At 38.1% G+C, this 114,958-nt stretch overlaps 4 protein-coding genes across 9 annotated transcripts; 2 read left to right on the top strand and 2 right to left on the bottom strand.

The window, feature by feature from the left end:
* Positions 1 to 1,769: 1,769 nt before the first annotated feature.
* On the bottom strand, positions 1,770 to 17,482 carry LOC149081408 (uncharacterized). The gene is made up of 2 exons (XM_089238331.1): positions 16,526 to 17,482; positions 1,770 to 1,883 (listed from the first exon to the last, which is right to left on the bottom strand). Exons 1-2 carry the CDS (start codon positions 17,480 to 17,482, stop codon positions 1,770 to 1,772), a joined length of 1,071 nt encoding a protein of 356 aa, XP_089094457.1.
* A 7,335-nt stretch (positions 17,483 to 24,817) lies between these two features.
* LOC149081407 (mitochondrial basic amino acids transporter-like) lies at positions 24,818 to 38,236 on the top strand. Its single transcript, XM_089238230.1, has 4 exons — positions 24,818 to 25,540; positions 30,929 to 30,972; positions 36,965 to 37,048; positions 37,147 to 38,236. Exons 1-4 carry the CDS (start codon positions 25,507 to 25,509, stop codon positions 37,954 to 37,956), a joined length of 972 nt encoding a protein of 323 aa, XP_089094356.1. The 5' UTR covers positions 24,818 to 25,506; the 3' UTR covers positions 37,957 to 38,236.
* A 5,867-nt stretch (positions 38,237 to 44,103) lies between these two features.
* Positions 44,104 to 59,685, top strand: LOC149081406 (methionyl-tRNA formyltransferase, mitochondrial). Of its 3 annotated transcripts, none has more exons than XR_016193450.1 (9): positions 44,104 to 44,633; positions 50,206 to 50,257; positions 50,759 to 50,907; positions 51,147 to 51,269; positions 51,775 to 51,877; positions 52,855 to 52,930; positions 55,604 to 55,692; positions 57,420 to 57,595; positions 59,132 to 59,280. XR_016193450.1 is itself a non-coding variant. In XM_089238228.1 (9 exons), the coding sequence occupies exons 1-9, from the start codon at positions 44,497 to 44,499 to the stop codon at positions 59,246 to 59,248; spliced, it is 1,011 nt and encodes a 336-aa protein (XP_089094354.1). In that variant the 5' UTR covers positions 44,116 to 44,496; the 3' UTR covers positions 59,249 to 59,685. The 3 variants fall into 3 exon arrangements, 2 of the variants coding, with proteins under 2 accessions (XP_089094354.1, XP_089094355.1); XM_089238228.1 differs by having other exon boundaries at positions 44,116 to 44,633; positions 57,431 to 57,595; positions 59,132 to 59,685; XM_089238229.1 differs by lacking the exon at positions 51,147 to 51,269 and having other exon boundaries at positions 44,120 to 44,633; positions 57,431 to 57,595; positions 59,132 to 59,300.
* An 11,009-nt stretch (positions 59,686 to 70,694) lies between these two features.
* On the bottom strand, positions 70,695 to 108,720 carry LOC149081405 (RUN and FYVE domain-containing protein 2). 4 transcript variants are annotated; one of them, XM_089238224.1, is made up of 17 exons: positions 88,280 to 88,465; positions 86,525 to 86,679; positions 86,251 to 86,421; positions 85,855 to 85,972; positions 85,637 to 85,741; positions 85,417 to 85,540; positions 85,225 to 85,289; positions 82,868 to 82,939; positions 81,586 to 81,757; positions 81,365 to 81,505; positions 81,095 to 81,262; positions 80,889 to 80,986; positions 77,062 to 77,148; positions 75,557 to 75,686; positions 75,345 to 75,439; positions 72,525 to 72,651; positions 70,695 to 72,371 (listed from the first exon to the last, which is right to left on the bottom strand). In XM_089238224.1, exons 1-17 carry the CDS (start codon positions 88,462 to 88,464, stop codon positions 72,240 to 72,242), a joined length of 2,145 nt encoding a protein of 714 aa, XP_089094350.1. In that variant the 5' UTR covers position 88,465; the 3' UTR covers positions 70,695 to 72,239. The 4 variants fall into 4 exon arrangements, with proteins under 4 accessions (XP_089094350.1, XP_089094351.1, XP_089094353.1 ...); XM_089238225.1 differs by having other exon boundaries at positions 81,365 to 81,481; positions 88,280 to 88,461; XM_089238227.1 differs by lacking the exons at positions 86,525 to 86,679; positions 88,280 to 88,465 and adding an exon at positions 108,510 to 108,720 and having other exon boundaries at positions 81,365 to 81,481.
* Between the last annotated feature and the right edge of the window lie 6,238 nt (positions 108,721 to 114,958).

Here is a 114,958-nt window from a genome sequence, read left to right as displayed (position 1 = left end):
CATGTCCCACACATGCTCTATCGGCTTCTAGTCAGGTGAGAATGCTGGCCATTCCATACGGGTTATATCCTCAGATTCAAGGCATTCGTTTACGGTGTTTGCTCGGTGAGGACGGGCGTTCTCATCCATAAAAACAAATTCTTCGCCCATGGCACCCTTAAACAAACGTACATGTTGTTCCAGAATGATGTCCCGATAAATTTGGGCTTTCATGGTTCCGGTTTGAAAATGCAGATCTGTTCTGGAACCCAGTATAATTCCACCCCAAACGAGCAATGCTGCACCACCGTAACGGTGTCGTTCAATGATGTTGTCTTGGTGGTAACTGGTACCTGGCGTTCTTCATATGAAAGTCCGACGTGAATCAGACTGCAAGCTAAACCTGGACTCGTCGGAAAACATCACACAAGCCCACTGTGACTATGTCCACATTGCAGGTTCTCTACTCCAGGCTAATCGCTGCCGACAGTGAGTTGCCGTGAGCGGAACACATCTGACAGGCCTGCGAGCATATAGACCAATATCTCCCAAACGTCTGTACACGGTTTGCCTTGAAACTGTGGTACCCGTGGCTGCAGATAGCTGACGAGACAGGTCGGATGCTGTGCTCCGTCTGCTTCTTTTGGCAGTTACTGCCAAATACCGGTCTTCATTCGGCGTTGTAACTCGGGGGCGACCTGTACTGTAACGTCTACTGACATTACCGTTACCTTGCCAAAGCCTAGAGATGACACTTTGGGCAATTCCAAGTTCCTCGGATACTTCCATCTGAGTACGCCCACATTCCAGGCGGCCGATAACTCAACCACGTAAAAAATCATCCACATGCGTCCTCTGCGTCATAACTATTCGCTTATGGCACTGAGCGCCATGGTACAGAACTCTTGTGAACAATTTTACTTCTTTGCCACCATTCCTTATATACCCCCCCCCCCCCTTACACTCTCGTCATTGTGACGTACTATCGGCATCATCTGGTCGCTTCCTGAAATTTGCATATCATTTTTGCAGATGTGTGTGATAATTCTACAGGTGAAATTTTTACTTCAGATTTCGATTTCCGTGTGATTCTGAATTATCCTTAATTTATGGACATGAGTGAATAAGACCTTATTATAAGAAGAAATGAGAGACCTTATTTCTCCTCTAAGCTTCTAGCATGAAATTTTGACGATAATTGGCGATATTCCGTATTTCTGAGCCTAATTAACCGTATTTTTCTCGAGCAAACATGGTCAGTCCACTAATGATGACACTTCGCATATAAAAACTCAACACATGTCAGTACAAATAGTTTGTTGTCTGTAACAAATATAACAAATCCGATTTTCTACCTAGTCTAAAACGTAGTAACGTTGTAGCCCAATACACTCCTCTCAGCTTATGTTAATGACTCAGCGTATAAAGACTCATTAGATGTCACTGCAAAAAGTTACAGTCTGTAACAAATATAAGTAAACAAATCGACTTTGTACCAAGGCCTAAAATGTTGTAAATGTCCAATACACTTCTCTCAATTTATATTGATGACTCAACATATAAAGACTCATTAGATGTCACTGCAAACAATTTCTTGTCTGTAACAAATATAAGTAAACAAATCGACATAGCACTAATGCCTATAATGCAGTAAAAGCACAACACACTTCTCTCAACTTATGGTATTGCATGTAAAGACTCTTTAGATGTCACTGCAAACAGTAACTTGTCTATAACAAATATAAGTAAACAAATCGACTTTGTACCAATGCCTAAAACGTACTAAAAGTTTAATTCAATTCTCTCAACTTATGATGATGCATATAAAGACTCGTTAGATGTCCCTGCAAACAGTTAGTTGTCTGTAACAGATATAAATAAACGAATCTGCCTTCTGCTAAAGCCTAAAACGTAGTAAAAGCCCAATATACTGTAAGATATAGATGTGAAGCATAGGACAAAGACAGAAAAGAATGCAATTTTAGCGATCAGACAACATAAAAATCTTAACATTGTTAAAAAATAAGAAAATAGCTAATTTCTTAAAATCCACCATGCAAAAAAGCGTGGAGTATTATATATTTCACCATCAATGTCCTATTTCAAGATTTAAATGAACACATATTATGATATACTTTATATGTTGAAATATATAGATATTATTGGAAATTTATTTGAATAATGGTTAGGTGTTTATATAAGTGCATTTGATTTGATAAATACGAAAAGGATTTGCTGATTTAGACTGGATTAGCATATACCATTTTTCAATGTAAAGTTCTCACTTGGATCTTTTGTGTTGCTGAGTTATACTGGGAATTTTAATAATATGTAATGCAATTTTTGTTCTGAATATACTGATTTTTTACGATAATATGTAATCTTCTAGTTCGTGATTGCATGTGTATTGCAGTGCATATAAAACATATGATAATATCTAATACTGTAAGTTATAATGCATAAAATTGACTGAATATAACTTGTATCACAGTGTTCTTCGATCTCGTGGAAAGTTAGCTGATTGACGGACTGATTTGCTTTTGTATATTTCAGCTGACCTGATGTGTGTATAGGTTTTCTTCTTTTTATGTCGAAAGATCAAATGATTGTCGGACTCGTATGATGATATGTGAATGTATATCTACAGTGTGATAATTACAGTGTAAAATATAATACTTAAGTGAAGTAATTATTATAAACTCGAGTTGTTAATGGTTGCTCCCTGGGGTAAGATATAAAGTTGATGATGGATCTTCTTTTGTTGAGAAAATCAATGCTCTCTCCGGCGTATGGCGAACTATGTTTGCCAGGCCGGGGGTTAGTATCTCTTAACGCGAGGACGCATATACATAACAATAAATCTAAAAAAACGTATTAAAGATTGGCAGTTGTTTTATACGCATGTTTTGTTGAATAACATTCATATAAAGCGATATTGCCCAAACCAAACCTAAGTAAACATCGTTACCGCTCGAGTCATTGCGTCAAACCGACAAACCGAGTGTCACCTCTCGATTTCAAAGAGTTAATAAAATGTGGCGCTAATTTCATGTAGACCTAAAATAATTACAAAGGTAAGTCTTTTTTTTTCTGTTAAGTTATATATTAATATAAATATTTTTAAACCATAATACAGTCAAACCTCGTTAATGAGTCACTCTTGGGAGAGCAAAAATATGACTTAGTAAGGAGGTCAACTCCTTACTAAGCGGAGGTCATGACTCCGCTTATGTCAAAAATATGACATAAGCGGAGTGACTCGTTAAACGGAGTAAGCCATAGCTGTGAAAATTCCTGCCTTCCTATGGATGTATTCATGCAGGAAATACCAAATTTTAGTTATTTAAACGTGCTCAATCATGAAAATTGATTACTCGAGTTTCTTAATTAATTAATGTTTATTTGCTACATAATTACGCGTTTGAAAACACAAAAATATTACCTTTTCGATTTTTCAAAATTCGAAAATTTTTCCTTGTACTCCCTTCATCTTAACGAATGCAACTTTTGTCATTCCCGATTTTTCATACTCAACCACTAACGCTGCTTTGTTTTTAATGGTGAACGAATTTTTTTAAATTTGGAGAACATTCTGACATTTCTAAAAGAAAAAAAATTCTTGCTGAACCATTCCCAAATAAGAAACAGCCTAATGTTGACAGATCCTTCTGTCAACAAGCCTGTAGTAAAAGGTATGGATGGGGGAATGGAGACTGCTTCAGTGGCTTCTGCTTGAGTTTCGGATTTGAATGGTAATTTTCGAAAGGGTGCTTTCGCAAAAGTGACTTATTAAGCGGAGTAGAGTGACGCATTATCAGGAGTTCAATAACATTAGTACCCCATAGAGGACAATTGAGACTTCCAAAAAGTGACCCGGTATGCGGAGTAACGGGTTAACCGGGTGACTCACTAACGAGGTTTGACTGTATATACAAAAACCATTTTTATATGTTGCACCTAAAGAATATAATAATGCAAATCATAAAAAAAATAAAATCGGAAAAATGTATTTAAAAACACTTGAACGATTATTAATTATAATAATGAATTAATATTAATCATTTGGGGCCGTTCAAGTACAGTCAAACCTCGTTAGTGCGTCACCCGGTTAACACGTCACTCCGCTTAACGGGTCACTTTTCGGAAGTCCTAATTGTCCTCAGATAGGAATTGGCAGAGCTATGGCTTACTCCGTTTAACGAGTCACTCCGCTTACTAAGTCATATTTTTGCTCTCGTAATAGTGACTCATTAACGAGGTTTGACTGTATTACGTCAGCAAATTTTTAGCCATTTTTGATCCCCTCCCCGTTGTCAGTAAAATTTCGTCATCAGCTCTGCCCCTCTGATTCCTAACGCATGTTGGTGGGATCAGAGACGTACACGGGGGGAAGGGAGGCATGGGGTAGGGGCTCGTGGCCCCTCTCCCACGATCAAAATTTATTTTTTTAATGCAAAAAATATATTTTTTTTAAACTGAGATTTCGGAAGAAAATACCTTTATATGTTATTATAATCACTTTCTGTTAATTCCAATGTTATTTGAAGGCTATGAACTCAAAATTTATTTTTAATAAATTCATTACGACCTACCCTCTAAGCTATACAATGACAACTCGCATAAAGGCTCTTGGCCCGTGGACCAAATATGGCCCCGGGGATTATCTGATGCGGCCTGCCTTCCTCAAACCTAATTTTGTAAAAATTAAAAAAATGAACTAAGCAGCACATCTACAGATCGCTTAAGTGTCCCGTGGTACAATTCCAGAACATTTGAGCGGCCCGTGGCACATTTTCAGATCACTTAAATGACCCGGGACACAGTTCCAGAACACTTACCGATCTGTGACCCATTTAGAGATACCTTGAGTGACATGTGGCGTAGTTTTAGAGCACTTAAGTGGCCCCCAGTGCGGTTCTACATCACTCAAGTTACCAGCGTCACATTCTCAGATTATTTAAGTGATCCGCGGCATATAATTACGGATCACTTGAGTGATGCGCGGCACAGTTCCAGATCACTTGGATCCGCGAAACATTTAGAGATCACTAAAGTGGCTCTCTAGGGCACTTATCAATAGGGGGGAAGGGGATGTTAGTTCAGGTACCTACAAACTATCGAAAGGTTTTTCTCGTTTTCGGCGCACCGAGTAAGATGCTATTAAAAATATTTCATATTTTCATAAAAGGTGGTTGATGACGTAAGCATTACCCCCCCCCCCGTCATCAAAAGTCAGCAAATCGGAAACCCCATCCCACCTGTCTCCTCTTTGTTTAAGTACCTTATGTTTGACTGTATTCGTGTTCTTTATAATTTGATCAAGTTTAAATTTCAAACGAGCAACGAAAATTTACGATTGCAAATTCAATTCTATTAACCTATAATTACTCATCCATGAGTAAATATAGTGAATAATAAATTTATGTACCAAAGTGAAGATACGAGTTCTGTTTTACCTGGTTGGGGTCTGTTGCCAAGTATTATGTATTAATGTTCCCTTGGGTTATAATATCGGAATGTAATATGTGTTTGCGTATTTGTGTTCTGTATTTGCTTTTATACGTTAATTAACCTTGAATATAAGAAATATATATATAGGTGAATTTAAGTCACACATTGTATAGTGTTTATATTTTTTACGAATTTTCTGAACTTGAAATTGCATGCAAAAACAGAAATAGGACATGTCATTTATGGACTAACTTACAGGGTGGGCAAAAATTCCGTAGAAACGTTAAAAATTCATAAAAACCGGAAAAATAACCGAAATAAAAGATGGTTTGCAGGATTATCATGCATATAGTCAAACCTCGTTAGTGCGTCACCCGGTTAACACGTCACTCCGTTTACCGGGTCACTTTTTGGAAGTCCCGATTGTGCTCAGGTAGGAATTTGCACAGCTATGGCTTACTCCGTTTAACGAGTCACTCCGCTTACTAAGTCATATTTTTGCTCTCCCAAGAGTGACCCATTAATGAGGTTTGACTGTATATATATATATATACGGGAATTTTTTTTAAGACGGGGGGGGGGGATAACTCAAATAACAGCCGATAGGTAGCGCTGACGCACACAGGTCAAAGAAAAGATACGCAAATAACGAACAGAAGGCCTCCAAATCGTTTATTACAGCAGTATGTGTTCCACATGACCACTACCACAGGGTTTAAACACATTGCAGTCGAGTCACAAATCCAGCAACGGCAGAGTGCAGCAGGTCCATATACAGTCAAACCTCGTTACTGAGTCACTATTGGGAGAGCAAAAATATGACTTAGTAAGCGGAGTGACTCGTTAAACGGAGTAAGCCATAGCTCTGCCAATTCCTATCTGAGGACAATTAGGACTTCCGAAAAGTGACCCGTTAAGCGGAGTGACGTGTTAACCGGGTGACGCACTAACGAGGTTTGACTGTATATGGTTTACAACGGTGAGAACAGGTTGTGGATTAGGAGCGTGAAGTCCTTGTCTCACTTGCATATTTCCACCGAAGTCGCTCGTACAAGTGCCACCTGTTGACTGTTTTTTAAGTTATTTTTTTTCCTGGCTTAAAAAAAAAATCCGTGTCCGGAAAATTCACCGCCAGCAATTCACCGACAACAATTCACCGCCGGAAAATTCACCGACCAACAATTCACCGCTAGGAAAATTCACCGACCAACAATTCACCGCCATGCTATTCACCGCTAGGAAAATTCACCGACCAACAATTCACCGCCATGCTATTCACCGCTAGGAAAATTCACCGACCAACAATTCACCGCCATGCAATTCACCGCTAGGAAAATTCACCGCTAGGAAAATTCACCGACCGACAATTCACCGCCATGCAATTCACCACTAGGAAAATTCACCGCTAGGAAAATTCACCGACTAGCAATTCACCGACAACAGTTCAATGCGAGGGAGTGAGCGATTGAGTTACTGAATGAGTGAGTGACCCAGTGAGTCAGTGATTGAGTGACTGAGTCAGTGATTGAGCGACCGAGTGAGTAAGTGAGTGAGTGACCCAGTGAGTGACCGAGTCAGTGATTGTGACTGAGTCAGTGATTGAGCGACCGAGTGAGTAAGTGAGTGAGTGACCGAGTCAGTGATTGAGTGACTGAGTCAGTGATTGAGCGACCGAGTGAGTAAGTGAGTGAGTGACCAAGTGAGTGAGTGACCGAGTAAGTAAGTGATTGAGTTACCGAGTGATTGAGTGACCGAGTGAGTGACTGAGTGACCGAGTAAGTAAGTGATTGAGTGACCGAGTGAGTGAGTGACCGAGTAAGTTAGTGATTGAGTGACCGAGTGGGTAAGTGATTGAGCGGGTGAGTGAGTGACCCAGTGAGTGACCGAGTAAGTAAGTGATTGAGTGACCGAGTGAGTAAATGATTGAGCGGGTGAGTGAATGACCCAGTGAGTGACTGAGTGACAGAGTAAGTAAGTGATTGAGTGACCGAGTGAGTGAGTGACTGAGTGATCGAGTAAGTAAGTGATTGAGTGACCCAGTGAGTGACTGAGTGATCGAGTAAGTAAGTGATTGAGTGACCCAGTGAGTGACTGAGTGACGAGTAAGTAAGTGATTGAGTGACCGAGTGAGTAAGTGATTGAGCGGGTTAGTGAGCAATCCAGTAGTGACTGAGTGACCGAGTGAGTAAGTGATTGATCGAGTCAGTGATTGAGAGGGTGAGTGAGTGACTCAGTAGTGACTGAGTGACCGAGTGAGTAAGTGGTTGATCGAGTCAGTGATTGAGCGAGCGAGTAAATTGGTTAGTGAGTGAGGGAGTGAGTGAATTGGTTAGTTAGTTAGTTTTTAACCTAGTAGTGTCACAAATGATTAAAAAATCCGATTGTTCCGAAAACGTATTTATGATGAAGTGTAGATTTGAAGACACTTGGATCATCGGGCGTCCTCTTCTTCGTGGTGGTCGTCGTCAGCCGCGCTTTGACATTTGGAACTGCTTTCATGGAACGCGTAACGATTTACCAACAATTCTATAGAAGGATGGCATCGAGCGTTCCAGCAGCAATTATCTGCTCACCACCCAGATATATGGAAGTTCATCGGTGCCATAAAAAGAACAGAGTTTGAATGAAGTTCGGATGGAGCAAATTGTAAGTGGACATCACATTAGGAGAAAGAAATACCGGGACTCTGCGCAGAGATTGAAGAATTTAGTTGATAAGTATCATCAAGGATGTGACATTAAAGACTATTTGAGAGGTATAGCGCATAATGTATCATTTTAATTATGATATCAATATTTGTGAGAAATTAATATTTTTCTCCCGTTTTTCCTTGCATTTGCGTGTTATCTGTTTTTCTAGATTAGTAGATTGGAACCCTTTAATTATAAATATGTAAGGGAGGAAATCATGTCGAAAATTGTTAAATAAATACTGTATGTTTTGAATGAAAATTTTGTCAGATATTACTAATTAAATATTGTAGGTTTTGATTGAAAATTACCAATTAAATATGTATGTAATGAAAACTGTGTGAAAATTATCCTTCTAAAATACTCCTCTAACATTGCCCAAAAAGAATGCCATGTTTTATATCGTTTTTTGAAGCTGTGGTTCCGTGAGTTTCAGTTTTCGAAAATGTTATTTGTCACCCAAGAGGTTTTATGTCCAAGAATTGGATGTTTAAAACGAGATAATTTCATACGATTTTTGAGCTCACGCATATAATTTTAAACAATATGAGGCTATGGCTTTCTTTTACCAGTTTTGCTGATTGAGAAAATTAAACTTATCTTTATATTCACTTTATTTCATTAATTTGTTTTCCAGCATCAGTAGTAGGACATAATTATATGGCCTCTACAAAACGAACTGCGTCGTAGTGAACTAATATGAGGTGGGGATCATACATAATCACCGGTAAATGTTAGAAAATAACTAAAAGAGCTCTAGAACAATATTCTAAAAGTGAAAGCAATACAGCCAGACTCGGTTATAACGCCGAAATCCCGCGAAATCTTCGATGTCGTTATAACCGAGTTTAACTGTATTTAAAATACTGGTTTTAATAGGTGTGGCATCATCAACAACCAATTTCAATCCACTGCTGGATGTAGGTGTTCTCCTTAGATTTCCCCTCAAACGAAATGCGATATTTTATGAAATTTTCGAAACTTCTATATGGTAATATTGCAACAAAAAATTAAACAACAAATTCAAGAAAACTTCGACTATAAACGAGTAAAACCGTGACATTTTTCAAAAAGTCTGGATGGAGAAGAAAAAACAGAAAAACCGGACTGTCACGGAAAATACGAGACAAAATGCAGGACATGTGGTCACCGATGCTTAGACTAGATTTTTAAAGATTTTTAAAATCACCCCTACCAACAGCGAGCTCTAAATCCACCCCCGTCTTCAACATATAGGCTTGTGTCATCTGCGAATGAAATTATTTTACCGTTCTACTTAATTTTACATAAATCATTAATATAAACTAGAAATAATTATGACCCAAGGGCTGATCCTTGTGGGACTCTTTTCATTATATTTCAAATGTGCTGATTTTACCATTTATTATGGCAGCTTGTTTCCTATTGTAGTAATATGTTTTAAACCAATATAGCACATTGCCTGCTGAGAAGTGTTTTTATTTGTTAGAATATTTAAATCAACATAATCGAATGTTCGTTTTAAGTCTAAGACTGTAAGTCAAATGTCAAAATTCAATCCCCCTAATAAAGAGGGGGGGGGGGGGGGTTGAAAGGTTATATGGAGTAATCATCACTGAGCCGAAATCCCTGAAGCCATAAATATAAAATTTAGTAAGCATTATATTTTATTACCAGTTGTTATCCGCGGCTTCGCTCTCGTGTGTTTTTGCAATCTCAAAATTACTCTCACCTCATAACCCCCATGGGTGATGAACTTTCAGAAATCCTGTCTTAGTGTGTATGTACATTATAAAATATAATACTAACTAAATTTCATATTTATGGCTTAAGCGACTTCGGCTCAGTGCTGATTGCTCCATATAACTTTTGAAACCCCCCCCCCCCCTTAGGGGGTTGAATTTGGAAAAATCCTTTCTCAATGAGTCTATATTACAATATTGATCTAATGTCATATTTACAGCTTCAGCGGTTTTGGCTCGGTGATGATGAATCAGTCAGGACATGGTATTTTATATACAGTACTAGGGGGCTCTGCCCCCCTACCACCTTTGGCGGCCAACCCCCCCCCCCTTTTCTCTTCATAACATATCTTGTTTATTTCGTTTCACTTCATCAGCGTGCTATGGAAAGGGACACGTGAAAGCACCAGCTTACAGAAGAAGCGAATTTTATAATAATAAAGCAACAAAAAACAAATGTGATTCATCAAGTAACCCCAGAAAACTTCCCCATGGGGCTCCCCAAACTCCAATTCGTTGAATTGTAGTGGGGTCCCTGACTGGGTTTATCTCGGGCTACCGATGTGTTGCAAATTTTACAATGTTAAACAACAAAAATCAATGAGATTCATCCAGGGACACCCGAAATGAAACCTGTCAACTTTTCCCATGGGGCCCCGACCTGAAGGCTTGTCGGACATACCCCCTGTGAGTGGCCACGAAAATTTTTAATTTTTATCAATTTAAAAACGAATAAATCCAGGGCCCACATCCAGTAACGGGGACCCAATACGCAGATATTTAGTGGGGCACCCAGACACTGGATTTATCTCGGGCTTCCGCTGTTGAAAATTCTACAATGTTAAACGACAGAAAAGAATGAGATTCATCCAGTGCCCCCAAAATGAAACGAGACCCCTGACTCGGAAGCCAATCGGGCATCCCCCTGTGAGGGCCACTGCAAATATATTCATTTTACCAACGAATAAAATCCAGCCCCCCCCCCCCGCAATTACCCTTGACTGAATTCGCAAATTTTATGGGGTCCCAGACTGGATATACCTTGGGCTTCCACTATCGCAAGGACCCCTGGAAATGAAACCTTTTAACTTCCCCATGAAGGTATATGTGCAATCCCCGGGTACCCCGACCCTGTATGTTGGGAGCACTGGTGACATATGTACATTTTACGTATACATACCTCTCGGCATGACCCCCACGAGGGCAGGGCTGACAGGGGCCGGAACGTTTCTTATCGCTTTTTGATATTTTCACACTATAAATTAAGCACAGAGGGGCCCGTGAAAAAGCTGGTTTGGGAGCCCGCCATCTATTTCAGCTTAGGGGACCTGCTGTAGGATGTGGGAAACACTGGGTACATGTACATTACTTGGTCCCGATGTGTCAAATGGGTCCCGATATATGCAAGAGTTAAATGAAAACTTGACCCCAAAATCGTAACCGACTTCCGTAACACAAAAACGTAACCGACTTCCGTAACACAAAAACGTAACAGATTTCCATCACTCAAAAAACGTCACCGACTCCCGTAATAAAAAAATCGTCACTAATTTCCGTTGCATAGGAAGTATATATATATACGTATATAGTAAATATAGAGTACATATACTAGATACGCACTAAGGCGGGATTCCTGAAAGTTCATCACGTGAAATCGCGGGTAACAGCTAGTTCAGCAGAAAAAAATCCATTGGTTACTGATGATCAGCGATGTTTTTTATAACATCAAAGTGATAACAGGAGATGATTTTAAGCATTTTTAGGAAGTTAATTCATCGCGTATCCACTTACTTTATTATCTTTTAATTCTGTTATTATCCCTTTTAACATTTCATTAGAAGTTTCTAAGTAAAACCGAGTTAATGGAATTTTGTTGAATATACTATCTTGTATTGGGCAACAGCAATTTGTAATTTATACAAATACAAGGCCACAACAGGCAAAATGCCCAGCGAGAAAAATATGCCCAATAAATATGGATGTCATATATTTAAAAAATACAGCAACCCGAATCCGTATCATCTGAATTTATTCTCATAAAGTCATTATTTAAACTTTCCGCCATATCCTTAGGACATGGCACTTACTCACTCAATAGATCACTCACTCACTAGATCGCTCACTCACTCACGGACTGACTTACTCGCTCATTGAATCAGTAACCCACTCGCTCACTGAATCACTTACTCACTCGGTCACTCAGTCACTCACTGGGTCACTCACTCACTCAGTAACTCAATCGCTCATTCCCTCGCTAACTGACTCGCATCGAACTGTCGTCGGTGAATTGCATATCGGTGAATTGTTGGTCGGTGAATTTTCCTAGTGGTGAATTGCATGGCGGTGAATTGTTGGTCGGTGAATTTTCCTAGCGGTGAATTTTCCTAGCGGTGAATAGCATGGCGGTGAATTGTTGGTCGGTGAATTTTCCTAGCGGTGAATTGCATGGCGGTGAATTGTTGTCGGTGAATTTTCGGTAAACCAAAAAAATCTCGTGACCTCTCTAACGATGCTAACCTTGCAAACTAGTTTTTTATTTCGGTTATTTTTTTAACATTTTTATTAATTTTTAAAATTTCTACGGACTTTTTGCCCACCTGTATATGACGCACAAGGACTTTGTTTGAATTTCGGAACTACATTCTGATCTCTCATATCGTTTCAGAAACTTTCAAAAATTGTTGAAATGATTAAAAACTCGGCATTTTCGAAAGAAAATTATTAGTCAACATTTGTAAAAGCTAAAATGTTATATATAAGTTACAACTAATTAATTTTGACGGTTAGTTGTAATTTCACTTGCGTTTGCTGTTACAGCTAGATTGACGAATTATTTAGCTGTTGGTTTGGTTAAACAAAGGTCAAGCGATCTCAGCGCAGTTATGAACAGGGCGTATTGCATTTTAATACCGAACCATTGATCCTAGAGGCATAATTTGAATTCAAGAAAATTTCCAAATAACACTCAGATGTATGATTCATGTTGCCAGGGGTTGCAGAGATGCCATCGACGCGCTATAACGCGTCAAATACCCGGAATTTCGAGAACGTTTCCAAATAACGCGCAGCACTCGGATGTATCATTCATGTTGCCAGGAGTTGCAGAGATGTCATTGACGCGCTTTAACGCGTCTAATACCCGGAATTTCGAGAAAGTTTCCAAATAACGCGCAGCACTCGGATGTATCATTCATGTTGTCAGGAGTTGCAGAGAAGACATTGACGCGCATTAACGCGTCAAATACCCAGAATTTCGAGAAAGTTTCCAAATAACGTGCAGCGCTCAGATGTATCATTCATGTTGCCAGGAGTTGCAGAGATGCCATTGACGCGCTTTAACGCGTCAAATACCCGGAATTTCGAGAACGTTTCCAAATAACGCGCAGCACTCGGATGTATCATTCATGTTGCCAGGGGTTGCAGAGATGCCATCGACGCGCTTTAACGCGTCAAATACCCGGAATTTCGAGAAAGTTTCCAAATAACGCGCAGCACTCGGATGTATCATTCATGTTGTCAGGAGTTGCAGAGAAGACATTGACTCGCATTAACGCGTCAAATACCCGGAATTTCGAGAAAGTTTCCAAATAACGCGCAGCACTCAGATGTATCATTCATGTTGCCAGGAGTTGCAGAGATGCCATCGACGCGCTATAACGCGTCAAATACCCGGAATTTCGAGAAAGTTTCCAAATAACGCGCAGCACTCGGATGTATCATCCATGTTGTCAGGAGTTGCAGAGAAGACATTGACGCGCATTAACGCGTCAAATACCCGGAATTTCGAGAAAGTTTCCAAATAACGCGCAGCACTCAGATGTATCATTCATGTTGCCAGGAGTTGCAGAGATGTCAATACCCGGAATTTCGGAAAAGGACGCATGAAAATTTTGGTCACGCGTCCTCAGGGACGCGTGCTTTCCTAGTTCTAACCGGCATTCACAGATATCGTTTATACGGCGTAGGCGTAAATTCGCCTTATTCCGACAATATTGCGAATGCGCATTTTTTTTTTTTTTTTAATCGGAAAGGATTGGAAACGCCCGTTCAAATTATAAAACTTTCTTGAGGTCGTGGGAAAAAAACCGAATCTGTAAAAACTCCACCTTGAATATTCACAGTTTTGTCATCTAGCTGCTATGTAGTAGTCACCATTTTCACGGATGTGTACGCAGAATACGGTCCCCTTTTTTTCTCAACATGTCATTTTTATTATTGGGAATTTAAAAAAAGGTTTGGTATCTAAATAAGTTTAAGCTGCCACCCCTGCGATAAGAAAATATGGTTGTCTTCATGTAAGTATGGACACAGCCTCTCGATTTGAAAATATCTTTAAATTTTGATCATCTTGAGAAAGAAGCCAGGCGATTTTTCTGAAACCTAACCACACAGGCAAATTCTCGAGAATTTCAACCGGTTCTTATTTTTGTGAGCCGCCGCCCCCGCACATCCTACAGAAGTGCCCCTAGCCTTTGACCTTTCACGGGTTATCATGAAGGGCCATGATAACTAGATAACTAATGGCCCGTAGCCAGAAATTTCGTTCGGGTTGGGACCAAAGTCATAGAACGATAGACTTGGCCATCTTTTTCCGGTCATTTTCACACATTTCGGGAGGCACCGGACCTCCAAGTTCCCCCCCCCCCCAGCGCCGCGACGGCCTTGGGCCATGGATTATATAAAGTTAAAAGTAAATGTGGGGGGGGGGCCCAAAATTACAAGTGCTTAGAGCTTTCATATGGGTTTAATCCGGTTCTGTATCTATGTTTTCAGAGTTATATGTGTTTCGTGGTCTACTGGTCACCTGTTTTCCATATTTTAAGGTGAAAATGACAACTGCCAGATTTTTTATGTCATGTAAGTATCGTGCTTAAAAGTCTGCCCGTGCTCTCTGCGGAGAGACTTCATCTAATGGGAGATTGGCTCGCATTCGCAGTTGAAAAACCGCAGAAAAGCAATTTCAGCCACCCACCACGATGTCACAAACGGGATTTCGAACCTGTATCTTCGAGGTGCGAGTCTAGAAGCTCACTCGACCGCACAGCAGCTTTTGTTATCGACTGGTCTCCGTCGACCGTTTCTCTCTCTCTCTGTCTCTCGTTATCGACTGCTACTTTACCGCATACCAAACTCCAGTTATATACAGTCGCCCCCCCCCCCACCCCGTATTCGCGGGGGCTACGTTCCGGAGTTGACCGCGAATACGGAAACCCGCGAATAACTGAAACCATAGGATTTTTTTTTTTTGTATATCTCCTTCATTGAACATCAGGAGAAGAGCAGGGTGACGCAGGGGTAGAAGGATATGTAAAAGAGGGTGGAGATTTTTTCTGAAAGAACACTGATTTCTGTTTGTCGTTTCTTCTTCATATGATCAAGTATGCTGGAATATGTATATACACTCATTGCCATTAAAATTTGCGCACCAAGAAATAATTGTGGGATCGAAACGAAAGTTGGTCTGAAGGTACATGTCGGGCAGATATGCAAATGATTAGAAATGCAGCGTGATTGCGCATTGCGTAATGCCACTAGAGGGCGTTGAACTTCGTTCTCCTTGGAGTATAAAACAGGTAAGCAGAGCTTGCTGGAGTATATTTAATCGTTTGCAAAGGAAATGCTGAGGCAGACATGCCGTTACGTCGCCGTCGAAGACCATATGAGCAGTTGTCAGAGTTCGATAGGGGATTAATCATCGGGATGATGGAAGCTGGGTGGTCAGCTCGGCGAGTAGCTCGTCAACTAGGCCGTTCTGATTTTACTGTGAGGAGGTGTTGGGACCAGTGGACAGAAGAGACGTCATTTACACGGCGACCAGGTTCAGGACGCCCTCGACAGACCAGTCGTCGAGAAGACCGTCACATCATCCGAAACGCACGCGTAGAGCCAATTGTCTCATTGGCCGCTATCCAGACACAGGCAGCAGCTTCACTACGGGCCCCTGTGTCTTCCCGAACCATCGCAAGGCGCCTGGCTGGAGAACTGGAGAAATCGCGAGACACCCAGGCTCTGTCGCAAGAAGCAACGTAAGCACTTTGCCCCCGCCCCGAGGGGGGGAACAGGGCATCTCCGGTAAAACCAAAATTTATTGATTCGTCAAAGATTACATATAGTGAAAGGAAATCAAAAATTATGTAAATCGAAGAATCAAATTAATCAAGTTAAAGTAAAGTGCAACGGGCACGGAGAATAAATAGTCATGGAAAGTTGTATAAAAATCGTATCGCAAAAGGCGCAATCAGAAATTTGATTGATCAAGGATTGTATCAAATGACAAGAAGGGCAGAGCATCTCATTGCACTCCGGCAGTTCAATACAGTCAGTCTAATTTCTCCGAGACGTCATTAATTAGGTTTGGGATTCATCCTGCTCCTCGCTCGCAAACAGTGCCACCAGCACACTGTCAGGGTGAAGCCGCGGCGATCTCCTTAACGGCGCTGGTACCGGAGTTGCAGGAGCTGGAGGAGAGGGATCCCTTATCTTCTCGGGATGTTCCTCAAGGAATTTCACCATTTTTCTTATCTTTTCCTTTGATTCTTCTCGACGTAGTATGCCAAGCATCCATGGTCTGTGTAAATGGGCAGCCGGCGAACAGAAGTGAAAGGGCATCGTTTCTGGACAGCATGTGGCGTAGTGCAGGGGCGTGCCAGGCTCAAGGCAAGAGCATTTATCGCTGGCAATCACTTTAAAGCGATGTAAGGTTGCCGGGAAAGGCCCATGACCGGTGACAAATAAGATGAGCTCTCGTGACCAGCCCCTGCTCCTAGTATCTACTTTCTTTATAACTTCGTGAGTTGATCTTCCTGACGCCTCCGGCATATCCCAATGCAATTGCCAATTTGCTATCATGTCCCTCCAGAGGAGTGATTTTGCGTGAGAAGCTGGGTATAAGAGTTCGTCGTAAAAGACTCCGGTATTGGTCGCTTCTTTGGCCGTCGCATCCGCAAGCTCGTTTCCCCACTGGCCGTTGTGGGCTTTTACCCAGGAGATGCGTATTGATGGGTGAGATACAAGTATACTCCTTATCTTTCTCGCCATTGCGTTTTCAGAGAGCGGATTTAGAATGGCCTGGAGACTTGAACGGCTATCCGATCTTATTACAGTCTGCCTCCTGTTTGTAGCTGCATCCAGAGCTGCTGTAAATATAGCGAGCATCTCATCTTGATATACTGAATTATTTTCTTTTAGTTTAGCAGCCCATTTATGCACGATCTCCGTTCCCACGGTTTTTATACAGGCAGCTCCTGTACCTGATTCCAGTTTAGAGCCATCCGTGTAATATACGACGGATTTCTCCTCAGGTGTATCATCCTCCGAAGATTCTAGGAATACTTGATTGGCCTGCAGAGATTCTGCAGGATGCGAGGTCCAGCCTATAGTTTTTTGCTCGAAGACGTCCGGGACTAATGTTTTCTCTAACAATGGACATGGCTTGTGAAGCTTTAGAAGACGTGTGACTCTTGGCAGGAATTCTATCTTGAGGGATAATGGCGGGAGCCCCAAGATCACCTGAAGAGCATTCGTAGGTGTAGTTCTATACGCACCAGAGATATATAGAAGGAAGGGTCTTTGTATAGAATCGAGCCGTCTGAACATCTGGACCTTGGGAGAATGCCATATTGAAGCTCCATAAGCTATCATAGGCTCAACCACTGTCAAGTAGAGGGATCTCCTCAGAGCCCGTGTCAGTCCCCACTGCGCATCTTCTGAAGAACACGTGACGCCTTTCTCTTCTGTTCCTTGATGTGATCGTCCCAGCTAAGTTGCTTATCGATAAAAACGCCGTTTTAGCACGTCCGTTTTCTTGATGGTTTTCCCTTGGAACCAGATGGTGGGAGGCCTTTTCTTTGATATCCACAAGAATTTTGTCTTAGCGATAGAGAGAGTGAGCTTATGCATGTGCAGCCAATTTGACACTGTTCTAAGGGCTTCTTCTGCTAGATCACCTGATCCCTTGACAGTAGGGGCAGATGCAATTACCAAAAGGTCATCAGCATAAGCCTGAACTTTCACGTTTGAGGGCCAATTAATTTTCAACAACTCATCCAGAACAAGATTCCATAACAAGGGGCCGGAACATGAGCCCTGAGGTGCACCCTTTTGAAGATCTTTCACAGCTTTTCCCGCATCCGTGACCAACACCGCTCGACGGTGGTACAAAAGATCCGATAAAATTACCTTGAGCTGTTGTGGTATGGGCGCTATTGCTAGACGGCGGCGTATAGACGAGTATCTGAGGTTATCGAACGCCCCTTCTATATCCAGGGATATGATGGCTACGTCATTACCTCGATTTCTTTGCGTCTTAACCTCTTCCATCATGTCTGCAAGCGCCATTTCTGCTGAACGACCTTGTCGGAATCCGTACTGGTTGGCATGCCAGAAAGGCGCCTGGCTGAAGGACATCAGGTATCGCGGCGCCCATTACGTGTGCTGCCAATAACACCCATCCACCAATGCCTCCGTCTGGAGTGGTGTCGAGCACGACGGGATTGGACTGCAACGGAATGGAACCAGGTCGTCTTCAGCGACGAATCGAGATTCAACTTGAGCAGTGATGACAATCGTGTTCGTGTGTGGAAACGTGGTGAACGCTTCAATCCTGCCTTCGCTTTACAGCGACACACCGCTCCCACAGCTGGTGTCATGGTATGGGGGTGCCATTGCTTACGATATACGGTCACCCCTAATATTGATCCATGGCACAATGACAGCCCAGCGGTACGTCCATAACATCCTTCAGCCACATGTGTTGCCACTCATGGCAGGGCTCCCAGGAGCCATTTTTCAACAAGACAATGCTAGGCCACACACAGCAAGGATGTCACAAGACTGCCTCCGCCACATTACCACCCTTCCCTGGCCTGCTCTATCCCCAGATTTGTCACCAATCAAGCATATCTGGGATCATTTGGGACGGCAAGTTGGACACCCTACGAGGTTGGTCGAACTAGAGGCGCATTTACAGCAACTGTGGGACGAGATGTCTCAACACATCATACGGAACTTGTATGCCTCAATGCCCGCTCGTATCGCATCGTGCATTCGCGCTAGAGGGGGGGGGGGTCCAACAGAGTACTAAAACTTCTGTTCATCTGTACTTTTTTCTGCAATAAATGATCCTTTTTCTTGGATTTTCTAATCACTTACTTATATCAACGTAGTACTCACATGTGTAAAATTTCGTTTCATTTTGACGACTTCTTCTGGGTGCGCAAATTTTTATGGCAATGAGTGTAGATAAGGCTTCCTCTACTAATTTTTCTACATGTGAAGAACGTACCACAGAAGGATCTATGTCATGAAAATAATCTATTGTTGATTTGAACTTGCGAAGCCCTTCCGCTATGTTACCCATGTTGAACTGGTCGTATACCTTTTTTATCTTGATCTTCTTCATCTGGTACAGCTTCCGTTTCAGGAGCAGTCACTCAGCTGCATTAATTCCTCTTCGGTTAATGCTTCCGAATCGCTATTAATTTTTAATCATTCATTCATATCATTGAACCCTTCTTCCTCCACCTGTTTCGCTAACAAATACAAATACTAAGAAGACACCAACGAATAAGGCAAATACACGAAAATAAAAAGTCCTAATGCATTTCAACACCAATGGCTGCCGTCTTCAGAGGAAAATTTAGCCACTAGTCACACGCTGACCGAGTTTCCCACTTGGATTGAATACCAAATCTTAACGCTCGGTTGCTCAGCGGAAGAAGTACGTCTGTTCACTTCAAACGTCGTGGTCAGAAATCATATTATTTATAATATTTTCCTCTGAAGACGGCACCCATTGGTGTTGAAATTGCATTAGGACTTTTTATTTTCGTGTATTTGCCTTATTCGTTGGTGTCTTCTTAATATTCCCTGGCAAAGTTGATCAACTCTCCTAAATACAAATACAACGTCACAACAGGCAAAATGTCCAACGAGGCGGCCGAGACGTGACAATATCTTTTATAATTTCTTTGGAAATTTTCTAGCTTCCTTCTGGTCGGCAGAGGCTTGATCGACAGCGATTTTTTACATTGCGTAATCCAAATCGCTTCTTAAACCTATGAAACCAACCTTTACTTGCATAAAGTTCTGATGAAATAGACGTTTTACCAGCTCTTTCCTTTATAGAAGAGTAAAATTTTTTCACCTTTTCTTTCATAATATTAGAATCAATTGGAATATCTTTTCTTCTGCAGTCTTGACCCACAAAAAAAACCGCATTTTCTGTACGAGAAACACATGCGTCCCGTCGATTCCGTAATGGCGGGCAACACAGCAGCAACTGATTTACTTTCTCCAAGCATATATAGTCAATATATCGATTTTTTTTTGAAAAACTTTCACTTTTTTTTGTCTTTTCGAAACATTATCAATAGTATTAGAAAAATGACGCATCCTGAACACGTACAACTCAAATTTTGTAAACTTAACAAAACAAAACACGTGAATGACGATTGCTGAGTGTTGGCAAAAAAATATTTCAATGAGGAAATAGAAAACCGCGAATACGGGGGGGTCGACTGTATCGCTATATGGCAATTTCTAACCAGTGGAGTTGGGTGGGAAACGAAAACTCCATCTATCAGTTGCCCCAGGCTCGGTATATAGGTAAAGTACCGACCATATTCATTATTGACTGGTTTGCATTGACTGTTTAGGGGCCGTTCAAGTATTACGTCATCATCGACGGGGAGGAGGGGTTTCCGATTTGATGACTTTTGATGACAAGGGGGAGGGGGGTTTGGATGATGCTTACGTCATCAACCACCCTTTATGAAAATATGAAATATTGTTAATGACATCTTACTCGGTGCGCCAAAAACGAGAAAAATCTTTCCATAGTTTGTGGACACTTGAAGTAACATTCCCCCTCCCACCATTGATAAGTGCCCTAAAGAGCCACTTTTGTGATCTCTAAATATTTCGCGGATCCAAGTGCTCTGGAAATGTGTCCGGGCCCTTTAAGTGCTCTGGAACTATGTCAAGCATCACTTAAATAATCTGAGAATGTGACGCTGGTAACTTGAGTGATGTAGAACAGCACTGGGGGGCCACTTAAGTGCTCTAAAACTACGTCACATGTCACTCAAGGGATCTCCAAATGTGTCACGGATCGCTTGAGTGTTCTGGAGTTGTACCACGGGACACTTAAGCGATCTGTAAATGTGCCGCTTAGTTCATTTTTACAAAATTAGATTTGAGGAGGGCAGGCCGCATCAGATAAACCCCAGGGCCATATTTGGTCCGCGGACCTTCATGTGACTTATCATTATATGGCTTAGAGGGTGGGTCGCAATGAATTTATTAAAGATAAATTTGAGTTCATAGCCTTCAAATGACATTGAAATTAACAAAAAATTGATATAAAAATAAATTTTTGATTGTGGGGGGGGGGGGGGTTCGAGAGCACCCCTATGCCCGCCCCCCCCCCCGTGTACGCCTCTGATCCCACCAATATGCGTTAGGATTCAGAGGGGCGGGCGCAGCTGATGACGAAATTTTGCTGACAAGGGTGGGATCAGCGTTTTGCTGACAAGGGGGGGGGGGGGGGGGAGTCACAAAAATGGCTAAAAATTTGCTTACGCAATACTTGAACGGCCCCTTAGTTATCAACTAGTCCGTGTAGATTTTTTCGTTATTAACTAGTTCTCGACTATTCCGTTATAGACCGGTCCGTGACAATCGTGTCGTTATCGACTGGTCCGCGTCAATTGTTTCATTATTGACTGGTTAGCATTGACTGTTTAGTTATTAACTGATTCAGTGACTCGCTTCCGACTGATCCGATGATTGTTTCGTTACAGACTGGTCTGCGTCGACCGTTCCGTTCGCGATGCTCGGTTAAGACATTCATTCGCTTTAAGCCATCTGCTAGAATGAAGCAAATGCATATCTTCTGTCTTCTCTTCTCTTCCCGAGTGTCACGAAGTGTTCCATATTCTTCTCCTCGCGGCGCGTTTCTCATGGCGAAATAGCTGAAACAAGCAGCATGTGGCCAAGAAGATCAGCCGAGAAGACTTTCCTTATCTGGCATATTTTGTTCTATTATGTATTCCTTTATCTTCGATCCGGCTGAGTAGGGGGTGAGGGTGAATCAATAAAATTCTAGAGGTTAACACTTTGGGCATCAAGACACGAGATTAGATTAATATTCTTCTCTCTTTTTTTCTCTTCTGCCTCAATCTTCTCACCCTTTTAACATATCGATGATAATTCGTATAAGATTTTCGCAAGATTCCTTCTAGATTTCTTAATCTGGAAGGTCAAGGAACCATCGTACTCCTTCTATAACCCCTGCCCCCGCCATCTTTCCTTTCTCGAATGTACTATACCAGGAAACACGGGGGAGGAATGAAGTAAACAAAAAACGGACTCGTTCGTGTGTACAATTACGGGGGTAAACAATACGCATTTTTTTTTTTTTTTACGTCCTGGATCAGTAGCACTAAACCTGCGCTACGTGTACACCTTTGGCCCGCGGAAGATAACCGGCAATTGCGGAAAAAACTGGGAAATAAAAGAAATTGCATTATGGATCTCTTAAATGCTCCATACGCCAATGTCCCGAGAGACACTCTTGGTGGCACACAGTTCGAGAATCCCTGTGTTTGGAGAATTTCATATCAACATGAAAACTCTCGGAAACGGGGCAAAAACAAAATCACATGCTTTACTGTGCGTAACGTCTCTGAGGTTCCAGCATATCACGTGACTTTTCTTCCTTGGTTGACTTCTGATCACGTGAAATGACAGTTTGTGGCGTTTGCACGCAGAGATACGGTAATCTGTTGTTAAACAACTACCTAGCGAATAATGGCAATAAAATTGTGAGCACAAGCGCTTTAATTTTACGTCCTCCTCTCTAGACACCTTACAAATTCGATACAGTGATAATACAGAGGCCGCACTACGTTCAACGATGGCTATCACTACTATAAACCACCCCGTTCATATTACTCTGCAATTAGTTGCGTTGTGTTTGACATCCCAATGTCCACAGGCAAGCTGACGTTCACCGATGGCTAGAGCCAGCACCTGCTAGAGGCCACCGCAGTCTGCTTGTGAAGTCAATAAGTAGTTCATTTTCCCTCAAAAATATTCAGGGGGAAAAAATTCTCTTGCCAGTATCATCGTTGTGAGGAAAAGAAATGATCAGGCTCAGAATTGGCGATTTCTATGCCCCACATCCAATCACTATGCTGTATTTGTGAGCCAATCGGGACGATTCTACGCCAAAATAAGAAGAAACGAAACAGGATACCGTGTTTCAAAATGTGGAAAACGTGCTACGTAGACTGAATGACGTTTATGGCAAACAGCGCAGAGGTCTTCTATCTCCAGGAAGTGCTGGATGAGTCCGCTCGGTATATTCCAAACACTTTAAAGATATTGGTTAATTCAGCCGAGGGTGCCATGGAGCCTTCGTTGTTCCCTATTCACCTCTTTTTTTTACGATCAAGGCACCTTAAAATTGTCTATATCCTTATTATTGACGTCATATTTCGCTGAAAGATAGTGGATATGTCAGCCTGAGTGTCAAGGAGTCCTAGCCAACCGCTATTGTCTATCCACTTTTTTTCCAACAATTAGACGTCACTTCGAGCAAAAAACTGGTTTTTCCAGTCAAAGATGGTGGATGATGTACCCGCCTGCCTCTCGAAGCATATTAAAATTGGCTATAGTGATAGTGCTGACGTCACACTTCGCTCGAGGATTGCAGATAAGTCAGCCGGGGGGGGGGGGGGGATGGGTATTTCAAGGAGCTCTAATTGATGCGCGGCCCAAATATCTATAGCTTAGCCACTGGAAACCCTAGGCCGGCTCATCCGCTATGACCGTGCATAGTGTGACGTCAGTATTATCGCTACAGCCAATAGCTGTAGCCTCCTATCAGCACCTCCTAGAGATAGAAGGCCTCTGCACTGTTTGCCATAAACGTCATTCAGACTACCTAGAAAGTTTGCCACATTTTGAAACGCAGCGTCATATTTCGTTTCTTCTTATTTTGGCGTAGAATCTTCCCGATTGGCTCACAAATACCGCATAGTGATTGGATGTGGGGCATAGAAATCGCCGATTCTGAGCCCGATCATTTCTTTTCCTCACAACGATGATACTGGGAATTTTTTCCCTGAATATTATGAGGGAAAATGGACTACTTACTCCGACAGACCAGACACGACCCAGGCTCTGTCCCTTCCGGGATATAATCCTTTTACCCTTGTGGGGTGGACTACTTACTGACGTCACAAGCAGACTGCGGAGGCCTTCTATCTCTAGGAGGTGTTGCTCCTATGCCATTTTTTTAACGAACCTCACACTGAACAGAAAACTGGTTTTTCCACCGTCGATGAGCCCGCTAGGGATTTTTTTAAGGGCGTCTTACAAAAAAAGCGGTCCGGGTAGATTCCTGTTGCCCATCTTTCCCGCCTGTTTTTTGTAGTCAGTGATTGGCTGGTACCTGGCAAACGCGGAATTTCGATTGGTTCTGTTATAGCTCTCGTGGGGAAAGGTGTGGCCAAGTCGTTTCTCGTCGTCGACGGACAAATAAATGATTGTTTTTTCGGTTTTCATTTTTGCTATGGTCAATTTGTTCGAGAAATCAACAGTATCCTTATTTATCCATTATATCCGTATGCGGTTCAGGTTCATGATTAATGTAGAATTAGAAATATTTGGTGGACCCCCCCCCCCTTCTCCCCCCCCCCATGTTTTCTTGGTGTTGCGCAATACCTTTCGCCCGACGCGTGTGAATCGCGCGTGCTCCGAAGAAATTTCTATTTCAATCGAAAGCAGGATGATTGTGTCTCTACTTACGATTTTCTCTCCGTAATTTAATACGGCCATTAAGATAATCAGCAGAAAATACAATCTACAAATTACGACATTTAAGCTTGTATTTTGCGATAACGGCTTTCCCCTCCCGTTAAGGAGGAGAAAAATATTTATATATAAAAAAAATTTTTTTTACCAGAAAACACACAACTACGAAGGCGATGAATGGCCTTTTCAAGTTCGGCCTGATTACGGCAATACACTTCCGATAATAATGGCCTCATGACGTGTCTCCCAGAAGGAAAAAAACCCCGATATCCAATGAGGAGTCGATTCTTTGGGACGCCTTTGACTTGTTTGCGGTCATTTTTTTTTTTCTTCTGTGGATGGACTTTTTCCATAGGTCATGTTTTTTTGGTGTTTTTATCTTTTCCCGATCACGTGCTCCTTTCGACCGCTGGGCGTGATAACGCGGCGTGTCTTGGCTTTCGGGCTCAACACCGTCGATTGATACGCTAAAGAAAAATAATAGTAATAAAAATGGACATTGATAGTCACAAGTAGAAGAATCGTTGTCTGGTGCTCCTTTGACGCGGAAAATTACGCACTTTTTTTTTTTCTCTTAATAACTGCGACAGAAAACAGCCCGAAAATAGAAGTTTATTTTTTGATCGCAGATGCTGCGTAGGTATCAATCGATGTCCGGAGTTGGCAGCGTGTTTGAATACTATCTCGACGAGTTCCCCAAAGATACCGATGGTGTTGGAACTTTCGCAGAGACCAGCTGACCCGAGATGAGACTCTCCCTCAGCTTCGTTTCCCGCGAGATCAGCTCGAAATAATATCCGAACTACACATAGTTTTCAATTGCGAGACCAATATTTATAATCCACATGGCGCTTGACTTCTACGCCGGTTGTCTTGGAGGTGAGTAATGTCATTCATAATTCATTAACAAGAATGTTTTTTACGTTTCGATGTATAACCATGTGGGTTTGGGGGGTTCTTGGGGGTCGTCCTGAACGTTATGAGTATCTTCTTGTGTTTTAAGTTTTCAACGTGCAAGACCTTTACCTTTATTCAGACGTGAATTTTTGGTTCTGCCGTCTACAGGTGACGACGTGAAGAAAATATTGACGGGGGTAGAAACTTGCTAATCGTCCTAATATACGGGGCTGAACACCGTACGCAGGAAAAGGAGGGGCGTGGTGCATTGTATGATTATTAATTATTGGGGGGGGGGGAGACACACTCACCCCCCACACCAAATTATTTGGTTGAAGGGGGGGGGGCTCAAACACCCCAGGTTCCACCGCCTATGTTGCCACCTGTGGGCTATGCAAATCTTGCCACCCTTCATCCTAGTCTAATTTTCTTGCCACTCATTTCTTGAATTTGCCGGCTGGACAAGCTTGGTCCCCGGGACCCTGTAAATACGCTTCTGTCTCTAAGTCACTCTTTCAGTCACACTTTCTTGGTTACTCACATGCTTGCTCACTCTCTAGATCACATTTTTTGGTTTCTTGAGCGGGGGAGTGACCTAGAGAGAGAGAGAGGAACCACGTCAGTGAGAGACTAAAAGCGTGTGTAAGAATGGGAGAAAAGAAAAGTTTGTAAGCATGTTAGTGCCCTAAGCGAGAGACGAAAATAGGTTAAGAAGAGACTAAAATCTCTTATGTTGTGTGAAAGCATGTGAGCGACCAAAAGAGTGGCACTTAGAAAGAGGGGCATATTTGCGGAGAAGAGATAAGCGGCAGCCCAGGGCAGAAAATTTTAGGAATGAGTGGTCAAGAATAGGTAAAGGGCGGCAAAACCATAAATCCGCCTTGTCCAAGCTCCCCACCCCATGTCAAAGTCCGGGGAGAGTGGGGGGGTGTCCCCAGGGCTGTCATTTCAACTTTTTCCGGGGGGGGGGGGCAAAGAAATTTACTCAATATATGTATATATATTGTAAAATATCATATTTTATATATGAAAAAAGAAAACAAATTAATTATGTGTACTGGAAAGTGTGCTTCATTTGTGCATATACAGTGAAACCTCGATAAGTCGTCACACAAGCCCATGCTTTCTATGATCATTTCTTTTTCCGTGCCCGTTGCACTTTGACTTTAACTTGATTACTTTGATTCTTCGATTTACATAATTTTTGATTTCCTTGCACTATATGTAATCTTTGACGTATCAATAAATTTTGGTTTTGCCTGAGATGTCCTGCTCCCCCACCGCCTTGAGGGAGGGGGGGGAAGTGCTTACGTTGCTTCTTGCGACAGAGTTTGGGTGTCTCGCGTTTTGTCCAGTTTCTCCAATGGAGCCCATGCAGAAATGAGATCTAGCTTGAACAGTCCCCACCGTCCCAAAAACCTTAGTCGGCAAATGAACTTTCCCCCAGTGTCGTTACTTAAACTGTTCCGTTTGGGTAAATAGGATTTTATGGTGACTTTTAAGCATATTGCAATGCTGTTAACAAGCTCTTTTTTTAATGGGAGCCATAAAAATAGTCTGTTCCTCTTTCTCAAACTTTTTCATAGTGACGACTTAACCGAAATTAGCGACGAGTAAACGAGGGTTTAATAACATTGTGGTCTATGAGAGCTGCAAGGGCCTGAAGAAAAACGACGACTTGAACGGAGTGACGAATTATCAGGGTGACAACTAAACGAGGTTTTACTGTATATATATATATATACGTCCGAGAAGGCGTCCCCACGCAAGATGAATTGACGAGATCAGGAAAGTGGCAGGATTCAACTGGATGGCTAAAGCATCAGACAGAACAGAACGGGAAAAATTTAGATGAGACCTTCAACCAGCAGTGGATTGAAAATGGTTGCTGATGATCATGATGATCAAAACCCAGGTGGGAACTTCCCACCCCCCGCACCAAATGACGGGCCTGGGGGGTGTCGACGTGTTCGACCATGCCCAAAAGTATCATTCATCTTGTTTCTACAACTTTGGGCAGATTTTTAGGCGTTTTCTGAAATTCAGTCCCTGTAGAATTTGACCTGTTTGAGGGATTTTCTTTCCTTTTTTATTATAATTTCGACAACAACTGCATCAGATAATGATATTTTCGCCATAAAAAGTTTTTCGGGAAAGCAAGTGGAAAGAAAGAAATTTAGCTGGCGCAATGTCTAGTCCGTGCGGTGGATGTGATAAGAGAAGTCCCAGGAATTTGTTGTGGATGTGAGCAGTGGCGTCGGAGCCGGGGGTGCTGTGGTTGCTCGAGCACCCACGGAAGTTTGTAGAACGGGTTCGAGCACCCACAGAATTGGTTCAAAAATCGAAATTTCCTGAATCTCAAGACGGGCACCCACAGGTTCGAAAAACTTCCGACGGCCCTGGATGTGTGTGACCAAAGAAAAATTAGGCTCTGAATATTTTGTTGTTGCAATTTCGCACAAGCACATGATTCAATATTGATATTGATCACTGTAAAGTTCCTAGTCATTAGGGGTCATTCAAGTATGACGTCAGTCAGCATCAATGGTGGAGGGTGGGGGGGGGGGGGGGATTTCCGATTTGCTGACTTTTGATGACCGGGGGGGGGGTTGAATGGTGCTTACAACATCAACCACACCTTTATGAAAATATGAAATATTCTTAATGGCATCTCTTATTCGGCGCACCAAAAACGAGAAAAATCTTTCGCTACTTTGTGGGCACCTGAACTAACATTCTCCCCTACTGATAAATCCCTTACAGAGCCACTTCAGCGAACTCTAAATGTTTCACGGATCCTACAATTGCTCAGGAAATGTGTCCGGGCTGCTTAAGTGCTATATGGGAAACGTTTCTGGGCCGCTTTAGTGCTCTGGAACTGCGCAACGCATCACTCAAGCGATCCGTAACTATGCCACGGATCACTTAGGTAGTCTGGGAATGTTCCGTGGGTAACTTGAGTGATGTAGAACCACCCTGGGGGATGGGGGGTGGGGAGGCCGCTTAACTGCTCTAAAATTGTGTCACGTGTCACTCAAGGGATATCCAAATGTGCCACTGATCGCTTAAGTGTTCTGGAATTGTGTCACGGGTCATTTAAGCGACCTGTGAATGTGCCGCTTAGTTCATTTTTACAAACTTGGGTGTGAGGGAGGGGGGGGGGGCAAGCCACATCAGATAACCTTCAGGGCCACATTTCGTCCGCGGGTAAAGGGTTTACTATACGTGGCTGAAAGGGTGGGCCGCAATGAATTTCTTGAAGAGAAATTTTGAGGTCTTAGCCTTCAAATAGCATTGAAATTGACAGAAATTGATTATAATAACATATTAAGGTATTTTCTTTCGACATTTTAATTTTTCTTAAGTGTTTTTACATTAAAAAAAAATTCGTCTGGGGGGGGGCGCACGATTCCCCTATGCCGCCCCCCCCCCAAGGACGTTTCTGATCCCACCATTATGCGGTAAGGGGGTGGGGCAGTGCTGACGAAATTTTGCAGACAAAAATGGGATTGGGGTCAGAGTTTTGATGCCTTTTTCTGCCAGGTGGGGGGAGGGGGGGTCCAAAATGGCTAAAAATTTGCTGATGTAATACTTGAACGGCTCCTTATCCCGGAGAAGGACTGGACTATATGCTCTCAACCTATGGCCCTCGGCCCAAATGTGGACCCCTCATAGTCATCTGATGTGGACCATGATAAATAACCGCACCACTCAAGCGGCCCGTGATACATTTCCTGATTACTTCAGTGGTTCGCGGCACATCTCTGGATCATTTAGGCTCATATCTAGATCACTTAAGCACATCTGCAAATCACTTGAACGACACGCGGAACACCTCCAGTTCACTCACGTGGCTCGTGTGGTGCATTTGCAAAATTATTTCAAGTGGATGGCAGCACATGTCCAAATCACTTGAGTCACTCATAGCACATTAACGGATCATTTAAGCGGCCTGAGATGCATTTATAATTCATTTAAGCAGCCCGTGATATTTTGGATACGTACTCTGTGCGTCCAAGACTACCACCATGTTCTGCGAACACCCCCCCCCCTCTCATATCTTGGCAACACTAATGCACGGGTTTCACAGAGCTCGACACCACTACCGTTTCCAACACACTTTCAGATCACCTGAGTGACTCGCGGCACACTTCCATAAATCTTAAGTGGCCTTCACTCCGCAACCCTTGGACTAGACCATAGTTTCCCAACCTTTTTAGTTCCCCCCCCCCCCCATCGCTCCTTCTTCAGAAATTTTTTTCTCCCACCGCAATCTAACCCATAGAATCCTATGCTATACCCGCAGCTTCTACCGCCTCCCTGGAACATCCCATCGCCCTCCAGGGGGCTTTAACGCCCACGTTGGGAATCACTGGACTAGACCATATCGGACGTCATTAAAAATAAGAAGAAACTTATGAGGGGTGTTTGAGAAAGGACTCCCTATCTTTGAAATGACATAAGGGGCCGTTCAAATATTACGTCATCATCGATGGGGGGGGTTTCCGATTTGCCGACTTTTGATGACAAGGGGGGGGGGAGGGGGGTTTGAATAATGCCTACGTCATCAACCAACCTTAAGGAAAATATGAAATATTCTTAATGGATCTTACTCGGTTCGCCAAAAACGAAAAAAAAACCTTTCGTTAGTTTGTGGGCACTTGAAGTAACATCCCCCCTATTGATATGCGCACTGCAGAGGCACTTCAGTGATCTCTAAATGTTTCGCGGATCCAAGTGCTCTGGAAATGCGTACGGGCCGCTTAAGTGCTCTGGAACTGTGCCACGCATCTCACTCAAGTGATCCGTAATTATGTGCCGCGGATCACTTAAATAATCTGAGAATGTGCCACGGATAACTTGAGTGGTGTAGAACCGCACTGGGGGCCACTTAAGTGATCTAAAACTACGTCACATGTCACTCAAGGGATCTCTAAATGTGTCGCGGATCGCTGTGTCCCGGGTCATTTAAGTGATCTGAAAATGCGCCACGGCCGCTCAAATGTTCTGGAATTGTACCATCGGGCCGCTTAAATGTTCTAGAATTGTACCACGGGACACTTAACCGATCTGTAAATGTGCTGCTTAGTTCATTTTTACAAAATTAGGTTTGAGGAGGGCAGGCCGCATCAGATAACCCTCAGGGTCATATTTGGTCCGCGAGCCAAGGGCCTTTATGCGATTTATCATTATATGTCGAAGACTCTGGGTAAGACAGGGGAGCCACGGGCAAAAAAAGGTTAAGAAACGCTGATCTGGTGTATATATTATCAATTTCCATACAATTCATTTTTAATTACATCAAATAAAAAATGTATAAGAAATTCATATTCATTGCTCGATGATTAAAAATTTGCATTTCTTATTTAGGATGCGCTGGAGTGTTGGTTGGACATCCGTTCGATACAGTGAAGGTAAGTAAGATTTGCACATTCCTCCTGCTGTAGCTTGATTATTACTGTATTTCAGAGCGTAAAGTGCAATACAATAAATACAATTACGATAATCGTGTTAATACAATCGAATCCCGTTATAACGAACTCCAAGAGACTGGAGAAATCACTTCGTTTGGAGTCATTCATGTATTTCGCGTCAGCATCGGGAAGGGGGTGGGGGAGGGGTTCGGATTTGATCCACCCTTTCTAGAAGATATGAAATATTCTAAGCTGCTGGCAAGGGGGGGGGGGGGTAGTGTTTTGTTGACTCTTGCTGACAAGGGGAGGGAGGGAGTCAAAAATGGCTAAAAATCTGCTGACGTAATACTTGAATGACCCCTTATAACGAAATTTTGTAATTTTATTTATGAAGGAATTCCAGGTTTTTGCATTGTTACTGTGAAAACTTATACAAATACAAGGCCACAACAGGCAAAATGCCCAACCAGGTGGATGAGAAAAAGGTGCCCATAAAAAATATGGATGTCATATATTTTTATGGTTGTCTTATTCTAAGAATGGATAGTTTCTCGATTTACCCCAACATGTTTATCGTAAACGTGTCAATTATGTTACAATTTACAACCTCCGGGAGTAAGCTATTCCATTTATTGACAACCCTATTAGAGAAAAATTCCCTACGACACCATAGCCTTGCATTGTCCCTCACCAATCGATATTGGTGTCCCCTTGTAATTCAGTCGATTGGCGGTGTACTAAAAGTTCATGGTCCATCCTATCCATCCCATTAAAAATTTTGAACACTTCGATCATATCTCCCCGACACCTGCGCTCATCCAATGTAAACATATTTAAAAAATGAAGTCTTTCTTCATCCCCGCGTGCCAATAAGCACATGCGTAGCTCTTCTCTGCACCCCTTCAACCAAGTCTATGTCCCTCTGTAGGTATGGTCTCCAAAACCTTGCAGCATACTCCAGTCCAGGACGAACTAATCCTCGAAAAAGCGGAAGAATGACTTTAGGAGATCGCAAAGAGACCTTTTTGGAAATGAGACCAAGCATTCTATTCGCTTTTTTTGACCACCGCTGAACAATATTCAGAAAACCTAAGTCGCTCGTCAATGAGAATTCCCAAATCGGTGACCCTAGTTGCATCCGGGATAGTGACACCATTCAACTCGTAAAAGAACCATGGATTGTTCGAACCAAAATGAACGACCATGCACTTATCAACGCTAAACGTCATGCTACAATCCTGTTTAAGTTGGTCTGGAGCGACTCCCTATCGCTTTCATTCCCGATTAATTCCATTAATTCCATCACATCATCTGCGAATTTGCTAGTAATCCCATCGATACCCTGATCGAGTTTATCGATAAAAAGTGAAAAAAGTATGGGGCCAAGGACGCTTCCTTGAGGAACTCCACTTGTGACGTCTGTCCAACCAGAGAATTCCCCATTCACCATAATTCGTTGTGACCTATCTCTTAACCACGATTCTATCCAATTCAGCAAGTTGCCTACAATCCCAATCTCGTGTAAACGCTTCAAGAGTTTGCCATGTTGGACCCGATCGAATGCCTTCTGGAAATCAAGGTAAACAACATCTACATTTTTGCTCTTACCCAAAGCCTTAGTCACGTGATCGTAGAAGCAAAGGAGGTTAGTTACACATGACTTCCCCTTCCTGAACCCATGCTGATTATCCGACAATACATTATTCTCGTCTATCCACTTCACAAACTTCCTTTTGATGATAATTTCCAAAATTTTCGAGATGGAGCTCGTCAAACTCACTGTACGATAATTTGACACCGCTTCTCTACTACCCTTCTTAAATATCGGAACAACGTTAGCAAGTTTCCAATCTCTTGGGACGATACCCTCAGCAACACTACTCCTGTATATCTTTACGATTGGCCCTAACCTGGAAGGATTATCTGGGGGATTAGGAAAGTGTTCGTTAAAACGGGATTTTCCACGCCTATCCTGGGCTAGAAATCAGTGAACTTCCCTCTTGCGGGGAGAGCGTCTCAACATCATGGGTCTCCAGAAAAAGTGCAGGGTCATCTTAAGAGCCCCATCATCGGCTTCCCCCACTTGGATACAGTAATTTTTCTAAGGCCCCGTACTTGAATAGAAATGCCTGTCTAGTATGCTATTCACATGTGGAAGGTCTCGAAAATTTTGACCAAATATCGTTATCGTGAACAACCCTTTCAAACCTGTCCACCATAGTGGAAATCCCTATGCTCTCTGTGAAATACTACACATTTTTTTTTTAAATGTTTTTTCCTGATTTTTGTGCTGGAGATGGTGCTTCCTTCCCCCCCCCCCCCCAATTCCTAGAGTTATAAACCGAGGAAGCGAAATACTGCAGCCTTTTCTATTTTTTCTGTGGTTTTCCAACTTCGAGGCGCGAGTGTGAGCCGGTCTCCTATTTGAAAAACTCTCTCCGCGGAGAGCAGCCAGGCCTACAACACGATACTGGCAAAACATGACAATTCAAGTATTTCCCATCTTTACTTCAGGAAATGGAAGCCAGATGGCAGCATGAACACAAAACAAGCGCAACTCGACAACATTAATGCGTTAGGGCCATTCATACACTCAGAACACACATTCCGGCATGTGCCGATTCGTTAGAGGTTCCGTAGAGGAATGTGTACGAGGTGCATCTTCGGTTAAGTAGCCTTTTCTATTGTTTATACTGTACGCCTACGCATATTCCTATACTACTCCGAAAAAGAGGAAAATCACACCGTGTCCCCCTTGATTCTGAATATAAAACTTTGAACAAAAGCTGATTCTGCCCACTGGCGGTTGATCTGCCAGGTTGGGGGGGGGGGGAGATCGGGAAAAAAGCCTGCGACATAGATATTTGGGCTCGGCATTGACGAAATAAGAGGGTTTTAACACTTAAAATGGGGGAAAAAAAGGTATGGTTCGAACAAAGAACCCGGATTCGAACTCGCAATCACCGACAAAATAGCGATCGGGGTAGGCAAGCGCTTCACCCCTACTCAACGATGCGCTCCCGTCCGGTACAGTACAAGCAAACCGCCGCTGTGATGGTCAAGTGGTCATACTGACGGATGACATAGTGATATCCTCGAGTGTCATGGTGATATCCTCGAATCACGAGAACCCGGGTTCGAACCTCACCGTCACCACAGTGGTAGTAAACTGAAGTTGGTTCTCTGATGTTCGCAACTTCAAGGCGCAAATGCGGACCGATCTTCCCGTTAAAAAAATCTCTCTTGCCACGGAGACCAACAGGCTTACAACGATACAATTATTCAATCCTTGCTCTTCACCCCTAGTTAGCAAAACTGACGTCAGATGCCGGCACTACACAGAAACAAACTTCACGTTAGGTTCACGACGCGTACACGTGTATATTCCACCACGCACCAATTCGTTAGAGGTTCCACAAAGGAATGTGGACGAGGTGCATGTGTGATTTGTAGTAGTAGTAGTACAAACAAACCTGCCAGAAAACTATAGAATATATATAACTATATATGCCTAGGTGCAGGTGCCATCTATAAGTCATTTAAAGAATGCATCTCCAGAGAGGAAAAGTGTAATCATCCCTGGATGATTGAGCACGCTGATCGTTAAAGAGACGAAATACTATCTCGCGATTGTCGAAACGCAAGGAGGCATCAAGTTAGGCGAGATATCTCGTCACTGCCGCTGAGAGGGTCAAGCGATATCATGAATATATTTCAATGGAGCTTGATGCCATTGTTTTATCCACAGTACAGTGAAAAAAAATAGCGTTTCATACAGAAGATTTTGAAAGCGTCATCTAGTGAAAATTTCGATTCCACCAATATAGTAGGAGCTAGTATAGGAGTAGGAAGACTAGAGCTTAATTATACTAAATGTGCATCATCAATTCATAGATATTATTTAATTTACTAAAATACTCAAAAAAAATTAATTTCGAAAATCAGAAACTATATTTTGTTGGTTAAGTGATTTTTATTATAATTTGATTTATATATATTTCATTCCACAGTTTACTAGCGGAAACCTTTTGCGAGTTATTCGGATGCAATGTCCGTTTACTTTGGGGTTGGACTCTGTCTCTTAAATCGCATAACCCCCCTTGTATCTCTCTCTGCAATCAGATAAACAAACAAAAGCCCATACAAGGCCTTGATTATCGTGATGTTTTCACCCCCGAAAGCAAGCACTATTTTGTACCATCAAGCAACGAAGCGTGAGTGAATGTGTCCGCGATGAGGAGATTATTTATTTATTTCATCCTTTCTTCGAAAATGTTCTAGTCACGTGACCCCATTCCTAAGAATGGCATCCGGGATCTTGGGATTACTTCACTTCGTTGGCGTAAAAAGCAAGTTTGAAACGATTGGAAATCCAAATACACACCATGTTGGTATGACCTCTGAATGGGGATAGATCAGGATGGAGGGTTGGTTTTTAACACGTCGCACTTTATTTCAACATATCAGGTCATAGGAAGGTCTAAGACTCCTCCTCATAACATGACCTGCCGCTCTGTCTCAACGAAGAGATAGATATAAGCAGGTGGTCAAAGACCTGGAGCCATGCTGCAAGTTCTATAGGCTAGAATCTGTATTAGTTGGCGCTGCAGAGACAGTTGTAAAATGGCTTCAGCAGTGACGTGAGATAAATGTGCCTCTCTGTACGAGTCCGTTCCAAAATCACGGCCGTTGTCATCACTCTGCACCAGGCACTAGTATTGCTATGTGAAGTACAGGGTGGTTCATTCTTTTACGAAATTCCTGTAAATAGTGTAAATTTTCGGAGTAAATAATGTAAATAGCGTTTGTGTACGATATGAAACCGATGATTAGAGACAAAAAAAAGAACTATTTCCTGTTAATTGCGCCAATTTGGAGATGAACTTAGGGAGTTTGGCAGTAACGTCGATATTTTGATGACTTCATGACGTAGGCAGAAGCTTGTGGAATAAGGCACTTGAAATGTAGCGAGCGGACTCACCCAACACAATCTAAAGCAGAAGACCTCCGCGCAAAGCTGGTGACATCACTGAAGAAGATCATCTACCTATAGCCATTGGATACAGCAGGCCGTCGCATGCTCCATTTTTTTTTTTTTTTTTTTTGTAGTATACCCATTTTTGTAGTATATCCAATGACTATAGGTGAGATGACTTTCTTCAGTGACGTCACGAGCTTCGCGTGGAGGTTTTCTGCTACAAATGGTGTTGACTTACCGCTCTCCATCTTAAGCACTGTGTGCCAACTGAAGCATAAACTCTTAGATACAGTAGATAATGGTTCTGCATCTAGGAGGTTACTCACTCACTCTATCTCATTCATATGGTTACTCACTCACTTGGTCATTAGTGTGGTCAATTACCCATTCACCGGTTCAATCAGATAGTAACGCAATCGCTCACTCACTTGCTCGTTCACCGATTCAATCATATGGTCACTCAATCGCTCATTCACCGATTCAATCATATGGTCACTCAATCGCTCATTCACCGATTCAATCATATGGTCACTCAATCGCTCATTCACCTGATCACTCATACGGTCACTCAATCGTTCATTTACCTGATCACTCATACGGTCACTCAATCACTAATATGGTTACTCACTTTGTCACTCATAACGTTACTCACTAGCTCTTTCACTCACTTGCTCATTCGGTCGCTCACTCGCCTAAACATTCACTCACTCGGTCGCTCATATGGTCACTCACTCACTGGTGACGAACTGTTGTTGGTGAATTTTCCCAGCGGTAATTTTTTCGTCGGTATTGTTTATCGATGAATTTTCCTGAATCCAGGAGCGGGATACGAACTTACATCAACTGGATTGCAGTGGTGTTGGTTTTCTCCAACTGCTGCTGTTTTCCAGCATGTGGAAAAGTTCTCTATGAAAGTTGCTCTTTATTAATCACCCTGTTCAAGTTCTTTATGAATCACCTTGTGTTTATGTTATTCTCAGCGATCCGATTTGAACATTCTTCATTCCTTTGCAGGTTCGACTGCAGACGCAGGATTCATGCAGACCCATGTACAGAGGCACGTGGCACTGTTTAACCACCATAGTAAAGGAAGAATCGGTAAGGCATCATCTTCATTATTCTGATGATAATACAACTGAAATTATGGTATTCAGTTTAAAGAGCACAGAATCTGATCCTCATTTCAATTTTTACAGTTCCGTGGTCTGTTCAAGGGAATGTCTTCGCCAATGGTCGGTCTGGCTGGTATCAACGCCATCGTGTTCGGGATATACGGCAACGTTCTTAGGTCAACGTCCGATCCTAACTCTTTAGCTAGTCATTTCTTTGCTGGGACTGCAGCTGGTCTGGTCCAAAGCTTCGTAACCAGTCCCATGGAACTGATAAAAACCAGGATGCAGCTGCAGGGTCAGCCAGTGAAGACCACCGCGTCCATGTACAGGAGAGTGGCGAGGAAACCGACGTACAAGAACCCGCTGGACTGCATGAGAAAAGTCGCCAGGGCGGAAGGTCTCGGCGGCGTCTTCCGTGGCCTCGGTTGCACGATACTGAGGGACTCGCCGGCCTTCGCCGTCTACTTCACGGGATTCGAGTTCTTCACGCAGGTCGTCACGAAAACGGACGGTACGGTGAGTCCCCTGGCCCTCCTGTTCGCCGGAGGACTCGCAGGTGTCGTGTCCTGGATCGTCATATATCCCATAGACGTCATCAAGTCCAGGATGCAAGTCGACGGCATGGAAGGACCGCGGAAATACGACGGGATCCTGGACTGCGTGAGGAAAAGTTACAGGAGCGAGGGACTCGGGGTCTTTTTCAAGGGCCTCAATTCAACCATCATACGAGCGTTCCCGACCAACGCCGCCACTTTCGCCGTTTTCACGTGGATGTTCGTGGTCGTCGACAAAGCCATGAAAGCCAGGTCCCACGTCGAGATAGACGACCTGCCGATGGAGCACAGGCTCCACAGGATAGCCGCGTATTTCGACTCGTGCGCCTGGACCATGTAAATCAAAATATGTACCTATAGTGTAAATTATCGTGTAATTTAATAATGACTCTAAAATACTCTTCACCGAGATCTCACGGACTTCCGAGACAGGTCTCTTGACGGCGAATGGTCCAAGTTTGAAGCTCGTGGAAACTCTAAAAAAACAGGGACGTTTACTTGAGAAAATTCTTTTATAAAGATATCAAGATTAAGCGACTTGTGTGTGTATCGAGCAACTGAGACTGACATTTTCGAGCGAATATGCAATAGTTTCGAATAAAACGAATCTTGAAACTGAATGTGAATCCGTTGCAAGTCCGCATCTCTTTTATTTCATTTATTTAAATACAGTAAAACCTCGATAAGTCGTCACCTCAAGTTATCGAAAAATTATGACGTCTTAAGCGGAGTGCCGTCAGTTTCAGCGTGCGATGTTGTGAAAATCGTATAAATTTAATTTAAAGCAATATGACATTTATTAAAGTATGAATCAAAATAACAATATTAATAAAATTTATAGATCGCGAAAGAATAAATAATAGCAATTTTTTTATCTATTTTATCTCTTATTACTTGAATTATTGTAGCAAAATGTACTGTACACTTTGATTTGTACTAGTAATTTTTAATTTAGACTAGACTAACAGAGCAACTGCTAGAATAGGTAGCTTTTCTTCATAATAGTCTAAATTTAAATATAATAACTCTCTATTGCACATTAATTTTGCATATACATGAAATTTAAAATTTTAGTGTTTTAATTCTTCATCAGTAGTTCATGATACAACTACAAGGTAATCTCGAACACCTTTGACTTGAGATGGGAGGCCCTGGGCAGGGAAAAGTACAACAGAAGACCTCTTATGCGTAGTGTCAATCACTGTAAGACTGAGGATGTGTTTTTTTCTCCCTTTTCTGTCTCGCTAAATTTCAGCTAAGTCAAAACCTCTCTTGGCAATGCTCCTTTTTTTGGGGCAGTTTTTTGTGGGCAGTTCTCTTATAGAAGATACTAGATGATCTGATGATGTAAGAAGATAGTTCATCAAATCTTCATTAGTTGTTTGACGTGAAATTTTTTTTGATCTATATTCTCTGGCTTGCTTATAGTCTTTATGTCTGGCTTCTTGTGCTTCCTCCGTCAACTGACCAACGGGAAGTAGCAATTCCGTTTCATCCGTTACCGCCATTGACAGAAAAATTAACTGGAGAAACTAAAACTGATTAGATGTTGCATTACATCCCGTATATATCAAGACGATTATTTCTCATAAGTTATTTATAGGGATACGTAAATTTCGTACTTACGAAATAACCGCGATAAATGCGAAATTCACGAAATAAGTGCTATGAGTGCGAAATCTGCCAATTTTAACTAATAAATGCAAAAATTTGAATTTTTACTACTTTTTCTGCGAAATCCCGATAGTTTAAATTTTATCGTTAATTCTTTCATGTGTTTCCAAGCTATATAATTGACACCTTGAAATAATACGAAACTAAATACGAAAATGAAGCATCTAGTATCAGACTCCGCGCGTTACATGACCGCGTGCTCCAAATTATTAAAAACACTTCTTGATGTTGCACTACAAATGCCGGGCGTATGAAGTGAATCTTGTGAGCGACGCATTCGTTAAAGAATTCAAAGAATTTAATTCTGTTGTGGCCAAGACGAAGATAACTTTTCTTGCACTCGAGAAAAATGAGCAGTGCGTATTCAAGCCATCGAAAAGAAAAAAAGTATCACCGTATAAGTCGTGGTTCAAAGGTGTCATTCATCTGAGCGAATATCATATACTATATATTACTGCTTTTCTCAATAAATATGGCGATTACTCCATAAGTTTTTTAAAAATAAGTCTCGACAATGAAATTCTAGCTCCGAAAATACGGGTTCAGTTGACTTTTGTTTCCGAGTTCTGTAGGAAAATTATGCTAATCGACAATTTGAAAGGACCAAGCTTTCCATTTGCACATGTTTTGTGGTGTAAGTTAGTAGATTTGAAATCTTTTGGGCTCAGATATCAAGGGCATTTTTACGAGAAAAAAAATCTACAAATGGGTACAGTAGAGTCTCGCTTATCCGACATAAACGGGCCGGCGGAACGTCGGATAATAAGGAGGTGTTAAGGAAAAGCCTATTAAACGTCAAATTATATTATAATTTTGCACATTACGAACCTAATAATCATGTTTACAGTAAAATAATAGAAAAAATTAAGTGAGAAAATGAACTTACAGTTACAGAATATTTTAAAGTTAAATACAATACTCTTAAAACGTTCAGTCCTGTGATGATTTAAAAACCTTTTTGATCGTAGTCTGCTTTCCTTACGAGTGCCGCCGTTTCTCCGCTGCCAAATCTCGCCATCTTTGCAGCATCATTATGTCGATTCCTGTAGCTTCTTGTTGCTCAACGCATTTAATTGCAGTTTCTAGAGCCTTAACTCCGTCGTTATGTGAAATTCTGAAAGCTCATGAGATCTGGTTCAAATTATCGAGAGTAAGCATTTCTAGCAAGGTAGGGGGGGGGGGGGGTCTTCAGAAAATTCATTTTAGCCGAGGGCCTATGATATGCTATTTTTTGTAAAATATATTTTATTTATTTTTTTGTGAACCAATACAAAATTTCTGACTGGAATTTTTTTTTTTTTTGGGAATAAATGCGAAATTTATGATTAAAAAAATTTTTTTTTGCGAAATTTACGTATCCCTAGTCATCGTCCATTCTTACCCCGACTGCTAGGTTTGCGAGAACAGAGCTTTTCACATTTGCAACTTTCGGAATGCGAAACCCTACAGCAACCCTGAAAGTAATGCGCAAACACAGATTTCGTGCAGGCCGTTAGCACAAATGCTGTTTGACATCCTTCGTTCCTATTGATATGCACATTATATCATGTTAGTGCTGGGGTCAAATGCCGTCAATCCCTTTGCGAAAGAGCGCAAACTATCCCCAGATTGTTCCTATGGGTGGTCAGCGGTCATGTCTGTCAATTCCGGTCTTGAACAATGTCAATTTCGCTTTCAATAGGTAGAAGTTGCCGTTTTTTTAAACTTTTAATGCCTAATAATCGGCTGTTTTATTTCAGCTCTGTGAACTCTAGGCTCTATTATATCAGATTCGAAATACGCGTCATCATCCATTCTAACTCTGTCATCCCCAACTGTTTGGTTTGCGAGAACCGAACTTTCGGCAGCTGAAAGTTTCGGATGGCAAAACCCCGTGGGTTTCGGATGGGTAACCTTTGAAGCATCGCGCTAAAGCCTAGCTCGTGAAGGCAGCTGCATATCTGTTCGTTCCGATCGACGCTTTATACTTTGCTATGTAGCGTCCAGCTTGCTGCGAGAATTTCGTGTTCGATCAGAAGTTACGACTGCCGTTATTTACTGTCTCAAAATCGGCAGGCTTCTTTCAGCTCTGTAAACTCCAGGCTCCTTAATAGACTAGATGTTCCCGTCATCATCCATTCTAACTCCTTGTCATCCTCGACCGCTCGGTTTGCGAGAACCGAACTTTAAGCATTTGCAAGTTTCGGAAAGTGAACTTCCACGACAACCCCCAAACTACTGCGCAAATTCTGAATTCGTGTTGCCTTGCGGCATACATGGAGGTTTCGCATACTTAGTTCTGAGCGACGCTTTTTTATATTACTTAGTGCCGAGCTTGCATTACGAATTTCGAGTTCGATCAGCCGACTAACCGGTTCGCGAGAACCGAAATTTAAGAAACAAAGTTACGGAATTCGAAACCCCACGTTAACCCTGAGAGTGTTACGTACAGGGCCGTCTTGAAAGCATCATGAGCCCCCGGGCCAAGTGATTTTTCTGAAGCCCTACCAGACAAATTCTCGAAAATTTCTACCAGATCTATTTTTTGTGATGTCCCTCTTCTCTTGAGGAGGCCCGGGTTTGCCCATGCCTTAAGACGGCACTGGTTATGCAAACGCTGAATTTGTGCTGGCCTGCACACCTAGAAAGTTCACATACTTCGGTCTACGAATTTCGCGTTCGACCAGAAGTTACATCTATGTTTGTTTACCGCCTCAAAAAATTCGCAGTTCTCTTTCAACTCTATGAAAATCTCGGTTCCCTGAGAGTAGACTAGATCCGTTAGCGTCATCATCCATTCTGATTCTTCTTCTCTTCCTTACAATTCCGCAAATTTCGGTGGCAAAACCAGACGGCAACCAAGAAAGTATTGGGCAAATGCAGAATTCGTGTTTGCCAGCAGCACTATTTCGATTGATTTACGTTATCTGGATCCGTAACTACAGAAAGAGTGAATTCGAGTTAACACGGGGGAAAAAAACAGCAAGGATGGCCATGCTCATTTTAAAATTAAGCTGACCCTGTTTCTTCAAGAAACATACGGAAATCAGGATCCTCAAACACGGGAAAATTACCTTCTTCAGTAACGACACGAGCTTCGTGCGGAGGCCTTCTGCTATGGATGGTGTTGACGCATTCCTCTACGGAATTTCTAACGAATCAGCACATGCCGGAATGTGTGCTTGGTGTATGTGCGGCCGTAAAGTATTTATGTTATCGAATTGCGCTCGTTTCGTGTTCGAGCTGCCATCTGTCTTCCATTTTCTGAAGTAAAGATGGGAATGCTCCAATTTCCTGTTTTGTGAGTATCGTGTTGTAGGTCCACCTACTCTCTGCATAGAGACTTTTTTAAATGGGAGACCGGTCTTAGGTAAAAAAGTAGTTAAATTTTTTACGACCAGGTGAAAATGTGGAGCTTTTCTTGCATTTTCCGTCTTCCATGGTCCATAAAGCGTATATATATATACCAAGTTTCAATTAAATGCATCCATCAGAACGGACGCAACAGAGGTCTACGTAGTTTCAGTATACTGACACTGCTTAGACCTATGCAGCTCCCGTTCTGGAGGACGTATTCTACTGGAACTTGGTACATATGCTATGTGGTCCATGGGGGGAAAAAAGAAATTTCAATAAAAAAGCGTCATTTTTTCACTTTCTTTCTTTCAAACCGTGCACAACTCAGGTCTATCACCATCTATGGGCGATTTACTACCTAGTGAGGAAGTGTAACTGTGCATGTACCTAACAGTCTGAGTACGTATGTAGTGGTGTGTGCGGCGTCAGTTCCACCACTGGACGGCGCTGTTCGCGTAATAGGGAGAAGAGCGCGCCTGTTGGCTTGTATTTACCTTCATGGCAACGTTGGAGCGGATCGATGATTTGAGAATATAGTGGGATAAATCTTTTATAGAACTTGCGTTTGGCGGCTCAAACCAGAGAGACACGCGGTCCGCTCGTTCTTGTAGGTTCTTTGTATATTTCGGTAGGTTAATTATATAATAAATGATTAATTATATCTTTCAATGTGTCGGTTGAAGACAAACACGTCCTTCTGCATGTTTGATTTTTCAGTGCTGCCATCTATATTTCAGAAGTGAGGTGAGTGATGTGTTATGATTGAATTACATTTCTACTGTTTTTGTAGGTCTGCTTCTCTCTGTGGCGAGACTTTTTAAAGGGGAGATCGGCTCGGATTTGCGCCTTGAAGTTGGGAACCCCAGAAAACCAACTTCAGCCGTTTTTTCACCTGGAGGATGAAAATTTAACTATTTTTTTTCATTTCATAAATCTCTCTCCTATAGTCTCGTTAAGACATCCAAAAAATTTTTTGTGATCGGATGAGTAGTACTGACAGTACGGAAGAACTTTGGTTATAATCACCCTGTACATATATATGGATTTGTCAGGTGAATATTCATATTTATATAGTTATAATCATCATGATATAACTTAAATCAAGGAAATAAACATTTTTCTAGATATTATGGCGAGGCAAACTGAAAAGAAAAGCTACCTGGTCTTCGCCGGGAATCGAACCTAGGTCCTCATGCAAACCGTGCAAGTGCGCTATCATACACACCACTGGAGACAGGATTTTGCCCTCCTTATTTCACGCACTATGAAGTAAGGCCACAGCTAGTTGGGAAGCTCAACACAAGTTGAGGAAAATAATCTAAATTCTTGATTGCTATGAAGGATGAAAATTCAAGTTGGTGCAAAAATTTGGGACGACCATTCGGGAATATTGCGAGAAATACTGGACGTATGGTCATGCATCTGGAATAGATAAAATATAATCTCTCAGTTTTATTTCAAAATTACATATGGCAACACGAAAAACTATAGTTACTGTCGTCCGGCTTGGTTAATGTAAACAACAAAAAAAAAAATGCTGAAATCTGGCCTAAACCAAAGCGTATCAATAATACGCTTTGGCCTAAACTGTCCTAGAGCCCTAAGCAGGCATAGAGGACGTTAATCAGTATCCGGCCTGAAACTCAAGGGAAGAAAAAAAGGACACTAATTTGTATTATAATCAGGTCCTTAAGATTATGGGCAGGCATGTAGAATGTTAATTTGTATTGTAATCGTACTCACGGTCAGGCATAGAGGACATTAATTTATACAGTGTGATTTTACTCGTTACAGTAGTGGCTTCTGATGTAACTTCTAAAAAAGCCGGTACGTTGGAAACTCGTGGTTTTGAAACCCACCCGTTACTGCGATGAACGTGTTCAAGGTCCCAATTTGCTGCGCGAGGACGTGTGTGTATGGAGTGCCACGGAGGACAATGTGGAGGATCATTTTCTTCGGGACCGACGATTTCTCTTGCGAAACATTGCGAGCTCTTGTCAGCGCCAAGTAATTATTATTATCATTGCTGAAATTATAAACATAAAAGAAGTGAAACACTTGGCATAATAGATGTGCTAATTGTGATTTGGCGATATTTTGATATATATATATATATGTTGCCAATGTCAGATTTAGCGGTCATAACCGCCACAATTTCTTATGATTGTTGCTTGAAAATAGCAGCGAGCATTGTTTCCTTTTTGGCGGTATGTTGGTGATTTTTTTTCTTTTTTGGGAAAGACAATGGGACAGATTCATAACCGACATTTCTTGTGCTTCTTGGCTTGAAAATGGCTCAAAATAAATTTGACAATGTTACCATGAACATTGTTTGTATTGTTATTAGTTGTGCCCCCCACATCTTGCAGCAGGGTTTCTAGGACGCAGTGGGCTCCCACGCTAAATCTTTCACAGGCTTCTCTGTGGTGAATTATTGTATGAAAATAAAATTTTAAACAAATATATGAGAATCGTCTCAGCCCATGTGCTAGAGCTTTTCAGCCCTACCCTTGTGATGGCTATACTCAAGGTTCCACCCACATGGGTAGGGTTGGCAGGACTATAGTCTGGGACAAACTTTATCATTTCTTTGGGTCCTTCATGATATAAATACAGGGTGTTCTCCCAAAAAAAGACTCCCTGATTTCGAAATGGGAACAGATGCAGTATGGTCCACCACGACTTTGGCGACTTTCTTCTCGCGATAAGTCGCCAAGATTGTCATAATGGGGCTTTGGGTTGCCGTATTTTTTAACATCTTTTCAGTTTTCACTGGGTGATACCAGATGGCGCTGGCTTTGCCAAACAGGATTTTTCTTTTGTTCACTGCGTTTTTTCAAAAATTCAAAACAGCCGTTGTTCCATTTCCAGCGCGTCTCTTGGATTATTATTCCTCCCTTTTGTAGCTCAAGTCATTTGGATTATTATCTACTACTCAGGTTGTATCATACCGTTTTGTTAATTCGTTCTATTTATTACCATTGCCATGCCTTCTGTCTTATCGGTTTATTATTTAAAATGAACCTACAGAAGTTTTCATGCCTGGATCCGTTTATTATTAAAAAAAGGTCCGGGTTTTAGTTTTAATGCATGGATCTGTTTATTAAAAAAATGGCCCAGATGTAATTTTTTTGTAACTGATATTTTTCCTATATTTATGCTTGGTGATTTCTATTATGTTTTGCACGGCGAAGGTTTTTTTTTTTTTCGGCGCCAAAAATCGCCAAGTGGCGGACCATACGACAGCTGTTCCTCGAAATGAAATAAATTTAATTATCCTTATCGGTACCAAGACCTTGACGCATAATATCTTTTTTTTTCACCATTCACCTGTGTTTCTTTTTTGTTACAATTCTCCTTCCTCCCTGACACAGTAATAATCCACATTAGAAATCAGGATAATCCTTAAGGCACACCACCTTCTTTTAATCTACACGTGTAATAATCCATGCCATAAATCGAAACAATCCACTCACGTGCATCTACGGAATTGAATGGACGGTAGACTAGTGCTACCAAATTTAGAAAAGAAATTAAGAAAATAAAATTCTCCAGAAAAATAAATTCCGCAGGGTTTGAAGACGTTACGAGGCCTCAGCCCGACAGAAGCAGTCCAACACTGGGAACTTTGGGGGGAAAAATAAAGTCTTTTTTTGCAAGCAGTCGTTGCAATCAAATCAAAATAGGTAAAAAAAATTTCACAGCACAGAGATGGCGCAAACGATCACTACTGAACTGTACATTGCAGTTTTGGAACAGCTTGTCACCTGTGTTGGAGGATCGCTGAGGCATTTAGTGGTTCTTGCAAGATGGGGCCCAACTACGCTGTATCTCAACGGTTTCCGCCTTTCTTCAGGAACACTTCGGGAATAGAGTTATTGCATTAAACTATTCCATATTTACTAACAGGCGTGGTTCTAAACACACCCGATCTTCCCCCAGGGAACTACTTTCTGTGGGGCAAATTGAAGAACACTGTTTTCCGGAACACTGGGTGAGCTTCAAGATTTTATATGGGGGGCATATGCATTCATTTTTGTTGAGGAACTACAGAGAGTGAATGAAAATTTCATTCTTCATTTGCGACCTCTTATGTGCTGCGAAAAGTGCACATTTTTGAATCCATTGTGATGTGATTGCAATGACTGCATGCAAAGGACAGTTATTGTCTATTTCTCTGACTCGATATTGCGATTATAGCACATAGCGCCCTTGTCTGCAATATTTGTAACTAATTTTGTGAAACTTTGGTATCAGACTGTTACGGCTTTCAGAATAAACATACCATTTGTTTTATTCTTCTATCAATTACCATTCCAGAGTTATTTCATTTTAAAGTCAGTGTCCGGAAAATTCACTGTCAAGAAAATTCCGCAACACCAATTCAACATGAGTGAATAAATGATCGAGCGAGCAAGTGAATGAGTGAGCAAAACCGTCCTGTCACTAGAGCTAGCTTGCTCTCTCACTCACAAGGTCAATCACTCACGTGCTCACCAGGTTACTCACAATCTCGCTTACTATGGCAATCACACTCTCAGTAGGCTGGTCACTCACTTGATTTCGAGATCACTCACTTTGTCACACACTCAATCATCAGATCACGCGCTTACTCACTAGCATTTCATTTGTATTTTTAAAGCATGGAGAGGCATAAACAATGTATACAATACTTGGCAAAGAACTAGAAATGAAATTGCTTCATTTTTCAAAAATGATTACACCGGTATTGAACAGTAAAATGCAAACAAATCTCTTTAAAAGAAATGGCAGCGTAGTAAAACCCATCCGGTTCACTTTGACTTCATGTTGACCTCCGATGTAAATAAACAGAGCTTGTAATTTACATATTTTGCACTATGCTTTTGAAAGTCTTGAAGGAGCGTCATAAAGGAGCTTAAATATCTTACATGCCTTCATAATTTGCTGTGTATTGTTGAAGATTTGACAGATTGGACTGTGGAAGACATAAAAAAAAAAAATATTTATTTCGAGAACAAAATTATCTGTGGTTGCTAGTGCACTGTTTTGGTCAAAAATTTTTTTTGTTACCAAGTCATTTCTGTTATTTTGCTTTGACTTGATTCAGTCTTATAGGATACTGAAATAGTGCTATGAGGAAAAATTTTATAAATTTTTTTAGGAATTTTTTCTTATGCTATGATTGTTTAAGGAGGGTACAATCCCCAATCTTACTTTTTGGTCGTCCTCTTTTTCATAATTTTCCTTATTTTTTGAGTGGGGGGGCCCTGGAAAATGAATATTCAACAACCAAAAATATGAAAACATATCCAAATAAAATAGACATCATCCACATTTGTTATAAAAAAAATTCATAAGTAAAAAGACTTTGGATTTATGTTTTAAATTCTATAAATAAATTTTTTAATTCAATGAATTTTCACCAGGTGGCAAAAATATTTGCTTTATCCAAATAGGCTAAAATATGTATCATGATTTGTTATTAAAAATTGATAAGTGTAAGGTTTTATGATTATTCATTTATAGAATTCAAGACAGATAAATCCAATTTTTTAATTCTATGAATTTTTGCCAGGTGCAAAAATGTGGCAAAAACTATTTGTGCCAGGGCGGTTTTTACCATAGATTTTTCCACTGTGGCAAAAGCTTGCCAACCCTGGAGAGTATCCTTCCGGGTGAAATAATTATAGACCAGATAATTCCATTTAACGATGACTAAATTTCAGGGAAATTGAAGTGAATTTTTTTATTTCCAATGTTATGTTTCAGCCAAGGGACCTTAAAAAACATCAAACAGGTGCACAAGAAAATGCTGCTTTGATATTTCAATGTAGATGAGTGTTCCTTTCCATTTTCCAAAAAATTAAAAATCTGAAAATGTCATCTGGCCTGCAGAAGTATAGTAAAACTTGACAGAAACCATGCTGCAAAAGTTGGCCAAGACTGTCATTGGGTAATTATTAAGAAACAAAGGAATCGGATGAAAATTCTTTTAATTTTGAAAAGAAATCCTGAGGTTGCGAGGAAGCAGAGGAAAAAGATGTGGAAGTGTTATTAGCCTGTAAATGTAAAAGGTGTCTGATTTTTTGCAAATGCAGAAATAGTCTACAAAGTTTTAACTTGCAATGATTCATTGTCAAGCGATGGATTAGATCAGTGGAATGTGTATGTCATTTCTCTTAGAGAAATTGTCAACCTTTCTCAAGGGCATCGCGATGAGTGGCGAACATTGATGTGATTGCATATTCATTGCTTTGTGGAGTGGTTCTTTCTTAGACTATTCTGCCACGCCATGGATAAACGTCATAGCAAGAGATCCATGGAAAGTAAAAGTTTGAGAACCACTGGGGGAGGGGGTTAAATTCTGACACTTCACCACCAAAGACTCATTCAGAAGCTGTGGTTGTTTTTGAAACTACCCTTCCATACGGGGAGCAGCATGATAATGCAACTCCTGCAGACATGTTTTTGAGACGATGGCTAAGCAATGCATAGTCTGTTAGTTATGTTACTACTTCAAATGAAAATGGGAATTTTTTTAAGGAAACTATGTAATTTTCATCATTATGTGGTATGATCATGTATTCATTTTCCATACATAAAATGTAACTTGTTAAAAAAAAAAAAAAAGCTGAAGTTGGTTTTCTGTGGTTCCCAACTTCAAGGCGCAAATGCGAGCCGATCTCCCCGTTAAAAAGTCTCGCCACAGAGAGCAACAGTCCTACAACGGTAAATCATTCAACCATAACACTTCACTCATAGTTTGTAAAACTTGGGACAGATGACAGCACTACACATAACAAGCATTACACAGAAACAAACTTTACGTCAGGTTGCACTACACGTACACACACATTCCCGCATGTACCGATTCGTTGGGGGGTTCCGCGGGGGGGGCGGTGCATGTGTGGTGTAGCAGTAGTAGGTAGGGGCTCGGGGATCCATGATGATCTTAAGTCAGCCACCTCGTTGGGCAGTTTGCCTGTTGTGGCGTTGTATTTGTATTTGTATTTGTATTTGTATCACTCATTCTGTCACTAGTTCTTTCAGTCTACCACTGGGTTGCTCATCTAAACACTTTCTCTCTAAGTCGCCCACTCACTTACTAGGTCACTATCTTTAATTATTTAAATAACAGAATTTGGCGAGAGTGATTGTCTGCTCTAGTAATTGATTGGGGTTGTTGAGAACGGTGGATATCAAGTATATTGCCGCATTTCATTTTAGTGAGAGATTAGTTGAGAAAAATTATGAAAGTATCGCTAAATCTGGATTAGTACTGCTATTCTGTGAACGTCCAGAAAACCTGAATGGAAAGTTGAGGTTGAAGTCACAGGGAAAACCGTTTAATGTTTATTCTGCAGTCAAATTCTCGTGGTGGCCCCTAGAGAGTAAGGTGATGTATCGCTGTTAATAGTTAATAAGTAGGTATAACAAACTTTCAGATTTTTGCCTGCCTTTTATTGGAGAACCGTCATTAAACTTTAAATAACAATTGCGTTTTCTTTGTCACCGCAATATAGCAAGAGGTTATTGTATTGTTCTTTATTATTTCGAAATTCCCATTGACTCAATAATTATGAAATTTCAATTTCAGAAACGCTGTGGATGGTGATAAACTTGTCAGTGCTCTAGACGTTTGTGCCGGGGTAAGTGACAATTTAATAGTGACTAACCGTATCAAATTACTGTTAATTACAAAGGGTGCTCAACTCTTTAGAGGGTGAGGGGCCACTTTATTGGGTTTGCAACGTATTGCAAGCCACTCAAGTGATCTGGAAATGTATCATGGGCCACTTAGATGATCTGGAAATATGCTGAAAGTCACTTATATGATCTGAGAATGTGCCATGGGCGGCCTAGAAAACCTCTATGCTTAGAAGCAGTGTAAAAATGCCCTGCAAGCCACTTGAGTGGTCTTCTGAAAATGTATATTCAGCCACTTGAGTGATCCTAAGCAGAGTGTTTTGCATTGTTCTTCAATCAGCCCTCAGCTCACCAGAAATGTTCTGTGGTGAAAATTCTCATAATAGTGTTTTCTGCACTTTTTTTTCTAAAATTCCTCCAGATTGTTCTGCAGCAGCATTGATTTTTCAGCATGTATGGTTTATCATGTACTGTATTTATCGTGTGCCTTTCTGTCTTCACAGGCGAACTTAGCCGTGAGAAATTTCTGTACGGAAAATGCGCTGACTGTTTATGAATGGCCATTCATAGTTCCAGCGAATCGATATGACATTGGGATAGTTGTCTCGTTTGGTCATCTAATACATTCGCAAAGCATCGAAAACTGTAAATTGTAAGTGATGTCTTTATTCTTCCATACATGTCGTGCTTCCAAAACTAACGGGATGATGCAACATAACAATGCACTCTGGAGTCCCTTTTATCTTTTATCATCCAAGTTAAGCAGACAACAAAATGCTGAAGTGATCAATATCGTATTTTCACCACAAGTCATTTATTCACAACACTCAAATTTTTCAGTTAACAATTAGTTTCGTGGTAGGGGGCTAATATACATTTCATATTTTGTAGCGGCATGATAAATGCTCATCCAAGTTTGCTTCCTCGCTGGCGAGGTGCCGCTCCGATCCAGCACACTATTTTGAATGGGGATACGGAGACTGGAGTAACGATATTGGAGGTATCGCCTAATAAGTAAGGTTTATCCTGTCAAAATAAGCATTTGAATCCATGTAATTTGAATTATAGTCCTCAGAGAACGAGAATAGGCTTTTTAATATGTCATATGATGTCAAGCAATTATTTCTTTATAGATAAAGTGAGATCTCGAAAACCAGCATCAATTTGCATTCTTTTAAAATTGGCTTCATAGCGCTAAGGGGGCTATATTGCTTTGGTCAACTCGAGATCTGGGTTCAAGTTTTGTTCCTTCTCTTGTGTATCATCAAGGTAGGTAGAATGAAAAAATGATTTGGTGACAAAAAAGTGATTTGTACCAAGCAACCCCAGAGTATTTTGCCTTTGTATCACCTCAAAACAAAATAAACCTTTCATTTTGAAGAGGGCATTCTCTTCCTCGGAGGATTATAAAAAGCCCATTCGTCAAACTGATCTGATTAATTTTAAGTGACAGTAAGATGATTCCAGATGAGAAAATTGATATAGATATTAAAAATATTGTGATTCTTTCTTCCGAAAGGTTTGATATCGGAAGAATTTTGATGCAAGACCGTTATGCAGTGCCTTCTAATTGTTCAACTTGCATGCTAAGTAACATTTTGTCTCGAAGGGCATCGGAGATGGTATGTGTTTGTGAAATCACTTTTGTATCGCTAATTGTTTTTCTTTACATGATGAAAACTGTAATCTCAGTATTGAGATTTCCAGTAGATAAACCATTTCCAGAAGAATGAATGGAAGGGGAAAAAAGCCTTTTGTGTAGAAACACAACAGTTTCTTGTGTCCTTGCCTGTGAACCTAGCCTATCCATATGGAAGCTTCTTGTGACCTTGTGCGAGCAGCTATTGTACCAATTATATTTTTACTGAAAAATGGAGCAAGTATGAGAGAAAAATTCTGCAAGACACCATTCTCAGAATCTAATTGAATATAGCGGAAAACAATTCATTACGAATCAGGACTGTGGGCCTGGTGCCCAGAGGGGAAAAGATATTAAAACCAGAGTGATATCATTGAATGCACATTTGCCATGTACACCTGACGATATCATTGCTTTTGACTTGTGGTAGGTACTTCATGAGATATTAGCGCTTGAAGAATTTTGTCTAGCAACTTTTTGCAAATGCTCTCAGTCTTGTCAGGCGATTTAAAAGACATATTCTTGTCAAAATCATTTTTAGTATGAGAGGATGCAAATTTGGGCTGATGTAAGACGTAAGTCAGGATATTACTGTATTGGCATTTTAATCATTACATGCTATCAACCAATGATATTTTAAACAGGAATTTTTATATTCAAAAGCAGTGTTTGAAACCTCTGATGTGATAATTTAAAATCAACAACTCGCCAACACTGGTCATCAGTTTTCTTTTAATATTTTCTTTTAACACAAGCCTGAAATTGTCAGTACGGGCATAATTACCCCTTGACAACTCATATATATTGATTCACTTGCATGTTTAGATATATCACATTTTACATCATATTGTATTGTGTTTTTGAATGAATTTGATTGAATAAAGTTTCTTCAACTTAATTATTGTCGAGAATTTTTTTTTCTTCAAGTTAATGATTTTGATACTCTCTGTAATTTTTCAGGTGTTAAAAGTACTTCAGAACCTGCCATTTTATCTAGCGAACAGTTACCCACAGCCGAAGAATGGTGTTACACTAGGTACCTACAAATTATACACCCATTTTTTCAAAGATTATTGAATTTTTCTAATAGAGTAATACCCTCTATTAGTATAGTACAACAATACTCTTGAAGTTATGCTATAGGCGAGGCTAACCATCATGTAAGTCAAGTTTATATAAGTGTGGGTACAATTTTGCATACAAATACATATAAGTATTAATAACTAGCTATAATACCCGGTGCTGCCCGAGTTTTCTTCAGTTACTGGGAAGATTGAAAAAGTGACAAACCACACACATTATAAAAGCATAAACTATTATATATAATACTGGCAGCATAAGATGCGACAAACCATTGTAAAGGCATATGCACATCGGAAATGCATTGCTAGGGAACCAGGGGTAACCAAAGTAAACATTCCGAAAGTGATTGTTGAGGCCCAGGAACCATTATTGCCAACAGTTTTTCACCCATTTCGGGCATTTGTTCTGCTCTGACAAACTATTAAAGTAGCCTATCGTTCAATCCAGGCCCTGTTTGGTATATATGCAAAATATGGCAATGATCAATCTAAAATAGTAGATCTGTATAGAGAACACACACACACAGAAAATCAATTTTACATATATATATAGATTGGTACCTAAATCTCTAAATTTCCGTGACGTGTAACCAAAATGGGATCCAATTTTCACTTAAACAATGCGGCATGGTGAAGAGATTCTCGGTTTCTTGCAATTTGACAGGAAATCACACCTTTTGGCTCTTGTCCAGTGGTGAATTTGACCTAATTTTTGAACTATTACCCCTCTTTTGTTCCAAAATCATAGGTTTGTTCTTGCCGCTGATAAAAACATCAGAATTCCTGGATGACTGTTGCCATGTAAAGCACGCTGGCTAATTCATCCAGTGCTCTGTGAGAATAACCTAAAAAAAAAAGCACTGAAATTCTTTTTGGCTGTTGATCTTTAAATAAAATTTCATTTTTTGGAAAAACGCCACGATGGACAACTTATTTGCATCAATTACAGACTCTCTGTAGTGAAGGGATGCTCGAATTATCATCACTACAATATGATTGAATCACAGAGGAGGTGTTTTCTTCTTAATTATTCGCTAATAAGTTAGTGAATGGACCAAACACTCCCACTATTTCTGATGTGGGGCCCATCAAAATATCAACTTCTTGAAAATTAAGCAATGAATTACAAGAGCTCAAACAATCACAATAAAAACTCTTGATTGTTTTTGTTACAAGACATACAAATCATTGTGTTCATAATGGTGCATGGAAGAAGGTTTATTGCAAAGAAAGTGTCGAATTAACTGAATAAATGCCATTTTTAAGAAATTAAATGAAGTCAAAAAAATTATGAAGCATTTCTCCCCTGTTTTCCGTCATTCTGGATAGCTTTAAATTTCCATTGTGCTTGTATTAAGAAACAGATATGGGGGTATGAAGAGAGTGATTTCCCCTTCACTAAAAAGTATATAGTTTCATAGGTTAGAGGGGGAGGAACCATCACGCTTTCACCTATCTCATACACACCCCCAGAATTCACTCCCCCCCCCCCCTTCCTCCTGTTAGAAGGTTCTGTATTCGCTTGTGCCAGTGGTTAACAAACTTTTGTCAGCTGCGGCTCTCTTAGGGCCGTATTCACAGACATGGTTTAAACTGTAGTCACAATTTTTGGATAAGAGATCAACATAGATTGGTTAAAAATCTGAATTTAAACATATCCGTGTCGATCTCTCATAAAAAAAATGTGACTAGTTTAAACCATGTCTGTGAATACTGACCTAGCCTAGTTAACTTCTATCCTCAGCACCCCAGAATAGTCTAACAAAGAGCCATATCAAAGCACTAAACAGGCTTTCTTTCTTTCTTTCAAACCGTTCACACAACTCATGTCTATCGCCATGGCTAATTTACTACCTAGTGAGTTGTATCAGGCACATTCACTAAACATGCACACATGAATATTGGCAGCTCACTGCGATTCACCTAACAAAAGTTGGTGACTTTGGAGTCACAGCACATAATTTGTGAAACACTACTACTAAACCAGACATGCACCTCGTCCATATTCCGGAAACCTCTAACGAATTGGTACATGTTTGAATGTATGTGTACATGTAATAAAACCTGTCGTGAAGTTTGTTTCTGTGTAAGGCTTGTTATGTGTAGTGCTGCCATCTGCCACCAGTTTTTCTAACTGTGAGTGAAGTGTAATGATTTAACGATTTATTGTTGTAGGCCTGTTGCTATCTGTGGCGAGACTTTACAAGGGCGAGATCGGCTCGCATTTGCACCTCAGAGTTGGGAAGCACAGGAAACCAACAAACAACTTCAGCCGACCACCACTGTGGTGATGGTGGAAAAGCCTTCGTGAAACACTGGCTTACGCTCATGACTGGAAATAAAATGAGATTTTTTTTTTTTTGCTTGTGAAGAGAAAAATAGCGAATATTTCTTCTCTGTTCTAACCATGCATGAGTATGCAAATTTTTACATTAGTATCAATTTGAGTTGCCTGGAAAAAAAAATGGTTAAGACAAATATTAAGTAAGAACTGTTGAATAATTATCAAATAATCATATGAATAATGGTATTTTAAGTGCTGACCAATGAAGTTTAAATAAAATTATTATATGATACACTATATTTTTCAAGTATACATTATGTATTTGTTTCTTCACACTTTGTAGCTTCCAAACTGAAATCCGAAATGGGTCAGATTCAATGGTGTCGAAACTCTGTGGATATTGATAGGCAAATCAGAGCATTCTCAGGATTTGTAAGTATTGTTATGATTATTTTATTGAAAGGGAAGGGGGAAAATGAAAAAAAGGCTAATCATCTTCTACGTTATGAGTACTTTAAGATTTTCTTCCGCTATCTGAAACAACCGAAATATATTTTTTTTTGCCTTCTCATTTTCAAAGAAACATGATATCAGTGGTCAATCAAATTCCATTATCAATTTTTGAACCAATCTTTGTTAAGTTTATTTAACAGGGCTCCCACTTTTTAGTAAAATGTCTTACTTTCTTGATTTTGTCATACTTTCTTAGTTTTGACCTACTTTTTTTTTTTTTTACCAAACCCTGTCAACAAAAGTTGTTGAAAAGGAAATTGCATTGAAATGTTGCAAAATTATACAAATGTAGTAGATTACAACTTCTGCTTTGGCAGAATCATTGATTGCAGTGTTTTTCAGGTTATTTGAGGAGCATTTGGTCTATTAATTTTTCCTTTTGCTTGGTTTGGGGTTCAAAGACTCGTTTTGTGTCAATTTTTTGAGTAGTCATTAAAAACTTCTGTCTGGATGCATAAATGATTTTGTATTTGCTACTTCATGGTCTTAGACAGTAACTAACATTCATCATTCAAAATTATGGTGCATATTTTGTGTATAGGTGAAACAAGAGTTTGCATAACAAAGCAGTTGGATACATAGGCCTATTCTAGGTTTCGTGATTCTGATGCTACGCAATAGCATTCAACTGTCTTCTGTATTTTTAGGACTAAGCTCTGCAAAGAGCTAGGAATGAAAGTATTTCATTTGTCAAGTAAAATGTTAACAAATCCCTTTAAAAAGATAGACAGCACATTATTTACATTGAACCTCTTTGCAATTTAAAAATTTTGCACTGTGCTCTTGGAAATGGTCCTGAAAGGAGCGCCATTCTTAGAATAACTTATGCGTCTTCATGATCTGTGCATCGTGAAAAAGTGATGCATAAAGGACAAGAAACACAAATTGAAAACATAAAACTTCATTTAATTACAGCATTTGTTGGATGTGCATTGCATTTATCATATGTTCAGAGCATATTACATTTGTGTCAATCATATGTTCAGAACGCATTACAGCATGTTCAACAGTAGGGAGAAGGGTCTCGTTGAGGAACTATAACAAAGTTTCAACGAAATATAAGTCAATCAGAATGGGCTCTACACGTACTGTTGAACAGTTGGGAGAAGGGTCTCGTTGAGGAACTATAACAAAGTTTCAACGAAATATAAGTCAATCGGTAATATAAGTCAAATATAAGTCATACGAAATATAAGTCAATGGGCTCTACACGTCTGAGTAGGGTGAGTTTAATTATAGACACCCTGCATGGAGGGTGACTCTTAAGTTGTGGGGCATACAGGGCATTGCTTTAGGAGGGGGATGCCAAATATGTGTTGAAGGGGGGGGGGAGTGTTTTCCCCATAATGAGTGTTTCCAAAATAATGAGGGCAGGAGGTGCAAGAAGTAGGTCACACTTGTATAGAGATTTCTTCTGGAGCTAACCCGACCATGTGTAAGGACAGTTCTATTGCAGTTCTTTTGGGCCAATGGTTTGACGTATTTGATCAATAAGTATTTATATTTCATTATTTTTGCCTGAAAAAAGAAATTTGTACCATCACAAAATGTGGTATAGCATATCCTTACAATCATATTAAATTTATATTCTATTTCAAACAAGAATTATACCTTGCATTTCCATTTTAATGCAATTTAATTGATAGTTTATTTCCAGATTAAACTGTATACCCATTGGAAAAACATGAAAGTACTTGTCCTCGATACCTTGAATGCTGATGAAGTGGCAACAGCGCAAGTCGATAATTTAGTCAATGCCTCAATCAGACCAGGCTTCCTTTTTTATCACAAAAGAAGAAAGAAGCTATTCGTTAAGTGTAAGGTATGGTAAACCTTTCATTCCTATTCCAGTTAATATGAAGCATTGATTAAATTGGGTGCGCAACCATTGGCCCGCAAAAGTATTTTGATAGAAAAATATCAGTATACACAATATGCGTAGGCTGGCCACATTTCTTCCATAAAAGTATGGGGGAATGTAGCCTACACTGCATTACATTCACTAGTAAAATGTCACACGATAAAAGCAATTTTTTCATTTTTCATGATAGGGATACCCATGGACAGAGCTCCAGACTGGAGGGGGAGGAAGACAATTCTTATCTTTTTTTTGTTTACATTATAAATTCATTATAGAGAAAGAGGAGGTCCTGGAGGCCCCACCAAATATCCCAGCCTAGGAGCCTGCTGGATGATATGGGGAACCGTTATTTTACCACGCATCCTGCTTTTGACTGAGCGAAAAAATAATTCTATAGTTGGTGAGCGGAGAAAATTGATGTCTGAAGCACTGTGCTCACAAAAAATTGAAATTGTGGGCAAAAGAAATTTCTGCCAGAGAAATTATGAAATTTGATTTCTCTGCTAATGAATGCTGTTGATGTTTTTTACGAAATAATTTTATTCAGTGCACATCAAAAAGCTGCCTTACATATGTTCATGCTCACATATTACAATGCTCAGAATTTGATGGTTATTCACACTTTTTTTTTTTTTATTCCACACATGCAATCTCTTCACAAATTTCTCAAGCGTATTGTATTTTAAACCTTGTCAGAGTGGAGTGCCAAGTGGAAATGAAGCCATAAATCACAATAGCTCAAAAATTCATAATCAAACCCCTTTTTAAAGTTACAAAACATAGAGTTAGTCTCTGTCACAGCAAGCTTTTTTGTCCATAATTCCAAAAAATTGATTCGGGGTACGCTGCAATGGCATATTTTTTGTTATGTAATTATATCAGTTTATAATTAGTCATAATTATTATGGTTAGCTTTGGCAACCCATTAACGATCAAAGGAATCTGAATATTGATATTGTAGTGATTCACGTATAGGGATCGACATAAGGGGCCGGCGAAAGCCCAAATTTCAGACATTGGCCGGGTCAGCTGGGCTGGCCACTTCTGGAGTAAAACATATATACATACACTAAGTTCTTTGTATATATATATATATGTTCTTTGCCCCCACCCCTCCTCCCCCACAGTAAAAGTTGAAATGTTGGGCCTGTACACGAACAAAGGTTTATTGCAAAAATAAGTCAGAGACTGAATAGATACTGTTTTAAGAAGTTTCTGTAAGGGAAAACAATTTACGTTGTTTTTTTCCTATTGCAGTTAAAATAACTGTTATCCGTCATTCTAATCTGGGTAGTTTGAAATTCCTGTTGTGTGTGTTCTAGTGTTAATAGTACATATACAAATTCTCACATCAGTCGAATCATTAATTATACTTAGTTACGTAATATTTTCTTAAGAGGGACAACTTTGCAGCAAAATTATATGTGCTCTTTGCAATCAAAAACAAAGAGGATATATATCTCTAAAAATGAGTAAAACATTGTTTTCATTCGTTAGGATGGCTGGATTGGTGTCAGTTTGTTGTCTGTACCAAAGCGAGGAAAAATCACAGCGTCCGACTTCTATAATGGATTTATGACTAAAGTTGAAAAGAAAGAATGGTTCTTTGTATAATGTTGCTGTTAAATTCAAATAAATTTGTCGATAACAAAATTTCAATGATTCTTTGATGTCTTTGGATATAATAATTGGAATTATTCACAAGTTTTTCATAGAGAAGTTTATAGAATTGGGTTTTTAAGGTTCAAGAAACAAAATTGTTTTAATATTGCTTAAGTTAACAGTTACACTTCACTCATAGTTTGAAAAATAAATGGCAGCCCTAAAAATTCATGCATAACACTAGATACACACACAAACTGTTAGGAACATATGTTCATTGCTGGCACAACTCATTTGGTAGTAAATTGCCCATGGCGATAGACCAGAGTTGTGCTCGATTTGAAAGAAAGATAAGTTGATTGGAATTCGGGAAGGTTCTGTATTGGTTTTTTACTCAAGTTGGTATGTGATGACTCGTCTTTTGTAAAAATAAAGTTTTGTTCCTTTGGAAGTTGCAGATTGATTTTTTCCTGAAATCATGTCAGCTGAGAACGAAAACAAACCTATGTATGGGCGGGGGGGGGGGGGGGGGGAACTTGGCTAGGGGTTGAATTTTGATATGTTTTAGGTTTGGATTCATTGTTTTAGAAAGCTTATATATATAAAATTGATTTTCTGTGTGTGTATGTTCTCTACACAAATCTACAATTTTAGATCTATCGTCACCAAATTTTGCATATATACCAAATGGGGCCCGAATTGAATGATGGGCTACTTTAAAAGTTTGTCAGAGCTGTTCATATATGCCCGAAATGAGCAAAAAAACTGTCCAGCAACAATGGTTACTGGGCCTCAACAATCACTTTCGGAATGTTTACTTTGGTTACCGTGGTTCTCAGACAGTGCGTTGTTCAGACATGCATATGCCTTTATAATGGTTTGTCAAATTTTCAATCCTCCCAGTAATTGAAGAAAACCCGGACAGCACCGGGTGTTATAGCTAGCTGATGGGGAGGTAGGAGAAAAACTTCAGTGGGTTGAATTTTGATATGCTTCAGGTTTGGATATATTGTTTTGGGAAATTTCCTGTAAAAACTGAAGCAATAAACTACCAACTGAATATATGGTTTGGCTCTCCTCTCCATCTCAATTATTATTATTATTTTAAGTTATAGACGAGGAATTAGTTGGAATCAACATGAAATTAGAGACCTTTTAACGACAATTTATAATATAAAGAAAAGATCATTTGCAGCAGGTTTACAGAGACTGTGTCATCTCTCTGGAAAGCCACTAAAACCACAGAGACTTTGCACTTGCCACTGCTAAATATGTATCTAGCATATAATAAATTTAAACTTCAAATAAGTTTCAAATTAATTTTAAATTTTTACGTATGTGTGAAAATGAATAAATTTGATTGGAATGAACTGCATAGTTCAAACTAGCTTCTCATCATGACGTACCATGAGTTACTGTACCTATTGTCAAATGATATATTTTCACCTTAAACCCACTGAGATGAAAACGACACGTGGTGTAGTCCAACATTAATAAAACATGAACATTTAACTTGTTGAACAATTTTTATGGAAACTTGGCCAACGACATTTCGCCTCCTAGCACCTAGTGTTATCTGAAAAAATAATTTTGAAGAGTAATTTTTCACTCCTCTCCAAAATTTTAAGGGGTAATTTTGCAAAATCAGGGTTTCCCCTCCATGAAAAAGTTACTCCATTTAAAAAAAACATAACATTTGAAGGAGTATTTCCACTCTTTAACTAAATTTGAAGGAATGAAATTGAATTTTGATGCGTGAATCACACATCTAGATGTGTATTGGTGAACACCGATTCCACCCCTTCGGCATTGTGTACCAGACAAGGCCAGGTGAGAGAGTATGCAATTAAGTGACAACATTTATGAAAGACTCACTGATAAGGTCACTCATACAATCACATACTTACTCACTCATATGATCACCCACTTATCACACAGTGACCTGTCTGGGGCAAAACATCTTGGAAATGTCTGAGGCGAATTTTTCGCATCCGTTGAAAAATGTCATTTTCTTGTGTGTTTCATGCTAAAAAATAAGATATTCACTCTCACACATAACGAATCGGAAACTGCCATAGTAAAAAATACTTGTTTATTTATATTCCACGACAAATATAAACATGAGCAGATTCAAAATTGATCCGATTGGCAAATAAAACAATCTCTCGCATGTAAAGTAACACCACATTTCAATCTCATTTTATATATATATATTTTTTCCAATATAAAACGTGGATGGATTTGCAAAAGAAGAAATATTTGTTGATAGAAAAAAAACGAATACATCAGAACCAGCTGAAATTTCACGTTATCATATTTGAATAGGAAATTTCTCCAATCAAGTGATTTTTAAATGTTTATACATGAAAACAATAAAACCATATAGAATGAATAGTCTCAATATACACCTATATAACGACACTCAAAGCACCAGAGGAAACATTGTTTTTGAGTAAAAGTCTGTTATAATGACAGTTTATAAAATTATAAGAAACCAGAAAAAATTATTAGAGAAAAATTATAAGAAACCAGGTTTTTCGCAGATTTTTGATGCATGGCAGTTTTTGAAGGATTTAAACTGTCATGTCAAAAATTGTCAAAAATCTCAGAACTATTGCTTTTCAATATAAAAAATCCCATTGTGGAAATACACACGTTAATTGCATGTAATGTTTAAAGTGACTATACAAAGAATAAATACTTAACATGATTGTAAAATAATTTTCTACTCTCTACAGAATTATTACGGACAACATAATACGTGTACGTAAAATATGCAATGTGAATAGAGCAAAGCATAAAAGCTGAAGGAAAAACTATTTAATGATTTAATATTCTTCAATTCAAGATGATTCTTGATTTTTGAAAATTTGTTTAACTGCTTATACAGGGTGGGCAAAAAGTCCGTGTAGAAACTATAAAAATTCATAAAAACCGGAAAAATAACCGAAATAAAACACGGTTTGTAGGGTTAGCATTGCTAGATCGCTGGAATTTTTTTAAGACAGGAAAAAAAAAATTACAAAAACCATTGATAGGTGGCGCTGACTTACATAAGTCAAAGAAAAGATACACAAATAACGAACAGAATGCCTCCAAATCATTTATTACAGCAGTATGTGTTCCACATGACCACCACCACAGGGAATAACTCATTGCACAAATCAAGCAACGGCAGAGTGCAGCAGGTCCGGATGTATACATGACACGTCTCAGCAGATTGCATCTTTCAGTTCCGACAGATTGGATGGACCAAATCGATCATCCGGGACCGTACCAGCGCCACCTACCGGCTGTTTTTTTAGTTATTTTCCCCATCTTAAAAAAATTCCCATGACCTAGTGATGCTAACCCTGCAAACTTTTTTTAATCAAAATACTAAATTCTAGGACTAAAGTGTCCTTTAATTTGGCAGTGCTGGCTTGTATACAATGCTTAAGAAACTCCTGTAACTTATTCTTAGTTCGAAAGTAAGAATAACTAAGTTTGACTATGGTATGGCATATTTACTAGCATTTATATAATTCAGTGGTTTTCCAATTGAAGCTGTATCTGAACTGTGCAAAACAGATCAGATGCTTTGGGTATCAAGTCCTGCCAGCTCTGCTTTGATTGAAAATAACATTTAAAACTCTGGATTTATACAACCTGTGCTAAGAAAATTTTAGGCGAGGATAAAGAAAGTTTAATTATAGTGTATTTGAGACAGATGCTGTACTAGAATTTTTAATATGAAATAAAATTTTGGATACATCAAAAAATTTAAAACATGAAAATAGAGATGTTTTATACTCAGTAAATTATATAATTAAAAATATAAAAAGCTTTAATCTACTTAAAAGTAAGTGTTTTGTTATTTAACATATCTATAAGGTTAAAAAAGAAAATATTTGACAACATTGACAATAAGTTCTTGACTGTTTTAATACTGAGTTGGTTTCTGAAGTGAAAAGCCTAACTCTGATGCCCTATCACACATATTTTGAATAAGCAGTTCTATTCCGCTTAGTAAATTCAACGTAAAATGATATATTATCTGTCCTTGACTGTATGTCAAAAAATTCAAAATTTCATATAATTGATATTTCAATTATTGTAATAAATTAGTGTTTAAAAATAAAAAGCATTGTAATACGCAAAAAAAATAAAGTTTTTCATCATGTTATATACCTATTGTGTTCAAAAATTATCCAAAAGCATTCAATTGGGGTTTTAATAGTTTTTGACGGTTTAAACCAGTTTTTGACAGGTCAACCAGTTTTTGATGCCTGTCATGTCAGGTTTTGATGTAAAAAAAAACCAAACCCTGTAAGAAACTTCTCATTATACGCGAATTTCCATTTTTTTTCTGTCAGGTTATTAAAATTGTACAAAATTGATACTTTATCTGCATTAAAACTCCTTTTAGATAATTTTATTTTAATATTAATGAAAGAACAAAACTCTAGTCATGATTTTTGATCTCGCACCAGTTAATTCTCTAACATACTTTTTGCACAGAATCTGGTATTCATCAAAGTGATTACATCAACTAATTCAACAATTTAAAGTCAATTTGTATATCACTACTTACTTCCATGGCTGTGGGGACACGTTACCATTTTCCCACTAATCCGAAAGGTTTTTAGCAGGATTTTTTTCAATCATTCGGAAACAAATTCAAGCTACAAGTTCTAGTCCTGTGCAGGGCCGTCTTAAGAGCATCACAGGCCCCCAGGCCAAGTGATTTTTCTGAGGCCCTGCCTGACAAATTCTCGAAAAATTCAACTACTTCTCATTTTTCGGAGGCCCCTAGTCTGTTAAGGCGCCCGGGTGGGCCCATGCGTTAAGATGGCACTGGTCCTGTGACTGAGGCCACAGGAAGAGACAAGAATAAAAAAAATCGTTGCATATCCCCCTCCCCCCCCCCCAAAAATGTGTATAGCGAGGAAGCCCATAAGAAGCTCGAATAAGAAGGGGTAAAAATAATATTTGAATTTTTTCTGTGTCCATTCTTTGTTCAAAGTACCTCAGAGTGATTTTTACGAGGAGCATGAGCTACGGGTCATGTTTAATTCTTGAAGAGAGAGTAGGAAAAACTGGAATTTTGGGAATTCTTTTAACATTACAGCAAATGCCTCCTCTAATTTCAACTCTCTCTATATATATATTTATTTAATCTCTAACATTAGCTATTTGACAATCACTTGCAAGTCACTCGTTATAGCAAGATTCTTGTTTTTCCGGTTTTCACTGTATCAACATTATAAAAAGTGCATTGTTACTAGAGAGGAATATCGTTATATATACGATTATTGAGGGTATCGTTATATAGGCGATTATTGAGGGTATCGTTATATAGGATTTTTTATTGTATTATTAAGTGCAGAAGCTGTTATGAAGCTAATATTGCTTTAAAATAACACATAACGTCTTAACACATTCACGACCCCGGGACCTGAATTCCTTTTTTTTTGGTACTATATGGAGGACCAATTTTTGAAAAAATAAAGTAGGAATCAACATCTAAAAAGGCATAAATTATTACAGAAATGCTGGAAAATTCCAAAAATAAATATCTATATGAGCACACAGAAGAAAAATCAAAGATTAAAAAAAAAATAATTTCTTAATCAACGGACGTTTAGAATTGAGGGAAATAGTCTCAGAATCAACTGAAATTCAGAATTGATGAGAAAATTAATTTTAGAATTAATTGGAATTTTCAGAACTGATGATGAGAGAAGAATTTCAGAACCAACTAAAATCCAGAATGCATGAGCAAAATAATTTCAGAATTAACTGCAATTTAGAATTGATTAAAATAGTTTCAAGAATTAACTGAAATTTCAAATTGATGGGGAAAATAATTTCAGAATTGAAGGAAATAATATCGATTTCAGAAATATTATTAATGAAAGAAAAAATTTTAGAATTATTGGAAAAAAATAATTTTTCGGAATTGATGGAAATTCACAACTCTAATAATAATTTCAGAATATTAATGGAAATTCAGAATCAATGAGGATAATAATTTCAGAAATAATGATATTGATGAAAGAAGTGCGTGAATTATTATAAAAAATAGTAATTTTTGATTTCATGAATATTCATATATTGGATGAAAAAATAATAATAATTTCCAGTATTAATGAAAACTTAGAATTATTGAAAGAAACATATTCAGAATTAATGAACAGAATTTACAGGTCTCTGTCGGCTCAAAGGTGTTATTGACCAAGAGCAGTGGTTCTCAACGGTGCTCCTCTGCTGCTTGAGGAAAATAAAATGAATCAGTAAATTTTTAAATACAATCAAACCCCATTGTAGAGCTTCCCCCCCCCCCCTCCGATTTAATGTTAACCCCACTTAGCACCAAAATATTTTTAGTGAACAAATCTTCCATACATAGGGATTACACGTTACTTTGTGATTTGATATAATGCCAAACTTGTTATAGCTCCAGAGATCTGTGAGACATATGGTGGCTTTATATCAAGGTTAGACTGTATATAAAAAATGAGGCCTATGAGGCTCTGCAAGTCAACAAAAGGTTGAGAACCGCCGTCTAAAAAAGTGTACACAATCAGTTACTAAATGTTTGATGTCAATGACAAAATATGAGTATACATAATAATAATATACGGGAAATGTGAAGTATGATTAGTGCTTTGATGAACATAAAACAACGTAGAAAAAGTAGGATCTACAGCACCTACAAGTTTCATATAAATACAATATACAGTATTTACCTTTATTTCTCAAACTCGTCAAAGATTATAATGATTAGTAGCTTTCAATTAGTAGCTTTATAATTTCTTCCTGATCACAGCATATAGGATACAAAAATAACCAGCCATCTTCCACAGGATTCATATTTAAATGATAAATATTGGACATCTTATTTTATAACTATGGACTACAGATCTCTAAGAAATTTAAAAAAATTTAAAAAGTAACTCCTTCCACCCCTCTTGATCTCATATAGCACCCCCCCCCCATTTAGACAATCGATAAAACATGCAAGTAAATATCCCATCTAGATCTAATAGATTAAAACTAATTTGATAAATAAATCACACCTTTAAAAACAAAAATTCGGGTACCATATGTTTCATGCCAAAGGTATTTCCATTTCAGAGTCTTGCAAGAAGTCAAAGCTCAGAATTCACAAGTAACCTACCCAAATTGAAAATCAATGCCATGTCATATTACGTAGTTGAGTCACATTACAGTGATGATCACATTACTAGATCTTATACCTCAGAAAAATAGCAATGTGCAGTCCAGCAATATAGTCATACAGTTGACATAATAAAGACATTGGGAGGTTGTTACATCTAACGTAGAGCCGTGATCATAGATAACTTAGAAACACGGTTATCCTTTTCCTGCCAGCCATTCTGCATAGTTACAAAATGTACGAGAATGACACAAACAAGGAATAGTGCTGGTCCAGCCGATGACTAGCATGGTCATGTGACCACATCCAAAGTTACATCATTCTTGTGCCTTATGTTTCAGTTGCAAAAAAAAGCGATACATTTCGACTAACTTCCCGGCATTTCCTGTAATAGGGTGTAAATCTTCAAGCGCTAATCACTCCAGGACAATGTCCGGTTTTCATGTGTACATATGGGAGGGCTGCCGTTTCAATGTGTTGACATGACAGTTCAGCAGCTCTGAGAATAGGGGGAGGGGTTCTATAAAAAAAATGAAGAAATATAGTTCTATAAAATGGAAATGTTTATTTTAATCACAACCTTCACAAAATCTTACATAACAAATGAAAAAAAAAAACCAACAACATGTATAGGGGAGAGCTGAACATGAAATTTTTGTAGCATGGTTAATCCGCGCACAGATATAATTAAGGTTCTACTCTATCTAGATCCAAACAGATAACTACTTAAACTGTAAATGCTCCTCGTAACCATCCTCTAGGGCAGGGGTCTTCAACCTTTCAGGCGGGCCATCAACTCATTTGTAATTTAGTGTTATCTTCATAGAAGGGGCCAACAAGGTTCCGAGTCAAGCACAGACAAAAATAAATGAAAACTTTTATTTACTCTGGAATTACTCCTTTTATTAATTATCAATTTTGATTAGTTTTAAAACAATTTTTTCCACTTATTCTGAAAAAGTTTATGATTAATTACTGGTCAGATAATTAATTCTGTGATAATTTCAATCTGAAATCATTTTCCTTCTCAATTTATGTTGAAATCATTTCTTTCAATATTTATTCAGTTATTCTTTTTTATTTATTGTGAAATAAATTCTATCAGGAATTATGAAATTATTTCTTTAATTGACTTATCAGGTATTTTCTCCACTGATTCTGAAATTATTTGTTTCAAAAATTATTCCTTTCATTAACTCTGAAATTTCATCAATTTGTTTTGGGATTATTTCTTTTATTTACTCTAGAAATAATTCCAGAATAAATCATTTTTCAATGTTTTCAATCATTTTCTGAAAATGAGCAGCGGACGACAACAAAAAGCTTGGGGGGGGGGGGGACAAATGCTGCCCATGGACCATAACTTTCCGGCATTTCCTGTAATAGGGTGTAAATCTTCAAATGCCAATTGCTGCAGGACCCTCTGAAGACCCCCTGCTGTAGGGAATTTCTAATACATCATGTGTGTATGCTGGAGAGTATAATTATAAAAAAGAAAACAGAGTAAAAAATCAACAAATAAGTTGATTAGAGGCATCAGAAATGTTCTGCTGTAAAAGCAAATCGTAAATCTGGTATAAATAATATCTGCGCTTGAGCATTTTTTTCAGATTATAGCATCCTATGCATATGCACCTTCATAGTCAATCATAAATGTCACTGGTTCCAATCATAATTTGTTCGCAAAGAATCACAGATCCAAACAGACTTTAGTTCAAACATATGGTAGAAGATCTATAGAGAGAGAATATAATATCAAATTGTTCTAAATGTTCTCAATTAGGTTAAAGCCTGGAGAATTGGGAAGGGGGAGGGGCCAGAAAATTATTTGAAAGAAATCTAATCTGGGAAAGATTTTTTCTCAGATATCTTGATCATGCTCTTTCCACAATTTTCAGGCATTTCAAGGCCACATGATATACCGACAAATTGTGGTTTTTGAAGACCCCATGTGCTTCAAGAAAGACAAACATTTACTGTTATTGCATGATCTGCAAGGATGAATTCATAATCACCACAGCGTTGAAAGTGGCTGCCAGAAGTTCTAGTGAACATAGATAAAGAATGACATGATAACATTTCTAAGACAATAATACTGCTATCGCCAGATTGTATTCTTCAAGTGATGGTTAACAGATAGTTTTCCTTCAATATGACAGCAAACATCCATTACGCGCGCCATAGAATGAAGCTCAACGAAGAAGATAAGTCTTTATCACTTGGAAGAGGTCAGATTTTGATACTGCCATGCATTTGTCTATTTTTAAACGATTAGTTGGACTAATCGCTTAAAAATAGAATTCAAATTCTACCTTAAATTGAATCTTAAGTTTGCATCAGAAATTCTTGGTGGGTCTGGTTTAGTGACTGATGTCTACTTCATTTCGTATGAAAAACCAATGCATTCAATATATGTTCATCATCTAAGAATTGGTTTTAATCTGCTCACACAGCTCAAGTATAATCATCTTTATGTATGATTCAAAGCAGATTTAATTGATGATCCGACTCTTTTTAAAGGTAGTTACATAGATAACTGGAAGGTTGAGAAACATGCATGTTCAATTTTTTTTGTATAAGTATGCATAGTTTCCCTTTCGACACCAAATGGTACAAGTATGCTTGTACAAGAACCAGTTTGTACTTGGAATATGTCAAGCTGGAGCAATGATGCGCTTGCTGTGGCTGCTGTGACCGCAGAGGAAAAACACCAACAACAAGCAGAGCTCACTGGAGTGTAAATAATTTCATCTACATTCTTACCTTGATCGAACCCACAGACCTAACGGTAGCCTTCATCATGGTAGATGAACATTTAACTACTGCAAACCAATCGGACGTGAGAGTGAAGATTGGTACAAGATTCGTAAAAGCTACCTATATGGTACACACCCTAAGTTTCCATTGTGCAAGCTGGCATAATCAAAATTCATTTATTCTTCAAGGTACAATCAGGGTACTTCAATGTAGTCGCTTGTACAATCAAAATACTTGTGCAAACATCTCCTACACGCACTCAAGCACGCTTCCTAATCTTGCAATTACATGTATAGCTGCTTTTACACTCACATTTATGGCAGTGAGCAAGTTACTTTTCTCCAAAATTACTTATAACAAGTCCTATAAATGGAATGTTATTTCCTTCATTCAATGTGAATGGTATTTATCACTCTTTATGTATCCACCCCACATGATAAATCACAGTCACAACCACACGTATGTGCCACCTGGCGAGATGACTTGCTTTCATTAAGTGTATCACCATTAACTAATTTCAAGCTATAATTTAAAATAATAATTTTTTTTTCCCCTTTTCTAAAAACTAGATTCAATGGAAGCATTAGCCTATTTTATTTGTATATCTCGGTTCTTGAGATGACAAATTTTCAAGTTAGGGTAGGTTACTCATTAGTTCTGCACAATCACTGGGTTTGATTCTTAACGTCCTATAAAGCTATAAACAATAACAACAATCCCGAAATACAGCCGATGTGGAATTCTCTTAGTATTTTGAGACATAAAACACAACAATGGGTAAACAAAAAACATAGGCTCATGCATAAAAAACCTCACTGAAAATGTGATTAACAGAAAAAGATTCGTTAATTATATCTTAAAATAAAAAGCACAAATACAAGCAACGTTATGTATACATTTTCAATTTATGCAGCATGATTTCTGGATGATAAGCTGCAGCTTTGAAAAGTAAATTTTTTTACTCTTATGGCTTTAATAAAAAGTTAAAGCCTCACATAGTGTAATTCTGTCAAACTTTTTCAGACATTTTACTAGTCCTTGGGTCAGAAATGCTGGTGAATGTAGTAGCATTTCATTGCGTAATGTTACTACACAAAAAAGAAGTGGGTCAGTGCAGGTTGAAAAAAAAAATTGGAGGAAATATGTTGCCTAAGAGACCTCATAATTTGAGTGGGGGGGGGGGGGGCCTCCAAATTTCAACAACATTAACTTGCTCTGACTAAACAAATCTACCAGATCGTAAAATTAGTATATTACTTGATCGTAAAACGCCTACTAAATCTTTGACCAAGAAGTGCTGATACAGGGAAAACATCAGGGGGTGGAGGGAAACAGAGGGTTCCCAGATGGTCTACATACACTAGGCTCAAAGACATATGTTGCATTGTATATTCTTGAATTATTAGGGGGAGGTTTCAAGTTCCCTTAGCTTCCAGGTTCTGGTGCCCATGCTTTGATAAGAGGTAGTCTCCCATGCCTGCTTTACCTGGGAACCCCAACAAATGTTAAGTTAGGCCCTGCTGTTTTTTTTTTTTTTTTGATTCACATGTAACATTTTGTTCATACATTGAGCCCAGCTCAGCGATGTACCCTTTCAGCCCATGGTGGGGGGAGAGGATACAAATGGTCACGCCCCCTCCTCCAACATTAAAGATGTGTGTTAGGTGACCTAATATATATGTTTATATATGTATTGATATCATCATTTTGCCCTTCCAGACCTCCAAGTCTGTTTCCAACTATGTTCCAGCCACACACATTTTCTTCAACTGTGTTGATTAATGTGCAAACCTATGTGCCATATCTGTTGATAATCCCTGATCGACTTTGTGAGTGTGATTCCTTGATCTAAATGTGAAAATTTTATATATTAAAAAAGTGCTAGATTAATCGTATCCAGTGCCTGAATTTGACCTCAGTGGGCCTTGGGCAAAGCAGAAATTAGTGCCCCCACCCCCCACCCTGCAACTGGGGCCAAAGATATTTGGTTAGCCAGTGAATACAATATATTTAAATTTCCAAAATCATGAGGTCCACGGCAAATGCCCTGCTTGCCCATATGGAAATCAGGCCCTGCCTGATGTAATCGTAATACAATATAAACCCATTTTGACGTCCCCTGGAATTTTTTGTGATCAGCCGCCACTGCTAAAGCTAGTTAGTGTGCAATTTCCAAGACAGTAACTATGCCAAGGTGACACCTTGGTGCCTGCCCAAGAGAGAGGGATTGAGTAAGCTAATAAGATTTAAAGAAATTAATATTTGGGCCCTTTCAGGGAATGGTAGGATGCCCTCTTTCAGTTCAAACATTCCAAAAATTTGAAAACATTTCCTTCCATCTACATCACTTGTTTTGCTTTTTACACTGCAGCAGCTTATCTTCGAGAAATCATGGTGGTACAGTCATGATGCATTTGATTTAAATGAAAAAGTGTTATAAGTGTTACGAGTAAAAGTAATTTTGGAAGCTGAATTTAATTTCAAAATATCATTATCAAGAAAAAAGAATTAATGCACGAAATAAGAAAATGAATAAACTTCAAGAAAAGTGTATCACATTTCAATATGAAATAAGGATAATACATTCTTAAAACAGATTATAAAAGAGCTCTTACAGTGAGGGGTACAATAACAACCATCAAATACTCGCTAACAACTAAGCTCATTCGAAACAATTTGCGAAACTCTATAAATCTTATCAAGTGGTCCACGGGGCTACCGGAGAAGAACATAGTCAGCAAAGACTACTTTGAAGTGATACATGCAAATTATCACTTCTCATATCCCGAATAAACATTTTCATCTTATTTCATAAAATAATCAATAATGTTTGTCGTTTTTTTCTTATTCCCAAAAATTCTCTCTTAGTCTTGATTTATTGGTAATTAAAATAATATATACAAAGCTCACATATATATAATATGCCAGATTATGTTCATAAACGTCTCAAAATGAGTGGACAATCGGAATACATGATGCACAAGATCCACATTTCATAAGCATCAATAACGAACACATTCATGTATATGTAATATATATATATATAAACACACATATAAATTTTCCCCCTAATTAATGCACTCACTAACTGTACCGCTGTATCAAAAGTGTATAGCACTGATCGCAAACTCTCACTGGCTTGGCCGATGATGGTAATGGCATGGTATTGTCTGAACAAGAATTACAGAAAATGTCACCGCAGTTTCTGCAATGATGCTGGAATGTAATAACATAATTATATATATAATATAGACACATTTTTACACCAAAGTATTTTTCTTAGAAATTGACACAACAATACAGTAACAGTACACAATGAACAAAGTATGTGTGTTGTTAAACACCACTATAACGATAATTAAAACTTACTCTTCTACGAGAAACAGAGAAATGTTTAGTGCAGTTTTTACATGAAACAGCCTGACTGTCATTGGTCCATACAGCTTCTTTTAACGTCATTTGGTTTTCTTTCATATCCTCCATTTTTAGTTTGGACCTGAAAAATCAATGGCATAAATAGTTATCAACTCTTTTAGTCAGGGTTAGTTTCTTCAGGGCTAATGGAAGAAATGGATGAAAATAAGAATGTGCACTAATTATTGTTTAATTAAAGTACATATAATTAATGCTTGTACCTCATTAGTTGCAGAATAAATATCAAATACGTTTTAAAACAATATTTTTTAACATTTAATTATAAATATCTTACCAGGATATGCAGTATATAATTTTACAATAAAACACACAAATTATTTCAACTACCACACAAAATGTTAATCTGAATGTAAAAAAGTATTATGCATCTTAAAGTGCAATTAATACACGTTTTTACAAAATAATTGTATTACATAATAATTTTATAGTAAAAATATATTAAGAACTTGAAAAAGTTGACACCATCGGCTTTTTACATGATAATCCAATAAGACCAAAGCGGCTGGGAGACATCATATATAACAGCCAATTGAAATGTTTAGAAGCATTTTTAATTGTAATGGTTTCTAATCATTGTGAGTGACTATCTGCATGAGGTGGATAGAAGTATATTTGACGAAATTAGAAATTTTAAGCTGCATGGAGAGTTCAAAGATTTAATGAAGCAACCCAACACATTTCTATAGCATTCAATGTATCAGTGCATCGATTCTGAATATTACCTATTGCGTGTGGTTTTTTTTTAATTGCACGTGAAAAACGTTATTCCAGTGATACCATTCAAAGAGCTTTTAATTTAGTAATGTGGTGAGAAAGAATGTGTTAAATACCCAAAATTCTCAAAAAGCTGTTATTGCATTCAAATGCTTCAAAGTTTTCCCCAAATTCAGCAGGTTTAAGGAGAATTTTAAACATATTTTTCGATTTATCCACTCAACTTTGGAACAGCCTAATGGTTAACATAACAAAAAGGTAGTCTTATTACACCATGTTACACTGAACTGATAAAATAAAAAAAGAGTTTTAATTTCAGAACTCGTACATTTCTTGTCAATAAAAGTAATTTAAAATTTACACATAGAGGACTTTTTATTTAAATATACAACTAATAAAACCTTTCAAAATAAATATACTATATAACATTACTACACTACATTTACATTATAACTGATAAAATCCTCTATCAATTGCAATAAATTATGATTGCATGAATACAAAATCAAGTAATTTTTTTATAAATCAGTTTCTTTCATTTCTTTTGCAATAAGCTTGGAAGAGACCTACTTCTTAAAGGTGGTTTTTTCCCAACTTAGAAGACACTTCCTAACAATGACAGCTCATACCTGATGAATTTTGTAGGTATTTCAAAATGCTTTTAAGCACTCTTTCAAGTTCTGTAGGACTCAAAAGAATTTTCTCGTCTTTTGCATTCATTCTTTATAAGCTGAGAAAATCGATTACTGCATACAACCACTAAAAAACTTGTTTTTCAGTGTTGCTCTGCAGTGAGGAAAATGAGAACTTTGATAATATTTTCCAATATTGTAAATTGTAATTATTGTTTGTAATAATCTGTGTTTTCTAATGATTTTTAAAATAAGATGCAATTTTTTTTTTTTGCAATAATACGAAAAAAGATCAGTGTTGTTTAATTAAATGAATGTTTTATTGTTTTGTGACTTAAAGAAGTCAAAAATAAGTTGTTGTAAGACATCAAAAATAAATTTTCAGTTAAATTGAAATTAGATAAACAGATTTTTTAAAACTTTCAATGAAATTTCTTCAGGTCTAATGAAAAGCTTCAATTAGAAATGGAATCTTGATCAAAAGGCTGACGTAACTTTTACATTAAGAGTGTAAATGATGAGAATATGAAAGAAAGACTAGTTTCTTCTGCTGGGAAGTTGGTTTGTTCCAGCACAAGTTTTTTCCAAGTGGAAGAAACTGCTTAACTATGCAAAAAACTGATGCAGTTATTAATTTGCACACATAATTAAATTAGTGAAATTAAATTTACCTAATGTTATATAAAAATATACAGTTTTTCTGTATCTAAAAATAAATTCTAACCAAGGCATGCCTTTTCGGGGCGAACTTTTCTTGCCCCCCTCCCCCCGAAAGGGTTATAAGTATGCAAAATTTATATTTTTGAGGGGAGGGCAGCTTAAGACCCTTGAGCAGCGCTCCGGTTGCTTCAGCCTAGTTACGTAGGCTCTAGTTATGTAGTTCTTTTCAAACTACATCTCAATCTCCGATTGGTTATCCATGCTTTCGTACTTTGTATGAACAGTGGAGAGTGACACGTTTCTTTCTATATGTCGCCATCTGGGGGCTGACGTCATAAGAGCTATTAGCCAAGCTAGGAGGCTGTCCATACGCAGTCCCGTTCAGCATTCATACTTATGCTCTAAAGAAGGAAAATGTCTGTCCTTTGTAGTTCAATGGTTAGAACACTCGCCTGAACAGTGAGAGATTGATGGTTCGATTCCTCACAGAGGAATGTGAATTTTCTTTCCAAACTACATCTCGATCTCCGCTTGGTTATCCAGGCTTTCGTACTTTGCACAAAAAAGTGTTTCTTTGAAAGTAAAAAAGCAACAAAGCAATTTTTTCCGGAGTTAAATATATTCATATGAAAATTTATTCTATTTGGTTATTAATTTGTTCTTTTAATGTTTCAAGGTGCATGTAAAAATTAACATATTTGCATGCTTCACCCCCATCGGAAACATTTTAGGAGTATAAGCTATTTACTCTTTGAGTTGCACTCCCATTTCTTCCAATGTTCTTTCTTGCTCTGAGCAAAACCTTTGTAATTCCAGATGACTCACTCTGAGCGTTTCATATTCCTATAAAAGACATTCAACAACTGATCTAAAATTTTAATTAAAAAAAAGTACAACACATCAAGTTTTTCATTGATCAGATAAAATAATATATATATATAATTTACATTCAATTGTTACCTGATTGGCTTTTCTAAGGGTTTCTATAGTGTTCTTCAAAGTCGACATCCGTTTCTTATATTCTTCAACTGTGGTTTGTAATGATGCTCTCCATTCTTTCTCTATCTTCAGATCAGATTCCAGCGATGCCCTATTCATTGCATTATATGTTATCAAGTAATCATGCGTCATCACCGATAAAAACCATCTAAATGCAGTGAAGTTTCTATTTAATGAACTAATAGGGACTAAGGAATGTCTTCTAAACCATAAATTTCTTAAACTTTTTAAATTTAATTTCAACTTTTTGGATTTTTTTTTCAAATCGAAAATATTTTTGCCCCTTTAAATTGTAAACTCTAAATTTCTCTGGAAGAGATTTCTTTCTTACATCCCTCCAAAAAGTAGGATTGCTTACACCACTTTCATTTAAACAAAGTTATCTCATGTCCAAAAAATAACATTACTTATGATGGACTTAATTATATGTCCACGTGAATTTTGCAACATTCTGACTCCTTTTATATATTCTGAATCACTTTCATGTTCCGATATAATAATTGAATTTCAAAAATTACTTTTTTATATGAACTCATTCTGTTATCTGTTTAGCAGCCATATTAAAGCCATTTGAGATTTGAAACCATAATTGAAATAAGATTAATGAAACACATCTATTCAGGATCCTTATAAAGTAAAATAAAATCATGAAATAAAAAGGACTATAGAATCAAAGTTCATTAAATTAAGGGTTTACTGAACGTGCAATAATGAACGACCACCAAATGCACATCGTAATGAAAGTATTTAAAAAATATACAGTAAAGCCTTAAAAGGAAAGGGACACAAATTTCAAAATTGAATATCTTAAAAATGGTAAATAATAAAAATTAATTGGGTTTTTTTTTGCATGTATGTCAGACATGCATGTGAAGTTTTAGTTATCAGGTTTGATGAAATCATGTAGTTACAGATTTCAACAATAGATGATGCTACAGTCATTTAGTTTTAATTAACTTTCATTGATTGTCAGATGCAGGTTGGTGTATATGCAACACATTCACACACGCATGAGCACTCTTGCATCTTCGGGTATCTCAGCCAGAATGTCGATTTTCCAAAAAATTAGAAAAATGTGCAGAGCTCACTATGCACATATGAATGGTATTAGCGCAGCGCTATCTATCGATGGACATCATTTGAAATAGGATATTCTGATTTTCATCTGAAATAGGAATCTTTAATGGAAGATTGTGATTAAAATTTTAAAGGCTGCTTGACAGGAAACCCAAATTCTGTATCATTAACTGTCTTAAAAATATAATTTGATAATGAATGGCAGTGCAATTATTATTTTTTAATGAAGTTCAGAATGACTGGGGGAGTCCATCAATAAAATAATTGTCAAAAGAAGGACGCAATTCAAAAAGTTTGGGAACCACAGCAGTAGTAATATTAGATAGCAATCATAGTAAGCAATGTTAAACTATAAGCACGCTTAACTAATTAAAACAATCTCAACATACTTCAGTTGATCTTTTTCCACAATTTGCAGCCCATACTTCCGGGTCAATTCCTCATTTGCAGCTTTCAATTTCACAAGATCATAATTCCTGTTGATAAAACATGAAAGAATTACGGTGGTGCAAAATCTAAACTTATATTCAGCAAACTTGATACAGCAGCGAATATTTGTAAGAAATCAACAAAGAAATTTCATAATCGAAAGCTATTGGGAGCAGAAGAGCTAATTAAAAAATCGAATCTGCAGGATTTTGATTACATAAAAATGCCTAAGAGTTTCTCCTGTTTATGGCTGTTTTAATTAATTCAACAGGCTTTCTGTATCTAAGCTGATTTATTTGAGCTTGAAGTCGAAAACCAACATTGAAATTTTCGAAATATAAAGACTAATGGAAATGTGAACGCACAAAGTGAAGCGAGTTCAGTATGAAAACTCAATTAACTGGACATCTGAAACGTTCCATACAATTTGAAATTATTAAAAGACTGAAACCAAAAAGTATGAATACACATCCTGCATGAAAATATGTGATTCATAAACGAAAAAGTTTCAATGATGGATTCCACAAGACTTTCTTTATACAGAATAAAGTATTCTTTTATTTAGAAATTATAGATGCTTGAAAGAACCTTTTGGTAATTTCAGAATTTTCAGTATGCAAACCTGAATACAATGAATTAAGATTGCGCAAAGTCTTGAGATGTTCTCAAAATGGGCAGTATCATTATCATCCTCTTTTAGAGCGTAGGAATGGACTAGGAGATACAAGATCCTGTGAATTGCCTTAGGAATGGGCGAGCTGAGAATACTTTTTTCATTTCTGAAGAAAGGGTTGTGGAGGGGATAGGGTTTGGAAAACACAACTTCAAAGTTTAAACAATGATATCTTGGTGGAAGTTTTTGAAATGTGATGACATTCGCTTCATGAAAAGCGAGTTTTAATACTGCCCACTGATTTTTGGTTGAAATGCTCTAGCCAGAAACTAAATTAGTTTATTCATTTTGTCTTACCAGTCACTTTATGACTTCACCCCTGAAGACAGGCTATTTTGACTTGAACCTACACTGCAGGGAAATTTCAAAATGGCTAGACTAGGCTTTAGATTAACCCAGTTATCATGAGCTTATGCCTCAGCTCAAATTCAAACACAAACCTACACTACTAAACACCACTTTAATAACCAAAATATTGTAAATGCCAGATAATTTAAGATTATGCAGAATTTCAATGCATCAATAGTTCTAACAGGTTTCATTTAAGTAGTTGCCCTGTATAGAGAGGCAAATAAGGCACTGCCTTGAACTGCTCAGATATTTAATAGATAAGAACGAAAATATTCCCTTTGCCAATTTTAAATCAGGTGTAGGAGCTTTCTTTACTCTTCATGATGAAAATCAATGATCAGTACCTTCATGTCTTAACACGAAGTAATTTTAAAAAACTTTATATTTAAAAAAATAGGTTGTTCTAGGGCTACCACTGCTTTCAAGAAAGTGCATCCCATTTTCAGAAGAAAATAAAAAGTTTCGATACTTTTAACCGCATTTCAATGATCTAATAGTTGAAATCCACGTTTAGTGTAATGTCTCTTTGAATTTTAAACGTTTATAAATATATAAATATATATGTTTTTAAAAAATTGATAATGTAGAAGATAGGGGGATATAATTGTCTACTAATCATAAGTAAGCCAAGTAGTTAGCCCACCAACATATAGTTTGACTAATTTGAATCCCATCAGTGACCTTGAAAAACAGCTGTTGGTTTTAATTCCTCGGCCACCTCGTTGGGCATTTTGCTTGTTGTGGCCTTGTATTTGCATTGTATAATTCAATTAGCCATAGTTAGTATGAATATGTTGCAGCTGAATGTTAAAATGATGAAAATACCCAAATGGAACTCAAGATGTTGCGATTTCTCTACAATGTTAAATATTTTCGTAGCATGTTATGAGGTTTTCCCCTCGTTTGTTTGTTTTTTTTGGTTTGTAATGTAAACTTTATTGACTTTTTTTAGGTATGAATATATTCAGTGTGTAAAAGAAAACTATCCCAAAAACTTTATTTGAATAAACTATACCCATGATTATAAAAATCATATTTTCGCTTCCGAAAGCATTTCATGACCATAAATCATGATGTGTTTCTATAGAATACATAAGACAATCTAGAGAAACATTCAAAGCATACAATGTCTTTTTAATAAAACTTTCTGTTACATCATTAGTTTGTAAAAACAAAGTCTTACAAGGTCATTTCTTTTTTTCTTTTTTTTACAAAACATTGCGCATCAAATAATATTTCCTCATGCATGTATTTATATGTATATGTACAGTCTGGATGAAAAATTACACTTCTGGTACAACTACTTGCAAAAAAGCATTGGATATTATATACATTTACAGCTAGGAGGTTTCCCATGAGGTGTGTAGATAGCACTGTAATAAGAAAGGTAGTTCCGAAACGATGCTGTTAGAACAACAGCTACGAATTCATATATATATCACAATTTTCAACGTGTGCTTTCATGAAAGCAAAGAAAGAAAGTCGATTTTCTCAGAAATCACTCAATGTCACATAACAAAGGAAATGTCATTCGTGAAAACAGATCTCAATGCGAACCGGCAGTTATTTCACGAATCATTACCCAACCACCTCTTAAAATATCACCAAAACAGTAATCCAGCACCACAAAAATTCTCGCTAATTATCAAAATTGTCACCACAAAGTGGTTAATGGTGACGCTAAAATATGAATACATATTCGAGTAAACAAAAGAGAAAATATAGGTATTCATTCCAAAGAAGAAACCAATCATAAGGAACAGATAAATAATACAATTGACCACAGATCGATTGGAACAACATATTCCGGAAAACACGACCAGCAACTAAAATAACTTGGCAAATATCAGCAGCTCGACCCTCAAATATCTCGAAATTAGTCCTCAACTAGTCTCAAAAACTTGCTCGTAAGATCCACAACGTAATATAAGCAATAGAACCGTACACCAGCAACATGTAAAATTATTGAAAAAAGAAAATGCATTCAAGAACACTGGAAGCCAAAGGCAGGGAGCAATTTAAAAAACAAAGAAGGGGGCTTAAATTCAGAAAAATGGGGGGGGGGGGGTCGCAGAAATTTATAAGAGGGCTAGGAAATAGAGCAGAAATTCATAAGAAGGACAAGAAAGAAAGAAGAAATTTATAAGGGCAAGAAAGAAAGCTACATTTCAGAAAGAAGCAGTAAGGGCAGGAGCTCAGAAAAAGGAAGGGAAGATAGCAATCTGAAAAGAGGGCAAGAGGAAGAAAAAGGTTGTGGGATGGGGTATAAATCCAAAAAAGCTCATTTATTGGAATGACTTCAACATAGATATGAACTAAATCTCAAGATGGCATGGATTCTCAAATATAAACAAACGCCTTACTGCCCTTGCCCTCTTTCTATAAAAGGAAAAGTAGGAGGAGAGAAATTGCCCCTTTGTTCTCTATTTGCTCCAACGTCCCTACACATAGTGTAATTCCCAATTCATTAGAAAGAAAAAAGAAATATATGAAGAAGAAAACATTGGAGACACCCATGCATGATTAAAAAAAGAGAAAGTGAGATTTTTTTCCGCCATGCATCACAAACAATTCTCGAAGCTTAACTGTAGCCTTATGAATTTTATCAGAAGCAAGGCACAGCACAACACGGAGAACAAGGTTTGCATAAGAAGCTCTATCGTGAAACACAACGGCCCCAGATGTTGTCATAATGGATGGTGCTTCTGCTGCACGTCGTCACCACCTGTAACAGAAGGTTTTGGTTCATTCAAAAGTCCGTACTTATCCTCCAGTCGGTGAACCGAATCTGTCAACTCTGTGATTTTTGATTCTAGCTGAGTTGCGATTTCTGTCTTTGCTTTCAAGGAGTTTTCACATTCCTGTAAAATAAAATAGAAAAATGCACTCAGGTGTGTTGTACATTGTACATCTTCCAGGATGAGATAATATATCCATTGACAAGTAAAGTTTCGTAAAAGCACAATTACCTGAAGTTTGTTGTAAAGCTGGAGATTGATAAGCTTAATGTCTTCAAGTTGCCTCCTCATTGAGACGATCGTATCTTGCTTCTCGTGAATGTCCTTCTCCAGTAGCTTCATGGCCACATCTGCTTCATCCCTCAAGCTTTTCTGCAACTCACATTCAACCTGCCACTCCTGTAGAAATGCAAAATGCAACAAACATAGTCATTATACTCATGTAAAACAAATGCTCTCTGCTATGCTATCCTAATAGATATGAATGATAGCTATATAGACCTTTCGCTTTTGGATTTCATCCTGGAGCTGTTGCTTTATGTCATTGTACATACTGTCTAGCCCTACTTGAGTATTCTGATATGTTTCCCTCTCGGCGCTCATATCAGCCTTGGCTTCCTGAAGAATTAATGGGCGAAAAAACTATTTTATGCATTCCAATTAATTTAGGCACTTAAATTCAAACTCAAGTTGCATCGACGAAGCATGAGTATAAAACTAACTTCGAGCTTTCTCTTGCTTTCCTCCGTCATTTTATTACAGATCCTGTTCAGTTCAGCGTTCTCTTGTTGGAGGATGACTACTTGGTTCTTTGCTATAGCAAGGTCCTCTTTCATCAGGGCATTGGTTGTTTGTAACTGCTCAACTTTCTGTTGCAAATTTGTGACAGTTGCACTAGAGGGAAAATGTATGGCACATTAACTTGATAATTGAACATCTCTGTGAAACATTTGTGGATGATCATAAATAACCCAGGGAAAGGATTTTCTAACTTTTTGCTTGAATTTCAAACTCTTTTGGCATGGCCATTTCTTGGTAGGAAATCAGCTTTTGTCATATATCAGGTCACGATTGGTCTAAATCATAGTTTCCCAAACTTTTCATTCCGCACACATCACCCCCCTTCTTCAGAGATGTTTTTCTCTCATCGCACCCCCCCCCCCACTCAAGTGAACCCATAGGATCCTATGTTAAATCTGTAGATTCTATCATCCCCCACACCGGACCATTGGAACGCCCACTAGAGGGCGATATTGCCCACTTTGGGAAACACTGGTCTAAATGCAAGGCTCACATAAGCTTGCAAAATCAATAAAAGCTTTTGATAATCTGCACAAACCTATACTGGTGATCTATTTCGATCAAAGTAGTGCTAAGAAAAAGGTCATCATGGAATGGGTACCAGAATAGGTTTTCGCAGCCATTGTCTGATGCATAAAATCTCTTCAAGCTACAAGGCCATCGTAGGTTGGAGAGCAAACTCCAACCATTATGGATAATTTGGAAATTCTAGCAACTCTCCCAAGAAACTTTGACAGTTGTTTAGAAAGCTGTGCGTTGCATTGAACAGTTTGAGGTGCAGCCGCACTGGGCCACAAAAGGGGATAAAAATGTTTTCATTACATTTTGACTCCAACTTCTTAACAAAGCAATAGCTTAAAATTCAGTCGAAGATAGAGAACCCTCTAAGGCGAGGGCCTGGGTAGATAATCGGTTTTCCAACCCTGACAGCCCAAAACCTCCAGGTGTCTAAGGAACACACTCAAAATTTTTCTACTGGGCAGCAGATGCTTTTGTCCATATTTATTGCTGAATGGTTTTTTTTATGACCATGAAAGAGTGGTTTTAGTCATTCTCAGGTGGCAATGCAAATCTGGAGGGCACTAGAGTACCCATGGATATCATGGGGATATTGGGAAACCGCTATTCAGAGGGGCTGCAAAATACTTAAGCCCATCCTTGAATATAATTACATGTGTGATAGCTAGTAATCATATATCTTACTTCAAATGCCTGTTCAATTCTTCTATGTAGTTTTTCTGGTCCAATACTGCAGTGAAGCTGTTTGTTTCCACTCTGAGAATGTTTAAGAATAAATTGACATAATTACACAATTTTAAATGTTCGATGATCTACACATTTCAATGAAATGCACATTTGAATGAGAAAAAATCGTGTTAAGCAATTCCAGTTTGAAAATTCATAAATAATGCTGTTATTTCAGTAAATCAGCACTTGGAAATCAAAAACTTTCAGATATCGTCATTCAAAAGACAGCTTTTCAAAAGTATCTCAAGGGACTTTTTGTTGTAAACAAATGATTAGAGTGGTTTCATGGTTTTTTATGCCTTCAGTATCGGAAACATGGCGATTGAGTTTGATGTTATGAGACAAGATTCTCTCAAAGTGTTTCTTTTGATTTTCAGTGTGAGGGTGCAAAGCAGCGAGAAAGCATTTGTTATTTTTCTCCTGTGAGCAGTCTGCTACAGGACAAATATAACTGGACATCATGGGAAATTTATTCATGTTGCAGTTGGAGACTAACAGTGTGGCCTTCATTCACCACAGGATTGTGATCTTGCCTTGATTCTATTGTGATACAGTAAAACCTGTCTTCAACGGAATCGCAAGGGACCAAGATATTTTTCTGTTGATCACAGGTTTTCACTTAACAGAGGTTCAATTGACATAATGTATAAAACGATCTCGTATGTAATTGAAGTACAGTATAATAAAAATAAATCATTTGAAAATAAACATTAATTTAAATGTACATAAAATAATGTACATTATTTACTCTATAATTACTAAATATTTATGTTTTCTCACCAGTGCCATCTTAACGCATGGGCCCAGGGGCCTCAAGAAAAAAGGGGCCTCACAAAAATGAGAACCAACTGAAATTTTCGAGAATTTTCCAAATGGGGTCTCAGAAAAACCAATTGGCCCAAGGGTCCATGATGATCTTAAGATGGCCCAGGTTTTCACAGCATCTGTATGAAACTTCCTCCCACACTGCTCTTCATCTGAAATTACTACATTTACATTATTTTTGATTTTTTCTGAAATTGTCAATGAGGGTGTCAATATCTGTCGTGTCAGGTTCAGTTTGTACATTGTCATCTATGTTTATGTAATCTTCAGGACCGTAACTAGTATTTTTGTTTGGGGGGAAACATGATTTTGCTGTCTCAATCACCGTAAAAAATTCAATGATTTTCCTTCATAAAATTTGCCCCCCTCCTAAATTTTGCTGCCTGAGAAATTGCCCCCTCTAATTCCAGCCCTGCTCAGCACTTGCGATCACAGAAAGCAGCTTGCATACAATTTTTTATAAGTCATTGTATATCATTTGGAAATCTAACCACCACACTGACTTCTCCCATAGAAGAGCCTGCTTTACCAAAAAATTTTGTTACAATTTCACAAAAAGCAACTGCTTCACTACATGTGGCTTTTCAAAAATCACAGCATCAAGTAGGGTAACGGTTTTTACAAATGTAAGGGTGGGTGAAGTAGAACTTGCATTGCAGCAAGCACTCATTGCATTAAAAATTTCAACAGAAGCACTAATATTTTGTATGATCCTTTGGTTAATTGGTAGCGAAACAATTGAAGTGTTTGTGTGAAATTTTTCGTTAAAGGATAAAATTTACCTTTCCGTTTCCGCGTCAGACAGGTTCAGTTTAATACAGGTTTTTTAATGTGTGTTTTGGCTACAGGTTTCCACTTAATACAGGTTCCGTTGAAAAGAGGTTTAACTGTATTATTTAAATGCCAGAAAATGAGAGATTAGTTGCATTGGGAATGATGATCACAACTTGCTGTTATGGCTTCTACATTCAATTCAAACCCATTGTACTGGAATTTTTTTTTGATTAAATGTTACACAATAAATATGCTTACAATAAAATCATGAAATCACTCTGATCATTTATAATAACTCTAAGCTTTTTTACCACAAATTGGTTGAAAATTGAATATGAGAAAAGATGACTTGAATAAACAGTAAAGAAACTATTCTCTTTCAAGACACTCTCAGTTCTTTACGTTTAAGGTCTGAAATACTTGAAAATCTCAGAGAAAAAAGAACCCAAATTCCTCCGCATAATAAGATGGTACAGTGAAACCTCTCTGAAAGGCCACCATTTATAAATATTTCCCGCCTTCCTGAGAGGGCCAATTTTTTATAGTCTAGTCTCCCGTTCACCTCCATTAAAGAGGGAACCACTTCTCTGAAGAACTGTTTTCTTTCCTCTTAGAGGGGTTTCACAATAAATACTCAACTGCATGAATTTATAGCACAAACAATTTAAAAAAAAATTTGTGTTATTTCTAGTGAAAAAATAAAAACAGTTTACCCTTCATTCTCTGTAGCTTCGGAACTGGGCTCTCTGAGATACAGACTGAAATCAATGACTCCTTGCTATGTAATTAAAACGTAACATATTTGTTATATTAATCACAAGAAATAGTTGTAGAAATCACAAATCAAATATCAAAATGACATGCTGCTCAATCATATTATACCATGAATTACATTAAGGTTATACCTCACAGTCGAGATCTTCTTCCTTCACACATAAATTGCAATCAATGACATTCAACCCGACCAGAAGACCTCCAATGATAATAGCCTCTTCACACATCATCAGAGCCTCTTTCTCATAGAAGTCACTGAAATCAAAGGCAATCAACAACACACTAAAATTTTCCAACCAACAAGAAATTTCGCAATTTTTGAGTATTTGAGAATCAAATGCTTCTACTCACATTAGAATTTCATCTCTCTTATCTATCAACTTCCTAAAATAATCCGCTAACCTCTTCTGCATCAAAGCTAGCCTTAACCAAGCTCTTGCACGACCAAGATGCGTTCTGGAAGTGAAATCGGTGAAGGAAACATTATCTGTATTAAGCAAACACTTTGATTTAATGAAACAAATGGTATTGCAATGGAAGCATGAGTCAAAAAGATGTAGTATACATACTTTACGGTGGGCAAATCTCGCACACTAGCTGTAATGTCAGCAGCTTCCGGCATGTACTTTTCCACACATTCCAAGACATTCCAAAGCTCTTTCTTAGGCCCCAGAAGTCCTCTTTTGGCTGAAATATTGTGTCGTTGTTATTCATATGCACTGAATATAAACACTTTAAAATGAAAGTAATATTTTCTCAATAAATTAGATGTATAGCCTCTTGAAGCAATCAATTGCAGATGATGTCCAACATCCTCCGAGACTATGCAAGATCATCTAACAACTTTCTTTTACATGATTCATTTATTCGTTGAGAATACTTTATCCCGAATATTACTGATAATAAATCTGTCCTAAAATAATGAAGTATCTCATACTTGGCAGAATATCTCTCAGAATACATACGTTTAAGTCCATGTCTCATGGCATGTTCGAGCAAGATGAAGAAATGATGCAGAGGAACGTGATCCGAATCTAACATGCGGCCATACTTCAGAGATGACTCTATCAGTTCTTTTACCACGAGTTTCATCACGTTCAGGAGATTCAGTCTTTCTACAGCATATGGATCTTTTTCTGAAACAGAAAAAATAAATACATTTCTTCCCAACTCAATCAATACACCAGAACAACATGAATCATCATCCAAAAGGAGGAATTATCTAGATGGAATTTGAACCATGTAATTGTCTCAGTATTGCAGGAGTTGGCTGCTGCTGCTGCTGCTGAACATCGAATTGTACATCAGTCAGTTCTCTGAGACACAGCCATTCTCCATCGACTGAGACACGGAAGTTACAAAGATAGATTGTGTCTTTGGCCATATCTTTCGATCTGGATTTTTATTGTTATGGAATCTGTCACATCAAACACCATATTTCGATAAATCATCATGATGATTGTACCAAGCTCATAAGGAGAAAGAAATGAAAGGTATTTCTACCTGCAAGGAATATGTTATTTCGGGGTTCCCAGCAATTTCTGTTTGATAAGTTTGTTGAATTTCCCTGACTAAAACCCCCGGAAGAAAAAAATATAATTCAAAATCTTAACCTTCCAAAGTGCTTATGAAATTTGTTTTTTTCCCTTCATACATTTTTTCCCTGACCGTTACCAAATATTTGCACATTTCCCAGACTGTTGAGATTGCTGGGAATCCTGTATATATTAAGTATAATTAATATTAGATTCACAACCAAAAGAAGAAATGCACAGAGTTCTTTCGGAATCACTAAAATTACACAACACAATAAAACATGTTGACAATCATACATTTGTTAAAACTATGCACTGATTCTGAAACTAAACATAAACTCTGTGGAAACAGCAGTTTTTCCCTTCACGACAAACCTATGAAACAAACACTATTGGATGTATTAACTACAAAACATGCAAATATAATGATGAATGATGACAAAAATGATTAATATGCGGTTTCTTTGGATGAAATGTTAATTTATAGGTGCATTATATGGGACTAATGCAAACACGGCAACACACATTTTTGAATTTCGAACATCTCGAATGTTTATATTGCGACAACATCTTAAACCAATGTTTATATTGCGACAACATCTTAAACCAATGTTTATATTGCGACAACATCTTAAATTAATGTTCATATTGTGACAAACAAATATGATTTGTCATTGCATGAAGGCAATACATGCATAAATGGATAAATTATCTTGATAATTCCAGTATTATCCAGGTGCCACATTCCAGTAACAATGTTCCCTTCAGAGCCAGACTTTGGTGTGAAGGGGCCCTGGGCAAAGCCGGAATTGGGGGAGGGGACTTGTGACCAGAATCAAGAATGTTAGGTAAGTCAGTGAATATATCTTGTTTGAGATCCTGACTTTGACATGAAGGGGCCCTAAGGAAAAATAGTAATTGGGGTCCCAGGGACTCGGATCTAGGATGTTTGGTTAGTCAGTGTATATATGTGTAGTGTAAATTTGGGGTCCAACTTAACCATACGGAAATTGGGCCCTCCGACAAGAAAAAAATTAAGTCAGGTCGGGAAATTTTTTTTTTTTTTGCTCTTTTCTGATGCAATATAAACTAAACGGAGGAGGGGGGGGGGGGTTAGGTTGTGCAAATATTTCTATCTTTAGACCATAACAGTCCAAAATCATTGCCACTATGGGGTGGAAAACAGAATTAAGAGCAAAACCCGTGCAGGTTAGGATTACATCAAAAGTAAAAGAAAAGGGTCCAGCCCTAGGCTCCTCGCACATCGGAATCGGTAAAAACCTCACGCGATTTTGTTAGAACTGCGTTTTATCTCTCCCCCTCCCCTCCCCCCATGAAACATACTTAAATAGTTATTATTCGCGTATCCTCGAAGTCGAGAACGTGATCAGTCAGATAACCAATGAATCACAAAAAGACATGTTATTTTGACATTATAACGCATAAAAAAAAAGGATACGGTCGAACTTTACTCTGTAGTAGTAAAGGGACGTCTTCGAGTGTTGCCTTCTCTGTAAGACTCACGGGCGGGTTGGAAAAAAAAAAAGGCCCATAGAGGGAGCTTTCGGTGGAAAATGGTGGAAGAGAGGGGGAGCGAGTATCGATCGGGTTTTGCGACAAATCGTTGGCGCAGACACTTTTCATTTCGTACCGAAAGCACGAAAAAGATCGTTACATTCATTGCAATCATCACCATTTCGACACCGGGGCCTCTTGTTACAGCACATGCTGGCCTGGAATACAGTCAAACTCGGTTATAACGACATCGAAGATTCCATGAAATTTTGTTGTTATAACCGAAAGTGACATTTTGCAAGCCCTTTTGGACGAAAAATATAATCGGAGGCAATCAAATATACTTTGCCTGAAGTTTTTATTTCTTTATGATTAAGGATGACCGATTTGATCCAGAAAAATACGGGAAATGGGGATAAAACTGATATGGAACATTGCCGATTCTCGCACAAACACGTTGCCAAATATATTGACAAAATCACCAAATATTTGTTATGAATAATCCTTGGCGAGAAAAACAATGTTATAGCAAGTCCACTAAAAATGTATTTCACGGCGGAAAAAATGAACTTGGCAAACATGTGCGATGAATATCAATGGTCATACTTACTGTAACAAAATTTCTCGAACATTTCAACCTGTTTTCGTTTTTGTGAGGCCCCCATTCTCTTGAGGCTCCGGTAGGATGCCGAGGTGGGCCCCTGCGCAAGGCCGTCTTAAGAGCATCATGGGCCCCCCCGGGCCAAGTGGTTTTTCTGCAAATTCTAGAAAATTTCAACCGGATCTCATTTTTGCGAGGCCCCCCGGACCGTGCCCGAGTAGGCCCATATGTTAAGACAACACTGTTGGGGAGGGCGAAACTCGGAAAGGGGCCATGCAAGTATTACGTAAGCAGATTTTCAGCCATTTTTGACCCCCTCCCTCCCTTGTCAGCAAAAGTCAGCAAAACACTGACACCTCCCCCCTTGATGCTGACGTAATACTTGAATGACCCCAAAGTGGCCAAGTAAGGAAATGTTTGATACAGAATCAATGAGCAAGTCGAAACGACACACAACATGTAATAAAGCTTTTTTTCAACGTTAGGTAACAAATAAAACAAAAGACGAAAATGCCCTAGAACAGGGGTCTTCAACCTTTCGGACACGGTGGACCAAATTGAAATTTCCCACGAAGCCCGCGGGTCACCAACTCATGTAATTTAGTGGCATCTTGATGGAAAGGGACCGATTGATCTAAACAGGGACTAAAATAATTGCTGTATTTTTTATATATGACTTTTATTTATTCTGAAATTATTTCTTTTAATAATTATAAATTTCGATTAGTGTTCTGAAAAAGTTTTTTTTTCCCCACTAATTCTAAAAAAAAATGTTTTTGATGAATTACTGATAAAATTAATTACTTCTGAGATCAATTTTCATGTGAAATCACTTTAAATGATTTTTGATTATTTATTTCGGTAATTCTGAAATTATTTTCCTTCTCGATTGATCCCACTCCCCTCTTTCTTTTAATTGTGAAATAATTCCTATCAGAAAATACGAGATCATTTGTCTCACTGATTTATGATTTTTTTTCCCTTTAATTCTGAAATTATTTGTTTCGAAAATTATTTATTTCAGTAATCCTGAATTTTCATCAATTCTGGAATTATTTCTGTCATCAATTTGTGCCAGAATTATTTCTTTCATTTCATCTAGAATTATTTCTTTCATTTCATCTAGAATTATTTCTTTCATTTCATCTAGAATTATTTCTTTCATTTCATCTAGAATTATTTCTTTCATTTCATCTAGAATTATTTCTTTCATTTCAATTATTTCTTTCATTTCATCTAGAATTATTTCTTTCATTTCAACTAGAATTATTTCTTTCATTTCATCTAGAATTATTTCTTTCATTTCAATTATTTCTTTCATTTCAATTATTTCTTTCATTTCATCTAGAATTATTTCTTTCATTTCAATTATTTCTTTCATTTCATCTAGAATTATTTATTTTATATATTTCATCTAGAATTATTTATTTTGTATATTTCATCTAGAATTATTTCTTTCATTTCATCTAGAATTATTTCTTTCATTTCATCTAGAATTATTTCTTTCATTTCATCTAGAATTATTTCTTTCATTTCATCTAGAATTATTTCTTTCATTTCATCTAGAATTATTTCTTTCATTTCATCTAGAATTATTTCTTTCATTTCATCTAGAATTATTTCTTTCATTTCATCTAGAATTATTTCTTTCATTTCATCTAGAATTATTTCTTTCATTTCATCTAGAATTATTTCTTTCATTTCATCTAGAATTATTTCTTTCATTTCATCTAGAATTATTTCTTTCATTTCATCTAGAATTATTTCTTTCATTTCATCTAGAATTATTTCTTTCATTTCATCTAGAATTATTTCTTTCATTTCATCTAGAATTATTTCTTTCATTTCATCTAGAATTATTTCTTTCATTTATTCTATAATGACTTCTCTAGAATCATTTCTTCCATTTCACCGAGAATTAGTTACAGCGGTGTAATTCGAATTTTCAACAATTCTACGTCCAGAAATTCAATCTAGAAGTGCTAGCTCTTGAAAGAAAAATGAATCAAGTCACAGCTTTAATAGTTCGCCTCTAAATTCTGTGGCGTTTGGTCAGAACATGATATCTCCAAAAAATGTATTTTTCATCTAGTAGTAGGTCTTGTTAATTATAACTAATTAGAAGTGAGATAAATGCACAGATACGTGCGTACAGCTAAACAACATACTAACGTATGATATTTTCATTAGAATTTGTGTGTATGATTTATTTCTGATTTTTAAACGACAATGAAAATGCAATATCTCAAAAATGTGATTTTGGAGTTATCATGTTCTGACCAAACACCACAGAATTGTGAGTTCAAAAAATTGTTAACATGGGAACTTATGACAACAATTCTATTAAAACCTTTTTCCTCAAAATGAGAATTATTGACTTACACCACTGTAACTTTAACCTGTCCATTTCTTTCACTGATTCTAGAATTATTTCTTTCAAATCATTCTAGAATTAACCTTTTTTTTTTCAATGTTTTCAACGGTTTTTCTAAAAATGATCAGAGGACTTGCCTTTAAAAATACCCTCAGATCTAATCTTAGGAATTTACTGGGAAAATTGTGTGAAACGGAAACAAAAAGCGACGAAAAATTTGTCGTTATATCCGAGGTGGTTACTTTTTATCGACGTTATAAGCAAGGTCCATCATTCTATGGGAATCAGCCCAGAATGCTGATTCAGGGGGGTTCTTAACCTTTCTCAGCAGCGACACAAAATCAACAACAAGATCAGCTTTGCGACCCATAGGACTGTTTTTCGAAATGAGTGAAACCAGTAAAAGTACATTTATAACAAGGTGTAAGCGGATTCGAATGCTCCACATCTAGTAAGCCCTTGCGAATCAAGTTTGGGTCGTGACTCGTAGATGAAGAATCCCAGCCGACCAAAAATTCAAAATATCGAAAATACCTTTTATATGCTGTTACAATCAATTTCTGTTAATTTAAATGCTTTTGAAGGTTGACAACTCCAAATTTCTCTAAGAAATTCTTTGTGCCAAGGGGCCTGTTTCACTAGTTTGAGCCCTGGGCAAACATGACTTTAATGGAGCCCCTTTTATACAGCGTTCTTCGAGTCGAAAGCGTACACGGGGGTAGAGGCATGGAAAGAGATCCCCCAAGACTATCAAAAATTAAAAATTTAGTATTCACTAATATTTTTGTAAAAAAATCAAAATATTGAAAGGAAATACAAATTTTGGGGCTCTTAAAACTTGCGGAGCCCTGGGCACGTGTCCCGTTTGCCCATGAGAGAAACAGACATTGCTTGCGTCTCCTCAGAAGTAGGTCCTACGTTTGTTCCCCCCCCCCCTCCACCATCCCACAAAATTTTCATTAAGACAACAAACGTTTTCTTTCATCTCGTACCCTCCTCTAACATTAAGATACCTTAATAAATAGTGCTAATTGGCAGCATGTGTATCACGGGCCTAACTAACTTGCTTTCTCATTCGATGATGATCTGATAGAAGAATCATGGAAAAAGCCGATTATAATGCAGATAAATCAAAAAATTTTCTACGCTTCTGCACGTGTTCTACGAATTTTCTACATATAGAGGAAAAAAAACTGATATTCGCTCATAACGGAAATTTTTCCAGCAATTGTGAGCTATCATTATAACGGACTTAAACCGATATCCCATAACGTAAGATATCTCAATAAACGAGAGAGAAAGTGGAAGGAAACATATTTCTGGATTCTGTGCATCCATGTTGCATGTAGAAAATATACAGGGTGATTCAAAACTCAACGTACAAACTTTTAGGGGAAGTAGAAAACACAAAAACAAAACAGAATCACATCGGAATGTATGACTGGAAACCCCAACCTGATCAGCTGGAGGATAAAAGATGATGCGGAAATGACGAGCCAATAATGGGTGGAAAAACTCTTTACTTAGCGATACTTTACACGAGGACAGTACGTGTACACGATAAGTTTCACAACAAGTGCTCAAGCGCACGCGCGCGCACACACACCCACACGCACACAAATGTGATTCTGTTCTAGTTTTTGTTTTGGTATTTTATACCTCCTTAAAAGTTGTACGTTGAGTTTTGAATCACCCTGCATAATATTGAGTGAAATGACGTATAGTAATGGAAGTCAGGATACTAATTTCAGTGACCACAAGTTTCTTTTATTTAGTGATTAAAGCCAGAGTTGAGTCAGAATCTACCCGGTTTTCCAATGCATTATAGTTCTAATGAAATGCTTTCAAACCTGCCAAACCAGTGATTCTTAAATTACTGTTACCCGCGGCTCCCTTTCCCAATTCATAGTTCATCTGCAGCTTTCCAGAATAATTGAGTAGATATTTCACCTTCAAACCAAAAATAAGCACGCGAATCAATATCTCCGCTGCGGCGCACACTTTGAGAAACTGCGCGAAACCATGTGTTTCGTTTCAAGATATTGTTTGCTTTGCTGCACTGTTGAGATGGAACATACAGTACTTTTGATTTTTTATTCTAACAAGTCGATGCAACGAATTCCATTGTTGTGTGTTCGACAAATAAACGTTGAACATGAGATTTCATTCAGAGACGATTTGGCCACAGTACAGTGCGATATTCGTAACAGGAGCGGAGCTTATTCATTCAGCGAGCAGACAGAAGAGAACAAGGTGAGTAGTTTCACTTTATCGTTTGAGGGGTTTTTTTTTGTAAAAGCTAACGAATATTGTAAACTATAAATATCGAAGAGCGATTACGGAGCCTGAGTCAAATACCGCAATTTCTCTCCTAAAATACCCGAACTTTTGTGTGTGATGGTAAAAACAAAATATATCATGATTATAAACATAATCCGGGGTACCAAAGGCCACGACCATAATCTAAACCAGGGGTTGGCAAATCGAAAGTATATTTAGGCAGCAGCCACATTTCTTAGGAACCAGGCATGGTTTCTTTGGTCAAGAAAAACAGTCTTAATTTTAAAGATTTTAATGTCTATTAACAAACATCGTGGACGGATAATTGGATGCTCGGATAGCTTTCGTTCTCTCTTATGGTGTCCATGTGGAACGTGGGTCTTCGATGGGAGTGGCAGCTAGTCTCGGTGCATGGTGTCATCCGAACGCGCCGTTTTACGACAAAGGTCTTTTGGTCTCTGTCGGTGTAATCCTTGTAATTGGTCACCGAGCCACCAGCCTGTTTTTGTTCGGCGATTGCGTACCATAGACGTTAACGCTTGTACACTTCCTCCGAGGTACCGAGGCTCCCCGGTGAAAGTTGTGCATAACATAGGGTCGAGTGTCTGCCACCCGAAGACATCAGATATTTTGAACATGTTGTTGCTATTTTGAAATAATAGGAGTAGTTAAGCAACGCAGCTGAATTTCTAATATTCTCAAAAATGTCAAACGAAATAAATAATTTATTTTAATTTTTAGCCCCATAATATATGAAAAAACATCGTAGACGGATATTTGGATAATCGGATAGCTTTCGTTCTCTCTTATGGTGTCTCATGTGGTACGTGGGTTCTCGAAGGGAGCTGACAGCTAGTCTCGGTGCATGGTATCATCTGAACGCGTCGTTTTTCGACAAAGGTCTTTTGGTCTCGGTTCCAAAAGTCCTTGGAACAACGACTCTTTCGTTGTAATCCTTTGTAATTGGTTGGCCACCAGCCTGTTTTATTCGGGGATCATCAGAAGTGCTCCTGTGGGTTCTCCGAAAGATGTCTACTCTTGTAAATACCTGTGAATAGCTGTTCTGGAATAAATCTGTGACATTCCGCAAATTGTTTCATTCTCTGCTCATTTCAAGGACTTGTGTGAGACATTATCCGGAACAATATAGCCATGATATTCATGAGTGTAAACGTATGATTGCCACATGAACGGTTTGCTGTTTCATTTATTCCTTTCAAAAAATTGTTAGAAATCTTTCACTTTAGTATATATTTTCTAAGCAATGCAATATAATAAGAAGTCATCAACGAATAAGGCAAATACACGAAAGATACAAAACCTCCTAATGCACTTCGGCACACACAATGGGCGTCGTCTTCGGAGGAAAAAATATTTAACCACTAATCACATGCAGACCGAGGAATCACTTGGGTTGGACAGCTAGTCTTAACTGTCGGTTGCTCAGCGGAAGAAAGTACGTCTGCTCACTTCGTCGTGGTTAGAAAGCGTGATATACTTTTCTATGCAATGCAATATGCTGCAATTTTTTTAGTTACATAAAGCTCCAAATAAATTTTTATTTGAAAAAATATTTATATACATATTTTGCCCCCCAACAAAACCGGGTTTTTTTAGCCCTGGTTATAAAGACAGCTCTAATCGGGTGTAAAATTATTATAGCGAACTTCTCCTTATAAACGAATTTAAATTTTTTGCTCTGTCAGGTTATAAAATTTTTGAGAATTGTTGCTTATTCTGCATTAAAACGTCTTAAAGATTATTTCGATCCAATATACATGTATAGGCAGGCTATTAGCGGATGAACAGAACTCCTCTCTATCGTGGTATTATTATTTTTTATCTTTATAGCAGTTGATTCTCTCAGACGTTACTTGCATAGAATTTCGTATTTTGAAAGTAATTCAGCCGACCAAGTGAACAGTTAAAATTCATTTCTGAATTATTATATCACTCCTCACTTCCATGGCTGTGTTGACTCGTCAACCTTTCTCCACTAATCGGTAAGTTTTTCCCCAACACAATTTGTTCAGACGTTTGGAACCATCTGTGTAATCTGTTTTTTGAATTCCGGAAAAATAAGACCTGGAAGATCACGGCCCACCAAGTCACTGGGAGAGGCAAAAGTCGAATTAAATCGTTAAATATTCCATGTGTATAGTGGAAAAGTCTAAAGGGCGCGGTAGCCCAGGTCGATAAGATACTCGCCTAAAGTACCAAAGGATGTTTAGAGGTGTCCCGAGTTCGATACCCGGCTCACCTTTGTCAGAAACCTTTCCTGACACAAGGGGTACAACAAAAACGGCGACAGGACCACAGAAAAAATTGCTACCGCAGGTATTCCACCATGAGTATAAAAAACAAGCCTGCCGTTAGGGATCGGCAATAAATTGTAGGTCCCGGTCTAATTAGCAGAAAATGCAGAAAATGACCGTGGTGCGACAAAAATGATCAATGAAAAGTCTAAAAATGGAAAGGGGAAGATTTGATTTTTCTGTGTCCATTGTTTAGGGGTCATTCAAGTATTAAGTCAGCATCGGGGGGGGGGGTCGGATTTGCTGACTTTTGATGACGGGGGGGGGGGTTTGAAGGTTGCTTACGTCATCAACCACCCCTTTTTGAAGATATGAAATATTCTAAGCTGCTGACGAAATTTTGCTGACACGGGGGGGAGCGGGGTCAGTGTTTTGCTGACTTTTGTTGACGGGGGGGGGGGGGTCGAAAATGGCTGAAAAGCTGCTTACGTGATACTTGAATGGCCCCTTACAAAAAGTACTAAGACTAATTTTTACCAGAAGCATGTGCGATGATAAGCGCCATCCTCAGTTCAATTCTTAACCCTTACAGTGGCAATCCCGAGCTATAAGAAACTTGCTCGTCAAACTTGATCTGCTTTATTTCAGTCACCCCGAAGTATCTCGGGTTCTTAAAACGCTTTTATTTCTGCATCGACAGGTCCAAATAGTCGTTGAAGTTGTTTTTACAGTCATGTTTTCCAGCCCCCCATCCAATCAATCAACTGCCAATGGGAGGAATAAGCTTTTGTTCAGAGTTAGATAATAGAAGGGAAAGAGAAAGAAAGAGATAGTGTTTTTCCCCTCTCTCTCGGTATAAATAATGCAAAAGAATATATTTTCCAAAAAATATATTAATCTTCCTAGGAAACCACACACTTTATGGCAGGTGTCTTTGCATCATAGTGAGGGAAATGGAAGCAACAGGCGGAGTCAATTTTCTTGGTTTCCAGTTGGGGGGAAGCATTTAACAGCTTCACAATCGGAAAAAAAATTCTTGAAATTGGGTGGCAATTTGTAGAGGGTTTAGTGATTTCCAGTGTGGCAGTTATAGTGCGGATCAGGAAAATTTTAAAAACCACTTAAAGGGTTAAAGAAAGAGAAAGAAAAACTGGCGTTTTAAGAATTTTCTATTTTCTTTTTGGGGGGGTGGGGGGGGTCTTCGATCTTTGAGTAATGCGGACAGACTCTTCAATAAATAAACGAATTCAATATCAGTTATAGAAATGAGTGGTAAATACACTACTTGACAGTTGCTAAGGACCAATGTTATTTCTCGTCATACCTAATGACAGACATCTTTTTAAACAATGAAACTTGGCACATCTTTAATAGACATCCAATAATGCAGACTATGGCGCTTGCTCAATATCTTCCCTTTCTAGTGTGCCATTCACTTTATCTGTGCTATGCGGACGGGCATTGTATCCACGAACAGAAAGTCTGGATCAACTGCACCGCGCAAAAGACGGACATGACCCAGGAGAATCTCGGTGCAATACCGCTGTGATTTTACGGTACGTCCATCAAAGATATGGAGCCGAGTTCTGCCATTGTGCATGATACCCACCCACACCATTACTCGCGGTCAATTTCCTGGGCATTCTGCTGATGGTAACGAGTTCCTTAGCATCTTCACATTAGCTGGTGTCGAGAATGACTGTTAATGCTGAAGCACGATTCATCAGAGACATGAGACTCTTGACCACTCGTGCTGATCCCAACGCGCGAATACGCCTATTACTCCAACGTAATCTTTCTCGAAGATAATATTCCCGAAGCGGAATGCATTGTACAGGCTTCCACGCATAAAAACCCAGATTATTTAATCGCCGAGAAATGATTATGGCACATTCGAGAGTGAAGAGGTTAATGTGTTAATGAAGCATAATTAATGCAGATTAATTATCGATGATTTACGATATATAGGGGATGATTATAACTAAAATCCTGAATTTAAAACGCAGAAAAATAAGAACCACTCGTCAGAACAACTTGGAAATTTGCATGAATATTCCTGAAGCAATAGAATTGTGTGTGTGTGTCTGACCAGACCAGAATGCAAAGTTTTCGTTGATACCTTGCCTCGTCGGGGCAAACGGCCAACTTAAAAGCTGCCCTTTTGGGCCGATGAAGAAATGAAAAGACAAGGCTGTGCTTGAATGTTTATTTGTGTAGTGTGTTTCCGTGTAAGGAAAGAAAAATTTTGATCAATTTAATTAGGAAAAACTCAAACATGTCGGACTAAGGAATTTGTTTCGGAGGCATATAGAATACTCGGGTAATCTGCAAAATCCTTTTCTCGACCACTTCTAGCACGTTAGTACGTGCTTTCATCATATTTTGTCCTACCAGCATCCACTGACGGCACCAGAGCACAGCAATGAGCAATTTAGATATTATTATTAATTAAATCTCAAATTAAAAACCCAATCTCTAAAACCAGAAGAAAGTACCCATTCCGCCACTCGCTCTCCAAAAAGCTCCCCCCCCCCAAGGACCAATTAAAAACACGGCCAAAGCCTTGGTCATAGTAAAACTAAAGCAATAAAAACAAATATAACCCTAGTCCAATTAAAAAGTTACAATTATACAGTAAAAATTAATTATCCAGCCCCTAGTAGTCTAGAGAAGATCTCCTGAGCCGTCGTCAAGAACGATTCAACAAAAAAGTTTTCCTTCTCAACCTTTGTTTTCGCCCTCTGAATTTCCATAAGGGTAACAACCATTAATTGGAATATTTCCTTAATTGGCACAAATATTTCATCTTCACCAGCTTCAGAAATTTCTCAGAAACATCCCTACTCAGTTCTCTAATTTTAATCTCCAATGGGGGTCTAACCTCACATCGGGGGACCCACATTTCTCTCCACATCCTTTTTATTTATTCCCCGGACTACACCAGCATAGTTAACACTCGTCACTCTTTTCTTAGCTTTCTTAAACTTACTGTTTTCAAATATATCGGGATTTATTCCCTCCTCTAAATTTAAATTCTCTGCATCAAGATCCGCGTCCGGCACCACAGGGCCCGCACGAGGCAGGCTTATCCCTTCTACAACTTTTTCTATCCATTTTTGTCCGGGGTACTTCCTAGGCCCAGGGGCCCCCTCTAAAATTCGTAGTGTGAGGTCCACCATAATTAACACACTTATCTGGGTCCACACCCCTTCGAGTACCACGATCGGACGAGTTATGGGGGCCCTCACATTTCACGCACCGGGGGTCCCGGTAGAAGAAATTCGACGTATGAAACCAGGATTGGAATCTAAAACATTGTGGGATCTTCCCTTTTCCCCTATAGGGCTCCACTCGTACACTAAGATAATTTAACCAAATAATCTCAAAGATTTCCCTACTTTTCTGACATCGTGGGAGCTCTACAAGTCAAATCAGTAGTGGAGACCTATTTCTCTCCCCTTCACCTGTCCTCAAACTGTACATTTGATATAACCGAATTATCTCGAAGCCCAGGTTCCCAAAGGCCTCTTCTAAATCCTCCCTTCTAACATTTTTTTTAAATCTCTTAATCACTACCTTCAAATTCCTTTCATTTTTGGTAGGTTGTGTACTAAATATTTAAAACCCTCAGTAATAAGGAAGTTCTTAACTGCCAAAAAATCTGTCATATTTCGACATACCAGATTTACCTCCTGTGATACTGCCTTCGCCTCAAATTTATCCTCACAAATAGTACTGAGTTTCCTCGCTAAATCATTACAATGCGTAGTCAGTAATAGTTATCGGCGGGACCCATTCCTTCTTCATGAGGGCCCTGCCAGTATTCCCCCTCCTCCGAGGTATCGACATTACTGCCCTTCGAACCCTCTTCGGCACCATGTACTTCAGGATCATTCCGTTTTGATTGACTATCTGCCCCTATACTCCCAGGATCCTTATTATATTAGATTCCCTCAATTTTTTCTCCTTCTTCGTATCCCGAGCCAGGGGGTCCACCTTTTTGGTACCCCCTTCATGCTCAAAACAACAAGTCGGTCTATCAGCTGTAAACTGAAAGAACTTTTTCAGGCTAGTATGAAGGGAATTCCTGAATTTTAGCCTCCTAACTGCGTTACCCTCGAGTTTGTATATACGCCATACATCCAGGCCCCTCCGGTCCCAGACACAGATCTTGTCTCAATCATTTATCTTTTTTGCATAACCATCAATATCATAACCTTCAATGATTTCTTTGAAACACTCACCCCCCAAATTTTCACATTTCTGGGAAATAGTTAGGGCAAAATAACCCGGAGCGTCCCTTACATGAGAATCAGGGAGCGCCCCCAAAAATTTTGTAGTACATTCTTGCATTCGCTGATTTCTTAACTTATACAAAATATCATGATAAAAACAATTTACATCCCCAATTGGGGTTCCATCTGCTCCTATTTCATTCACCTTGTCGGGCACGTTTATTTTTTCCGTCGCTCCGCTCCCTTTATTTCTACACTTATCATCCACTACATCACTAGTTAAAATAACATTATTATCGACATCACTATCATCAACAGTAGGCGATTCATCACTCGAACTATCGCTAGAACTAACACTAGACCGCTAGATTTAGAATTAATGTTCATTGCACATTACTCCAGAAAACCAAAGGCGGACACAGAAAAAGGACTTATCCCCCCTATTCCGAGTGTTCACAGCTTCTTCCGGCTATGCCAGGCGAAATACATAAGAAATCGTGGAATAACTTCCTATCAGTTCAGTAAGGCCGACTTTGTTGAGCCGTACCACTTACTACGAAATTTGAATTGGGACAGTCTCCTTCACATTAATGACGCTGACTCTGCGGTGAGTCTATTCTATGAGAGTCTGCATCGGGTACTCGGCTCTTGTGTTCCACAAAAACGACGACGTAATGTTCGACGTAAATTCCCTCCATGGTTCAACAGTGAAATCATTCACAGCATAGCCATAAAACATCAAGCTAGGAAAAAATATCTTCGTACCGGGAGTGTGGAGTCAAAACTTCACTTCTGTTTGGCCAGACGCTCATGCAAAGAAAAGATTCAAACTGCATATAGGAACTACTTAAAACATATTGAAGATGGTCTTCAACGGGATCCTTCATTGTTTTGGCAAATTCATAAAGTCCAAACGAAAACGCGACATTATTCCAAGCACAATGCACTTTAATGGCTCTACTTCTTCAATTGGCCAAGAAACCGCTAATGCCTTCGCGGATTACTTTGAATGTTTACGAATAGAAATATTTCTTTGCAGTCGATTTCACAAGGGCAGTTTTTGGCTGAAACTGACCTCTTCCATCTCGCCCATATACAGTTTAAGGAAGCTGACGTCTTATGCGCTATAAGGAAGCTCAAGTCATCCTGGGCCATCGGTCCAGATGGTATTCCGGCTTACGTAGTCAAAGGTGGTGGTGAATTACTGGCACGTCCGTTAACTATTATATTTAACTAGCTATAACACCCGGCGTTGCCCGGGTTTTTTTCAATGAGGCTTTTTTGGATCACGTGATATCTCCCTCTTTCTTTGAGGGACATGCAAACCGTGTCTAAGTTAACCAATATGGCGACTTCCTGCGCGACTTCATGAAATAAACAAATCTAGATTTAAACAAACATAGAAACGAATATATATTTTTTTTCTTTTTTAAGGGGTGCTAGGTATTTCGATCCCCCCCCCCCGAACTTCAAGTTATCCATCTCTGCCTGCTTCAGCTTTCGAAAATGCTTAATTGAAGCTGTGGAATTTCTTCGATGTACTTTACGGGCCCATAATTAATTTTAAAACATCCTAACCTATGAATTTATGCAGTTGAATATCAAAAGACAATACGGAGACATTAATTTTTGCTTGAGAAGATATAAATAAAAAGTTGAAATCAATGTTATTGCATGAATGTCCAACTCAAAAGTAGGTCCGGCTAATTACTTCATATTTGATCTCCTGAGCTTCGTATATCTCTAATCGAACTCAATATTTCAGAAATCTAGAATTCAATACAATTTTTAAAATTATGTATGTGACAGAAAACTCCACAAAATTTCAGCATTTCTACAGTAAAATCGGCAATTTTAACACTGATTTCTATGGGGCATCATCCTTTGCCTTACCCTCAAAGTGATGCTGATGATGGTGTCTATTCAAAAAGCTCTCATTACTGGGAGGATTGAATAAAGTGGCAAACCTTTATAAAGGCATAAATATTATACATATACGTACAGCATTAAAGAAACGACAAACCATTGTAAAGGCATATACACGTCTTAAACGCATTGCTAGGGAACCACGGTAACCAAAGTAAACGTTCGGAAAGTGATTGTTGAGGCCCAAAAACCATTGTTGCCCTACGGTTTTTTGCCCATTTGGGGCATTTGCCCTGGTCTGACGAAATTTTAAAGTAGCCTATCGTTCAAGTCGGGTCCCATTTGGTATATATGCAAAATTTGGCGACGATCGATCTAAAATTGCAGATTTGTATAGAGAACATACACACACACACAGAAAATCAATTTTATATATATAGATAAATCTGACATGAATGTCGCTCTCCACTTGTTAATACAAGATATACGGAAGACTGGATGTTGGGAAGATATTTATTATTTGAGATGTTAATTTTTTAAGGAAGGAAAAAACCTCTACCGGTAGAGGCAGAGATGAGTTTTTTCCTTCCTTAAAAAATTAACATCTCAAATAATAAATATCTTCACAACATCCAGTCTTCCGTATATCTTGTATAGATAAATCATTGAGTACATGTTGCTTCCCTTCGTCGTGGAAATTGGCAAGCATAGTTCCCATTCATAAAAAGGGCGATACATCCAATGTAACTAACTACAGACCAATTTCGATTCTAAGTTCGTTCGTCAAAATTCTAGAATCATTGATTTATGAAAACTGTATAATCACTTTGTGCCTTCATTGAGTCCGTTTCAGCACGGTTTTGTTCGCAAACGCTCAACTGTAACCAACCTTGCGAACTTCACACATGATCTGTCGGTTGCTCTTGACAATGGGGAACAGATCGACACCATATACACAGATTTTGAAAAGGCTTCCGATCGAGTAGATCATCATGTACTCTTAACGAAATTACGATCGCAACTTTATTTGTCAAATGAATCTGTAGCTTGGTTCGCTTCCTATTTGAGTGACAGAACAAACATTGTTAGGCTGCCATCAGGACATCTTTCTAAACCATATACAAGCACGTCTGGTGTTCCTCAGGGGGTCCAATCTTGGTCCGTTGCTTTTTTCTCATCTTTGTAAATGACTTATCGTTGTATCTTCAAAATAGCTCTTGCCCCATGTTCGCGGATGACCTAAAATTTCATCGATCAATTCAATCCACAGAAGACTGCTAGGCTCTTCAAAATGATATATTCCATCTGAATGATTGGTGTCTCGGTCTGAATGTTTCAAAGTGCAGTGCCGTTTCATTCACGCGAAAATTACATCCATTGCTTTACTATTACACAGTAGATACAGCAGCTATAGAAAGAAAGAGCATGGTAATGGATTTAGGTGTAATTTTCAAGAGTGATTTGAACTTCAGCGCTCACGGGAAAGTGTCTTGTCGAAGTCCAACAAGTCACTTGACTTTCTCGTAAGATCGTCTGGGCCATTCACCTCAGTTCCAGCGATGGTACGACTGTATTTCGCATGTGTCAACTTGACACATACCCTCACTTGAGTATGGCTCAGTGATACGGGGCCATATTCCTGCAGTGACGAGCGTACGTATTGAACGTGTACAGAAAAAGTTTTTGAGGTCATTATTCCGGAAGACTTTTGGTGTGTGCGCCCCAGATGCGCCTACTTCGGATCTTCTCCCTTTTTTCAAAATGACATCCCTCGATAGCAGACGTACAAAGCGAGATCTATCATTCTTCATAAAGTTCTTCACGGCAGAATCGATGACTATTATGTGACGAGCCTAATTAATATCTTCGTGCCATCTCGCAAGCGATGGGTTCATAGTTCCCGAAATGTTTTTTATTTACCTCGTGCAAGCACGAACATTTTAAATGCTTCACCAATTTTGCGAGCATGCAGCAAAAATTATACTACGGGTGAATTCCCAGATATTTTTCTCAAGGATTCCATATTCTAATAGGTGCTATATGAATCTGTATATATTTTCTTGTTTTCTCATCTATTTTCGGGTTTTCATTCTTTATTTTGGACGTTTTGTCCAAATTCCTCATATTGAATTCTCAATGTGTGCTTCCGTTGCGCGTATATATTTTTGTATTTTGTTTGTTGACGATTTTATTTTTAACGTGTAAATTCGATGAATTATTATTATTATTTGCTTTTCTATTAATTTTCATTACTTGTATTTTTCGTATTCTTATGTCCGTGTGTTTCCCATCTCTGTAATTGGGCTCAGCCTGCTGAGATGTATAAATAAATAAAACACAAAATTGAGTTAGATGTTTTGCCCCTGTAAAGGGGGGCTTACCGCATTATACTTTTATGCACAAGAGATAAAGAGTAGAAATACTAACATCATTAACAGTTTTGGTAATCGCGGGTGCAAAATACCCATGTTGACTTCCTGGGTAAAACAAAGAACAGGTGGCAAGTTTAAAAACATATCATAAGCTATTTTGAGTAAGATACAAAAAAAAATATTGCTGCAGCGGTTCCAAAATCTTTTAAAAATATATTGTTGCAGTGAGATTTATAGTAGCACGAGCTATTGTTGTATTGTTGTATTAAGAGAGTTTAACATAAATCTAAAGCGTGGTTTCCAAAACGTTTTTTGCCCCCCCCCCCCACACACACAGAAATTTTTTCCTCAATGCCCCTTCCTCCTGAGTGATCCCATAGGATTCTATATTGTGTCCATTACTATTCTCACTTAGTACAACTTATTTTCGTAATGTCTGAAGTTTTACTAATACTCATTGAGGTATCCCTTTTTTAGAGATGCAAAATTCTCGAGAATAATCTTTAGGAGAATATTCTCATCGAGGATATCTCGATGAGGAGAATATTCTCTGAAAGGAATACTTTTATAAATTACTGGGGAATATTCTTATCGAAACTAATAAGAATTATTCTCCAGTTATTAATATTAGTCTTTCCAGAGAATAAACTCCTTGATGAGAATATTCTTCAGTTATAGGAGTCCTTCCAGAGAGTATTCTCAGGAATATTTGTAATAACATGTATTAGAGGCCTATGTTAAATATAATCTCTATAAATAACTTGAGAATAATTCTTATTATTTTCGATACAGATATTCTCTAGCAATTCTGTGGTGTTTGGTCAGAACATGATATCTCCAAAAAATGGCTTTTCAATCTAAAAGTCTTGCTAATTATAACTAATTAGAAGTGAGATAAATGCACAAATACGTGCAGACGGCTAAAAAACATGCTGATGTATGATATTTCTATTTGTATTTGTTTGTATGTTTTATTTTTGATTAAATGACAATGAAAATGCTTATATCTCAAAAATGTGATTTCGGAGTTATCATGTTCTGACCAAACACCACAGAATTTATAGTAGTAGTCCTTTGAGAGAATATTCTCTGTCACCATCTCTCTTCCCATCAAGAAGACAGGAATATTGAAGTTTACAGTCCATAATATTGAAGTTTGAAAGCGAGAAAATTAAATCAAAATGGATGAATTACACAACTTTTAAAGAAACATGAGTGATACAGAATTTAAGTGTACGTACATTGAAGAAAACAACAGTTCTGTATCTTTTTATAATGAAGGTGATTATATAAGAATAGGTTCCTTTATCAATCAAATTTGGTTTAATTTTTTTGTTTTGAACTTATTTCTCAAAATTTATCTAATTCTAAAACAATTTTTTTTAAGTTTTAATCATAAGGTTTCTAAAATCTTCACAACCAAACCTTTAAAACCTCTCATCATAACCAAGAGAATATTCTCGAACTAAAAATTGCCATTGAAGAAGGTGATTATGCCAAAAATTGAGTTGTTTTAAATGTTTAGGCAATGAAAACTGATTTATATTTCATAACCTAAATAAAATTAATAAAAGAAAAAAATTCTTATTTAAAATAAAAATGAATATTCTTGATTATTCTTCATTTTTTACATCCAGGAGAATATTAACGTTCTCCAAGAATATTCTCCTATTATTATTATTTATTTTTTGGGAAGCACTGTGAGCGAGACCTGCTGCATATGCATGCATGTTTGTGTTTTATTTCTTTTTCCTTTTAATTCTCCATGCATTTCATATACCCAATGCACACGTATACTCATATTGTTGTATAATGCTCCAGAATGAAGGTGGTAAGCGAGATGGCAAGAGTGGTCCCCTCCCTTAATTGTATATATTTCCCCACACACAATATTTATATTTTCTACACTTTCATCTGATTCACCAGAGTGAGCGAACTCAAACCAATCAGCAGTTGCTGGCTTCTAGTAGGGAAATTATCAACACCAACCAATCTCATTTGTTCACCTACAAGATTTCTGAGCAAAGACGACTTGCTCCGGTATACATTTTGTATTATACAATGAGAATTCCTATGCATTTTATGTATATGGCACAGGCCCTCTAAGTACTTCTAATAAAATAGTACTTTCTACTAACGAAACCCTGGAGCATTCTCGAACAACTTCTAACCTCATCTCATCTGTTGCCATAGCAAACATCTGTTAATTGCCACAGTACCCAATGTCAAAGGAAATGTATAGTTATACTTTTTTGTATGTTAGTATATATATATATGTTTATGTTTTTTTTAAATTAATTAATTTTTTTCACTTAATAATGGTGATCCAGACTCTACCACGAAGCTGAGCTACAACTTCAGCACCCAAGTGGTGTGGTGGTAAGATGTTAGTCTACCACCATGAAGGTTGCTGTCATGGTCCCAGGTTTGAAACCGAGGGAGGATATAGATATTTACGAAGCTGGGCTGGAGGAGATAACTCTGATGGAAGAGTTCTGAAATACATTCATTCATTGTCCATTACTATTATTCCCTCCCCCCTTATGTTCTATTACACTCTGAGGGAGCAATATTGCTCCTTCTGGCATACACTGATCTGAAGTCAATTCCATGCAAGATTGGAAAAAATATCATTATAGAAGGATTTATAGTTATACCGAGCATCTATATATCATCTACACGAGGTATATAACACTGTATAATCCTAAAATGGGCAATTTCAATTATAAAGAATTTTCAATATATCTGTAACAATATATCTATAAACAAAAATGTATAAAAGTGAACTATAAGAAGCGATGGGTGTTATTTAATTTGCAACTTTTCATTTGTGTCTAAATATAAAAATATGCAAATCCAAAAGCTCATGCTGAACGATTGCAGTAAAATATATGCAGGCTAATGTTCACAAAACTTGCAACCCACTGATCCTGATCAGATTAAGTTCACATCTCTTGGTGCATCATGTATAGCACTGTAACCATATTATGGTGTCTGAAGATGATGTTACTCTCCGCTATTCATACGAAGGTATTAACAGCTGATACAAAGCTGAATTCGAGAAAGAAAATTCAACTGCCTTTCTGGGAAATCAAACCCCCCCCCCCAAAGCAGAATGTGCCGAAATCAGCGACATACATCGCAGAACAATTACCGCTACTGCAGAACAATTTGGAAGAATTTTAAGAAAAATTAAAAAAAACACTATTACATGTACAGGGTAGGGGCGGGTCACAAGACATTTATGAATTACATGTATGGGGATTTTTACCACAGAACAATTCCAGTCAGCCGAGGGCTCGTCGCAGAACAGTGCTAAACATTCTGCTTTGGGGATCAAACCTACATCCTCTTGCATGCCGAGCGAGTGTGCTAAACTGCTATGCTACAAAAGCAACGAACCTCTTTCCTTAGAGCTTATCCACACTAAATGGGACCGCACATGTAAAGTCAGTGACTAACTAAGCAGTTAGCTCACACACACTGACATTTTTGCCACCAGGTGGTGACTTATATAAAGATGATGTCACTCTCTGCTATCTGTAGCGTACTGGTCTAGTGTGCTCAACCGACACGCGCCAGGATGGGGGGGGGGGGGTTCCAATTCCCCCATCGTTGAGAGAAAACGAGTTTTCTTTCCTGAATTCATCTTTGCATCGACCAGTTGTTAAAACATTCATAATGTGATGTATTGTGAAATGTTGTGCATTACGTACTGTGGAGTGCCACTCTGTACTGTGTATTGTGGACATGCCATACAGCATATCATGTGGATAAAACATTGGACTTTATTGCTTATTGCACGATTGTATTACAGATGGGATGCGTATTGGTTAGGGGCACCTAGGGCCCACTGACCTTACTCTGATCAAGTTCTCACAGATTAGGACACATGGGAAATGTTGAACGTTTATAGTGTCTGTCCACCACCAAAAGAGCACCCATATGATGACTGTGACATATGTTCAAAATCCAATCAGTAATGCTAGACAATTTGATCGAGGAGTAATATGCATGCTGAGCACACTTGGGTGCCCCAGTGAGCACCGTGGTCCTCATGGACACGCTCTGGTAAATAATAATAATCGAGATCAGAGTCTTTTAAAGACTTGAGAAACGGATATCATTAAAATTGCATCTCATTTTGGCGAAAAGCATGGCATAATTTGGCGAATTCACGAAGGGACTTACTTTGATACCATCTTTTAAGCTTGTATTCGGGCGAAACCAGCAGCACTGGAAACTTATCTTCTTTGGCACTGTCCATTTTTTTTAAACACAAGCACGAATGCGAAGACGCCAACTACGCGCTGCAACAATAATCTGCGTAATGTTTATTTTTTGACAACACAACAAAGCACAGCAAATGTTTACATAAAAAAGATGGGGGAAAAAACAAACTCTATGATAGTGATGATGATGTCAACAACAAAAAAAAAAACCAGTCTGAGTAGTGCTCCCTAGCGCTATAAAAGAGAAACTGAATAGTGAGGACGAGTGGGAGATCAACCACTAACAGTGAGGGGTTGGTGGTTCGATTCTCCTCAGAGGAATGTAAATTTTCTTTCCGAAATCCATCTTTGCTTGATATCCAGTCAATTGTACCTTGCATGATGTTCAAAATCGGAACAAACAGTCATCCGTGTTGATATTGTAATTTTGGAAGAACAATTTTATCATCACCACTTGAATCATCTCTATTTTTTGCGAATAGATGGCAGCGCCTACAGTGTGGATCAATCTTTTCACTTGTCCTCTGCTTCATCCGAGGTACTTCGTTTTGGACGTCTCCTTATGCACGAATAAAATAACTGAGCAGCTTATTCAGTTCAGTTTATGGGCTTTCCCCGCGAAGCCGGGTTTTCCTAGGAGCAGGTTTCCTGTGTCGCGCACAACGTGATTCGCCCAGCGTGGCACGCCGTCCACTCACCAATAAGAAAAACAGCATGACTGTTTTCCTACAGAGCGCAATACGCTTCACGACAGCGCTTCACGTCGGGCGTGATTGGCTGACTGCTTCTGGAGGAGTCAAATGCGTCGTGCGCCGTGGTTTTGCCGATGTTCTCTTCAGTTTTGTGTGTTTTCTTTCCCTTCCCTTCAAACCGGAGCATGCAGACGACAGAGTAGCTGATACCAAGGCCATATATGTATTATAATATAGGCTCCCTGATCTGATGCGCTCCGCTAGAAAAACACAAACAAGAAGCGTGATTATGTAACACGTTGCTGCCGACGCGAAATTATACTGTTCGGTTCACGCGGCCCAAAACACCTATTCCTAGGAAAACCCGTCTTTAGCCCTCCAAAATACCTGTTATGGCCCCTTTCTCCATTTTCTTCCGTGGCCCCCTTAAAGTATCTATTTGGATGTTCGAATTCACGGTTCCCCTATTTTTTCGGTACATAAGGAGGTGCCCAAAACAAATAGCTCTGGTAGAAGCAAACGACAGGCGAAATGTTCCCCCCCTTTTTATTTTACGACTGCTGCTGCCATCTTATATGGAAAATAGTAACTATTTATCAGGTGAAGCTTAATTTTTAAGAAAAGTAGAATACTTCATTCAGTCAAGTTCCTTGTAATAGAAGACTGAGAACTGAACTGAATATTCTAATACACCGTTCAGTTAATTTTCCGGTACATACGGAGGCGTTCAAAATAAATAGCTTTGGTGGAAGCAGACGACAGGTATGTTTTCCTCTTTTCTATTCTACTACTGCTGCTGCCATCTTACACAACAAATAATAACAATTTATAAGGTGAAGCTCATTCAAGAAAAAAACAGACGACCTCGTTCAGTCTGGTTCCTTATGAGTTAAGCCAAAAAACTGAACTGAATATTGTGATCCACAGTTCAGTTATGTTTTAGGTACATAAGGAGATGCAAACAAACGAACGACCTTGGTAGAAGCAGACGACCATCGAGGTTAAATTATAATTAAACTGACCATATTTTCTCAAAAGAAATACGGAAACTGGCATTTCAAATACGGGACATCGCCAATTATTGCCAAAAATGATGCCAAAACCAAACAAAGTTGCCAAATATTGCTGAAATTACGGGAAAATCACAATGGCGGGAAATGAAACATTACTGCAAATTGTAGTGGATTAAAATGAATTCCACAATAAAAAAACGTTCATCAAGACAAATGTGGATGTTCTTATTTATAGTTGTAATTATTACAATACAACAATTTATTAGTTGAAAAATAATTTCAATCTTGTTATAGATAAATAGTTGAAAAAAAAAATCCAAGTAGGCTTCTTGTATAATACGGAAAAAACCAGGACGCGTTTGCTAAAAAGTCGGGACGGCAAGAAAAACAGAAAATACCGGTACTGTCCCAGGAAATACGGGACGTATGGTCACCCTAATTATAATGAAAGATAGTTCTTATAATTCCAGAATTAATGAGATATAATTTCAGAAATAATGAAAGAAAACTACAAAATGAAGGAAAATTCCAGAATTGGTGAAAGAAATTTTTCAGCATTAACGAAAGAAATTATTCTCTATCCTTTTTTTTTATCTTTAAAATGCAATATTTAGAGACCGAACTGTACATTTCTATGGGCAAATTGTCAGACACGAACTGTTTTTTCCACTGAGCCACTAAGTTCCACTTCCACTGAGCTTTACTTATAGCTCAGTGGTGTTTTCACAGAGTCACGTGACTTCCTTGCATTCGATGTGTCAGCCGTCGCGGCGGTTGGATGCTTCCTCCAGTAATGTAAGCTGGATGATTTTGACTTATTGTCATCCAGCTTATATTTCTGGAGAGAGTATGACGTCAGTGGTCACCACCTTGGCAATGCTGAGAATGATGTCCCACAACATCATTCATCGGAAGATCGGTGACTCTGTAAAAACACATATAATCCCTCGTTATTTTCTTACTGCATAAAGAGGAGTTTAAAGCAATAAACGAAAGAAATAATTTCAGCATCGGTGAGATAATTCAAAAATTAATGAGAGAGATAATTTCAGTATTATTGAAAGGTAATTCCAGAATTAATGAAAGAAAATATTTTAGAATAAATGTGAGATCTCACATTTTATATGAAATTATATAATTTCAGCATTGATGAAAGATATAATAATAAAATTAATGAAAGAATTCCAGAATTAAAGAAAGAGATAGTTTCAGCATTAATGAAAGATAATTCCAGAATGAAGGAAAATATAATTCCAGAATGAAGGAAAATATAATTCCAGAATGAAGGAAAATATAATTCCAGAATGAAGGAAAAGATAAATCCAGAATGAAGAAAGAGATAATTCTAAAATTAATGAAGGCGATCATTTCAGCATTAATGAAATTAATTTCAAAATTAATGAAAAATCGAGAATTCCAGAATTAATGAAAAATCGAGAATTCCAGAATTAATGAAAAATCGAGAATTCCAGAATTAATGAAAAATCGAGAATTCCAGAATTAATGAAAAATCGAGAATTCCAGAATTAATGAAAAATCGAGAATTCCAGAATTAATGAAAGAGATAATTCTAAAATTAATGAAAGAGATAATTCCAAAATTAATGAGAGATAATTCAAAAATTAATGGGAGATCATTTCAGTATTAATGAAAGGTAATTCCAGAATTAATGAAAGAAAATATTTTAGAATTAATAAAAGAAAATATTTTAGAATTAATAAAAGAAAATATTTTAGAATTAATAAAAGAAAATATTTTAGAATTAATAAAAGAAAATATTTTAGAATTAATAAAAGAAAATATTTTAGAATTAATAAAAGAAAATACTTTAGAATAAATTTGCGATATCCCACATTTAAATGAAATTATATAATTTCAGCATTGATGAAAGATATAATAATAAAATTAATGAAAGAATTCCAGAATTAAAGAAAGAATTCCAGAATTAAAGAAAGAGATAATTTCAGCATTAATGAAAGATAATTCCAGAATGAAGGAAAGAGATAATTCAAGAATGAAGGAAAGAGATAATTCCAGAATGAAGAAAGAGATCATTCCAGAATGAAGGAAAGAGATAATTCAAGAATGAAGGAAAGAGATAATTCCAGAATGAAGAAAGAGATAATTCTAAAATTAATGAGAGATAATTCCAAAATTAATGAAAGAAAAATTATAGAATTAATTGGAGAGATAATTTCAAATTAGTGAAAGAGAAAATTCTAGAATTAATGGAAGAGAAAATTCCAAAATCAATGAAAAATAATTTCATTTTTTTCTCATCAAACCCGGCAATATGTAATTAAAATCCGGAAACCCTGTAAACGTTTAAAAAATCCGGCATTGCCGGACCAAATCTGGAGAGTTGGCAGGTCTGTATAGGCTATTTCAAATTGTCCGTCCATAGGACTATCTCTGCAGCTGTTGACTTTAGAAGTATACTTCCAATAACAAAAATTTTTCACACGCCATGCATAAAAGAAAATAAACTTTATGTGCCAAACTTCTGATTAGTCAATTTATATTTTATTTCTGCTGTAGGCTGAAGCCCTTGAGCAAACAAACACAAAATTACATAAAACAACGGAAAGGGGGGGGGGTGTGAGTTGAGATATATACACGTTACAGACATTGGTGAGAAGAACCACAAATCATCAAATATATACAATTAAAAGAACTAAACAAGAATAAGTTACATGTGAGATTTGCCGATGCATATTTTTACAGAATTGATAAAATCGCAAACCCGACCTGGCTGGTTATTCAAGAAACTAAAAATACAGAATTCAATAAACTGAACCCAGTACAAAACTACAGAGAGCTTGCAAAATGGCTAAGATACAGCTCTGTGGAAGGCAGAATCAAGATATCTGTAGAGAGGATTGGAGTTGGTAACGGAAATTTTTTGGGTGAAGTTATTCACATGAATATCAATTAGGGATTTCAAAAGCAGTCCAGAAGAAGAAAGTGTACCATTCAGTTCCAAGTTACGCAATTCGCTAGGGAAAATTCTGACAAAAGGTTACAAAGCTGGTTGTCCCAGCTTTGTATTGGTATGTAGACACCAATTTATACTCAGTTTAAGTATAAGATTGTGTGAATTTTTTGCTCTATCCAATCACTTGAGAGTACATTTAAACATCCAAATAGTGAAATATAGATCATGTTGCAAAAATTCATTTTTGCCAATACATGGTTCGTACTCTTCCAACGAAAAAAAATTCAAGGACTATTCAAGCACTTTTCAAGGTAAAACTTAAAAATTCAAGGACTTTTTTTACAAAAGCATATTTTTAACATGAATAAGCGCATATTTAATTTTGATTAAAACTTTCAGAGATTACATTTCTACCTACTTTATTTCACATCATCTGTAATGAATAAAGGAGGCCACATACACATATATATCATACAAAACATATGACACATTGAATAACACAGTTCGTGCCTGTCAATTTCCTCATTGAAACATAGTTTAGTCTCTAAATATTGCAATTAATTTCCTTTTAAAGACTAAAAAAAAGAACTCTTCTAAAGATAGAAAAAGATTAAATTATTTCTTTCATTAATTCTGAATTTATTTATTTCATTAATGCTTGAATAATTTCTTTCATCAATTCTGGAATTATTTCTTTCAACAATTCTGGAATTATTTCTTTCAACAATTCTGGAATAATTTTTCATAACTTTTGGAATACTTGCTTTCATCAATTCTGGATTTGTTTCTTTCGCTAATGCTGCATTCTTTTATTGATTCTAAAATTATTTCATTAATTCTGGAATTATTGCTTTATTAATTTTGGAATTATCTCTCATTAATTCTCTAATTCTTTCTTTCATTAATTCTGTAATTCTTTCATTAATTCTGTAATTCTTTCTTTCATTAATTCTGTAATTCTTTCTTTCATTAATTCTGTAATTCTTTCTTTCATTAATTCTGTAATTCTTTCTTTCATTAATTCTGTAATTCTTTCTTTCATTAATTCTGTAATTTTTTCTTTCATTAATTCTGGAACTATATCTTTCATTAATTTTGGAATCATATCATCGATACTGAAATTATTTCTTTCATTTATTGTTTTAAACTCCTTTAAACAACTATGGATGCCATTAGAAAATAACGGAGATGCGCCGACATTCAACGCGTCACGTGATCTTCCAAGTAATTATGTAGACCACTGACGTCATACCAACGCCGGTACTAGAACGCGGGAGGGGGGGGGAGGCAACTGCCCCGGGTGGCAATTTTTAGGTGAACACCGTTATAAAATTATCGAATTCCGAATTGGTGGGGGCGGCAAGACAATACAAAAATCCTAGTTATGGCCCTGCGTCATACTCCCTCCAGTAATATAAGCTCAATGGATTTCAACGCCGATTGACCCATTGAAGTACAGCTTGCATTCGGCGACATTTTTGTCTGGCACACTCAGCAACCAATCTTGATGGAAGGGATTTTTCAGCCACACAAGTAATTAAAAGTACACACACTTGTTACTAATTTTTTGTTTTCTTTCTTTAAAGAACCTTATACAACCTTAGACAACATGGGCGGAGATACGGGGGGGGGGATGTGAAGTTGACTCATCTAATGTATATATGCATATATGAATTGACATCATCATCGTGTCCCCCCCCCCCCAGACTTCCAAGTCAATCTCCGCCTATAGTTGACAGTAATCAGAAGAAGCTTCGCTCACTTACGG

The sequence above is a fragment of the Pholcus phalangioides genome, unplaced genomic scaffold (assembly GCF_987345545.1).
Source record: "Pholcus phalangioides strain wild (caught in Gottingen) unplaced genomic scaffold, Ppha-v1.0 ptg000010l_1, whole genome shotgun sequence".
NCBI classification, from domain to species: domain Eukaryota; kingdom Metazoa; phylum Arthropoda; class Arachnida; order Araneae; family Pholcidae; genus Pholcus; species Pholcus phalangioides.
The sequence above is the reverse complement of the archived record's forward strand: the minus strand, read 5'-3'. Positions and strand labels throughout refer to the sequence as shown.

Excerpts from the sequence above, each read along its gene's own strand:
- LOC149081408 (XM_089238331.1), bottom strand. The coding sequence starts at position 17,482 with ATGATAGCTTATGGAGCTTCAATATGGCATTCTCCCAAGGTCCAGATG. Across the intron at positions 1,884-16,525 it reads CAACCTTACATCGCTTTAAA|GCTTTAGCAGAAGGCAGATT; the intron begins GTGATTGCCAGC and ends ACTACGTTTTAG.
- LOC149081407 (XM_089238230.1), top strand. The coding sequence starts at position 25,507 with ATGGCGCTTGACTTCTACGCCGGTTGTCTTGGAG. Across the intron at positions 25,541-30,928 it reads CTACGCCGGTTGTCTTGGAG|GATGCGCTGGAGTGTTGGTT; the intron begins GTGAGTAATGTC and ends TTTCTTATTTAG. Across the intron at positions 30,973-36,964 it reads ATCCGTTCGATACAGTGAAG|GTTCGACTGCAGACGCAGGA; the intron begins GTAAGTAAGATT and ends ATTCCTTTGCAG.
- LOC149081406 (XM_089238228.1), top strand. The coding sequence starts at position 44,497 with ATGAACGTGTTCAAGGTCCCAATTTGCTGCGCGAGGACGTGTGTGTAT. Across the intron at positions 51,270-51,774 it reads TTGGAGGTATCGCCTAATAA|GTTTGATATCGGAAGAATTT; the intron begins GTAAGGTTTATC and ends TTCTTCCGAAAG. Across the intron at positions 52,931-55,603 it reads GAAGAATGGTGTTACACTAG|CTTCCAAACTGAAATCCGAA; the intron begins GTACCTACAAAT and ends CACACTTTGTAG.
- LOC149081405 (XM_089238224.1), bottom strand. The coding sequence starts at position 88,464 with ATGAAAAGTGTCTGCGCCAACGATTTGTCGCAAAACCCGATCGATACT. Across the intron at positions 85,290-85,416 it reads AAGAAGATCTCGACTGTGAG|CAAGGAGTCATTGATTTCAG; the intron begins GTATAACCTTAA and ends TTAATTACATAG. Across the intron at positions 72,372-72,524 it reads TCTCTGTTTCTCGTAGAAGA|CATCATTGCAGAAACTGCGG; the intron begins GTAAGTTTTAAT and ends ATTACATTCCAG.